Source organism: Lonchura striata, chromosome 20 (genome assembly GCF_050655825.1).
Source record: "Lonchura striata isolate lonStrDom1 chromosome 20, ASM5065582v1, whole genome shotgun sequence".
NCBI lineage: Eukaryota > Metazoa > Chordata > Aves > Passeriformes > Estrildidae > Lonchura > Lonchura striata.
Genome location: NC_140722.1, coordinates 7,607,982 through 7,710,501, shown reverse-complemented (window position 1 = coordinate 7,710,501; position 102,520 = coordinate 7,607,982). Strand labels below are relative to the sequence as shown.

General features: G+C 53.4%; 1 protein-coding gene across 1 annotated transcript; it reads right to left on the bottom strand.

Moving 5' to 3' along the window:
- Positions 1-23,320: 23,320 nt before the first annotated feature.
- CDH22 (cadherin 22) lies at positions 23,321-99,889 on the bottom strand. Its single transcript, XM_021540884.3, has 12 exons — positions 99,394-99,889; positions 74,550-75,483; positions 70,356-70,650; positions 60,745-60,864; positions 51,571-51,738; positions 50,435-50,622; positions 49,373-49,626; positions 42,320-42,456; positions 35,237-35,358; positions 34,844-34,961; positions 27,681-27,932; positions 23,321-26,262 (listed from the first exon to the last, which is right to left on the bottom strand). Exons 2-12 carry the CDS (start codon positions 74,772-74,774, stop codon positions 25,724-25,726), a joined length of 2,418 nt encoding a protein of 805 aa, XP_021396559.1. The 5' UTR covers positions 74,775-75,483; positions 99,394-99,889; the 3' UTR covers positions 23,321-25,723.
- Positions 99,890-102,520: the final 2,631 nt, after the last annotated feature.

The window sequence follows — 102,520 nt, the reverse complement described above, 5'->3', positions numbered from 1 at the left end:
ACACCCCATCCCGGAGCCGGGCCGAGGGGACACGGCTGGGGTGCTTTGCAGGGAGAGCTGGGGGGTGTCCCTGTCCTGGCGCTCCGGGGGCAGTGCCATGGTGCTCCCGCTGCCCTGCGGCCGCAGCGGCTGGCAGCGGAGCTCGGTGTCTGGGTGACAGGTTTACAAATCACCACTGCTGCGTGCACGGGGAGCTTGGTTGCCTCGGCATTCATCCCCGCGCTAATTGCTGCCTCCCCGAGGAACTCGATCCATCTCGCTGTAATTGACAAAAGGCAATTAAAAAGCAGTTGTGAATAAAGGGGGACATCTCCGGAGGGCCTGGCAGGAAAGATTTAGGTGCTTTGCTCCTTGGTGCTTTGGAGATGTTCCAGTGGCGTGGCCGGGCAGCGATGCTGGGGTGGCTGTACCCCCTCCTGCCCCGTGCCCAGCCCTGAGGCACGGGCACTCTGCCCGGCTCCCAGACCAGCCCTTTGCTCACCTGCATCTCTCCCTGCCCTGCCCTGGCAGGACCATCCGCCTGCCCCATGGCTGATCACCAGACCGACCTGCAGACCCAGCTGGCTGCAGGCCTGCTGGACACCTCCTGAGGGCAGGAGCATCAGGGTCCTGCATCCATGTGGGGCCAGAGCCACCATCCTGCAGAGAGCCCATCCCTGGGGCTCCCCTCAAACCCCTGGAGCTGGCAGAGCCCCAGCACCTTCCTCTGCTGGGAACTGTGGGTTCATGGGGAGTGGAGGGCAAAACCACAGCACGGGAGTGCCATGGGAGCGCCCTGGCCCTGCTGCCTGCGCCGGCACCGCGCGCGGCCTTGCAGGAGACAAAGGGCAATCAGCAGCGAGTGGCACAGAGAGTGGCACAGCGAGTGGCACGGAGCTGGGCCTGAAGAGCGGCTGATTGAGGAAGAGATGCGTCAGCTGCCTCTTGTGCGCAGCAATCTCCTGATTGTGGAGAGCTGCAGGTGCGAGCGCTGCCAGCTCACCTGCAGAGAGGAGCCCTTCCTGCCGAGGTGGAAGGGAGGACAGCGGGGAGGGCAGGGTGGGTGTGAGAGGGAGTGTGTCCTGTGTCCCTGCACAGCATGTGCCCTGTGTCCCTGCAGGTATTTTTCTGCCAAGGGCTTGGCAGGTCTGCCCCACCCTGGCAGGGACAGTCCACCTGGGGACCAGGGACCAGGGGCCAGGCAGCCCCATGGGCAGCAGCAGGCATGGGCACTGTGCTGTGGTCTCCAGCTTTGGGGCAAAGCCTGTCAACAGGGCAATCTGTGCCCACCTTGAACAGTGCCAGCTGCTGATGCTACCAGGAGCCAGCCTGTGGTATGGCAGAGCTACCTTTCTGCCAGCTGCTTGCTTGGGTCAGGGCTCAAAAGTGCCCAGGGAGAGGAAAAAAGAGGCAAAATACCTGGGGCAGAGTTGCAGACCCAGAGGCTCACGGTGTGTGCTTTAGGCAGTTCCAGCCCCCTCCCTTGCCCCCGAATGTGCACCAGCACGAGCTGTGCATGACTCTAGTGCAGACAATCCCACCTACATGTGGTCCATGGGGGACAAAGTGTCAGGGCTGCTCTGTCTCAGGTGTGGTTGCCATGGGGCATGAGGCTTAGGTGGGGCTGCCATTTCCAGAGGTGGCAGATGGTGGGATGTGCTGATGCTGGGATGTTCTCCACCATCTGTTGGGTCTAATTGACTTCCCGCAGAAGTTCTTAAAAAAAAATTAAACCAGTTGCAAGAAGAAAATTGTTAATTAAAAGGCCTTTTGATTAGACAAATATTTACCAATTATGACTGACCCTGGCCACTCTATTTTTTGTTTGCAAACTCCACAATCAGCAGTTATCTCAGCAATTACGCCTGTGCCAGCAATTCCCTCATGTAATGCCTCCCCTGGGGGGGGGAGTCCCTGCAGTGGGGGGAGGCCAATGGGAGGAGGGGGGCACAGTACCCCTGAGTAAGGGGTGAGATGCCTGCTGTGCCCTGGGCATGGCCACACAGCACCCCACCCACACCCTGCTGGTGTTGCAGGTGCCCCGTTGTGGACATGGTGGTTTTTGGTGGCAGCATCCTCTCCTGGGTCCGGTGCCTGTCCCAGGCAGGCAATTTAGGCTCGTGTCACACTGTAAGCTGAGGGGACACAACTCCCAGCAGAAAAGTTGTTTGTGCTTTTGGGGGAGACTGAGCACACAGCAGGGCTTCTGGCTGACCCCAGTGCCTTGGGACAGGGATACCCTGTGCCCAGAGGCTGCAGGACAGGGAACCTGTGTCTGTCCTTGTGTTTGCCCATGGGATGCCAATGACTCCTGGGCAAATCCCATTGCTCAGGAAGTGGCCAGGCCAGTGTGACCACAGTCTGGGGCACACCAGTGCCTCTCTCTGCAGAGGGCAGCAGTGTGGTCACACTGCACCGAGAGATGTGCTGGGAGGGAGTCTCGCGGTGTAGCACCAGCCACGCACTCCCAGGGCAGGACGTGGGTTTTAATGTGGTACAAAATTGATGCATGATTCTGAGCAAGCGAATGTTCAGTGTAAATTACCCATGTTAGGCTCCAATCCGTGTCTAATTCATTAGACACACATTTCTACACAAAAATAAAAAGCCTTCTGCGTGCATTGTTCACCAAATGCTCTGAAGAAAAGATGTGGGGAGGCGAGGTAGTCTCTTGACCCACTCTTGAGGTTAAATCCTAATTCCCAGCCTCTCTGGTCCTGCTGCCAGGAGCGGGAACAGCTCCAGCTCAGCCTTCCAGGGAAGTGCTGCCAGCGCCTCCTGCCCCAGTGCTCGGCCATGGGGCTCAGCCCCCCTGGAAGCACGGAGGCGATGGAGATGAGTGTACAGCAGGGCACTGAGAGCACTGGCTGCCAGTGCTGCAGGGAGAGCAAACCCTGGGCATCAGACTCGGCAGCGTGCCAGGATGGCTGTGAAGGCACATTCCCATGATGTAGCACTATTGAGAGTCTTATTAATGGAGTGGGAAAGCTAATTGTGATTAAAGTAACAACAGTGCTAAACAGATAATTCTGCCCTGAACGGCAAGATAGATTTTTAAAAAAATGAATGAAAAAGGAAAAGATAGAGTAACCAATCTTTAAAAATACAGAGATCAGTAAGTGAGGATTAATTTTTTTTATTAGCACAGGGCTCTCAGGGGAGCATCCCCAGTGCCCGAGACTGCTCAGCTCATAACAAACGGCACACTGGTGATGCTGGGCCTGCCCGCTGCATTGCCATGGCTACTGCACTCTGCCTCTGCAGAAACTAAATATTGAACACAGAGCAGGTGTGCCAAGGCTCCCAGCTCTCCCACACCACCAGCACCATCCCTCTGGGCAGCTGGTCCCCCAGCAGGGACAGGTTGGCTGGGGCCACAGGTCAGTCCAGGTGGTGACCATCCCTGTCCCAGCCCCCTGGCTGCAGGAGCCTTGACACCTGAGCCAGGGGCAGGGACAGGCCCAGCCCTGGGCAATGGAATCAGCAGGGAGCCTTCTCCAGGGAGCTTAAAATTACTGCCTGAATGGAGCACCACTCCTTTCCCTGCCAGCTGCTGCAGGGAGAGCCCAGACAGGGCCAACACTGTGCAGGTTGCTGGAGCAGGACCCTTCCAAAACCAGGGATCCCCATCCTTACACTGGCCACAGAGAATATATGACAAGGACATCCCATGTGCAGCCTCCCTTGAGGGCTTGGCTCCTGGTTTCAGCAGACCCCAGGAACTCAGCAGACATCCCATGTGCAGCCTCCCTTGAGGGCTTGGCTCCTGGTTTCAGCAGACCCCAGGAACTCAGCAGACACCCCACGGCTCCTGCTGCCCGCAGTGACTGCGCAAGAGGCAGCGGGAAGGAGCGTGCGTATCAGGATGCTGGAGGTTATTGCTTTCATTAATAGCTGCATGAGAGTGCTCGAGGTGAGCCAGGCAGGAGCTGAGCCCCCCTCTCAGCACAGCTCCTGCCTGCAAGCAGCTTTCTCCTCCCTTTTGCTTTCCAAGGGCTCCCCAGGGCCGGTCTCTGCCCATCGGATACGGGACTCCTGCTCCTGGGTGCCCCTGGGTGTTTTGCACCCCACTGCTCTCCCACCCCCACTGTGCATTTCTGCTCACCCCTCTAAATGTTCTAATACTGTAAAAGATCCATCAGAAACCTTCCACTCCAGAGGGATATATATTATCTAAATTTGATAAGACAACTTAATTTCTCTCCGTGTCTGTTACTGGTGATAAAACTGGGAGACTTTTATGACCCGGAGTCCTCTGTAAGATTGTCAGGAACTTATTATACAAGGTATAACTGGATTTCTCTCCACAGATGGCTCGCAGCCATGAGCTGTAACGCAATTCTGCAGCACATTTGGTAGAATAAATGCAAAGAGCTTGTTACAGTGAGTTAGATAAGAGAGACGGGAACACGGCTCTCGCAGGCTAATTCGGCATCTGATCTGCCTTTTTCTCACTATGAAGGACGACTTGGAAAAGTGCATTTCACACTGAGGAAGGAGCCAAGCCCTTCCCAGAGCCACCTGGGATTGGTGTGGCAGCCAGCATGGTGCGCTCGGAGGGACAGAGCCCGGTGTGTCATGGCAGAGCTGCTGCCCTGGCCCTTTGTGCGTGCCACTGCCGTGTCCCCAGCCCAGCAGGTGCCATCCCATGTGGCACGAGGGCCAGCAGGTCCCTTTCAGAGGCACTCATGGCAGGCTCATCCGTTATAGTTATCACACAGCCCATTCAGGCTCTGACCAGATAAAGACTGGTGATTTTTTATTTACTGATTTTTTATTTCAGCATCCTGCAGGCAGGATGCCATGCAGCACACTCATTTATCTCAATTTGCTCCCTCCCACCTCCCATCCCTAATTTTTCAGCAGAGCCTTGGAGGTGAAAGCCTTATCTCTGTAGCTCTTCTGCACATGGAAAGCAATCATGGCCTCTCCTTGTAGGGGACCTGGTGGGGCTATTTGTTGTCAGGGCAGTAGCTTTGTGGACTGGAAATGAGACAAATCTCTCTGCAGCTGCTCATGGTCCTGGGCTGTGGCAGACCCTGCACTATTTTGTGGGGTTGCAGTGGGGCTCAGGTGTGGGGCTGCAAGAGCTCCCAGTCACACGTCACTTCTCCAGCGACCATCCCCAAACCAGAAATGCTTGCCCAAGCTCAGACCGTGTTAGAGCAAACGGGAATTGCTGAAAACCATCAGGTGGTGACAGCATGCTCCTCTTGTAGCACCCATTCCTCTGCAGTCCCACTGGCTGCAATCCCTGGCGTGGCAGATCCAGCCCCACAGACCTGTGCACCTTCCTGCAGGCAGCACCCTGGTGTCACACTGTCCCCAGAGCAGAGACTTGCCTGGGCCCTGCCTGCCCCTGCACCACTGCCAGAGCCTCTACAGTCATTTGGAAAAACAGCTGCTCCCTGCTCCTGGGTCCCAGGGAATGGCAGGGCCAGGAGCCCAGCTCAGGGCAGGGCTGCAGCACAGCATGGCCACATGAATTCTGGATGAAACGTGTTGTTATGTGCATCAGGTTTTGTAATGGAACATGTTTAAAATTCAATAGAAAGAAAGATTAAAAAATAAGTTTCTTATCTAGAGGAGCCATAGAGCCAGTGAGGAAATTATGAATGTCTCGTTGTCCAAGGTTAAAGAGTGAGAGCTGAGGCATGAAAAGGCAGGAGATAAGATGAAATGTTTTCTGTTCAAATGAATGGGCTCCACTCTGCTCCCTAATAAACGATCAGTGTCAATATGACAAATTAATTCTGCATTGAGCTCCACTCAGGGCTCAGTGTGTGCAGGGTGGGGAGGGTCCTGGCCAAGCCTGCACTGCCAGACCTGTGCCAGGGGCCAAGGCAGCCCTGCACAATCCACTGCTCTGGAGGGAGGTGCAGGAGAGGCCCCATGTGCTGGCTCTGCTGTCCCTCTCCATGAGGGGATGCCCTGAGCCTCAGCCATGTGCTGCAGTCACCCGCGGGCTGGGCTCTGACTGGGGAACTTCACCCGTGGGCACAGAGGGGACCACTCAGGACCCCAAGGACAAGGGGACAGGGATGACAAGGGGACAGGGATGATGCATCCTGGACTGGCAGCTGCGGCGGCTGCGGCAGAGCTGTGCCAGCACGAGGAGCTGCTGCCAGAGCAGCCAGGTGACCCCACGGAAGAGATTGGACCTTTTAAAAGAGACAGTGACAAATGAAGCTCTGTTCCACTCGAGGCACAGAGGAAGGGGACAGGGAGGTGCTTCCAGGAGCTGCAAGCTGAAGGTCACCCAGGAGCCAGATGAAGGCAAGGGGGGTCCAGGAGGGGACAGTGCAGGACAGGAAGGTGCCAGGAGGGTGGGACGGTGGATGTGGCACCTGACAGACAGGGCCAGAGGTGCAGGCAGTGCTGGGAGGAGAGGGCAAGGAGGAGCTGACCCCACCTCGAGAGCAGGGGCTCTGTGGATGATGCTCCTCAGCACCGTGGTACATGCCTGGCCATGCCAGCCCTGGCCAGGGTGGCCCAGCCAGACCCACTGTGGTCCTGGCAAAGCCCCCACACCAGTAAGTGATGCTGCTGATGGGGACTTATTTCCACTGATGAGCAGGAGCCCGGGGAGAGGAACACTGTTCCTTGGGGTGGGGAGCAGGCTGTGTGGCCAGGCAAAGCCCAATGAACCAGCCACTAGCCCTGAGACTTTCAAGGCACCATTCCTGCTGGAGCTGCAGCAGCCAGGGCAGGGAGAGGCCAGCCATGCCAGGCTGGCAGGTGCCAGTGGAGGCAGGGCTGTGAGAGCAGCTTTATTACTCACAGGGGATCCTTAGTGCAAGACATGCTCCTGCAGAAGACAAATCACAGCCGACACACAACACTGTTACTCCGTGTTTATCTCCAGCTGCCTGAGGGCAAAAGCAGGTAAAGTTACAGAAAATGTGGGGTATCTGGAGCTTAGCATTGCTGCAGCCCCGGGCAGATCCACAGCCCTGTCTGCACCGGAATCACTCACAGCCAGCCTCTGTCCCACCAGCCTGGCACAGGCAGGGACACAGCAGAACCCTGGAATTGGGGAGGCATCTCCATCACTCCTGTAGGGCTGGACTTCCTTCTTTTGGTTCTGCAGCAGCAGCTTGGAACCCAGCTGACCAAGGAGGGCTCCCATGCCATCGTGCTGCCCTCGCCCCAGCACCGTGGCTGGCATGGGAATGGGGCACTGCAGCAGCTGGGCTGTGGGACCTGCTCTGGGAAGGGTTAACAGCCTTCCACAATGACACTGGAGTGAAATGGAAAGAGTATCTCAACAGCTGAGATTAAAACAAGAAAATTAGTACAGAAATTATGTTTGTTAAAGCGAAATAGCTAATATAATCCTCAAAGGATTTTTCCTTTTGACTTAAAAAAAAATCTAATATCTTCATTTCCATACCTTTTTTAAGCTAATTTGTGGAAAATTAAAATGGTGAACCCACAAAGGCTGCAGTTTAATTGAATCTTGCATCAGCCCTTGGTGAGCAGTCTCTCATGGATTCCTTGATTAGTTCCCTCCATTAAATCATTTTTGCATCGTTTAGCTGAGATACTGTCTTCTGGCGGGTCTGGGACTCAGGGACCTGGATAACTCAGTCTCCATCTGAGCAGATGTAAAACGACACGCCATGCTCTGGAGAACTCTCTTATTTGGCCTCCTGTGTCCGTGGGGCTGGCTGCTGTGGCTCGCTGCCTGGGCAGACAGCAGCACCGGGCCTGCCTGGGGCTCAGCACATCCCCAGGCTCAGGCTGGACGGAGCCCGGCGGTGGCAGGATGGCAGCGCAGGGAGCACGGGGAGCACGGGGAGCACGGGGAGCACGGGGAGCACGGGGAGCACGGGGAGCACGGGGAGCACAGGGAGCACAGGGAGCACGGGGAGCACAGGGAGCACGGGGAGCACAGGGAGCACGGGGAGCACAGGGAGCACAGGGAGCACAGGGAGCACGGGGAGCACAGGGAGCAATGCTTGGCACTAGGCAGCTTGGAGTGGGTGAACTCACCCAGCTCTGGGAGATGTAGGGTGAGGTAGGGACACAGCGTGACATCGTGGCAGGGGCAGTCCTTCCTCTCTGCCTGCCTGGAATATTCTGTGCACGTGCTGCAAGCACCAGCCCTGGTAGAGCCACCAGTCCCCAGCATGGGCAAGCACACAGGATGGGGCCTCAGTGCTGGTAGCCACTGAAGTTCACCTTCTGTGTCTCCCTGCTGAATCCCCTCTTTTTAAGAGTGGATCAATTACACCTAACAGGGATGGCTCTTAATTTAGAGCACTTACAGCCTCCCCTGTCCCATGGCACAACATTCCTACGGGGACAGGGCCACTCAATGTCTCTGGAGGCGCCAGCAGCAGCTGCACACCAGGACAGCTGGCCTGGCTCTGGGCCCAGTGAGCCCCATGCCAGCTCTGCCAGTCTCCTGACCCCGTTGCACTCGGACTGGTGGGTGCTGGATGAGCCGGCTCTCCCTCTTGCATCCCCTGTGCAACTCTGGCACCTCTCACTGCCCCAGCAGTGGTTGCAGGAGTGTTCTGATGGCCTTGTCAGGCTATCATGTCCCGTAGATTAAAACAGATTTATACAAAGTCCTTTTCACCCCATTAGATTACTCTGGATTAACCTTGATCTCAGTAATAGATGCTATAAATGTAAGTCCCGCTCAGGGGGATTTTATCCATATGTTCTTGGAAGGCAGAAAGTAGATAAATTCTTAGAGAAGGTCTTACTGAGCGATTAGAAAGATTTAACCTCTTCAGAGTCAGCTGGAGCTGCCTGCACCTCTGCAGGGTGAATGCTCAGCCCCATCTCCTCAGACAGTGCCCCCCCCAGACCCAGCACCCCCAGACCTGAGCTGGGACACATCCCGTGCTGTCTCCCCGGGGTGGGGGACACAGTGTGTTGTGCTATGTGACCTGACACCCTGCTGCCATGTGGGGCTGCCCTGTAAAGCCTGGACTCTGCACCCACCCGAGAGTCCCACTGCAGTCATCTGGGGGGGGCTGGTGGCCACCAGCACCTGAGCTGTGCTCATGAGCCCTGCACAGCCCCTTCAGAGCCAAGGGCTGCCTGATGCTGCTGCTGCCCCTGATTTATGGACTGTGCTTCCCTTGAGAGCTTTGTGCTTTTCCATCAGCAGAAGGGAAAAGCCTGTTGGGCAGAGCCAGCTGCAGCCCTTCGGTGTTTTGTGGCTGAGAAACAGTTAATGCAAGGAAGGATGAAGGCAGGACAAGGAAATTCAAGCAGCTGTTCCAGCAGATGGGGGGAGCCAGCACATTGCACTACCCAACACACGTAGGTGTGGCCCGAAGGGGTGGCAGCAACCAAAATTAATTCCCCATCCCCTCCTGCTGCTGATATTAAATTGCTCTAAGCGCAGGCTGGAGCCAGAGCCAAGCTCAGCTCCTCCAGGAGAGTCTGACCAGCAAGTTGCCTTCTGCTTGCTGATCAGAGAAGCACCTAATGGGGGAAGAAGAATTTGGCAGCGGGCTGGGCTGCAGAGAACTGGCCCTGCTGGAAGCCTCTGTGATCACGCAGCCCAGGCAGGGGAGAGGAACAGGCTGTTGACAGCAGGCACAGTAATGAAGAGGAGTCAGCTCTGTGGGGCAGGGCAGTGCTGCAGAGCCACAACATTCAGGGTGGTCTGTGAGCTCTCCTGGGGTTCCCTGGTGGGGGCTGCAGCACTGCTGCACAGCTCTCTAAGGCTGGAGCTGGTGGAAGGCTTTAACTTCAGCATTAATCACTGGCTGCCTATCAGGCTCCTGGCAGGGCTGGACCGTGGTAGGAAGGGGCTGCAGTTTCACCTGTTCAGTGCCAAGCCAAGGTGCTTTGCCTTGCAGGGGCATGGGGAGACAGCCCTGATAGACAGCGCTCTCTCAGTGCTGCCCACCCTGTGGGTTGTATGGGCAGCCTGGACTGCAAATCTGTACTGCAAGGGCATCACTCCCTAGGCTGGGGGGAGGCAGGGGGGTTGCCCAGACCTGCCTGTGGATCAGGAGGACCAGGGGGACCGTGCCATCCCTCTGCTTATGTCCCCCAGCCAGGCACTTCTGCACACATGGTGTATGTGCAGGAGGACCTGCACTGTTAGTGAAGTTTGATGCAAATGTGCGTGGTTGGAAGTGCCCTGCAGCCAGGGCTGCACCTGGTGAGCTGTGGCACAGGGACGGACCAGCCAATCCAGCTGGCGTGAGCAGAGCTCTCTTCGAGGCAGCAGGCACAGGGGATGCAGAGTCAATAGTGCATGCCCTGCCCTCAAGGGCGGGTGTGGTCATTACTGCAATGACCTTGCTGCCTTCCTCCCTCCAGTGGCCATAGCCACACATTCCCCCAGGGAGGGGAAGCTCCAAGTCCCTTGGATCAGCCAGGACCCATACTCCACCCTGTCTCTCTTGCAACAGGAGACAGTTCCTGTGCTGGCTCTGCAGGGCCATGTCCATCCCACATACCACAGGGCCCTGAGAAGGTACAAGGCAATTTTGAACAACTTGTGCTGCAGGAAGAAGCACCAGCAAGGAGAGATGGCTGCTCCTCATAACCATCACAGGGACCCGGGCTGATGGCAGCACTTGTGGAAGCGTCACTCTCAACAGTCTGCCCCGACCTGCTGCACAGCACTGCAGCCCTGCCCCTGCCCCAGTGCAGCTGCCACTGGGAATCTGCAGAGCACCTGTGTGCAGCCCAGCAGGCACCCTGCTCCCTGTCCAGGCACGACTCTGGAGGGTGGCTCTGTGGCTGTGCTGAGCTCCATCTCTCTTCCCTGCTCACCCAGCTGCCCTGCATGCTCAGCCGAGCCTGCCATGGCTCTGCCCACACCCCTTGCACCTCCGGCCTTGCCCAGACCCCTGTTCTTCCTGGCTCAGGAGCCTCCTTCCCACTGCCACTTGCTGGGCCTCTCCTCAGGATGTGGCCATCACTAGAAGGCTGAGGAGTGCCACCTCTGGTGTGGAGCTGGTGGGAGCCCCCAATTCTCCTGAGACACCCCAAAGCACTGGTGCTGACAAAGCGGGGTGGCTACAGGCAGCACAGGCACTACCTGCATGCTCCAGCTCGCAGGGAGCAGCTGGAGAAGGACAAGCTCAGCAGCAGCCTCCTTCCTGCACCTCCACTGGGTCACCAGCCACGGGGGCACGGGGAGCCCTGGCCGTGTCACCATGGTCCCAGCCTGGCTGTCCCCAGCCACTGCCGCGAGGTGCTGGGGTTTGTCCTGCTGTGCCCCCCCTCCCAGGGGGCCAGGAGGTCTTATCGAGACGTAGAGAAATTCTGCCTGCTGCCATGAGCTGTCACCTCCGATTCTGCTGAATATTTAAAAACCGCCTGAATCTGAAGTGACAAATCCATCATTGACCATCTGCCACTCTGCACGGTCACCCTGCAGCAGTCCCTGACATTTCCAGCTCTGCCCTGACACGAGCCAGTAACTCAGAGATGGAAGGCATCAGCCTCAGCGGGCTGACAGGAGCTGTCCCCCACCTGCCCCAGGCCCCTCGCAGCCCACGCACGGGGACAGGGCCCCTCCTGCCCCTCCCTGGCACAGACTCCGTGTCCGTCTGCTGCCTCCACCGAGCACACAGCTCCACGGGCACCGACCCCACTGCCAGCACAATGCAGGGGACAGAGCCAAGGGGATGCCCTGCTGAGGGCACGGCCATCCCCAAAGCTGGCCGTGAGCATCCCCTGCCATCCCTCAGAGGGGTGTTGTCCCAGGGGACAGGGATTGCTGCAAGCCCCATGGGCAGCACTGAATCCTCCTGCACCTGTACCAGAGGCTCCTGTCACTGGCTCGGGGACTATGTACAAATCAGGAACGGGATGGGGCTGCTGAGGAACGCGTCTCGAGCTGTTTATTTTCCAGCATCAGTCTCATCACATGGTTATGACAATGGGAAGATGCCAGCTCACATCCCAAGCAGCAGACTAAGAACTTAATGTTACAACTTACTTTAAAAACTTTTTTATTAATTACACAAAGCAAAAGCATATTGACAGTAGTTCTATCCAACACTATAAGCACACGTACCTTTGGTTAAAACAATGCTTGCTTATTTTGAATACAATACCTGCTTGTAAGCCTTAAGATATGATGCACAGAGCTCCATGATTAAGCTTAGAACTTCCTAATATCTCACCAAATATACTTTTCTGTAGCTTAGAGAATTATTCTAACTAAGCATTAATACACTAACCATTGCTCTATTTGTATTTACTTTCTACTTCCTATATAATTTTTCTACTGACAAATCTTATAGCTACTACTTAACTCTAATCACAGTTCTACTGTCTCTAAAGCCTACCTTTTACAACTTACCCCAAACCCTCTACTTTTAAAGATTCCCACAGTTCCCTCAGCACAGCTGAGTGAGTGGGGCTCCACTGTGGGCCCCCAGAAGCCTGTCCTTCCCTAGGGCTGCACAGGAGTCCTGCCACATCTCCATGGCCGGCCAGAGCAGCCAGGCTGCACAAGGGTTAGGGGGGATGACTGCTTGGACATGAGTGACAGCCCATTCCAAGGCCCCTCCTAGTCCTTGACAGTGCCTGTCATGTGTACACCAGGCTGGACAGCATGGCAGGATGAGATGGTGCAGGGAACAGGCTGCTTTGAGGCAGTCATGCCCAAGAGAAGTGCACATGTTCACTGCCTCACATCCCCTTGGCAGCACAACAACCACACTCACTGCTTGGCTGGAGCCAGTCATCCTGCAAGGTGAGCCCATGCTCAGCCATGCCTCCCTGCCCCACAGGGATATGCCTGGGGGTCCCCCTCTGAGAAGTGGTCTCCCCAAGGCTGCTCCCCACACAGGATGCAGGAGGTGTGTTACAGCTACCCACTTTCCAGCAAGGCTGCTGCACCCTGACACCTGTTTAGGGGACCCGTGGGTGGCACTGCTCATTTGGGCTCTGAACCAGTGGCAGTCCAGGCTCCAGCATGGAGCAGGGGAGGCTCAGGAGCTTTCCTGGAGCAAGGGATGCTCTGGGAAGTCAGCATGGCTCTTACACCCTGTGGCACCGAGAAGGCAGCATGGCTCTTATACCCTGTGGTCCTCTCTGCAGAGCTGCTCCTGGCAGTTCTCCACAGAGGAACTGTACTAGCAAGGCCACAGGGCTTCTCACCAGCTCTCCTGTGTGTGCAGCAGCTCGAGGGGGAGGCTGTGGGGCCAAGTGCCAGGAGAGCCCACAGGGGATGCTGTGGGCCATGGCCTTACACGTCCTGCTTGGCTCAGACCTGAGCAGAGCCAGCCGGGCTGCAGGAGAGCTCCCGCCAGCCATTCGCTCCGTCCTTGTAGCTGGCACAGAGCTGCAATTTACAATCAACCTGCTGTTTGAGCTAATTGTGCTGTAATTGCTGAGCTGTGCTCCCTCCTGTTCCACCAGCGAGAGGCAGTTCTCACACTTCTCTTGGCAAGCTGGCACAGCCGCGGTCAGCCCCGGCGCTCAGCTCCTGTGCTTCCACCCCAGCCGTGCCCCGGGCAGAGGCAGTTTTGCTCTCACTCCTCTGCCAGCAAACACCACCGTGTGCTTGGCAGCTGCTGGTTTCTCTACAAGCCCTCATTGGAAGCAGCTGCTGGAGGCCACAGGATGCCCAGGACCACGGAGCCTCCTACACATGGATGGGCAGGCACTGGGCACTTCAGAGAGATGCCTCTGCCTCCTGGGAAGGCATCTTGCCAAAGTTTCCTTTATTCTTTATAATATGTGGGCAATTGGAGGAGCAGAGCAGGCTGTGCTGGGTTCAGGGAGCCGCTGGGTAGGGCCTGGGGTCCCATTGTCCCGCTGCGAGGCAATGAGCTGATGAGCACTGGGGAAGGGGGATGCCAGGTCATCAATTGTAATTAAAGGACACTGTCACTGCCGGGCTTGGGCTGGCTCCCAGCAGCTCCTGTCACTCCCCCGTGCTGACACCGCAAAACTTGTACATCTTCTGTGCTATTTAAAAATCCCATCTTTAATAGCTCGGAGACATCAGGAACCTGCATGACAGGCGCAGGGGGGATGTCAGACACCAAGGGGACAAGCACAAGGGGAAGCCACTCCCTGGGGAGCAGGGGGTGCCGCAGGTGGTCCCAGCCCCTTGTGAACAGGCAGGCGACCCCCGGGCTCAGTGTCCCCTGCGGGCTCAGTGTCCCCTGCGGGCTCAGAGCCCCCGGGCTTGGTGCCCTTCGCTGTGCCCTGGGGTGGGACTGGTGCGGGGTGGCGGTGGGGCAGAGCTGGCAGCACCGCAGGCAGCACCGCAAGCTCTCACCGCTGCAGGCGGCGTGTGCGCAATCAGCGCTAATCAGGTCGCTCACTAATTGCGGGGTCTCCCGCAGGGTGGTGAGGGCTGGGGGGCACGGAGGAGGGTGGCACTGCCCTCCCCATCCCCTCTCCTGTCCCGGGCAGGTGTCACATCTCTTGTCAAAGGCATCTGGAGAGTGGGCGTTAAACACTCACAAGGCGCTGGGATTCTTTCAAGTGAGAAGGGTTTGAAAAGTCAATTTTCCTGAGAAATTTCATCCCTCTTGACATGCCAACAGTTTTTCTCCAAGGACACTGTACCACTGTGTTTTTCCCACAGAGTCACTTGTGGTCCCAGCACAGCAGTGGGCAGCCTCAGCCTGGCTGCCTGGTGTCCATCCTCACTGCCTGGTGTCCATCCTGGCTGCCTGGTGTCCCCATGGGATTCCCAGCTGGGAGGCAGAGGACATTAGCTGGGCACTGACCCTCCTGGCAGGGAGTCCTGTCCAGCACACCTGGCTTGGCAGGAGGTCTGCAGCTTGGGTTTGTGCCTTCAAACCCAGCCCCACCTGACAGGCTGGGGCCTATGTAAATTCCCACCATAGTCACACTGAGAGCTATGAAACTATCTAATTTAATTTCTTTGTGAAAATAAATAGCTAAAGTGGCCCTAGGTACATGCATAAATACTTCAGCTTTATGTTGGGCCTGTTATTACTTCTCCCAGCTCGTGCAGTTGTAATGCACACTTAATAAGTACATATTTATTGCATATCAAATCCTGGTGGAAGAGTAGGGAATTTTTGCTGAATAAGCAGGAAAACAGCTTAGTCTGTAATAAAAAAGGGAGGGAGTTAAACAAAAATATGCTGGGTAATTAATGATTGAGCTTTGAATGGACATAATTTTTTATTAAGCAAGTATGCAAATATGGCGTAAGTGGCTGTGTTAGTATTCAATGGCTTTTATCAAATATTGATGTCTGATCTCTGGTAGGACTGTCTCTCTTTTCTTCATGCCTGTCTGCACGATGATGAGCACTCCTGTGTGTCCATGTGGGAAGCTGGGAGCAGGTACCCAGGGAGGTGTGCTGCTCCTGTGCAGCCCTGGCCAGCTTCATAGACCCACACACCCCTCATCTCCCTCCTCCCTGCTGCCAGCTGCTGGCTCTGTCTCTGCTGCTTTCTGTGCCTCCTGATCCGTTTGTTGCACGCTTCATTAATCCTGATAAATGTGTGGGTTAGTGCTGGGAGAAGCAGCTCCAGGGATGTGCCACCATGGAGCTCCCTGTGCTCCGCTCTCGCTCCGGAGGGTCAGTGCTGGCACCCAGCAGCCCTGGGACAGTGTCCTGCTGTGCAGCTGGCACCTGTGGCTGTGGAGCAGGGAGAGCAGGGAACAGGCACAGGGAGAGGGGTAATGGGGCCCAGGCCTGTGGAGCAGAGGTGTCCCATGCAGAGCTGCTCTGTCCCCAAGCGCCAGCACCACTGCCATGAGATGGGCACGCAGGTGACAAAAAGTTACTGAGCTGTGGCCAAAGCATCACCCCTCTAGGTACCAGTCAGTGACTGCTGTACCCCGTGCACAGCAGGGCAGCACGAGGGGTGACACAGACTCCATGAGTAGCTGGCTGCCCCTTCTGTAAGAGGAGGGTCCCAAGGGCGTGAGTGGCTGTCCTGGGGCTGCAGAGACACGAGGGGATGTGGCAGCACTGTGGGTGTCCCAGCCACAGGGGCCAATTGAGCTCTTGGGACTGCGGATGCTGTGGCACATGGGAGCCCTGGAGATCCTGGGGGCTGCCCATGGACAGCGCCAGGAGGCTCTGCTCCCCAGATGAGTCCTGTTGCTCTGTGGTCAGAGAAGTTGGCTTGGTGGAGCGGTTTTTGACATGTCACATGAACCCCAGGGGGAGCAGACCCCGAGTCCCTCTGCCCATCAGAGCAGCAAGGCAGGGAAAGACACCAGCCAGTGAGGACAGCCAGGCTGCAGGAGTGACAGGGCCATAGCAATGCACACAGCAACGCTGGCAAACAGCAAGCTGATCTTCCCATTAGCCCTCATTAGTACGTGGCTGGAAGACAACACGAGTTTAAATTAAGAAGACATCACAATGGTCCCAACTGTGTTACCGCTGTGCTCAGGACGAGCCCGACAGCTGCTGTTTAATACACCTTCACGATCTGTCAGGGCACACACAGGCTGCACTGCACAGCTCTGCCTCCTCACACTCGTGCTTCTGCATGGCTGCACACCTCCACACGCAGACAGCACCTGCCTCTGCACGTGCCCAGCGCCCTACACATGTGTGTGCAGAGGCAGCTCAGCCCTGCTGCCCAGGATGTGTCCCTGGGGCTGGAGGTGCTTCCTCCATCACCAGAACACCTTGCTGGGGCTCCATGGGTGTCTGTGCTGGGCGGAGGATGAGCCCCTGTATGCCTTCGTGTGTGGCCACATCTCTTGCACTGTGCCCTCCTGAGCCCAGGGAGCCAGAAGGAGCCCGTGGATCTAAAGAACAGCCAGGGTCAGACTGATGGGTGGGAGCTGCCAGGGGAACAGTGTCAGTCTGGGGTTGCTGCTCCCAGCACAGCAAAGTGGGATATCAGCACTCCATATTTACACTGCACATCCCCAGCGTGATGCCTGCTAATGACTCCCACTGGTACGGGGGAGCTGGTGGCTGTCATGAGAAGGAAGGAAAGAAAAAAATGTGTTAGTGGGCATGAAGGGAGCCAGAACCATGTGATGGGAGGTGTAGGGGGATGATGCTGGAGGTGTGAGCTTGGCCCTCTCCACAGGGACAGAGCAACCTGCTGATGTCCCCCATAGATGTCCCACATGGGTGTCCCACATGAGTATCCCACATAGGTAAGCCTTCCCTGCAAGCTCCTCTGCCAGCCCACAGCTCATGCCTGATGGCCTGCAGGAGCCCCAGGCAAGGATCACACTCACCCTCTGTGCCAGACTTGCAGAAGGGCTGGAGTTGGTCTGACTGGTGAACAGAATGGGTGGCAGGTACTAAACCGTGGTGGGACTCTCAGGGGACAGGATGCCCCCACTAGTCATGGCCAGGGGAGTGAGGAAAGCTGTATTCAGGGATAGATTGTGCTTCCAAGGCCACAGCAGCAACGAGCACTCTCAGCCATGGATTGTGAATTTCCCACACATTTATGAGAGTATTGGAAATGCATCTGAATACATTAAACTATTTGAGATAGCATTAGGTGTGGTGGCCATGTGCTGGCACAGGGAGATCTGCAGGTGCTGCCCTGGGAAGCTCTGGAAACTTCAACAGATTGGGAAGTGGTGGGCACTGACAGCTCCTGAGTCACTGGGATCACTGGGCTCCCCTACCCACGTGCCAGGTTCTCCTCACACATCCACACGTGGCAGTGCCCCGGGCAGGAGGCAGGAAAAGACAAGGTCTGGAGCCCAATGTTCTGCACTCACCCCCCTGCAGGAGCAGCCCAGACCCCCAGCCCTGGGAGCACGTCCTGCCAACTCAGCAGAGAAATCAGTGTGGGGACAAGTGTCAGGTGCCCCTCCATGTCTGAGATGGTGAGTGGGAGAAGGAGAGGTCATCTCCCCAGGCTGCCTCGCTGGAGGAGCAGAAAGCTGCAGCACAGAGCTCAGTGCAGACCTGCTGCCTCAATTATTTATAGGTACCATGGGTAGAACATGTTTTAATGACATTTGTGCTGGAGCTCAGCAGTGCGGACCCGCAGCGAGCCAAAAGGAATATGTCAGAGGCTTTATGGCCGGTAAAAGCAGTGTGTCAATCACAGTGGCATGCTCACCTCAGCCTGGATCTGCTCCCCCTGCCCTGCGGAGAGCCTGCCATGATGGATTGATGGGCAAACCCACAAATACACCAGCATAAGTCACCGGGCCTTTTTTATGGGTAAATCACAAGTAATAAGCTTTCTCAGTAGAATTAGAATGACATCCTGGAAAATTATGCTCTGGTTTTACAGCGTATGATGGAAAGGCAACGGACTCTTTTGGAAGGGGATGCCTGTCCTACCATCAGGCAGCACTAGCTCGAGGCTGGTGTGGATGAAGCAAGCCTGGCTGGTGCAAACTTGAGCAGGAGATGAAAGAGACAGGACAGACCTGGGGATGTGATCTGCACTGCACTGCACCAGCTCTGCACACAGGACTCATCCCAGGCCCCAGAGGTCCTGGGGGATGGCTGGGTGCTGCTGTGCATGGGCAGTGCTCTGTGCAGTCCTGGCTGGATGGGACAGCCTCGTAGGGAGCGTGGCTGCCTCTGGATCCCAGTGATGTCTGCAGTGACAGGAAAGGCATGTGTCTCTGCCTAACCTTGTAATCTTGCAGCCAACTTTTCAGTGCAGCTGGTGGGCTAGGGGTCCACAGGCCAGGGCCCTGGCAGCCAGACCTGAAACAGATGAGATTCCAAATCAAGCCATCTGGACACAACAACACGCTCCAGCACCTCCAGCAGCTTCCCAGAGAAGAACCTAGGACACAGAGCTGTGATGCTGAAGCACCTCCAGCTCACCAGTATGTCTGACAGCATGCCTTGTGCTGGGATTTAAAGACAATTGGCCCTTGTGTCTTTTTGCTTTTCTGCTTGCAGAGTGTAATTTTCTTCAGAAAATGCTCTTTTGCAATTACTGTGAATTACACATGAAAAGCAAGCGACCACATATTGATTGGAGCCCAAGAAAAACACTAAAGCCATTTAGAGTAGATTAACTTTTTCTGGAAAATGGCTTCACAATTATTTAAAGAGATTAATCAGTTCATTTTAGGTCACTTATCATTGTTTCCACGGCCTAGCCTGGAATATTTTGTGGACAGAGCTGAGACCTTCTCAGGAGGAGGAGTGCCAGGAGGAGGAAGGAGGGGTGCAAGCAGATGGTGCTGCTCTCTGGGCCCTCGTGGAGATTGAACCACAGCTGCCTCAGGGGAGGACATAGGGAAACCCTCCTCAGCCAACCCAAATATCTGCCTGCTCCATGCCAGGTGCAGCCAAAGAGCAGGAGAGCAAGATTCCTGGGATGCATCCTGGGTCATCGCGTGTGCACCCTCACTCTGCTCCCACTCCCCATGCCAGCATGCTGCAGGCAGAGCAGGCTCCTGCCCTCGAGTATTTCAAAGCATTTTTTAATTCAGGAAGAAAGAATTGAAGTCAAATAGCTCCTGTGGTGGAATACTTCCCAAATGTCAACACAATCTGTGCTACATTACGGGTAAATGTGATAATCTTAACGCCTGGCTTCTTAATGTCAGTGGCACTGAAGTCTGATGGATTGACAGACTGCCAGAATGACACGCAGTCATAGCTGATAAGGGCTCTCTCCAGGGAAATCACAGCTTTTTAAAGATGTTGGCAGCTACTAGCAAGTACCTTTTTATTTAAAAGGATTACAAGCATTGATTGCACTTCCTGTTTTCTTTTTATCACATTCCTGCACCAAGTGAAGCTTGTGCTGGGAGCTGAGCTTTTCAGACAATTATTCTGGAATAATGAAGGCGTGTCATGTTGCCTGTAATGAGTGTTTTCAATGCCTAATTTGCGTGCAGTGTGAAGGGATTTCAACAGCTGCCTGGCTCCTGGCTAAAGGTGAGTGGCTCCTGACCGCGGCGAGGCTGCCGTGGGCCGGCTCTGCCGGGGTGGATGGCAACGCGTGCTTCCCCCAGCAGAAAAGGGATTAAAACTCCACCAATTACCACGGTTAAAACACAAGCTAAGGGGATACGTTGTGCTTAGAAATGGCTGGTGGCTGTTCCCCCAGTGAACAGCTGGACCAATTCATGCTCACCTGAGCAGCTCCTCCGCAGCAGCGAAGGAGGGAGATGAAAAATGGATGTCTATAAACCTGCAGTGTAGCTGGACAGGGCAGTTAACAACCCTGAGCTACAAACACTTGCTGTCACTGACTACAGATGAGGGATGTCTGAGAATCACCACTCGTCCTCCCAGCCACGGCTGATGGGCACACACAGCAGCAGCAGCACAGGTGGGTGGATGGTGAGACTCCCTGCACAGCCTAGGGGAGGCAAACCCCAATGCTCCTGCTTTCACCCTTTCTTGCTGCCCAATGTCATGCTGTTAAATGCCAGTTTTGAGCCCTCACAACTGGGTTCCAGTGTTGGTGAGATGGGAAGGGCCATGGGAAAGCCAGGGCTCTGTGATTGTTGCGTGGGGAGCCCTGGTTGTGCTTTGCTGTGTATCCCACTGCTTCAGACTCTGCCCACCCATGCTGGATTCAGCTTTGCAAAGCCAAAAGAACTTCTCTAAAAATCTGAAGAACAGTCATACAATCCATACTCATCTGGAAAGGAATTGTGAGGCTGGAAAAAGCCCAGGCTGGGATGTGTGTGCGACAGATGATGGCCAGCCTGGCTGCTCAGCATGGCACCGGCATCCCGAGAGGGCACAGTCCCGCTGGCAGCAGGAACACCAGCTCTCCACCACACCACCCTGCCTGCTCCAGACACTGAGGGGTGGTTTCAGCCCCACTGACTGCCCAGAAGCACAATTCCAGGGCCAAGTGAAATTCAATGATTTTGTTTCTCTCCAACTTCTCTGGCTGTGGTGACAGAGCTGTGACAGCTGCCTGGAAACACAGCTCTGTTCGCACCAGTGAGAGGGGAGTGAGAACTGCTGCTTCCAAGCACAAAGCCAGGTCATCTCCAGATACTGGGAACACTCCTGGGATGGGCTGGGAGGCAGCAGAGCCACAGCAAGTCAAGAGCACAAACCAGAGCTCTGTGACAGCAGAGAGCCCTGACAAGACAGAGCTGCTGCCTGCACCAAGCACAGGGCAGAGATGTAAAACACAGATTTTGCTGAGCAGGGAGAGTCTGATACCAACCCTGAAAGCTGCTCAAGGGCTGGGTAAATGAAAGGATGTAGAGGGCTGGGATATTAGCCGTGGTGGAGGTAGTTAAAGGAGTCACCTTTCTGGTGATAAAGCAGCTTCCTCAGAGGGAAGAGAAGGGATCACCTTCCAGAGCAAGATACTGCCAGTGGGAACGGGAGGTAGAGGTTGACACAGCCTTGCTACATTCAGTTACCAGAGATGGATTTTCCTCCTGGGGGTGAAGGTATCACTGCCCTTTTTTCACTTCCTTTTAATGATCCCAGCAGATCACATCCATCTTTTGCAAATACCTCTCTAGAGGAGACATGGACACCTTGCCTTCTGGAGCTTGCCATGGCTCAGTGCAGGCATTGGAGGTGGCTGATGCAGCCTCCCTGTGCTGGGGAAGGAAAAGGGGCTGCAGCAGCCCGTGGTTGATGGGACACAGCAGCACTAGCCCTGCAGGACCCGTTCAGAATGTGACAGTGGCAAGTGCCACTGTCCTTGGCCAACACTGCCAGCAGACAGCCACAGGTCACGTCCCATCATCTGCAGAGCAGGACTGGCTTCCCCTCCTGCAGAAAGAGGAGAGAGACCTGCTCTTACCCTGCATCGGGGCTGTTGTGCAACTGCTGGAGAGAGAGAAGCTGCTATAGAAAAACTTCCTCAGAAGGGGCTGTGTTGAGGAGGCATGGAGCTATTCAAGCATCTTCACAGATGCTTCTGCAATCAAAGCTCTCAATAATCCTCCTCTTTTGTAGTGAAGGGTCTGGTTCTGACTGGCAATTTGTTGCTTTGAGCTCTCTCCATTTCCCCACAGTATACAAGAAGCAAATCCTCCTGCACAGCGCAGGCTCACAGTCAATGCCAGGCACTTGTCACCTCCACTGCAATGAGCACAGTGACTGCAGACACCTCCTCCTCCTCCTCCTCCTCAATGTGGAGTTCCCAGAACACTCCAGACCCCAGCCTGTAGAATCTCAAAGTGTTTGGGTGCCTGAAGTGGGACAGCAGGACTTGGAGAGCTGCAGCTGGATGAGAGTTCTTACCAATGAGCTGGGCTGGAAACTCGGGTACAAACACTCAGCTCCTTGCAAACAGCAACGGGCCAAGTGTCCAGACCTGCCAGAGCAGGTGGCTGTGACCACAGCACTGACTTATTTGCTGTGAGGGTGCAATTAACAGTGCAATTAATGGTGATGCCAGCAGAAAGGTTTCCTCAAGGCTGGCAGCTGTAGAGGCACTCACTGTGAGAAGGAAAACTGCATGGTCACTGAGATCTGACAGCACACCTTGTGCCTCTGGAAAACCCTCCAGCCTCAAGACTTCCCCCTTCTGTCACAGCCTCCCAGTAACTGCTGTCATCAAAGGTCACCAGATGCTTCTTCCATAACATTTAGTGAATAATCAAGGGAGCAGGATGGAGTGGAGGCAGGGGGATGGTGAAGGATAAGGAAACACTCAAAGACCTGGGGGAACAATAATCCTGTTTTGGATCTGGGACTGCAAGATGCTGTTTAAATGACTGTTCCTTTATGGAGCAGTTCAAAGTCTGCCTGTTCTCTCTGCTGACCTAGACTGAGGCCACCACTCTCTCTGTCCCCTCTCTCTGTGCCTGCTCCATCCCTCCATGGTGTGCCACTGTCACACTGATGGGTGCTGGAGCATCTGCAGCCACCTCAGTGAGGCTTCCCAGGCCCAGGGAGGGTCAAGCTTCTTTGCCGTGAGCCCCTAGATCTTTCCCCAGCCCCTGGCCACCAAGGAAACCACCAGCAATTGATTTAGCTGGGGTCAGGCCAGAATGTAATTTATTTGCATCATTTCAATATTAAAACTGAGTTTGAAGGAGGGTTTTTTAGCTGCTGCCAGTAACTGAACACTGCTGTAACACACAGCATGACCAAATGAGAACGGGTCAGGTACCAAAGCTGTTGACAATGCTCAGCTGTACTGAATCCATCAAGAATTACAGAATCATACAATGGTTTGGGCTGCTCAAAGCACAGCCCAACTTTCTCCTGAAAGGATGGAGAAAACCAAGGGCATTTTTTTGCATTGTTCATTTTAATTTTTTTTCAAGTTCAGAGAGAAAAAATGGCCCTTCTCTTAAAGAAGCTTTTTCTGATGAGCGTTTCAACGAAAAATGGGAAGAAGCCAGAGATGCAGCATCCTACCAATGGGAACATGCTGCAGGGGTTGGCTGTGCCATGGCCCATCAGCCACCCAGCCCCTTGTGGAAGGCACCAAAGGGACCACAATAACAGGGCAACATGAGGAAAAGAAAAAAGCCAAAAGGAAGCACGTAAGACTCAGGCTAGACGACAAGGAAATAATTTATTTCCAGATCCCAGAAAGACCTTGAAAAAAAAAATACCAAGGGTGAGGAAATCAACCTTCTAAATTCATCTGGGTAGAGAAACAAAACGGAAGGGACTCCATCAGACACGGTGGCAGCTGCCAGCTCCTCCTGCGGGGCGGGCAGGGGGTGCGGGCACCGCGTGTTTGCAGGGGGACAGAAACTAAAACGCAAGCGTGAGTGCATGCGCGCCGCGGAGCACGGGCTGCTCAGGGATGGGAGAACCCACACGAAGGTTGCTGAACACGGACCCTGTCAGAGCCCATCTCCTAGGACAGAGCCCTGCTATTGCACAACACTTGGCTAGAGGAAGGGCCAGTGCAGGGGCACAGCTCTGCAGCCCAGAGGGAAAACATGAACACATTCCTGAGGAAAGAGAGGGATTTCTCCGTTCTCCTGCTTGGAGGCGCGGGGTGTCGCGTGCTTGAGACGGCGTGGCCAGAGCTGGCACTCCAGGACCCTGCTGCCTCCCCAGCATCATCACAGTGAACCAGCAGCACGCTGGGCACAGGTGCCAGCCACAGCACCAACGCCTCCTCGGAGGGACCAGAGAGGCCCTGAGGGGCTCCTGGTCCCAGTGTGAGCCACGCTGGGGCTCTGCACAGGGGCCGTGGTGGCAGTGGCAGGAGCAGCTGAGGGCAGGCACTGTGGCAAAGCCAGGTCCTGTCCCTCTCCGCTGCCAGGTCTCGTGCTGCAGCCAAAGGAACAACGCCAGCAGCTGGGAAGCAACACACAGAAAAAAAATGGACACGCGTGTACATTTACAGTTAAACCTTCTCCAAAGGGAGAAAACAGTGTCTGTACTTCAACTAAAAGGACAAACCCAATGACAAGCCCAGGATGTGTCAGGCCTTGGGAGACCGTATCAGTTACCTATCAATGATAGAATTGATTTTTTCCCAACATGAACAGATAAGGAGCTGCACCAGCCAGGATGGCCTGAGGTGCTGTGCAAGGACATCACTCTACAGGCTCTTCAGTTTTCCCTGTGGTAGCTGGCAGGCTGGGAAGGCAGTGGGCACCCGGTGTTTTTCTCCAGCATCACCTGCAGCCTAAGGAGCACTGGCACATCCCACTGGCATCTTCCTCACCTGCCTCCCAAACCCAGGAATTACATGCAAAAGCAGTCCTGCTGGGAGCTCATGCTGGTTTGCTGCAGGATACTGTGCTGGGGTGGGGACACCCTGGGTATCCTGAGGTGTCACAGATGTGCTGCCCAACCTGCATCCAGCTCAGCCCCAGAGCTGTGCCAGCATGTTCTGGCCTCACACACATCTCCTTGGGATGGCTGTTCTGTTGCTAATGGTGATGCTCTGCTGTCAGCTGGGTGCAAGCAGGAATTATTCTTCCCAGCCACGGGCTGGGGTTCTCCTGCAGCCTGCAGCAAGGTCCTGCATGGAATGCAGCTCTTCCCCTGCCACTGTGGGCCAGGGAGCACTGACGTCCTGCCTGCTGCCCTGTGCAGCTCGCACCATTTGGTGACAACCAGTGCCTGGCTGGGAGCCCTGCAAACGCCAAGTCCTGTGTGAGGGGCTGGCAGAGCCCAGCTGGGGGTGCTGCTCTGTGCCCCTCCGATGGCCCTCCCCAGCACTGCAGCTGCTCTGGCCCAGGCCACAGCATCTGCCTCGGTGACAGGTGGGACATCCCCGTCTGCCACTGGGGCTGTGGGGCACACCAGGACTTCACAGACAATGTCTGCCGTGCAGGGAGGGTTTGGGATCCCCTTCACATCACCAGCACCTCTGTGATCACAAGACAGGGGCAAAGTGATTGCAGCACGGAAAGGAAACCTGGTTTGAGGTGAGCAGCCACTCTGCAGGATGTGATCCCAGCGTGGCACCGTGCCTGCAGCCGGGGGCTACTGAGAGCCCCACAGGGAGCAGAAGGAAGACTTCAAAAAGCAAGTAAACTTAGGAGGGGGAAATCTGAACAGAAGTTAAAAGCTTGTTTCCCTCAGCAAGGAAAGCTCTTAAAGAAATCAAAGCTCTTCAAATGCTCTGACTCAAGTGACAAAAACAATTTAGACAACAAAAGGCTCCCGGTTTGCTCTTCCTCTCCTGGATGGGGATCACCGAACAGATCTATTTAAATGATAATTTGTGGGGGAGAAACCCTCTCCAAACCCTCTTGAATTAGATTTTCTCCTTCTTAAGTCAATGCTAGTGCTTTAATGGAGACTGGCTTTGAGGAGATGAGGACGCCCCGGTGGTGGCTCCTCCGGGCTCCCCGGGCGGGTTGGAGCCCAGCCGGGCCGAAGGCAGCTGCAGAGGAGCGGTGGCGGTGCAGCCCCTCGCCGGCAGCCCACGATCCCCGTGTGCCCCTCACGCCTGAGCCCCGGTCCCGGAGGTGGCCAGAGGGGCAGCTAGGACTCCTCGCTGTCCTCGTCGCCCCTGCGCCCCGCGTACAGCGCTGCCAGCTGCCGGAATCGCGGCCCCCAGCCCCCCAGGTAGGAGAAGTCCTGCTCCGAGCCGCTGGACCAGGTGTTGATGGAGCTCAGGGAGGGCACTGGGGAGTCCGAGCCCTCGAAGGCATAGGTCTGGAAAGAGTCATAGGGCGGCACAGAGAGGTCCTCATCCGCCTGCTCCACCTTCCTGCAGATGTAGTCTCTGAACACAGAGAAGTCCAGGTCTGGGCTCTGCACCCACTGTGGGAGGGCGTGGAGCTCGGAGGCTGGGTTTCTGCCTGGGCCCCCCTCTCCTGGCCCCCCACCTCCATCACCGCCCTTGATCTCACTGAAGTCGTAGAGGCTGCGCAGGGCTGACATGTCATAGGCCTCTGTGTCCTGCTCACCGCCTCCTTCGTCGTTGTACTTGATGACATTGTCCCTCATGTCCTCGTCATCCTCAGAGGTCAGGTGGCTTTTGTGGTGCCGCTTCAGCGTGAGGATCAGAAGGACCAGCACTGGGAAAGGAAGAGACAGTCAGATAAACACAGAGTTTCAGGATGCTGTGCTCCCATGGGGCGAGGATGACCCCTGCTCGGTGGCAGGGGGAGGCACAGCACCCCTGGCACAGGGAGCCCTGCCGGGAGGCCAGACGGTTCCCATCAGCCAGGCTCATCAAGCAGCAACCTTGCTCTGTACTGGCTTGAAGACAGGTTTGCCCGGGCTCCAGGGCAGCCCAGGAGCTTCCTTTGCCATGCAGCACGACCACCGAGACAGGAGGGAGCGATGGATAAACACACAGCTGGATAGACAAACGGATGGGTTGTGCAGATGATGAGCAGGAAAAGGGGGTGTGTGATTCACAGTAGCAGCCAAATATTGTGTGGGTGAATGTGGAGCAGATGGCACAGAGCCTGAGCAGCGAGCCACAGCTGTGTCCTGGATCATAATCCATTCAGCCCATCACCTTTAAAGCACTGATGTGCACTTTATTTGTCTGGGCAATTAGGCAGAAATTTGTTTGCACTGCGTTGGATAATGAAACCAGTGTAAAGTGCACCCTGTGGGAAAGGGTCTTCTGCACGGAGATGCAGCAGGAGACAGGGAGTGGAGCCATGCCAAGGAGACCTCACCAAATGATGTGCTGCCTCCCACAGCTGTCTGGACAGCCCTTGGAGCCAGCCAGGAGCCAGCTCTGGGGCCAGAGAGAGCTCTCAGCAGCTGCATCCATCAACTGTCCTGTGCTAAACCTGAGGGCACTGCAACATCCCCCGTTCAGAGCCCCTTCCCACATGCACACAAGCACCCACTCCCCATGCCCAGCAAAGCTTGTGCCAGTGTGCCAGTGGCAGGCAGCAGCATTCCCAGGATACAGGTGCTGACCTAGACAGCGCTCTGGTTTGACCACAGCCCAGCTCTGCATCCCGCCCACACACACACGCTCTAACACTGACCTTTTGAGGGAAGAGCACACCTGTGTGCCCCACACCCAGCAGCCCTGCCCACACGCTGGGAACACACAGCCCCATCTGCTGTGAGGCGCCTGCTGTGGGCACAGCATGGCAGCTGGCAGGCAGCTCGTGGCTCCTGCCTGTCCAGGCAGGGAGCGAGCCAGCAGCTCTCCAGGCTCTGCTGGGCAGCACCACGCCTGCCTGGCACAGGGAACTCTGCTCTGGCTGCCTTGTGGAGCCCAGCACACATGAGCTGTGGCAAACATGGTCCCCCCAAGCAGGGGCTGAGGTTCGTGCCCCCCATGCTGCAGCTCCCAGGGAGGAGACAGATGCAGAGAAGGCTGCTCTGTGCCCACAGCTCTGTGCCCACAGCTCTGTGCCCACAGCTCTGTGCCCACAGCACCTGCCTGCACACATTCACGTGATGCTGATGGAGAGAAGCTGGCACAGGACAGGGAGGACTCGGGGGACAGGGAGGCACTCACCGACCAGAATGAGGACACAGACCAGCAGCGCGATGAGGGCGCCGGGGCTCAGCGTGGCTGACACGACGTAGGCTGTGCTGTTGCAGGACTGGATGGCCCCGCTGCTGTCACAGCCACACACACGGATGGTCAGAGTCCCTGTGCTGCTCAGGGCTGGGGGCCCACTGTCCACCACCAGGATGGGGAGCAGGTACACATCCTGCTCCTGGCGGTTGAAGCCCACTCTCTGTGTGTGCACCGCTGCCGTGTTGTCTGCAGGGAACAAGCAAAACCACAGCAAAGTCACCCCCACATCACAGCCTGCAGCACCTGCCAGAGCTCCTCCATGCTCTGGGTGAACAGCAGCTACTCCTGCACCACCTCCAGCAGCTATCCTGAAAGAGCCTCGGGTCTTCCTCTCCTCCATCACAAGGACCCAGCTCACTGCAGAAGCCCTGCAGCCTGTGCCTGAACATGGGCAGCTCCACTCCTGCACTTTCCCCTTTGCCAGCAGCACCTCAGAGCCAGCCTGGCACCTCCTTTGTCACTACACCTGGGAGTGAGCCTGGCACAGGAGCAGCAGCACGAGTGCCTGAACCATGCTGACAAACAACGCAGGCGGCACAGAGAGAGGGGGAAAGCTTCCAAAAGACCCTCTGAGAGTGGCACAGAGTCAGGATAAAAATCAATTGCTGACATGTACACAAGAGCAGACAGGGTCTGCAGGTGGCACTGAGACTGCAAGAGCAGACACTGCTTCTTCCAAAGCCAAAAGCCATGAGTGAATGGTCCTGCCTCAGTCGGAGGGCCAGATAACCCTGTAATCCTCTGTAACTCCTGAAGGAGTAGGCAGTTGCTTCCAAGCTTCCCAGCCAAGTCAGGCAACCTCCTCCCCATCTGCTTACACCCTGCTGCTTCAGGGGCTCAGCTGGCACAGCACAACTCGTTAAGATCCCATTAACACAGACACTCATGGGACCCTCCAGGGACCTGGTGCCAGCAATGAACCCAAGGAACAGCTGCTGCCAGCCAGGAGCAGGGAGGGAGGGCAGGGACAGGGACTGACACTGCGACTGACTCCCTGCTCAGGGGTGCTGCAGGCTGCCAGGCAGCAGCAGCGTGGGCAGGGTGAGGCTGAGCAGCAGGTGACAATTGGAGGCAGGTGTCACAAGCCACTGCTGACTGTCTGCAGCCTTTATCTAATAAACCATGGATTGGCCCACTCACAGCAAGGTGCTGGTGTCTGCAGACTCTGCTCATCAGACCTGATTTATGCCAGACCATCCCCTTTCTCTATGAATTAACTCTTCCACTGGAAAAGACATGTACTGTAACATGGCTCTTGGGCTGCTGCCATCACGGAAATTGCTGTATGGATTGGGTGCTGCATGAGAGCACACAGGGCATGGTGGGGACAGGAGGTGAGCCAGGATGGAAAATCTGCTGGTCAGCCAGGAAGCAGATCCCAGAGATTCTGTGTGGCAGCCAGGGCACAGCAGAACACAGATTCCTGTCCTGTGGGACACTGCCACTGTGGCTGAGAATCCTGGAGCAGCATGTGGCAGCAGCACCATGGCAACGGGGCACAGGTGTCAGGGGAAACAGGGGAGCACTGGCCCCTGGGTGAAGGAGGCTGAACTAAGCGTGGTGGCAGCAACATCTCAGAGCTGCTGGTGGCCTACCAAGGATGAGCTATGGAAAAAAAAAAAATTGTTATGCAAATAGTTTGCACAAAGGTAATGAGATCTCATTTGGTGCTGGTCCCCCCTCCTTGCTGCAGTGTAGCAGAGGGATATAAATAACATTAATGGCATTATCTCAGCAAGAGACCAGGACTAACTCCTAGCCAGCCCAGGTAAAAGTAAGCCTCAGACACCTGGATCAAGTGGAGATAAAACCACAGGACAGAAAGGACAGATGAAAGTGCTGGAAGAGAGCAAGGCTCCAGGCACAGTCCAGGAAGGTCACCTTTGCTGTCATTGTCACACCAGCCTGGGGTTGGGGTCAGATCCTGGCTCAGAGGATCCCTGAGCACACAGCCCTGCAGCTCAGCCCACCCATCACACAGGGCTGAGGGAACACAGTGCTTGGGAACTCCCCCAGCTGCTCTTCGGCACTGTGTAAACACAGGGGCAGCACCAAAGCTCTCTGGAAATGCAGCAGGAGGCTGGCAACTCCCTTCTGTTTACAGCCAGCTCCAGCTCCTGCTAGGGACCTGCGACAAGGCATGCTGTATTTTTAGAAGCAGTCTCTAGAAACCAAGGGGAACTACAAATGCAAGTGGCAGAGGGGCAGACACCAACCTCAGCTCAGCCCAGACAGTTTAGGCAGCCTGGCACCACTGAAAAAGAAATATTGCCACCCACCAAGTCAAAATAAAGAATGTGGTACTTAAATTTAACAGCAGCATGACAGGCAGGTCTGCTCAGAGAAACCTCGCCTCAGGAAGGGGCTGTGACCCAAAACTTGATGCAAGGGAGCAACAAAAATCACAACTACAAACACTGCTTTAAACATCATGAAACTATATTTTATCTCCTGAAAAGGGTGGCAGGAGATAAAATCCCAGGAGGGAGATGCACAGAAATGTCTCATGCACACTGATGAAACTGCTCACCAAGGCTCGACAGCCAGAGCCCAGCCTGGCAGGGACCTCTGGTGCTGAAATGGCTCCACCACCTGCCCCCCACCACCATGAACTCTTCTCTGCTGGGTGTTTGCACCCCTTACTCACAAACCTCTGTGCTCCCCTCTGAGATACTCCAAAAAAAGTGTTCTGCCATACGATTGTAATCCTTTTGATCACAGATCTGGGAAAATTTTGCCTAGATCTTGGAATGTACATCCTATAAAATGCAACCTCCTACAAAACAATTGCCATTTCTCTTGGTGCAGTTGTTTCTTTACATGTAGCTGACCCACAGCAGCTGCTTTGGGATGTGTCTTGGTGCAGATTTGTTTGCCTTGGCACAGCTCAGGCAGCCCTGGCCCTGCAGCCCTGGTGTCTCTTCCTCTGCAGCAGCTTCCTGCCAAATCCATTTCTGGGGTGATGAGCTGAGGAGCAGTGCTGCTGAGGAGCAGCACTGGAATGTGAGCAGACGTTAATCCACAGCTTTCCTGCACAGACGAAGCTGGGTCTTCACCCTTGGTTTCCTGCCCAGTCCCCACAAAGCTGCACCTTCTGCTGCAGCCATGCTGAGTGTCCTCTGATGCCCCAACCTTTTACTATCACTGCTTTCTTGCTGCACAAATTGACATTTTCTTCATAGGTTTCCACTGCCACCGTCACTCTGAGCACGCAGTGACATTATCCTGTGTTACATCACATCACCTTGCGTGACAGGGCAGGAGATGGCCCCTCTGTCCACCTGAGGAGCAGGACTTTGGACAGGGCAGGAACTGACATGAGCTGAACACACAGGGACTCATCAATACTGCCCTAAGAGGAAAGTTTGGGAAGTCAATATACTCTGGTGGTAGCCTAATGTCACTAGGAATAATAAAATAATTAAGTCCCCAGATTCCCTCTCCAAAGAGGCTCTTGGAAGCCTTGAAGATAGAACTAATAAATCCTTCTCATAACTCAATCTCAAACAGTGCTAGCAGAGCAGGAGGGATTTTGATGTCCCTTCCCTCTCCCACACTCACAGGGCCCTGTGAGCATCCACCTTCCCCTTCTCCAGCAGCTGCTCTGCTGCACCAGAGCCTGGGAACACCGGGAGGAGCAGCAGCACCCGGCTGGGCCTGCAGGCACACTGCTGCCAGAGCTGCCCAAGGGAGCAGACCTCCTCCAGCATTAGGTGGTGCAGCTGGTAGAAGAAACATCCTGTTTTTCCTTTCTGCCTCTTCCTTTTTTTCAGTTCTCTGGGTACCAGGCCACAGCACCACTGCTGCTCCTTCGCTGTTTGCTCAGCCCCGAGGAGGTTTGATGCTCTTTTACACACACACCCCAACCCTGCCCCAGTCAGACGAGCATCTGAGCTGCTTGTGCTGAGAGGGGCATCCCTGCAGGGCTCCAGGAGGCTTCCTTTATCCTCAGGCAATCCTCAAATCCTAACATTTTGCTTTTGATTGTTAGGATTTTCAGATCTTCTATCACCCATTACACACTCTTAATGAGACCTGCAGAGAGTTTAGACATCTGCTTGCAGAGCCCTTGAGCCCTGGAGTCAGAAGCTCCATGTGTCCCTCCATACTACCTAGCACTCCTTCCAGGTTGCTGGGCAGGGATGCTTTCTACCATCCCTTCCAACACAATTAGCACTTCTTGGAGAACATGATTTCAGGCTTTAATTGCCTTTGATCCTGCTGTAATCAATTTTATTAGGCCAGAAAGATCCAGCAAAAGGTGAGTTAGGAAACAAGAGGATGGTGAATGCCTTTGGAATGGCACCAGCTGGATTTTAACATGATCAGCTTCTCTAATTCCATCTCTTCCTTTAGTCACTCCCTATGATGGGCATCTTCCTCCTGGATGCTTGCTGTTGTTACCACAGGTGACATTTATTCCTTGTCTGATGAATCAGGAAGTGTGTGAGCACTCCCTCAGACAGAGCAAAACGATGGAAAGAGAGACACCAACATGCAATGGGGCTGTTTCCAAAAGCCCAGCTCTTGCCAACCACCTGTAACTCAGCTATGTGGTCACCTGCAGGGACACCCTTGGCTTTTGCATCTCCAACCCAGAGCCAGCACAGCTCCGTGTGCTACACCCAGGACTCCTGGAGGACCCCAACTGTGCTGGCAGGTCACAGCCCCCCAGGCTGCCCCCAAGCAGCCCCACCATGCCAGATGCTTCTGCCCTGCCCCACTGCTCCAGGAGCACTCCCAAGTGGGTGCTGGTCCCCACCCTGCTGAGAACAGTCACTCCCTGAGGTGGCTTTCTGGTGCCACAGAGGAGCCAAGTGAAGTAGGTGCAAAGCAAAAGAGAGGATTTAAGCAAAGGCTTAGAGAATCCATCTGTGCTGACATCCATCAGTGTCACTCCTTGGCTGCAAAAGCAATATTTATAAATCACGTTTCAAAACTGGCTACAAATTTGTACAAAGAAACAGATGGGCCGGTGGTAGCAGTTTGTCACCACTGATATTTGCACGGGGGAGTAGAGACAAGTGCAAGAGGGGTGAATGCAGGAGAGGGAAGCAATGGGGATGCAAGGGAGCATGTAGCAAGGACACCTACGAGAGCAGGGGCAAAGGTGAGTGTATCCAGGATAGTTGATGGACTGGAGAAGGGGGCAGAAATCAAAGGGAGGGAGATGGCACCAAGGCACCCCATTAGAAATGAGGGGTGCCTCCATCTGCCACCGACAGCCACCTCCGCTTGCTGTGGAAGACAGCACTGCTCAGCAATTGGGAGGGTCTCCAAACACTCTGGGAATAACCCTGCAGCAACAACACTTGTTTTCCCAAGAGCAGGAGGCGGGAGGTGATGCCAGCTTTTACTCATTTTATGCAGTGTTACACCACACAAAAAGCTCCAGGGATCGTTTAGCACAAAGAGCTACCCCGTGCCACAAGAGCCTCATCCCACTCAAGAGAGCAGCAGCTCTGGAGGAGATGGTGGCACACGTGTCCTGCATCTACTGCAAAGCCAGCTCTTGGGCCACTGCTGGCAGACCCCCACACAGAGCCAGGGAGCCAAGCAGCCCCTGCTAAGCCCCAGACAGCCCCAGCCTCATGCCCTGCCAGACGAGCAAAACAGCGGTGGTGGCTCTGGGATGGCAACTGGCCGTGGCAGACACCGTGGCCCAGACCTCGGAGCCTCATGAGAGTCTGGGCAGGGATGGACACCTGGCTGTAGCTCAGCGTGTTCAAGCACATTTTCATAAGGCTTTTCAAGGAAAGTGTGGGAAGTTAATCGCTGGGTGTGGGGCAAAATCTTGCTGAGGATTAAAGCCTGTTTACATGATAAGAAGCAAAGGTCTTCTGAACAGCTGCCCTTAAGCAGAGAGGGAGAGACTCAGGTCAGGGACAGCTGTGCTACTCAGGACACAAAGCAATATCCAGCTGTGCTACCATCACATCTGAAGCTTTTCCATTTTGACTATCCCTAATAATGCTGAACCAAACTGAGCAAGCAGGATCTTACGTCAGCAGAAGGCTCCTGTGATAAGCTCAGAACAAACTAAACCAGGCTTTTGACAGATAAAGCTGCAAAAGCAGAGAAAGGGAATGGTTTTAAAAGAAAACCCAACCAAAACCAAAGAAGAATTTCAATGTGGTCTGCTGGGCCCTGTGACAAGCATGTACACATGTGGCTGAAGAAGGTCCCAGTATCTACAGGAGACCCTGCTGTACCTATTGCTACAATCAGGACCTAAATTCACCCTAAACACCAACCAAAAATAGGAAGCATCCTGATAACTATTTCTCTGGATTGCTATTGTCTACACAAATGCAGCCTGACCTGACAGCTTGCAAAATCCAACAGCTGCCAGGCTCAGCCAGCAGAACCTGCATGGCACCCCATCACTCACAGCAGCATCGAGTCACTCAGGATGAGCTGCTGAGCTCAGGGATGCAGAGAATCCCAGAGCTGCTCAGAGGAACAGACAGGCTCTGCCTAGCTGCCTGTCCTAAAGGAGAGGACGAGCCCCAGGAAACAGAGAAACTGCATCCCAGAGCCACCACCTCACAGGGAATCAGGCTGTGCAGGCTGTGTCCCAGAGAACCCACCATGGCTGTGGGCTGGCTACAGCATGGCCCCACTGCCTCCCAGGGCTCTGGAGCTGTTCCCATTTGTCAGGGGCACAGGGCTGGCCAACACATAGCAGCCCCAAGATGACCCATGCTCCAGGATTTACCTTGGAGAGGATAAATCATAACGCTCAAAATGGGAGCGTGTTCATCTATAAATCCACATCATCTCCCTGCCTAGAGGCAGGTTGGAGATTTCCCATCAAGAAAAGGACTGAGAGCCCTGAAAATACCAAAGGCTTAACCAGACAGCACGAGAAGAGCTTTGTAGCTGCTTGCAGCAAGGAATAAAGCTGGCAGAGCCTCCTTGAGGAAATCCAAGCTGTTAGCTTGATCAGTGCCACCATTTCAGGTTGACAAGAAGCTCTGCACCATGCCTGAAGCACCCAGAGCTGGCACAGAGAGACCATAACCCACCTCCCTGTCCATGGCCAGAGGTGCTGCTCAGCCTGAAGGATGCTGGGCCAAGGGTACAGCAGGACTTACCCTGGATATCCAGCAAAGAGAAATGGTGGTTGTTGGTGGCTTCAGGTGCCAACGTGAAGTAGAAACGGTGGCCGCTCTGAGGCTCATCCCGGTCCACAACGCTGATTGTCTGGATCAGCTGTGGGGAGAAGGCAGAGGTGAGCACCAGAGCTGCTCCCACAGCCTCTCCCAGGGTCCCATGTGCAGGGTCCAGCCAGCAGCATCACCGGCTGCAGCCAGAGTGGGATGAGCCTTCAGCCCTGCACCAGGGCTCAGTGGCACCAGCAGAGCAACTCTCACTGTCACAGGGGCTGCACAGGAAGACTCTCAGGCAGAAGGGGACAGATGGGCAAGCTGGCACTAGTCCAGAGTGCTGCCTGCAGCCCAGGACCAGGGCTGGGGGTCTCTCACTACCTGGCCTGGCTTGGCATCCTCACACACAGCAGCTTCATAGGGCGTGGCAAGCTCAGGTGGATTGTCATTGACGTCCAGGATTCGGATACGGAGAGAGGCCCTCGACACCTGGGAGTGGTTATCTGAAACAGAAAGAGAAACAGAGCTTCAAGACAAAGGTCCAGCTGCTGCTATCAGGGAACAAACCTCTCATCCCCATCTGCCCAGAGGCCATCGTGGCTGCTGCCAGCACTGCACCTCTGCCTGCCTGTGGCACAGACTGTCTACAGGACAGCAGCACCTGTAGAGCATGCTTCAGCCTCACTGCACCCTGCAAAAGAAGCCCAGCCGCTGGGCTGTGTGCCAAGGACTCCGGAAACACCACCTGATCTACCCCTGGAAAACTAGAGCAGCCCAAAGCTAGTCCCAGCCATAAGGCTCAGGATCTGTGCTGCAGCAAAACGGCACCAAAATGGGACAGAAAACTTGGATGTGAGATCCCCCTCTGACCTGGATCCTGATCCATAGGTGCTTGGGACTGGCAGCAACATCTGAGAGCCATCAGATGGAGCTGGGATGTGAAACAGCTGCATCAGCTAAGGGCACAGCTTGGTGGTGAGATCTGTCTGTCCACCTCTGCTGTGCACAGGTGTCCCAGGGTCAAATGTGCCCCACTGAGGCACGAGGCTCCTGCCCAGGGACTCAGGCCTCTTATGCTGACCCTGGGTTTTTGTTGCCATTGCAGCCTAAAGTTAAACACAGTCCCATCCATCAGCTGGCACGAGGGGGTCACGCAGTAAGACTGAGGGCAGCCCCCTCTCCCTGGCACTCACCAGCCCAGCCTCACACAGGCAGTGGTCCTGGGGACCCCCCTCCCCTGGGGCTCACTCTGCACGTGGGATGGGGCAGCATTTACACCTCCACTCACTGCAGCGTCACTGAGCTGCAAACACTGCCAAGGGACACTGAGCCTGTGCCATAGGATTATAAATCACTCTGGAGGGCCTGATGTTTGCTGAAGCACCTCATATATCTCCAGAAATGAGAACTCCCTCTTACTCCATCTCCTTTGTTTTACCCAGAGGCTGCACCTGTGACAGAACTAATGCTTCTCTCCACGCTCAGACAGGAGTTCTGCCTGTTTGTCTATAACATTAATACTGGCCCCAACAGATCAGGTGGGGGAGGACCCAGGGGAGAGGAGATTTAGCGCTGCTCCATAATTAGCCAGGAATCTAAGCCCCCTCCCCAGAGCTGCCTTCACCCGGTTCTCACACTATCACTCCCTCTCACCCAGACCAGCTGCTCTGGTGATTAGATAGTTGTTTTTGGGGGAGGGAGGCTGAAGTCGTGACTAAAAGCCTAGAACTATGTGTTATTTTAAAAGGCATATTGGTGCAGTGAAATTGCTTGCAGGAAGAGAGAAAGGGGGAGGCAGCAGGGTGAGAAGGGAGCCCAGGGAGGCGGTGGGGTGTGTGCTTGATGCCCACAAATGAGCAGGAAGAGAAAGGGTTCAGTTCCTGCAAGAAGGAGGATGACAGCGTTTCATCACCCCCTCTTCAACCCACAAGGAAGACAGATAACCATCCCTGCTGCTCAGCTCTGGAGCAGGCTGAGATTGCTGAGAGAAGGACAAGGAAAGGCAGAAAGAGAGGAGAGGAAGTAGAGCCTGAAAGGAGGAAGAATCCAGGAACCCAGCTCTTTCTCTTCCTAACTAACCAGAGGAAGAGCTCGTCCCTTAGTGCCCCACAGTGTGGGAGCCAGCTGCAAGCAGGAACCCATCCCAGCACTGCCAAACCCTCCCCAGGAGCTGCTGGGATGGTGCGTGCCAGCTCTGGACATCCAGGTGATCCTGAGCAAAGCAGCTTCTCTTCGAGACCACCTCCCCCAGCCCCTGAGGAGGGATGGGATCAGTGTGTTGAGAGCCAGGCAGAAGCACAGGGCTGTGCTTGTCCCCAGCTCCAGCCGTGGCTGCCAGGAGCGGGGTCACATCCCTGCCTCAGCACAGAGCTGGGACCTGCACCGACCCCTCCCGAGCCAGGGCTCACGTCCTGCTTCCCTGGGCACAGCTCTGAGACAGTGACCTTTCTAAATGCACCCTGTCATAAAAAAACTCCCCTTCTGCCCTTCCAAAACTGCTGAAGCCTGAGGCTCATGCTCACTCCTGGCTCAGTGACAGGGTCAAAATTTGACGTGTCCAGGAACATCAAGGTTAGAAAGGCAACTGCTGCACTCTTGTCTACCTTTCCAGTGAGGCACACATCAGCTTCTTTTTTATTTTGGCTGTACAATGTATATTTGAAAGTTTCTCAATGCTTTATCAACTTCCCTCATCCTTTGAGCCAGTACCTGGATTTACAGGTGGAAAAAAATGGAAAATGGTTGGATGTATTCGAAAGAAGTTATCTTCAAAACATCTGAAATATGTTTTTTGTAACAGTGGCATAAACTGATATTATGATGGTCAGAAGGGTGATTGAGAATGCTGGAGCATATCTGTGATGAAAGGCACAAAGCACTCAACCAACACAGGATTCACATCTGTGAGGTGAGAAACTCTGGCCTGTGCTTTTTCTACCTGTGTGCATGCACCCAAAATGCGCCAGCACAGGAGCAAAGGCTCAGCAGGCAGGTCCCAGTGCCAGAAAGAGAAGCAGAAAGGATGGGTGAGGCTGTGGTGTGGGTACCTGCCCTGGCAGGGCTCTGTGAGGGGCACCTGGCCCGTGACTGAGGCGAGGGCAGCACGTGCTGGCTGAGGGCACCCGGAAGGGAAAATAACCATCTTCCATCGCAGCGTCTCTCCTCGGTATTCCAGCTCAGCTGACTGACATGCAAATTAGTTTAATTATTTCTTCTTCTAAAATAAATTATATTTTGCAGTGGCTGCAATATGTTGTGTCAGGCAAAATTACATTCAATATTTTTAAACTAATTGATGTCAGCCTTGAGAAAACCTGATTGACAGCAGTGAGAAAACTAGGCTGCTACCTAAACGCTTTCCTAAATTAAAATTAAACATGCCGTTTTTCTGCATTTCCTTCAGGAGCTGGAATGCTATTAATCTGAAAAGACTGAGGAAAGAGACATGGAAAACACACAGAAGAAGAGGGAGATGCTGGAAGCACAGCCATGCAGTATGGGAGCTCCAGGCTGGTGACTGGCAGCTGCCTTTGCCAACATGGGGGGAATTATTTCAGAGCCACTGGAGCTGCTCTGTGTGGGGGACAGAGCTCTGCCCAGAGCTTCCACGCTGCTGCATCTGTGCCTGCCTCGACACAGCCACCAGCGTGGCTCAGGACATGCCAGCCAGACCCCTGCCCAGGTGCCATGTAGCAGAACAGGCAGCACTGGGACAGGACTGGCAGGGATGGGACAGGCAGTGCCAGGGTTCTGGAGCATAAGATGGTCACAGTCCTGCTGCATGGCAACCCTCAGGCCAAGAGTCAAATGCTTCAGGGGAATCTTCATCCACATCCCAGAATATTTCCTTATTTAATTAATCATCTAAGTACATAATCTCAACAGGACAATATGCTCCTCTTAAATATTCCGATGCAAAACACCAACTTGGTCTCTCCCTGAGCTGCAGACAGCTGAGTGCTCACAGGACTGACACCGAGCAGCTCTGGGCAACTGCTCAGCAATGCTGTAGCTCTGCAGCTCCCAGGGATGGGAAGGGATTGACTGGGCTTGGTCACCCCTGCTGTGGCAGGAAAGAAGGGGTCTTGTGGTTTCTGCTGTGCCAGGATACAGCCCTTACTCCTCCAGACCCTCACACAATCTCACAATAAACACTTTGCATTTTTACACCCAAACATCTCCTGTGGAGCTCCAAATCCAGCAAATGCCATTTGTCTTCCTCCCCACACACATCCAAAAGTGCTTAGCAGCTTCTCTGGGTCTGAGGAGAGCCCAGGGGACTGTGGGCAGCCACATGCAGCTGCAGTACCTGGAGCAGACCAGCTCAGGGACACTGCTGGGCACAGCATCCAATCTACTTTTCTGTGTTGACACCAAATCGGTACAACACTGAATTCAAAATTTTTACATTAGTAAGGAAGTCAGAAGAGGAAGGAGTTGAATTTATTCCTCACTATCTCAGCAAATTGGGGGAAGAAAATGCAGAACAGAAGACTGGGATGTGCCACTCCGCTCTCCTGCCCTGACACCATGGCTCTGGGGCACAGGGTGGGTTTGTAGCTGTTGTGCAGCTCCTGCCTGCAAACCAGAGTGCTGATGCCAAGGACAGAGCAGGGGCATGCCAGGGGTATGACTTGTCTGACAGGTGGCTATATGAGAGGCTGGAGCTGAAAACGCAGCCCCCAGCTGGGGAGAAGCAAAGTGGAAGCAGCAGTTAAGCCAAGTAACATAAACGGCTCTCACCTCTCCTGAGTCCTACCCAAACTCAGCAGCATGAGAGTCATTAAATTGCATCCAAACACAATGCTCTGATTAAAGCCAGTCTCCAGCAGGAAGATTTATCATCTCAATTACCAGCAGTGGACACAGCAGTCAAGGCCTCATCATTTTACATGAGCAAAGAGGAAAACAGGAAGAGAATCACTAATATTAGCCCAAGGAAGGTAAACAGCTTGCGAGGGAGATGAAGATTTATCTGTGGAAACGCTTGGCCTGGTCCCAGGCCAGATTAGCTGAACAGCCCCCATGGTTCCTGCTGGCTGCCACACTGCCAGGCCAAACACTCTGCAGGTCCCTGGCCACTCCTGCTGGGGGGGCAGAGCTGCCCTTGCTCCTCACGGCAGCAGTGAGAGCCGAGACAGCTCATGGGCACAGCTGGGCACCTTCTGCAGCTTTTCTTACTGCTTTCAGGGGCAAACACACTGTGATACCCGCAGGTGGGAAATAACCTGGACACGGTCTCTGCTGCAGCAGTGGGCACCAGACAGGGCTCGCCAGGGTGGGGGCACCTCCTGTATGGAGCTGCTCGAGCCCCACGGGCTGCCTGTGGGAACAAGTGCTGCCAGTGGGGCTGGCCAGTGGCACAGCCAGTGGGGCTGGCTGTCCTTCAGCCTGCAGTGGCCAAACCCTGCCCAGGACAGCCCCGAGAGCAGACCAGCAGGGCAGCTCAAGGAGGCCACAGGGATGCAATATCTTGTTGCAATGCACTCCAGGCCATGTAACTGGTGCCATGGGAATCAAGTAGGTCCTGGCACCATGGGAATATAGTGGGTACTGCTTCCCACCAGCCCCAACGAGCGGGGGCACCAGGCACAACCCTGGGCAGCAGGACTCCCACTGGGTATGTTCCATTCCTCCTGCCAAGTTTACATCTCACTGAGGAGAGAGAATATATGACCACTTGCCTCTGATGGAGTTGGTGATGTCCAGCCCTGTGGCATCCAGCTGCACCCCACATGCCCATGGTGAGCACCACAGAGCCCTGCCAGCAGCCCTGGCCCCAGATCCCTGTGTGCCTGCACTGCTGGACGTGCAGCTGCAAGTGTGGAGGCTCCCAGCTGCTGCATTCCCCACTGCTGATCCCACTGCGCCAGGCACAGCTGCTGCATGGCCCCGCTCCCAGAGCCCTCCATCACTCAGAAGGCTGTACCTTTACAACTGCCCTTTCCACCACAGGATTCAGACATAAATTGTACTTTAAATTCAATATCAGTCATTAATATTTCATGATTACAAAACGTTAAGGATAATGTCAGTGGGAAGAATGTCTGGGCAGCTAAAACGGATGAGTCAGAGCTCACCATGGGAGAAGTCAGAGCACTGAAGAGTCTCCCTGGCTTTTGAAGCGATCCACCCTGACAGGCTTCCCTGCCAGAGGGGAGCTGCAGCATTTACTGACTTGTTCTGAAATCCTAGCCACAGTGTGTAAATATTGTCCTTCTGATTCTTGTCACCTCACGTTTCCTCTGGATGCTGAGTTGTGCTGCAATGCTGCCATCCCCTCCTCCCGGCAGAACCTCCCCATGGAGCCCCCAGTACAGGTCACAGCTGGGCAATGGACTGCCCTCCCTGGGACGTGACCAGGCAGGGCTCACTACAGAGAGTGCAGGGGTCACTCCCGTCATCCAGCACAGAGCACTGGCACAGAGAGGGACTGGGATGCACCACAGAGCCACAGATATCCCTTCTGGGCAGTGGGGGTCTGGCCACTGACCCTTCCTCTCCCAGGGCTACAAGGCCTGTACCCTTGTCTGGCCAGAGTGGGTGGCAGGATCTGACCTCTGGGATCCAAGTCAGGCCTTGACTTGGCTCCTTGAACATGAACAGCAGCTTCAACATTCAAGAAGGAGCAAATAAACACTCAGAGCAAAGCCTGGAGAAGGTTTCTGCCCCTAGACAGGCAGGCCTTGGCACAAGTCAGCAGGGATAAGGAGGTGGTCTGCAGCCATAGCAGCTCCCTGGTACCCACTGCAGGGCAGAGGCAGAGCACAGCAGGGCCCAGGCTACCCTGGTGACTTGCACATCCAAAATACGTAAATCTTCAAAGAATATGGCAATGCCTTTCTGTTTCCCAGCATGGTGCCTGGGACATTCTGCTCCCCCAGCCTCTTCCCACTGCTGCAGCCCCAGGACTTCCCTTCCACCCCTTCTGTGCCAAGCCTGCACCACCCCAAGCACACAGGAAGCATCCAGAGCTACACACCCAGGTGCAGGTACAGTGTGTGAACCCCAAACACTGAGAGCTCTGGCAGAAGCAATGCTGACAGTCCTGCAGTGCCACAGGGCTCTGGCTGAGGGGACATCCACCATGTCACAGGACTGATCTGAGGGGAGGCAGGTGATGTGAGCACAGCCCCCAGGGAGCCCCCGGTGCTGCTCAGCAGGTGTGAGTGCAGGCAGCAAGCTGTGCAGGGATGACTGGCAGAGATGGCGCAGAGATAACACAAATTTGATTAGTGTTCATCAAATATACTATTCGACCATGCTCCCTTATTAATGCTCGACTCAGGAAGAGTATTTTTAGGTTGTCTAGGGAGATGTCAGACTCAGTGCTGCTGCATTTATTTTTCCTTTTGACTTCAGTGTTGATTAACACTTGTGTCTTGGCCACCCCTGCAATGACAGCACCCATATTCCTCCTCCAGCCCCACAGACCCTGCCCCACACAGCATTCCTCCATCTCACCTGCTTCCATGGCCAGGACAGTGATGTTGTGCCACCCTGCTGTCTCCCGGTCCAGGACCTTTCCTGTCACAATAGCGCCTGTTTTGGCATCGATGTCGAAGATCCTCTCGGCGTCCGTGCTGCGGTCGATGGCGTACCTGGGAGTGGGCAAAGGGGAATCCCTGAGCAGCTGGAGGTGCCAAGCCCACCCTCACCAGCTGCCCCAGCAGTACTGGAGTCTAACACCACAGGCCCTGTGTCACTGCTCTCCTTGTCCTGTGCTGCAGCATGGTAGAGAAAGGCCATGTTTCTACTGGGCTGCAAGCCCAGAGCCTTCAACTAAAATTAAAGTGCGACTTTTGGTGCATAAAGTAGAAGTGTGCACAGACTTTAGACAAGGGGAAAAACCTACTCTGATGGGAAACTTATGCTTTGGATAGACAGAGCAATACAAAAGCTGTGGGCTGTAACCTCACCTGTGACTCTGGGAAGCTTCAGTGCTGTAGGTTCAGAAAAAGCATGAACCAAACTGAAGGTGGGCACCCCTGCTCGAGGAGCCCATCTCACTTGCCACCCCCTCTGCTGCTCCAGCCACTGCATCCTCCCAGGTGAGACATCCAGAGCGCAGGACACAGTAGGCTGTAAGCCACATCTGCAGACACCTCAACTGCAGCTACAGTGGCACAAAGCACAGGGTCTGAACTGACCATGTGCAACTGGTGCAGCAATCCTGGCAACAGAGCAGTGGGCAGCATCCCTCCATCAGCACATCATGCCAGTAGCCCCAAGATTTGCCCTATTTTGATCTTCTTGTCCCACAAGGAACAGGCTGATGAGCTCCTCCAGCTCTGGCTGTGTCCAGCTGCTCAGCAAAAACCTACCACAGGTAGCTCTCACTCTGCTCATTCTGCTGCTTCAGTGCTGCCCCAAAGAGCCCCTCCTGAGGGTGGAACCCATGTACTCCCTGGGCCACCTCCAGACAGCATGATTCCCACTTCTCCCCAGGGGCAACCCCACAGCTCACGAGGAGTCAGACACCAGGTTTGCCCCTGAGCCTTCACCAGGACACCACAAATCCATGCAAGTCCCAGTGGTATGTCCTGCATTTCCAACCATTACACATGGAATGGAGCAAGCCAGCAGTAAATCAGGGCACAATGAGATGTGAGCTCCTGAAGGAAAGGGCTGGAAGGGAAGTCTGATCCAGCTGAGGCCGTTGAGCACAGCCATAGCACAAATAACACAAACCACCACTGCAATCAGAATTAGAAATCCAGAAGGCCTGCAAATCACAAACAATACAGCATAATGTTATTGTGTACAGCATCTTTCACACACACTGAATCCCAGAGTGCTTCACAGAATTAAATAATACAAGACAGCAAAGAGTACAAAGGATAAATTACCAAAAGCAGGGCTGTGAATAAATTCAAGCCTTCAGTCACATGTCCAACCATAGAAGGAAGATAAATGTAGAGACAAAGCAAACTGGAAAGCTGGCAAATAGGACTGAGAGGCCACACTGGACAGGAGCAGAGCAGGACAGGCACCAGGCTAGAAGCAGGTTCAGGACAGAGGAAGTGCTCCATGTGCTGCAGAGCAGTTTTCCAGCTGTGGGTCCATCACTCACATGGCTCACAGCCAAGGAACATCAGCTCACCTTCTTCATGACCAGAGATGGCCCTGTGCTGTTCTGCCCCGTGCCCTGAGATGGGGCCAGCTGCAGATGGGAGTGCCTCTGGAGAGCCCCTGTACATCCACACAGCTCCAGCTCTGATGGAGGCACAGAAAAAGGCATTCCTACAGTTTAACATATTATACAATACCAGATTATATTTCCTAGCTCTCTCCCTTTCAGACAGATGGGGAGATGAGAGAGTAAATACAACAGAACTTGCTTGTAGCCAAATAAAAACATTCAACATTCACTATCTAAATTCATTTGCATCCAGCCAACATCTAGTAGTTATGTAGCTGAATTCCTCTTAGCCCCTTGCATCTAGAGGTGATCATGTATCTCAAAACCAGCTCCTAGGGACTGCCTTCATTTTCTGCCCCAACTCCCAGCTGGCAGCAGAGCTTTTACAGGTGCACAGCCAACTCCAAAAGGGACAGTGACAATGTCTTGGCATGTACTGCAGCCTCTCATCCACTCTGTTCACTGTTACTGCAAAGGAAAAGGAGAGGTATGGCCACTCTGAATTGTACAAATCAGTCCTATGTTCTGCTGGAAAGAGGAACAGAAACTGGGATGACAACACCTAATACCTTTCCAATAGCATAACTAATTCTACATAACTGCTTCCATTTTTCTCCCACATCCCTGACCTCGAACATGTCCTGCCTTCCACTCTACTTTTTCATGCTTTTAAGTTCAAGATGGTACTTCACCCTCCCCATGGCTTCCCTGCCTCTCAGATAAGCACATGCCTGTTTTGATCACACTTCTCTCATTGCTGCATAAACAGAGACATCTGCAAAAAAAAACTACACAGAAAAACCCAGTTAGTGGTGGGAGACATCCCCAAGCCTGGACACACCTGACAGGGCTGCGTGCCTGGCCAGAGGGCAGGAGGATGGCAGGGAATGTTCAGGGTAATGCACTGGGAACCTGCTCTTATGCTTCTCATAGCTTTGCTGCTGAGGCTGCCTTCTGTCCCTTCTGAATGGTCTGTTAAGGACATGCTGCCTGTACCCCATGGCCAGGCACAAACCAAACCACAACTCTGATCCCTTTGCACCACTGCCAGTTTCTCAGTACTGCCCCAGGGAAGGAGACAGAGCTCAGCAAACTGCCATGGCAGGCCTGACTCTGCTGCCACTCACTGTGACTGGAGGTGGCCAGTCCAGGTGAGTCTGCAGCTCTCTGCAGGTGCCAAAGGCCAAGGATGCTCTGGAATGCTCGGCTGCTGTGGGAGCTGGGGACTGGGACGATGGCACAGGGATGTCCATCCACCCCTGAAAGCCACAGCCATAACCTGCTCAGAGCTGTAGATCCCACAACAGACCTCACCTTCCAACAGCTTCCATCTCATCCCACGCTGGAGTGAGCAGTGCTTTGCTGTGCTCACTCACATCATTTTGTGCAATACAACCTTCACCACCAGCCTCTCCACCTCTACTCCAGCTTCATATTCACCCATCCCACTGAAGTCAAACAGTGTTTCTCACCTGGGAGAGGCAGCATTTAATCCTTCCTCCTCCAGGTACTCAGAGACAGGACCTATGCTCACCTCTCCTGCAGCTGGCTGCTGCATGGTATCTGGAGCTGCAGTGCCCAGCTCTGATTGGGATGCAGACCTTGTACTCCATTTCCCTCTCCTCCTGCTGGCACTGCCTGTTGGTTTGGATGTAACAAGTGACTGCTTAATTTCAACAGCTTTCTCAGTGCTCATCTTTCCCATGAATGCGTTTCTCAAGCAGTTTGTTTCACTTCTCCCCTGAACACAACAAGAAGCACATTTTATGCCATGTGTTTTGTTAATAGGGAGCTTTTCAAACATTGTATGAAAAGCTTTTTGTTGTGTTTGTTTTTTCCTCCTCTCCCTTTTGTATTGAAGCAGGTTGTAGCTCTTGCTGTGCTGTTGGAGTCTATAAAATGCCCATGTCCAACACGTGTCTCCAGATTTTGTGAATGCCAAACAAGAATATCTCTGAGAACCTTAAATCCCAAGCAACATCTTCCCAGTGCTGATAAAGCCTGGAATGCACACAATCAGAGCAGAGGCTCCCACTGCAGAGAGAGAAACAAAAGGCTCCCATACAAACAGCCTCACACACACACAGACAGTCTATCACTGTATTACTTCATACAATGGCTCAGCTGAGAAAAACTGCACTACGCCCAGAAAACACACAGCCAAAGCCAAAAAAGCCAACTGGAAACTAATTTTTTTTTCTGAAAAGAAACAGTTCCAACCTTTGACAAGCAAAAAACCAAGGATGGAATAAAATAAAAAGAGCCAGACATTTAGGAGGGCAATTCCCCCAGTGGTACCACAGAAGGTTTTGTGCCCCATAGAGGGTTCACACAGCTGCTTGGCCGTGCTGAGCTCGGCGGGCTCCCTGCTCATGCACTGGTGTCACTGGGAGGGTGCCCTGCTCTCAGAGATGGGGTGATCTCCAGGTGCCTCCTCACACCCAAGGCAAGCAGCTGCCAGGGGCTCTGCAGGCAGTGTGCAGCTGGAGTGAGGCAGGGAGGAGGTGCCTCAGGGACACCCCTTCAATCCTCACATCTTTCTAACAGGTCACTGCAACCCAGTCCAGCTTGAGGGAAGGGATTTGTAATCAAACAAAGTCGCTGCATCCTGTGGGACACGTGGATCACCAGGAGGGCAGGGGAACATCAGGCTGGAATACGCCTCTAGCAGTTGCTTTGGGCAGTGCAGCAGGAGTTGCACAGCCTTGTTCGTGCTGGCCTGGGGCTGAAAACAAAAAGCCAAGGGCACCTCCCTTCCCATTTGGCTAAAAATACCTCCTAAACCTCGTTACTGGCAGCCTGGTGTCAGCAGGACCTGGAAATCCTGACAGAGCTGATTTCTGCTCTGCTGTCTCTGGCAATCCTTGTTCTTTCCTGCCTCAAGGGGAAAGTGCATCTCGACATGACAGAAGTGGTGGCTGTCCCCTATTCACAGGCAGAGCCAACACACAGACCCGAGTCCGGGAGAGCAGCCCCTGCAGAAGCACAGCCGTGCCTCTGCTCCCACCGCTGGCAGATGGGGAGCAGAAGTTAAAGGGATCCACTGAACTGCAGCAACTTCAAAGGGTTCACAGCAACTTCAAGGCGATGAGGATCAAACGCTGGTCGTGCAGTCAGGACCAGGTGCTCTTTAATGTATCAGAGGTGAAGTACAAGTGCTGGCTTCTTGTGACTGTACTTCCGAGCAGCACACTTGAAACGAGAGGTGACTTACTGCCTCTACTGCTGACAGGTTAGTGTCACATCCTGGTGCTGCAGGGTGCTGGCATTAATGTCTGTGTGCTGCTTTGAAGCTGTTAACAGCTGCCTACGCAGCAAAGTATTTTATTAAATTACCTGGCTAGCCAGAGGACAGGGAAGCAGGAGAAATCCAACTCTACCTTCCTCTTGCACTGGTGCTGCATCAGCATGACCAATATCCACCTGCAGCTCCACTTGGTACAAGATAAATGCCTGTGAAGGCTCATCCTGCTGCACTGCCACTGCTCATGACAGCAGGGACTGCCAGCACCAGGGAGAGAAGGGATGGACCAATCCCACAGGGCAGCATGGGGGACACAGGATGAGCGACCTGCGTGGGGATAGCTGCAGGCAGGACACGTACTTGAATGCATCAGCCCTGACAAGGGAAAACACATGGCAATTCCCAAGCTGCAGCAGATGCCTGGAAGCCCTCTTGGCTGGGTCCTTGTGTCTGAGCATGAGGCTTTGCCTTGCCAGCACTGAGCTTACTGTAGGAGAGACTCCCAAAGTGAGGTTTGGGGTCTCACCATCTCATTCCTGCCCAGTACTTGAATCTGCTTCTCTCTGTCCAAATCTCTTCTGTACAGCATTAAGAGCCTGCCTCCACTGCTTTCTTTTGGTCTGTCTGCAAACAATGCAGCAAGCTCCACAGGGAAGCAAGAAAAAACAAGAATAAGAATAGTTCTGTCCCCAAGGTCCTTTTTCTACAATTACAGATCAGAAAATAAAATCTATGTTCTGCAGCACTGCTAGAAACAGTCAAGTGAAAAAGCACACACACATGTGCACACACACAGGTATGTGGATACACCACTCTGCTGAAGGGTGTGTGCTGACAGACACGTGCTCAGGGGCAACAAAGGAAGAAATCAGACACATAGCCTGACTGGAGAGGGGCTGGAGAGTCACAGGATGAGGTGAGCAAAGGTATGTTGAGAACACATTCAGCATTCAGCACCCACTAGTGCAAGCGACGCAGCACTCACATACACAGTTCCTGGCACACCAAGGCTGATTTCATTCACATTCCCCCCAAAGTCAACTTTGAGCATCCAGCTTTGTGACACAGTAGTCTCTGCTAGCTGCCGGGCATCTGTAGATGGCAGCTCTCCATGTGTAAATGCATTTCTGAACTTTCTAATCATCACAGTCTTTGTTTGCATGAGGATCAGGAGATCCTCCTCACCGGACCATGAAGCAGAAACTAATGGTTGCACAGCACTGAGCTCAGTGCCCCAAACAGGCACTGGGGACATCACTGAATGCAACCAAGTGCTTTACCTGAGCCCTCTCTGGCCCCATCCCCATCCCTGTCCTTGCCAGTCTGCTGCTGCGGGCTGACTCCCTGCAGAGCTCTCAGTCACAGCCAGTGCTGCTCCCTGGAAGCGAGCGGCTCCACGGGCGCCTGCGGCCCCGCCGGCACCTGGCACCAGAACACACATTTCAAGGAAATTTTCTCCACGTTGAGGATGTTTTCTGAACACCAGATTTCCAGCCCAACTGCTTGTGACTCAGGCCAGTTGGCAGGGCCAGAAGGCTGCTTTGTGCCTTAGGTAATAACAATTTAACAAGGTAACAATCTCTTTAGCCACAAATTAAATGGAAATGGGAAATGTCCTGTGCAGATAAGCTGCTGCCTGGATTATGTCCCCTGCCCAAATATAAACTCCTCTGATCTTTGATCCTATGCACACATGCACGCACACACAGCCGGGCTGTGGCTCTGCACCTCCCAAGCCTCACCTCATTTATCACCCTTCACCACTGTCCTCCTGCCACTCCTGGTGTCAGGTACCACTGCAGATACCTCGCTGTCAGCAGCAAGGACACACAAGTATCACCCAGCCACCTTCCCTGACACTCCCTTGAACTCACAAAGCCGTCACCTGTCAGTGACATATCTGCTGCCTGAGAGACCGCTGTGCCTGCTTGTGCACAGGCTGCCACTCACCTGCCAGCTGCCTGTCCCACGAGACACGCACACACTGGGCCACACATGCAGCACTTGCCACTTTTACCTGCAGTCTCCCACCTCCTCTGCCCCAGCCACGGCCACAAACCCTCCCAGGCCACGTGTCCTTGCAGGTGACCCCGTGCCCACTGCTGGATGTGGGGTTTGGACGGCGCTTTACCGGACAGGGTGGTTCGCTGTGTCCGGGTCCAGGGCAGTGACCACCCCCACGACAGACCCAACATGGGCATCCTCCTGGACCTCCATCAGGTTGGAGGGGGGCCGGAACTCGGGGGGCTCATCGACGTCCAGCACTGAGACCCGCACGATGGTCTGGTCCCGAAAGGTGCCCAGGTCCACGAACCGCGGGTCCACGAACTTGTTGAGGGCCTCCACCACGACAGTGTGCACTTTTTTTGACTCGTAGTCAAGAGGCTGGGACAAGGGAAGAGGGTAAGCCACAGCCAGCCCAAGGAGTCCCTTTGCTGCCCCTTCCTTCACCAGAGGAAGCCACCTGCTCCCAGGCAGTACCTTTGTAGCAGCCTGGGGGCTTCTGCTTTGCCCTTTTGCCAGCAGCACCCACACCAAGGGGGCAGGAGGAAGCAGAAGCCTCCAGCCCACTCCACTCAGGGCCCCCAACAGGGTGCCCAGACTGTGAGCAGCCAGGATTCACTGGGAAGACAGCACAGTGTGTGCTGCACATGAGCGAGTTTTCATCATTAATCACCCTGCTCTTATTTCTACAGGCGAGGCAAGCTGCATACAGTGGCCTTGAAAAACAATCATTCTTCCCTGCCTGCACCAAGTATTTGCTTGATTGTTTTTGCCACCACAAGCAGATACAGTTAAAGTGCTGCTGGTCAGGTACACGAATTAGGTGGGCATTTTTCTCCTCTAACAGGTGCTATCAATAACAGCTGTAAGCATTTCTCTCTGTAGTCCTGTGCATGGTGTCTCCTCTGCACAGCTCACTGCTTCACTGCCACCCTCAAGCCACCCTGGGGGCCAGCCAGCACTTTCTGCTGCTCCTTTTCACCCTTTCCTCCCAGACACAGCCCTGTGTTTTGCCATGCAGGCAGAGCAGAAACAGGTTTCTCCCTGCATCAGCAGGCACAAAAATGCAACTGCTACTGCAAGAGCAGCACTCAGGATTTTCTTGAACTCAGATTCAACAGCAGCAGTCCCCAAAGGAAAGGGTCCTCCCAGGGACCTGTGCCCTCCCTACTCAATCAACACTTCTCACCTTCTGTACCGTGATGACAGCCTCTTGGGTATTGCTGTCCGTGGTGACTTTGAACATCTCCACCCCTTCCTCATCCTTCACTTGGTAGGTCATGTCCGTGTTCTCCCCGACGTCAGAGTCCTCTGCCTTCACCCTCCCGATGGCAGTGCCCACGGGGGCCGTTTCAACAATGCTGAACTGATACATCTCTGGAGGAGAAATGGGCACCAAGGTCACTGCTTCTGCCTTTGAACTGCCCCCACCCTTCACACACTTCCCTGGGGCACCTTTGGGCTGTGAGGGTTGCTCAAACCCCATCGTGTCTACAGTCCAGAATGTCCCAACGGGAGAAGCAAATACACCAGCCAAAAACAAGGGCTGTGCTAAGATAGTTGGGAAGCACTGACATTCCAGGTGCTGTGTGAAGTAAGGGCTGATTTCTCTGTATAGACACTGCCCTGCAATCAGTGCTCTCTGATTCCTTGCAAAGATTCCTTTGCAATTTCTGATTTCTAGAAGATGCAGCCCAAGAGCTGAGCCTTCTCCAGCTGCAGCCCCTTCCCTGGCTTGCTAGCCTTGAGCTGCTGGACCACAGTTGAAGCACGCTGCAGAGCCCTCACAGCCCACTCCTCACAGCAGGATCACCCTGCACCTTGTCTGGGGAGGGTCCCAGACCAGACACCAGCATCAGCCACAGGCCATTAGCAGCAGGTTGGAAAATAGCTGTGCTGTGACAAGGCTGCTGCTCCTGAGCAGTGTCACTGTCCTTGCTCTGGGGCAAGGGTGTGACAAGCAAGGAGGGGCCAGGCCAGCAGCCAAGTTCTGGTCCCAGCTCCCAGGGGACAGCACATGGTGGACCTTGCTGGCTTCCAGCTGCTTGGAAAGGCTCAGGAAAGGGCTGGCCTGCTCTCCCCTACCACACAAGCCATGCTTGCTTCCAGGACTTGCACTGGAGCAGGGATCTGGCACCCACTGTGCTGCCAGGCAAGGACACATTCAGACCCAGGCCAGGAGCTGTGTATTGTCGTGGATCTTTGGTGTTGTCACCCTGCCAGCAGTTGGAATGGCCAGGCTGGCTCAGCCTGCAGGTTCCATCCCACCACCCACAGGAACCAGGACATGCTCCAGTGCCCACCCCCATGGCCAGCAGGACTTACTCTGAGGGAAGCGTGGTGGGTTGTCATTGACATCAGTGACCACGATGGTGACTGTGGTGGACCCAGACAGGCCACCCAGCTGTCCTGCCATGTCTGTTGCACGGATCACCACCTCATAGCGGTCCTGAGTCTCCCGGTCCAGGTCTGCCACGGCGGTCCGGATCACACCTGGAAACCAGCAGGACAGCTGAGCACAGAGCAGGTCACAGAGCCACAGACAGGCTGAGGCTGGAAGGGGTCCCTGGAGATTACTTTGGACAAGATCCAGACCTAAACAGGATCTGCTGGATCTCCCTCTTCACACAGGGCAGATGCTCCAGTATTTCACCAACCTTCACAGCCTGGACTCACTCTGGTATGCCCACAGAAGCATATCTGGTGTCAGGTACAGCACTTGCATCTCACCAATGTACAGAAGAAGGGACTGTCACCTCCCTTGACTGCTGGGGACACTCTCCCAGCCACAGCCCTGGTGCTGCCAGCCACCTCTGCCTCAGGAACACACTGCTGGCCACAAACAGTGTCTGCTGAACCCCTTTGCAAGAGAGCATGTGAGCAAAAGCCAGCTAAGGGGAGAGAAGGGCACTGGGGAGAAGAACAAGCCCAGGAGGTTGTCAGCCAGCCAGAAATATCCCAAAAATCCTCCTAAAGCCCAGGAATAGCCACAGGCCCAACTGGTTCCCAGCAAGTTTCCTCATGAAGCGTGAAAGAGTCCCAATTGCTGCTTTTCCTGGGCTCCTTGCAGCTCCCACTGGGTTAAACCCTGGCACAGAGGAGGTTTGTGCTTTTCTCCAGGGTGACCGGGAGGTGGGTGAAAGATCTGTGGAGGCCAGAGGGCTGGTGAGAGCAAGAGTTACAGAAGAGAGGACTCATCCTCACCCCCATCCAAATGCGGGGGCTGTGCTGGGGCCAGCCTCAAGGTCTGCTCTGGAAAAACCCAGGCTGAGTCACAAAACCCCTCTGGCACAGATCTACAGCAGCCCACTTATCCTGATCTGCTGAGCAGGAGCCAGGCTTGCTGCAGCTCCCCTTACAGAACAGGGGTGCCCCAGCCCAGGCTCCATCTACCAGGTTCTGTGGCACCTCTCAGGGGGACCTGTGTGATTTGGAGAATGGGGGGGGGGGGGTGGGCAGCACATTTCTCAAAGTCTGTCTGCACAAAACCCCTTGTTTTCAAGTGTCCTTCTAAGTTAAGGAGACCAGAGATGACAAAACACATGCTCTGTGCCAGAGAATTCACTGGAGCTTAACAAAATGAATGGTATGGTAGTACTTACAAAAGTAACTCTTTTAAAAACCGTGTTTATAGGTCTCCAGTATTCATCTGGGATTGGGGAAATGACCAGGACTAAAATATAAAGGAGTGTAAAACAAGAAACAAAGAGCAGTAAAAGCCTGAAAACTCCGTGCATGGCAGAAATTGCCAATCACCCATGACTGTTTCATTTAAATGGAAAAAAAATTGAGGATGAAAAAAAGAAAGAGAGGACTCTGGCCTGACCTGGCAGCAGGGTCAGGTAGGAAGGAATGCCTAGATGGATACAAGGTCATTAACACCACATTCCAGTCCCACTGTACCAGCAGCAGCCCATAACAGACAGGAATCAGCTTAAAACCCCCTCCAGCTCAGTTTTTTAACATTCCCACAGATTTAGACACTGGTTTATGTTTTTGTAAATCCTCTCCCTTCCAGGGTTTTCTGTTTAACTATCAGCTTTACCTCCTCCTACTGTGAGCTGCAAATTCATCTCTGCTTTGTTTCACCAGTAATCCTGCCCAGTGCCAGGGCCAAACTGGAGGAGGCTGCTGGAATGGGTCCCCAGTGAGGGCTCTGACCCAGAGGGAACAGGGAGCTCCTCTCTTGCTGAGCAATAGAGAGCAATAGAGAACCATCCAGTGGTCTGAGCACCTTGCAATCCATTTGCTGATGTGCAGCACATTGAGCAGTGCTAGAGCATTAAAGGTCCAAGTCACCAAGAGCACAACAGAGGGGGAGCTGAGTTCCAGCAGGCTGCAAAGAGCCAAGATATGGCTACAGGGACAGACCCCAAGGCTACCAGGTATCTTTACACCGCAGCCAGCAGCTTTCCAGGTTCCCCATTCAAGTGTCTGGTGTGGCACCTCCAGACAAGGGCTCACCCCATGGAGTCACTGGTGCTGTGGTCCAGAGGCAGCCAGAAATGCCACTGAGCTGGGAGGATGAAATTCCTCCCCCTGGCCCTTTGCATGACATTAAAAGTGTAGCAGGAGCTGGCAAAACTGTTCAGGAGACATTTATCACTCCTTCCTTTCTGAAACTAGCAATTATTCCCATGATTAGCATTGTTAGGATTTATTATAAAGACAATACCACCATTTCAGATCATTGCCATTCTCCAGCTCTCATGGATAGGCACAATTGTCACCCAGCTTCCCTTGTCCCTCTGTCACTTCAGGTTCTGTAACTGCCTGGACTCTCCTGCCTTCAGGCCCACGGATAAGGGAGCAGGTGATGATCCTGTGATGGGGCCCAGGGCCTGCTCTGACCCCCTCATTCATCCTGCCTCTGCTCAGAGGAAGCCACTGAGCAAGGAGCCCCACTCCAGCTCGCACAGAGAGGCAGAGCAGCCAAGGAAGGGGAGGCAAGAACGTGCCTTGGGCAGCCATGCCAGCAAGGATGGCACCCTGCACCTGGGCAGCAGTGCCAGCCCTGCACAAACACCCAGAGCTCAGGGGCCAGCCCAGCTGCTCGTGCTGACAGGCCTCTCTGCCACTCCACTGTGAATACAAACCCGTTATTTCTGGGCAAGCGCTATCTCATTGAAATTTAAGCAATTCTGTTAATTAACGGGGTCTGAAGCATTTTATAATGAAAATGATTCATGTCAGCACAATAGTGATGAATTGGGATGAGAGGGAAAAAGCTCATGCATTCACTGAGGCTGTAATGACTTAACTGAGCTGCTTGTAATGATATAGCTCATAATATGCCATGCAAGATGGGAGGAAAGTGCTCAGGCACTTCCCGGAACACCTCCAAGGTCACTCGTCCCAAAGGGGAGCAAGTCCAGGCTGTTTGGCACATGCAGAGTAGGGTGAATGTCCCCAACCAGCTCCTGTTCTTCCAGCAGCACAGGGCAGACAAAATCTCTGCCTGTGGCAGGGTGGAGACTGATCAGAAACTCCCTCTCATGGTGTTGTGTGCTCAGTCCATCCTGGAAAGGTGGGGATCTGCTGCAGACAAACTGCCAGACCTCCAGGAACCCATCAGGATTTCACTGGGATGCTATTCCCAAATTGCACGGGCCACACCAGGCCACCAGCCCAAGAGTCAGGCTGGCTTTGACTTCTAGGCCGAGGTACCATCACCATTTGCTAATGGCCGTGGCAAATCAGGGTCTCATGTGGCACTAAGGGCACTGCCTCAAACACCCACCAGCAGCAAACCCACATGGTCCCATCCTCCAGAGCCAAGGAGTCTCTGCTCCCAAAACCTGACTCCCAGGGACTCTGCAAAGAAGCTGCAAGGGATGGAGACCGACCTCCCTCAAGGCTGTACAGGGAGCACAGAAAAGTCATTGCTATCATCTCCCAAGATTCACCTTCTTTCCAGCTGGAAAAACTGACAAACTTTGTCTTTCCCAGACACTACTAACAAAGCAAGAACAACCTCGAGCTCAGACTTGTCTCCCCCATTCTTGTCAGTATCTGTTATAGCTGAATAATGTGGACACATGGTGGCATACCCTCTGGTACAAGGCACATGTGGCTTTCCAGCATGATCCGGATTAATCAGTATAATTACCAGGCAAGGGGACACTTAGAGCATCACATAAATACCACTGAATCTGCTCCAACAGCAGAGTCTCTTTGGGTGATAAAAACAAAGCAGGACAAAGCACTCAGCAGGTAACTGCCTTCCAGGAATCCCATCATTATGGGCCTTGCTCTGCTCTCAGGTACTTCTAGGTCATGTCCACATCCTCAGAGACTGCCTGGACAAGGCACCTTCCAGCTGAGGGCAGGAGGAGCAATAAGCCAGAAAGTCATGGGGTAACAAACAGGGACCAATCCTAAGGAGGTTCCTGATCCATCTACAGCTCAAAGCAGGCAGTCTTCAAAGGCAGATGAAATTATCCTGGGCCATAAAGAGTCAAATTTTTAGTATCTCCAGGGATGGAAGTGCCATCATGGTGACAAGCCTTGTCTTCCTGCCATTTGGGTCTTTTTACTGCGCATGCCTGAGAAGAATCTGGGTCTGTCTCCTCCATCCCTCTCCTATTTAGGATAAACCAGATTAATTTCTGTCAGCAGCCTGGTCAGTTAGATCAAACCCATCTCTGCTTCAGGCCAGGAATGGCAAAGCACCTGCCAAACTGCCTGCAGATTCCTCACCCGTGCCCTCACCTGCCTGCAGGGACACAGAAATACCAATATATCTGCCAAGACATGAGTCCTGCTGAAAGCACACATCCTGGAGGAGGTCAGCCCTTGCAGAAGAGGTCTTGGCTCCAAGAACCAGCACTTCAGTCATCCTCCAGCCCCTCATCCTGTCCTTCAGCTCAGCACATTTTGAAAGGCAGAAGCTAAAAGTGCTCTGAGTGAAGTATGAGGCACAAAGGGTCAGGAGGCTCATGGAGCACCTAACAAGGGCTTGTTCCAGGCTGCAATCAGCCTTGCCCATGCCAATGCAGAGCCAGCACACTCACCCTTCCTTTGTCTCTTCTTTTAGCAGCTAAGTCCCTCATCACTTAACATTAATTCCCTCGGCACATTAGTAGATACACTTGAATTTCCTCAAGATGACCAAACGTATAATTTGGTCCCAAATCAGCTGAAGTTCCTGCACCAGTCTCAGAAAAGGGCTGTTAATGTTCAATCTTGCTGACAAGAGGAATCCCCTTAAACAGATGTGGCTTCTCTCCAGACTCTTGTGCCTTAGACTCCCTTGTGCCTGTGCACAGCTCTGGTGGATAAGGGACAGGGATGGAGCACAGACCTGCACAACCTCTGGGCACACAGGAACACACATGTACTGATACATCTGTGTTTCCAGGCACCAAGGAGCATTTTTAATAAACTGGCAAGAGCAGCAGAGAAACGTGTTCTGCCTCCACCACCACATCACACAGATCAACAGCTCATCAGCCCAGCTCAGTGTGCAGCAGGCTCCCAGACACAGCTCCTCTCCCAGTCCAGCCTTACTGCCCCAGGACTAGGGCAGGTCTGTCTCCAAACACAGCAAGGCTGGCAGGTAGGGATGAAGCAACAAAGGACTGCACACAAATAACCATCAGCTCCATCCCAGCAGGCCAGTATCTCCATTTTCCCTGGCATAAAAAGCTTCTAGCCCTTATGGCTCAGTCTAAATCAGGACACAGACTCTAGAACTCAGGAGCTGGTTTAAGTCATCATGAATGCCAGACTGCATTTCAAATACCTTCTGAGATCTGCCTTTTCTCTGCATTCAGCAGAGTGACAGATTTGAAGAACAACCTCTTCCTTATGGTAAAAAGCCAGGCTCCCATGCACAGCCCCAAACTGACAATCTGGCTTTTGAGGAAGTAAACATAATGAAACCTATGGTGTTACATAGTGTGGTTGCTCTATAGCACTCAATATCCCTACAAAGGGATGAACAGGACTGCTGGAAACAGAGGCATCAGGTTATGGAGTGTTGAGCAGTTTCAGGTTCCCTCCCAAGGAAGGCTGTGTGCACGGGATCACAGGCAGCAGTGAGTCTCCAGCCACACTGCCCAGGGTAAGAAAAGGCACTGCAAAGGACATGGGAACAGACAGGAGCAGGCAGGCACAGCTGCCTGCCAAAAGAGAGATTTGCCCCTATAAAGGTGAATAATCTGCAGTGGTACAGAGAATGTAGGGTGATATAAAGCTGCATGAAAACACAGCCCATGGATTTAAATGCACAGATTTCCCCTCTCACATAAATGTGCCCACACTCAGGTGCACGCCTCTGTATTCGAAATGCATAAGCTTGAAAGACCTTGGTGAGGATGAGATTCCTGGAGCTGGAACAGGAGCTGCCACTCAACCTCCCATCTTTTGTAACTTTGGGAGAGCTGGGCTCGTGGCCCAGCAGCAGTGAGGGGGATTCTGCTGTCAGATTAGTGCTCTCACCCAGAGCCAACACCCAGCACAGCAGCAGCAGAAGCTGTTTTCAACTGGAAGCAGCAGGGCAGAGCTGTGTGCTGGTTGCTGTGAGAGCACAGCCTCCTGAGCAGATCAGGGCAGCCACAGCACGGGCACTGCTGCTCACCTGCTGCAAGGAGCAAAGATTGGCTGCACCCTGTCTGAGTGAGGAAGGCAGCACAAAGCTCACAAAGCTTTATGCCTGCAGGCTCTTGCAACAAGCCACGGGGATATTCTTACAGTTGGCAAGAAAACCTTGCCTCAAAAGCTTATGCATATAAAGATCCCCACTCACATAAAAAAAAAAGCCAGCCTTGACCTTCAGCACACACAGGTGAAATTCTTGTACCTGGTTTGGTGTACACAACACAAGTTTCCGGTCTGTGAAACTAATCTCAAAGCATGAGAGTGGCTGCTTGCTGTATATGAAAGAAAGAAAAGCTCATATGCATCAGCTGTGCTTTCTCTTGGCCATCATTCAATTCTGGAATCTTCCTGCAGCATAAATGCCATCCTGCTGCTCCCACTATTCCAGGGGAGCCATTTAGATGCTTGTCTCCCTCCAAAAAGACCTGAGATGCTACAGGCATTCAGGGCTTACTGAGTGGCAGGTCTTGGCACAGCACAGCAGCCAGACAGTTTGGGTTTGCCTGTGAAAGGTCCATTGAATACAAAATCCCAGCTGAACACTACAGCTGGAAACATCCAAGAAGAGGAGACAAAGTCAGCTGCACATGGTCCATGTTCTGTACTCAAGCATGGAAAACACTTTTGTACATGCCACACCTGTGCTATGAAGGAGGGTGTGAAAAGAGCACAGGAGAAGGGAGGAACAAAGAACCTGTGCTGGAAGGAGTCAGGGGCTGAGGTGGTGTGCAAGGCAGCACATGCACGCATGGACCTGCAAGAAACGGCAGAGAAGGAGGTCAAAACCAAAAATGGAAATCAAATTGTTCTTCATTATCATATATTATAAGAAATGTAACATGCCAAGTTTTTATGGTTCTTTTTATGGCCATTAATAACAATGGTGGCTCTGAGAGCTACGCTGCTGCTATGGATAATTAAATCTTGTGCTCAGGGCAGAAGCTGGGCCACCTCGGGCAATCAGACTTGGATTCTCCTGTGCAGCATAAAGTCTTATTCTAGCAGAATAAGAGTGAGAGCAGGTTGGGGTGTGCTTGGGTGGATATGATGACACCTTGTGCCCCTGCAGCACTGCTGCACCCACATGGGCCAGTGCTGACAGAGGGGCACAGGACAGGCTGCAGCCACAACTTGAGTAGCTAATGGGAAGAGCTGCAGCCCTGCAGTTCCTGCAGCGCTGGTGAGGCAGCTGCCACAGGCCATTTGCAGCTCAGAGACCCCCCAGAGTCAGCCCCAACACCTGTGTTAGCAGCCAGATATCCTGCAAACAGATTTGATCAAGAAGGGCTGGAGTCTTCTGCAGACTGTCAGCAATTTTGCCTTTGTGAAACAAAGGCAAGTAAAAGAATAAATCAACCCCCCAGTGTATGAAACAGCCAGCTTGAGAATTAAGACACAAAAAGCCAAGGAATCAAGAAGCTTGGATTCCCAGAGTGGCATTAATTCTCACCACAGTCCCACAGGGCACATTTTAGTTTATGCCTTAATACAGAGCATTAATGTGGCAGGAAGCTGAGCCTCTGCACGTCCTGGCTTGTGCAGTTTGCTCCCAGTGGTCCCTCTCCATTCCAGCAGCCAGACTTCCACTCAAACAAAGCTGTCTCAGATTAACAGGATCTCACGTGCACCTGAATTTTCAGTGTTTAGCCTATTGTTCTTACACACACAATATAAAACAGAGCAAATTTGGGAGAGAAGAGAGCCCAGGTGCAACAGCTCCTGAGCTGTGGGTGGGTACAGCCCCAACCTGCTGCTTGTGCCCTCTCCCCACTCCACCAGCCCCAGCCCAGACAGAGACATTTTCCAGCACATTCCACAGTGCTGCTGTCAGGTGTGTGTAGGAGCTCCCAAACTCCCAAACCTGAGCATTCCTTCAGCAGCATCCAGGCTGGTGGCAGAACCAGGGCTGGCCCCAGCTTCCCCATGTGCACCAGAGCACTGTCAGGAGGTTTCTTGCAGGTACAGAGGCTCAGGCACACAGACCTTCTTTACACTCTCCTTACACTGGCATCTCCAAACAAACTCCAGCCTTAGAAAATGTCTATCAGCACAGACACAGATCAGCCTGACAGAGACCTGCTATTTCAGGCCAGGGGGTGATCTCAGCTCATGCCACTGTGGTTCAGCAATAGGCTGGGAGGGCTTTGCTGTCCAGTTTTCAGCACAAGCTGCAGCTCCTTGGCCTGCTCATCCTTTGACAAATTTTCATTAAACTATGGGCACTTTACTGCATGCTTTGTGCCTTAAATATCCCTTATTAGCATTTGAGTGTCTTCCCTTCTTAGCAAGCTTGTGAGGCTCTCATTAAGGGTAATGAGAGTCAAACTCCTGGGAGGCAAGGAGAATATATGCCCCAACATCTCCTGGTTATGGTCTACTCTAACCAGTATGTCAGAGCATCATCTGCCAGGGATTTATTACAGAGGCATTTACAACAGGCTCTATTATAAGTTATTAAGGAATGGAGCAGCTTCTACTGTTCTTTCATTAAATATTAATAGAACATTTATAAACCTATCCTTAATTTAAAGTGTTACCTTTAATCAAAGCCCTGGTGATAATGGTGCAGCCTTTGGTAAGGCCCCGTTGGTAGTATTTAAACCTTCTACACTGAAGTTTTATGTGCCTGTGGGGGCATTCGTGCTCCAGGCAGAGAGGAGCTCTGGCCAGTGCAGGTGCAGACCAGGCACTCTGGGCAGGCAGCTGCAGATCCTGCCTGCTGCATGGAGCTGTGCAGCAGCCTGAGCAGGGCTGCTGAGCTTCCTCTCCAACACCCCTGCCAGGAGTATCCAGCACCAGTGGCCAGCAGAGAGGCACAGATCTGCTGGCTCACAGTCATGCCCAGGACCCAAAGCCACTGTGGGATCTCCTGGGCCAGCCCAGCTGGGTGCTGCTCACCTGTTTTGCTGTCCACAGTGAAGTGCTGCTCCCCCTCCAGCACACTGTAGACTACCCGGGCACTGCTCCCATAGGTGGGGTCGTCAGCATCAGAGGCCATCACCTGCATCACAGAGGTGCCTGCAGCAGGACAAGAAAGAAAACAAAATCAGGCAGGAGTTTAGAAGAGCAGCACAGACTTCAGAGCAGGGCCCAACACTGAGGAAAAGAGAACAGCTGGGTGCAAATGCAGCATCACCTCCCTGCCAAATGCCTGAAAGCCAGGACTCCAGACACTGCTGCAAATGCCTCTGGTGTGCTGCAGAGTGGCATCAGGGACAGGATCCTGGGCCTGCAGGACCTGCTCTCCAGGAGATCACTGGTCTGAACAGCTGGGAGCTTTTCTCCCAGTAGCCTTCTACTGGATGACCTGGGAAGAAGCTGAGCATGTCATACTCACACCTGCCCTTCCTGTCAGCACAGAGTGATGTGGTCACCTCCAGACCACAGAGGGACCAGCCAGCTGATCCACACTGCAGCACTACTGCAGCAGGCAGACCTGCACAGGGACAGCAGCCCGAGGAGAGGAAAGGATTTCACTTGCCCAGAGCCAGACAAAACCAGGTCCTCATGCTCTACACGTAGCAGGGCAGGAGGACTATAAATTGGATAAAAGTCCATCAAATGTCTGCAATTAAGTTATTGATTTTCAAGGCTGCCTCATTAAACTGGGTACTTCACTCCAACTGTCCCTGTGATGGCTTTAATTCGACATCATGTTCAATTTAACAAAAGCAGGACCCAGGACATGAAGGTGGGGGCAGGAGCAAAGGGGCTGAGATCTACAGAGATAACAGAAGGGAGAAAGGAAGGGAAGCCTACCCCTACCTAGAGACACCTTGAGAAAGGAGGTGGTGTGACCAAAGCACTGTGAGGACAGGCTACCCTGTTTCATCTCTAGCACCAGACTCAGCGCATCCCTGCCCAGGGGTCAAGCACTGGCACCAGTCAGTCAGAAGCAGCCTCTGTTCCTATGTCACAGGAGGCAGATATGGAGCTGAAACCATCCAGAGGAGGATAAGGGACTTCAGTCCCTGGTGCCTTCCTCCTCCTTTGTCAGGAGACAACAAGCCCAGAGCCTGCAGGCAAGCCAGGGATTTCCTGCACCAGCCCTGCCTGGACTCAGGCATCATCAGGAGATGAGGCAGATGTGAGCAGCTGGGATGCATACACTCCCCCCAGTCCAGTTCACTCTGAACTCCTGGAAAGGGTGTTCACTGAGGGAAACAGTGAGCAGTTACCATGGTTGCTTTTCATTCTCCCTGGCAGCCTTCTCAGAGCTGCAGCTCTGCTGATAACAGGAGAATCCCCCTCATCGGTCTTCAGCAACAAGCTAGTTTGAGTCAACTTATTTATGCTTTGCTGTCTCCAGTGAAGTTATGGTGCATCCCTGCCAGGCACGTCCAGATTTTACACCACGGCAACACTGGCTCTCTGCCTTGCAAACAACTGTTTAAGAAATACTATTGCTGCATTTCCTCCTCCTCTGCCTGCCATAACACAACTCTTTCAAGCAGGTATGAGCCAAGGCAGATCACTCCCACACCAGCACTGCACATTCCCTCGGGCAGCCTGGCATGTTCCCTTGGGAATTTTCTGATCAGAAAGCAAAAAAAGGGACCAGAGAAGGGAAATGACACCAGGGTCTCCAAGCATCCTTCTCCCAGCTGCAGTAGAGAAGCCTGTGAGGGATGCTGGAGGTGCCAAAGTGTGAGAATCATAGAAGGCAGTGCCTGCCCCTGGGAACAAGAGAGGGCTCTCTGCAGAGCCTGGCAGCAATCAGCTGAGAGCCCAGCCCACAGCAGCACCCACTCCTGCACCTGCAGCACAGGCAGAGCTGCTGACTTTGCACAAATGTCCCACGCTCCAAGAACCACTTGTTCCTGCTGAGGGTTAGGAGATTCAAAACTCACCTACAGGAACCCACCAGTTATTCCCCTGCCCACCAGTTTATTCCCCTGCCCTTGTCCTGTACACCTTGTGTCAGAGCTGCACACTTGCAGACAGAGCAGGTGTCCCAAGGACCCCACCACAACCTCCTGTTCCAGCCCTGTTTGTGCAGTCATCCCAAACCAGGGATCATGACAGGCAGGTGGCCACTAAACATTTGCACCAGGCTCTGCAATTCATGCTGCTTCCCCCAAGATGCATTCATTCAATTGCACAACTCACCTCCTAATCCACCCCTATCAGACACAGCTGTACTCCCTGTGTACCTAGATGCTGCCAAACTGCAGAGTCTGAAGAGGAGGCAGGATCTGTGCCCACCCAGAGCACAGCTTGTGTCACCATTCCAAGCCATGCCTTGGACAGGTGAGGTAGGCTGCTGCTCTCAGGCTTCCTGTGCCAGCACTGAAAGCTCCTGGCCCACAGCTGTTGGGCACTCCCAAGAACTGGAGCAACAGGGCAGGAGATCCACCTCCAGGTCCCAGGGGGGAGCCCCATGTTTGGGACCAGAGTTTTCTGCTCTAGGGCAAGGGAAACCAAGCAGCACCAGAAGCATTGCAGCAAGATAGCTTCACTCAGAGGCAGAGATGGGCCACAGCCAGCAATGCCAGAGGTGATGAAGGCTCTGCCCTTCCACACCTGCCCTCACAGCATCTCATTAACAAAAGAGCAACATCAGCCAAGTAGGGAACACTGACCCACTTTGTGCCTTGACTTCTTGTCTGCAAACGTGCCTGCTCAAGGTCACCTAAAGGGTATCAGGAATTTACTAGTTTAACTTTCCAGCATCCTCCCCTAACCTCCACTTACCCCATTCCCACTCTTCTCTCCTATTCTCTTTCCATGTGAAGAGCAATGATACTCAATTTCAGCTTAACCTGGTCCCCTCCTTCCTCCTTTCAGCTTTCCCTGGCCTCCCACCCTGCTTCAATATTAGTCCCTGCTCTCCAAGCACAGCACTGCCCACAGCAAGTACAGAATGTACAGCTTTTATTTAGTTTTCTGGCACATGCCTTAGCCATAAAAGATACACCAAATAAAATCTAAACATCCATCATGTACTGTATCACCCGCCTCCCATAACCAAGAAGCCTGAGCCCATATCCGGAGAGATAATTAGACATGTAAAATGAGATAAGATCTTGGTTCCTCCCCCAACAAGCTCACTCCACAGATCAGAGGAAACCAATAATTTTACATAAAAATTAACAGGTCATAATTGGTCTCTTATTCTCCTCTGCAAAGGCGAGCTCTGTCACAGAAGATCAAACAAATCCTGATTTCCTCCAGAAGGAAGGAGAAGACCCTCACTTCCAGAGCAATACTTCCCTCAGCCTAGCTGACTGGGGCTGCCAGCCATCCTCTGTCCCCATGGGCCCTGCTTGGGCTGTCCCCATTCCACACCCTGAGCCATCCTGGAGACCTGCCAGGGCCAGCAGCCAGCCCTGAGCCCTGCCAGCAGCATCCCTCCTCTGCTGTGAGCAGGGGCAGCAGGGCAGGGAGGGGCTGCCCACACCGAGAGGTGCCCCCCACGCCCCAGGAGCTGCGGGATGCAGGATCTGCATCTCTGCAGGGTCCCTTCCCCTGAGGGCAGAGCTCAGCCCCCACAGCCACCCTGCCACGCTGAGTGTCCCCAGGGCTGGCAGGGCACAGCAGCTCAGCCCAGTGCCCTGGATGGGATGGCTGGGGCTCTGCAGGGCATTGGAATAGCAATGCAGGCCTGTCCTGGCATCTGTGACTGCCTTCCCACAGGACCCAGAGCTCTGGGGCCAGTCCCAGCGACCCTGCATGAAGAAGGCTGAGAGCTCCAGACCACTTGCTATGCCACTCACTCCAAACACGTTCAGCTAAAAGAAATGTTGACAGGCAAACTCCAAACACACCCACGAGCAGAGAGGCCCTGCACTGAATCCACAAGCAAGTGGCTGGGACCTGTCACTTCCCCAGGGACATGTACAGCCAGGCTCTGGGCAGGCAAAGAGGCAGATGAGCAGCAGGAAAAAGCAGCACTTGCTAAACTTGACTGTCCCTCCTCATGGCAGCAGTAGCCTTCTGCAGGAAACCAGGAGCCTCCATTTGCTCTCCAGACCAGCTCTGGGGCTCAGATCCACCCTCATCTCAGGCAGAGACCAGGGACACTTTCTGGCCATGCTGAGAGCCCTTTCTGTGTGGATCTGGCCAGCTCCAGGACAGCACTCGGGCACTTCAGCCCTGCAGAACATCAGGGACCCTGCCAGGAGTGCTGTGTCACACAAAGCCACATTCCCTGGCCTGATGCCAGCGTGCAGCACTCTCATGCCAGGTGCCTGGGTGCCATGGGGCAGGAGGCAGGTGGGATTTTATAAACAATGCAATTTACAGCTTTTGTCTGGCCCCAAACACCTGCAGTGGCTGATGCACCCCAGACACATTCAGGCAGGACATCAGGGAAAAAATGAACCAGAGTAGCTTTAAAATTACTGGAGCAGAAATGAGTTTCTTGCAATCTTGTGAACATCCTGACTTGGTAGAAAGCCAGGCTCAGAGAAGATTCACTGCACAACCCCACAGGACAAGCCCGAGGCAGTAACCTGATGGGGTGCAATTGCTCCAATGTGCTACTGGGAAACTCCTTTTGGGGTGCCTGGCCAGAGAAAGGCACTGCACAAAGCACCCCATCCCCTGGCATGCAGCAGGTAAAGGTGGTGCCATGGGGAGCAAACCAAAGCATCCCATGGAGAAGTTCAGGTTTCCTGAGGGGCTGCCTGGATGAGGTCCTCACTTGGGCAGGGCAGTGTTTGGAGCCTGTCCTGTGACCTAGAGCACAGTGCAGAAGGGGGGAACTCACCTCACCAAAGAAAGACAGGGCAAGCCCCAGCTCCCAGCCAGATACACTGGGAGATTGCTTCCAGATAGACACAAATGACTTCAGCACTTTCTAGCAAGTGGGGGGAAATCCGATTGCCTGCAAGTGTTCTGGCTGCATGGTAAACAAAGTGTTTTTCTCTGCTTCCAGCACAGAGATTAAACAATTTCTCTTCACAATAATCACTTCTTCATTCAGCCAGCTTTGTGCTGGAGTCAGGGCTTGACCCCAGGTTTCTGTCTGTAGAGCCAAATCGCCTCTAATCTGGACGTGGTGGTACACAGAGAAATGAGAGTGAAATGCACCAAGGGAGGAGTGATGTTCTGGTGGAAGCATATGCCTTTCCTGGCATGCTCCTCACTCCAGGCCCTGCCTGCTCCCCAAGGACCCCACAAGTGAGCTCTGGGCTGCAACACCTAACCTGTGCAAGCAACAGAGTTGTCTAACAGGAGGCAGTGTGTGCTGGATTTGGGCTCACACCTCAGTGCAGCAGACAGCTGTTAAGCAGACCTCAGGGAGATCAGGAAAGGAGCCCAAAATACAGCTAATTTTAGCACCTCCTGTAACAAGGTGAAGCTCCTGCCATTCCAAGGCAGTTGGCTGGATCCCATCCTACATTCTTCTGCAGCTGCAGGTCTCTCCCTTTGGTGCTGGATTCTGCTCAACTCTGATATTTTAGAGAGATCCACCCAGGGGTATCCATAGAGGCTGAGCCTGGGGTGCCAGCACAGAGCAGCCTGTGAGCTCTTGACCAGCAGCCTCTCCAGGACAGCAGTGAAGCTGTAAACAGGATTTGCAGCTCAGGCCCCATCCTGCACACTCACTGCTCCTTGGTATGCATGCTGTGGGCACAGGGGAGTCAGTGCAAATACTCCACAGGAGCCACTGCCTTCCTCAGCCTGGGTGACTCCAGGGCAGTGCCTCCAGCCCAGCTCCCTCTGGGGCTGAGCAGGAACCTCTCCATCCCTCTGCAGACCCATCTGCCCTCCCTGCCAGGCTGCAAACCTCCCACAGCAGTTGCAGTACTGCTCCTGATGCCCCAGGCTAGATCAGGTTTCTCCAGAAAAGCCAACTTCTGGTTTTGCAGCTGGTTCTGCTGTGCCAAAGGAGGCCAGATAAAGCTATTGGGTCAGCTTCCACTTTGGATGTGCTTCTTCCAAGTGCAGGATATCCCTGTGCAGAAAACAATGACTTCTCCAGCCTGGCTCATAGGCTGGGGCTAGCTCCAGGTACCACCTCTGCCCTTTACAAATCCCTTATCCTCCTGACCATCCTGCATCTGCCACTTTTGATTCATCAGATAACAACAGCAATCCCTTTCCTTTTCCCTTTGCAGAGGTTTACAGTGAGTCTGGATGAGTTCATGGAAGACAGATATTAAAGCTGACTAAACCCCCAGAAACCACCCACAGACAAAGAAATTTCCAAGCTGAAAACAGATGCTGGCTGGGAGAATATTAAGAGGAGCATCACATGTCCTGTGTGTGCTGTTCCTCCTTCCTAAGAATGCACTTTGGCCACTGCCAAGGCAAGATGCTGGAACAAAGAGGCCTTTAGTCCACCCTCAGTGCCACAGTCTCAGGCAGAACATACAAACACACTGCCCTGGCCCCAGCGCAGAGCAAGGGGCAGCTGTGCTGCAAAGCACTCCCAGTTACTCTGAGAGTTTGTGCACTTCTCTCATTTTTTATTCCCTCTTAGACACTAGGAAATCAAATGACTTTCCCTCCCAATTAGTACTCCTTCATTATGCAAATAATGTCCTTTGATCTGCTCCTGCTGTCACAGAGCGGATCTGACTGTATTTGGTTTATTCCTCTTCATGCCCCAGGAAGGCACCCACCTCTGGGAGCTGGGACTCTGCTTTTGGCAGCTGAGAGCTGCCTTGAGTGAGAACAAAAACCACCCAAGCACAAACCCCAGTGAGGTCTGGGAAGGCAAGACCTTGAGAGGAGAAAGAAGGGGCCACCCTTAACTTTTCAGGCTAGGATACAGAGCAAAGGCTTCAGAGCAGCAGAGACAGGGAAGGAGCAGCTCCCTACAGCTCCATGCTGGAGAGCAGCCCTGTCCTTAGAGTGGCCCCGTCCCAGCCCCTTCCCCAGCAGAGCACAGCTGAATCCAAGTGGTGCTGAGAGCAGGCATGGCCACCAGCAGGTCCCCAGGCTTTGATCTTGATACACTAATAGCCAACCTAAGTTCTCCAGATTTCGTTCTCCTGCTTGGCCAACACCAAGCTGGGATCACCTCCATCCACTCAGGAAGGCAGCACGGCACACTCCCCATTCAGTCAGACAATACCCCACAGCTCTAGGGGAGGTGCTCTGTCCAGCTCAGAGACAGCAAATGTCACTATCAACACCAACCACAACAAAGCCATGAGCACAGCGGCACCCAGCCTTGATGCCACAAAAGGAGCACTCCCACACAAAAAGGGCATGGCAGGTCTGTTCCCACAAGAATATCCTGAACTTGACCTCTCTGGCCCAGCAGCTTCCCATATCCTGCACCCTCAGCCCTTCCTACAGCATCTGGAGCTGAACTTCTCTCACCAGGTCCACAACCAGCCCTATCTACCTCTAGCTGCTGAACCTCAGAGGGTTGAACAGAAAGTTCCTTGCCAGTCTTGCCAGTTTATGCTTTCACAGGATGTGTCCACCTTGTCCTTTGTGCTGCCTGTTCCTGGGGCAAGCACTGGTAAGCTGAGGGAGAAGTGGGAGGGAGCTGGGGACTGGCAGCAGCAGCAGCATGTGGGTCCCTCCAGCTCTTGCACTCACTGATGATGTGTGAAGGGAAGATGATGTGTGAGGCCCTTCCTGGGCTGTCTCCAAGGCAGGGCTGCCCTGGAGGAGCCCGTACACTCCCCAGGATGGCCAGACTGCAGAAGGCTCCGAGGCTGTGGCAGGCAGGTAGCCTGGAAAGCAGAACAGGCTCTTGGCTCCAGCTCCCCTCTCTAAGCACACAGCTGGCAAATGCAGCCCACGCCGTTCACAGCACTTCACTTTTAACTTCCGAGTATTTTAATTTGCAGGAATCGCCTTCTTTCATGTTGTGAAACCGTGTTTCTTTCTCCCTCTGATCTCCAATTTCGCATAGAAACTGTCTCCTTTGATATGTCTTGTTCACATCAGTCTGATCAGGCAGCTCCATAATTGTTAGTGATTTTCAAAGAACTGGGATCCTTGTCTAATACCCAGAGTTGAGAATTCCTTGCGTTTTAAAATGTTGTCCAAGCAAATCAGATTAATTTAATTTCTTTCTTCCCTTTGGGAGCAGGATGCCTCTTGCTTTGGTGCCCACATGCTGTCTTTCATTTCTCCAGGAGCACCCAGCAATAGTTCAAGGGGTCACTCTCTGACTGAGGGAAGGATTTGCAGAGGTAACTAGAAGCAGGAGAGCTTGGGATGCCTCAGAAGAGCTTGTTCTCCATACATGAAGAGAATCCAGGCAGCAGCAGCTCCTCTGGTGCAGGCAATTCCTGTACATCTGTACCTGCTGGAGGCCACGCACCAGCCTTACAATATGCTGCACACAAACCACGGAGAGCTGGAGCTCTGTCCTGAGGCAGTACAGACCTGAGCACCATTCCCTGCACTCTGCTGCCAAGATGCCTCTGCAGCCAGAGCTTCCTGCAGCAGCACAGCAGGACCTGGTGGCTGCCCTGAGCTGGCCTCTCACGCCCCTGGTGCAGCTCAGCTGCTGCCCCTGCCCTGGGGCTCTGCAGTGCTGGCACTGGTACTGCCCCTGTGCTCACTCATCCCTTGCTGACACTGCTGCGGTCCTGCCTGATCGTCGATGTCAGCCTTTCACAAGCTTCTGCTACCCGGACACAGCCTTTGGGAGCAGTGATTTACAGTTCCTGCTTGCAGCACATGCCGGCACACACAGCCTGCTGTGGGGGTAGCAGAGAGCCCAGCGTGCACAGGGAACGGTGCGGCTTCAGGCAGCCCAGCACCAGCCATTCTCCTGGACTCCAGCTGTGCTCACGGCATGGGAACCCAGCAGAAGCGAGGGCAGCAGTGCTGCAGCTCACACATCACCTCCCTGCATCCCTCCCGAGGCTTGGGTGAGCACAAAGCCAACTGTCCTGCTCTGCCATCCCAGTGGGATAGACTCGTGCAGCCCCACCACCCCAGCCCGACCCTCAGAGCTTCAGTGAGGCTGATCACCAACACACTAAAGAGGGGCCTGGTGCCAAGGGGACGGCAGCTAAGGCTAGCACAGGGAAGCCACACTTCTGTCACAGGGACATGAATTCCCCAATCTCAGCCAAAAAGACCTGGCCCCTCAGAGAAGAGCAGATCCAGCTGAGAAGGGCCTGGCAGTTCTGCATGGGGGGATGATGTCTGGGCTCGGAAGAGTAGCAAGGCAGCACACAGAGGATGGCCTGAGCTGGGGGAGAAGCACCACCCAGACCAATCTGAACCACAGGCAGACTGGAGCCCCTTGATTTGTGAGGGTTTAGTCCAACCACCCAGCATTTAGGAGGGAGGGGGCTGCGCAAAGCCACAGTCAATGCACAGCAGGCAGCTGCCACCACCACCACCCATCCCCAGAGCACGGCTTAGGGCTGAGACTGAGCGCTCAGCCAAAGGCTGGCAATCAGCTCAGAGGATTTATCCACTTGTTTTCCTTAAGCCACCTTATTTCTTTCTCCCTTTTGGCTCCCTAGCTCTGGAATCCCTGAGATTTGCAAGTGGTTTTTGTGAGGTACAGCAGGCTCAAGGCTTGACAGGAGCGAGGTGCAGCTTTCCCAGCCCGCGCTGCCCCGCAGCCGACCTACCGACGGGGGACAGCTCCGCCACGCTGCCGATGTAGGGCCCCTCCAGGAAGCGCGGCTCGCTGTCGTTGATGTCCTGCACCTTGATGATGAACTCCGACTCGGGCTCCAGCAGCTGGTCCGTCTGCCGGTCCCGGGCCTGTGCCCGCAGCGTGTAGAAGGTTTTCTGCTCCCGGTCCAGGCGCTCGGTGGCGTGGATGTCACCTGTGATCTCGTCGATGAGGAAGATGGTCCCTGCGCCCTCCCCGGAGATGGTGTACTTGATGGAGCCGTCTCCCTCATCCGAGTCCGAGTGGATCTGCCAGGGAAAGAGGGAGAGGGTGGGAGCAGGCTGGGGCTGTGCTTGTACCCAACCCTAGCCACCTGCACAAGATGCCCATGGTCCCTGTGTGATGCCCCTCTGCTCCCTCTGCTCTTGTTGGACTGGACAGTGACAGAGAGCATCACCAGACAACTCCTGTGCATAAAGGAAGGCCCAATAAACTGGAATTTCAGGCCTCCTGTTACAGCTCAGCAGATTACAGATTCTGCCAGTGCCCACCCCCACTACAAACCAAGGGAAAAATCCCTTTAATAAGGGGTTACGAGATGATGGAGAAGCAAAGGATAACTCAACTGCACTCCAAAGAAAGAGGCTTCCCTATGGGCAAGGACCCAGGACTCTGGCAGCATGGGATCACCTCTCCCAAGCTGCACAGGTACCTCACCATCTGCATCCCTCCCCTTCTATGCAATCAATTGCCCAAAGTCCATCCTCATCCACCTGCTTTGCCTCAGCCACAGCTACCTTCCATGATTTGGGCAGCTGATGCTGACAAGTCTCCCTGCTGAAGAGCTCACACACTTGCTGCATCCCTGTACTGGGTTTATGCTGCAGGGTAACAAGGGTCACAACATCCTATCATCGTGCCCAGAGCCCCACTTGGACAAAAGCTATGAAGATTTTGACAAAATCTTGATTGTGACAAATCAGTTCATGTTCAGGACTAAAAACAGACCCTGAGGAAGATGCCTTTGCAGGCAATCTCTGCTGCTTCATTTCTTAATTAAGACAATGTTTGGAATTAGGAAAAGAAAGGGTAAACAGCAGTTCCCCACGGACCAAGAGCTGACTGGAATCCAGGCCAGACGTCCAGAGATAATTTTATTGGTGGCATTAAACTGAGTTATGAGGTTTTTACAATCCAGCCACTTATGAGAAATCTATTAACAGTAACTGGACAGGCAGAATGCATCTTGACAGAGAGCAGCATGGGCATTAATTGGGACAATCCATAATGGGACAGGCCCCCGGAAAGGTTTCATCAGCTGCTTTCATTTGTTTCCTACAATTTTTGCTTAGAATCAGCAAATTCATGTCCCCCCGCCACAAAAAGGAAAAAGCCGTCCATTAATCGGCTAATGAAATATGAAAATGTTTATGGGCCATTCAATCTTCCAAACTGCAGTTCTATAATCCACCTTTCAGACATACAGCTCTACCAGCAAGAATTTATACCAGAGCTGCCTCTTTTTTTACGATGCCTTCATTATATTTGTCTTGTTAGATACAGTTTATGTATTTATTTCACAAGTGAGGGACCTGCACGTTAGGCAATTCAGTGCATTTTGCACAACATTCACAGATTACTGCCCACGGTGACACATCTCTCAAGGCTTGCCTGGAAGGAGACCTTCACTCAGCTCACAAATGGGGCTGTGAGCCCAGCAGAGTTTGGGACCACCCTGATGGCTTTGGCTGCAAACGTGCCTATGGGGTGGTCACCCCACCCTGGCTGCCTGGAGCATCCTGCCCTGGTCTGTGGGGATGGTCATCCCATCCTGGCCATCCAGTCTCAACCCTCCCTGCTGCCTGCTGGAGAGCTTGCTGCCCTCTTCATCATCCTCCCCCAGTTCTCACTGCTACTCCGTTAGCTTTTCAGAACAAAGAAGGAGCAGCAGGTCTGTACAGCGCAGGCAGCAGAAACCTGAATTTTCTGCTGAACACCGGGCTCATGATTAATAATTAGGCTAGAGATAAAGCAGCCACCATCACATTGAGCTCTCAGCACATCCTCTTCACATATTTGCTCATCACTGACTGCTTGGAGCAGACACCAGCGTCCCTGCAAACCGGAATGCTAGGAAGAAAAATGGAGCCTGGGCTCAAGGGGCTGCAGAGATTGATTTACAGGGGAAGATTAAAAGAGCTAAATCTGTGCTGCTTGGCTAAACAGCAACTAATGGGGGAGGGCTGGATGGCAGACTACAGAAACACGAGAGGAGATGCCAGAGACCCGACCACATCCCAGGGATGTTCCTCCTCTCTGTTACAGCAGGCTTGGGGAGCACCACTCTCTCACTCAGCCTCAGGGCTCCCTCCACCCCTGGGCATGGCAGGAGACTGAAGTCATGCAGCTCTGGCACACGCTGTGCCCCACGGGCAGAGGGACCACCCAGCCCTGCCTCCAGCTCAGCCCCAAGCAAGGACAGCAGTGTCTGCAGAACTGGGACATCCAGAGGGCAGACAATGGGCTGATCTGTCCCATTCGTTAAACAGAAAAATTGTTTTCTTGTCCTAGAAGACTACAACCGGAATTCTTACGAAGCCATTAATTACACACTAATAATTAAATCAAAATTAAATATGAACAGAGGTGCACATTCCTTATTAAAAGCAATTAAACAGAAAGCACAGACACACAAATAAAAAATGACTCTGGGGCTAGAAAAGAAAGAAAATCAAATAAAAACTAGCCCATAATAAAGGCGCACTCTGTTTGCTCCAACTCATAAAGCCCGAGTTCATCAATTTTCTTTAAATATTAGCAACTTAATTAAATCTGCTTTTTTCCCTTTAATCCTCTCCTCTATCTAAAATAGATCTGTCCACATGCAGAAGTTTGTAACTAGTGCTGACCCCATAATTCTATTTAAAAAACCCAAAGAAATCCACATCAAACTGACAGCAGCCTCAGGGGAAATTACAGTTCAGAAGAAGGATTAGCTAGAGAGCCCAGATTTTATGGAAATGGTATTGGCCCAGCAGAAAGCACATGTAGGTGTGTGAGAGGCATCCACCGAGGGCAAGCCCCAGCTACTCCGCAGGGCTCCCCAGTGCAGGAAGGCTCTGGACCCACAGACTGTGCTAAGAGGGCTGGCACACTGCTGGGGACAAAGAGTGTCCCAGGCGAGCACTCCATCCTCTCCAGAAGCAGGAAAAGGCTGGCCCTGCTGGCTTTCAGCCCTGGGGATCACAGGCAGTGATGCCAGTGCTGCTGCTGGGAGCCGGGCGGGTGATGTGGTGGCTGATGTGGAAAGGGGCTGTAAAACGGGTGAGTTGTAGGTTTCGGTTCACTTGGAGCTGAGGCGTTGCCAGGCCTGGGACAGGGCCCGGTGCCTCCTCTGCTCGCAGGGGAGCCATGAATTAGCTGTGCCTGCTCCGAGGGCGGCGGAGGAGCGCGGCTTGGAGCGTCTGCTGGAACGGACACAAATCACCGCTGAAATCCCTGCTGGCCCCCAGCCAAGAAACCCATTTTCAGCCTCCTCCAGACTCATGCCCAGACGGCTGAGGCCATCAGACAGCCCTGCTGCACAAGCTCTTGGGCACTTTCCTTTGGGCTGAGCCCATGCCTCCAGCTCTAGCTGGATTGTAGTGTGCTCCTCTGACTGGTCCCAGCTAGCACTGCCTTCATCCAAATACAAACACCCTGTCTGCCTGACACCTGGGGCAGCTGCTTCTCCAAAGCTCCTAGAAAAGGATAAAGCCCAGGAACCCCAAGGTGAAATGCTCCTTCAACCACAGGACTGGAGGGAGCAGAGGTCCATGTCCAGCCTTCTCAGGAGGTCACACACCAGGGAAGTGTGGCGAGCTCCCACCTGCAGACCCAGTCCTGCCCAGCAAGGCACTGTCACCTGCCAGCAGCTCCCACAGAGACAGGGCTGCTTGCATCCACCCCCAGACATCACAAGAAGCCAGTATACAATTGTAAGAACACAGATGTAAATCTTGGTCTGTTCTATTATCTTCTCTGGGAGCACATTGACCTCACCACCCCCAGCAGGGACCAGGCTCCTGCCATTGCAGTCCAAAGAGTATTTCTCTAGCCAGGCTGCCATGAACAACGTTCGCATGAGCCCTCTCTCTGCTCAGCACTGCCAGCATGTCCACCCTGCCCCTAGCTCTGTCAGCCCCATGGAGATATCAGGTCAGCTTACCTTCCCCACATACAGCGGCTCCGTGCCCGTGTACTCCTCCACCACAAAGAACTGATTCCAAACCCAGCCACGCTTCACTCGCCCGCTGGCCAGCAGTGCAGGATCCCCGGGCTCCCCGAGGCCAGGGCCCTCCACCGCCGTGTGCATGGCCCAGGAGCCCAGCTCCTGGATGGCGCAGAACAGCAGCAGCATGGTCCACGAGAAGCCCTGCAGACCCTTCGCCATGGCACTCTAGGAGGCTGCATGAGCAGGAACTTCTGGATGTGCAGCCAGCATCCTTTAGGGAAAAGCAGGAGGAAAGTCCGCACTAGCAGCGTGAGGCTGCCCGGTCAGCACAGAGCATCCCCGTCCCTGCTGCATGCCGTGCCCTGCAGCCGGAGCGCTCCCGTCCTGAGTGAGTCACATCTGTGACAAGAGGTGTCCCGGACTGCCCGCTGCTGCCGTGGGAGCAGTCAGTGCTGGTGCCTCGCAGGCTGCTCCTGGGTCTCCAGAGAAGAGTCTGGCAGCTGGCATCTGTCCCCCGGGACAGAGCTGCAGGGCTCCCTGCTCGGCTGCCGCCGGTCTCGCTGGGGAAGGGGGCGATGCACAGCCTGCTGCCCACCCCGCCGGCGGGCACACGGGGCACGGACACCCACTGCTGGCATTCACAGGAGGAGAAGGAAAGCTCTTCCACAAAGGCTTTCGCAGAGGAGTTAACAGGATGAGCTGCTGTGGCCAACGTCTGCCTGCCCTGTGGCAGCCTGGGACCGCTGTGCCAGGCGTGTGGCAGTGCAGGTGTCTGTGCAGTTCACAAGGCCATTTGTAACTCCCATCTCCAGGGGGACACCATCCCAGTGCCTGGTGAAGGGTCCTTTGCCCAGATGACTCCGGTCACTTCCATTCTCTGCTGGCTCACGCAGGGAGGTGCAGCGCAGTCAGCAGCATCTCCAGGAGCCTGGAAAAAGCCAAAGTGTCAGAGCTGGTATGAAAACACAGCCCAATGTCCCCCTGTGCTGCTCCTGCAGCCTTGCTCAGTATCTCTTGCCCTGCCCCAGGTGCTCCACAGCAGAGCCAAAACCCACAGGTCCTGCCAGAGCAGGAGCACAAGAGGGAAGGCTGCAGAGCTCTCAGCACTGCAGACATCTGCTCCAGCAGGGACTCAGAGACCAAGGACCCTGCTGACAAGGGCACCCCCTCACCACATGGTCCTGGCTGTTGAGAGGAGTGAGGTCTGCGCCTGGAGGGAGTCACTGGTGCCCACCTACACTGTTAGGGGATGTGTAGCATCACTCCTGGCACAGCACAGCTGCCGGTGCCTGCGCAGGACCAGACCACAGCAGTCCTGCACATGCAGACAAGGCTCACACTGGGGGATACCAGCACCTGAGCATGGGAGGTACAGCCTGTGCAGACACTTCTGCAAGCCTTCCCTGCAGAACCTTTCTGTCATCTCACCTCTGCAGCCACGGGCAAGAGGAAAGCATCTGCTCAAGAATTTGCCACCTGGCTGACTCTAAAGGTAACAGTTTGAAAAAGGGCTCTGGTGTAAGCTTCAAGCCATCCTCAAGGCACTAAGGGCTGAAACATGAGACCTTTAACCAAGGGTACACTGCACCCAGTGAGCACATGGAGAGAAGAAATCTCATCAGGAGATGGGGCTGCAGCATCTATCTCTCCCTGCACCAATGCCCTGAGGTCCACCAGAACTCTGCAATACCAGCCACAGCCTGGTGCATGAAACATGCACCAGTCTGCAGAATTAATCTCCTGTTCAGCTGTTACTCTTAGTAGGAAGCAGAAAAAGGGTGAATGGAAATGCAAATGTTACTGGACTAGATGTTCATCTGCTCCCCATAGAAAGGAAACTGGACTGTGCTTTGCACTGACCCCTGCATGAATGTGAACAGTTCAGAGGAGGGACAGCTCCCACATATTTCTCCAGCCCTTTCCCTCACCTGCCATTCCCCAGTGTGACTCCACCAATGGGACTGCTTCCCAAACAGGGAATGTCTGCTGCACTCTTTGCTGTCTGCATTCACTTGTCTGGACAAACGCTTCCCTGAGAACCACGACGCCTCATTCTGCACTGCCTGTTCATGGCTCACAAGTTGTGTGTCACACAACGTGCACAAATCCATTCACCAAAAGGTCTCACACACATCCCACCCCATGCACAGCCATGATCACTCATACACACTGGCTTCTTCTGTCTATTTGTGCCTCACTAGTGTGCACACCCATTTCCTCTCCATGTACACACACTGCCTGTCACACATGCACATCTGCTGTCACATGGGCCAGCCCTGTGCACTTCATGCTCCAAGGAAAACAGAGTCTCCAATGTATTTTTATGTTAGCAATCATGGTACAGAAGCAGTAACATTGCTCCCCACTCCTCCTCCTTGCCAGCCCATTTATTATAAAGGTGTTTCTACACCAGCCAGTTGAGGTTGTTGGCAATGCCATGACTGTGTCTTGCAGGCAGGCCTCCCCATGCAGAAGTACTTCCTGCTCCCAAAGGGCAGCTGCTGAGGATCCCTATCAAACACCAGAGTATTTAACACTGCACACTGAGGAGCGATGACCTGTTAGGTGGGAGACAGACTGAGCCATCTCTTCCCTTGCAGAGGGTAAAGAAACTTCACAGATCAAATGCAGAGTTTGGGGTCCCTGCTCTGGAGCAACGGAGCCTGCCCAACCCACAGCAGGCTTCAGAGCAAGGCACTCACAAAAACAGCACAAGTGCAAGTGTGCTTTATCACATTTACCTGGGTATACAGAAGATAAATACAGCAAGACATAGTTCATCACTGTCACAAACAGCACCTCTCCAAATTCTCACACCTAGGAGATCTCTGGTTATTTTGCAGTAGGTTAGCCAGATAGTGAGACATGTCAATAAACTGAGCAGCATAAGCTGTTCCAGAGCAAGAGTTTGAGGTCAGCAAGAGTAAACAGTAAGTGTGGGAAGAACTCCCTACCCAGCATCTCTGCCTGTCACTCTGCAGCACTTTTGCAGGCAACACCTCCAGTTGCATCCAAAATCTGAGTACAAATGAGTTGTAGCTGGTAAGCTCAACTGCCAGAAAGAGAATTCAAAAAATAATCCATCTGCATGTGGTCTCAGGACAACTGTGTCAGCCAGAGCCTTGGGGAGAAGCAGCCACCACCTGCTGAAGTCTCCCATTCTGCCCACCCAGCATCCTGTCCTTGCCATCCTCAAGCAGATCCATCCACACTGATTTATAAAGCCCTGCCAGAAGCCTGACAAGGCAGCAATGCCATTGCCAGGGTGCAGTTCTGCAACACTGAAGGCCTTCTGAGCACATGGGGAGGCTGCAAGGAAGCCAGTCCAATGGAGCAAATCCTGGCACCACAACTAACATCAGCATCCAGGGTCTCCAACCGAGCTGGCACATGAAGGCAGCACATTGCCACTGCCTCCAGAGCCCAGCACTGCGGGCACACAGCTGGCAGAGAGCACCAGCACTGGCTCTGTGACAGCAGGAGCAGCCACCCTCACTCCCCTCATCACGGTGCCCAATTTCCTGCACGACACAGCTGCCCCAAGCACACACTGCAGACAGCCCTGTGCACACACAAATGGAACTGCTCCTTGCTCAGAAATGGACACTGGGCCACTCTGTCAGCCTGATCAGAGCTACAGCACACCTATGGAAGCAGCACAGTCCCAAACAGTATCAATAAACCAGTAACAACAACAACTTAAATGCAGACACTGAGGCAAGGCAGGAAAGAGAAGTGAGGGCAGAAGATGCTGCAGTGGGGAGCTCCACTTGAGCAGAGCTGCTCCCTGGCTGGCAGACAAGCTGGCCCACAGTTCCCAAGGCAACTTGTTCAGCCCTGTTGCATCTGAGCACTCCACAGAGCAGATTCTGCCATGGAGAGTCCTGCTGAGCACCCATGGGGCTGGGCTGTGTTGCTGTGGGAAACACAACCTTATGTGTAGTCTCAGCTATGGTGCTATTTTTTATAGGTAACATATTTCTCATCTGAGCTGATGTGGTTTGCTGGCGATAGTGTCACATGTCCAAAGTTCAGCTACTCTCAGCTGAGCTGTCTGCATGCTCTTCCTCTGGGCAGCAATGCTGGATTGAGCTGCCTCATCCAGGTCCCAGACATCAAAGCCCAACTACAGAACCTGTGGCGACCTCCAGTCCCCTGCAGCACAAAATGTGGGCCCACAGATATATCTGTAGTGAGGCTCATTGCTGCAAACTAGATCCTTCTTCTCCAGTGACAAATCTGCAGCCTGTGTCTCTTCTGTGGCAGCTTCAGGGTCATGTCTCTCCTCAGTGTGCAAAACCTTCTTTCCAGCTGTCACATCACAGACCTCTTCCAGAGGCTGCAAAGCCACGAGCCCCCAGTCCTACTCATGCCCTTGCAGCAGCAGGAGTCAAGACACCCCAGAAGGTCCCATCCACAGGAACCAGGACTAGCACAATATTTATTTCCCTGTGTTATAGAAAGCCTTTCACCAACAGCTGGAAGTGCCCACACGAGAGCAGTGGGGCTGTAAATAACCAGTGGGAGCTGCTGCTGCAGCCAGCCCAGCCCACTGCAGCACACGTGCTCCCACCTGGCAGCACTACCACACCAAGCAGGTTTCCATGCCAAGTGTGAAGCACCAGACCCTCACACTTGCCCCAGGCCCAGGGTGATGTCCCCTCTCCTGCTGCTCTGCCATCCTGCTTCCAATTATCAGCACAAGCCCCCCCTCCCCTCCCCACAGGAGCCCGTGCAGTTTGTTGGTGTGCATTTGGCACAGCTATACTGTACATCATGTTGACAGTAGAAATTACATCCTGAGCTTATGTTTTACACTGTGCTCTGTCAGAACTCACCGCAGCCCAGTGATCAGGACAAATTGAATAGCATCCTGTCCATGTCAATATTTATTTCATTTTACAAATGCAGGCTGATGCAGGAGAAAGTAGGCAGGGGGAGGGGGAAGACATGGGCAGGCAATAGCACACCAGGATAGCAGCGCCCAGTACACCACAGTCCTGCATGACAGCCCAGGGAAGATTACCCCACCCAGAGGCCAGGGAGCATCCCCAGGACCTCATGCAGTGCTCCCATGCATGTAGCTTTACTGGAAGGGTTGACACACCAGTAATGCTCCTCTGACAAGCCCTAATAATTGGTAAAAAATGCAGAATTGCCCACCAGGTACCAGAAAATGCCAAGGCAGGGAAAGAGAGCCCTCTCTCCTCAACCCCAGTTTGCAGCCTCAACAAACATGAGCTTGGATGTCCTGCTTTGGCTCCCCACTCCTCCCAGCAGAGTGGCACCAACCACCAGCACAAGCATCAGGACTGCTCCAGCTGTTCAGAACAGCCACGAGGGTGCTACAAAGGCTGCTGAGGAGGAAGGCAGGAGCAAGGCACTGCTTGTGCCATCCTCTAGAATGCAGAGCCACAGCATGAACACCAAGCACAGGAGAGGAGCTCCTTAAAGCTTGGGCTTTCTTCTGCTTTACCACAGCCCTTCCACACCTCGGAGAACACAAGGAAATGAAGGCTGCAGTAGGATGGTTGCTGGACAGAGGCAATACCTCAGTCCTGACATCCCCAGTCCTTTTGCTGCTGGATTAGCTGCCTGCAGAAGGAGTTTATGGGAGCACTCCTTACACAGCTCCAGCCCCACTACCCACTTCCAAGGACGGAGCAGACAGCAGCACAACAGGGACAGTCCTCGTGGTGGGGACAGCAGTGGCTGCCAGCACTTGCATGCAGAATCCCAGCCCCATGGCTGAAAACTGGGAGCTTGTGACTCCCATGCTGCCAGAGAGCTGCTCCTTACAATGTGCCCTCCCAAGGGCAGGTCATGCAGGGACAAAGGGGCATGAGAAGAGCTGTGGTGTGCCTTCATCCCCAAGCTCTGCAGCAGGTATCTCTCACCAGTCATGAGGAAGCAACACAGGTCCAGCACTGTTCTGCCAGCTTGGGCACTGACCACAGCTACCTCACAGGGAGGCTGCAGAGAAGAGCATGGGGAGATGCAAGAGGCAGGTTGGAGATGCAGACAGAGCACAGTCACAGCTTTGTCAATGGTTTGCAGCTCTGCTTCCAACAGGAAGGACTACAGCACTTTTGGAGATAACCCAGGATAGAAAGATGGACAAAAGCTCCTACTTGACTCCCAGCAAGCAGTCATAAGTGCCTTACTGTTATAGCAGCAAGAAGAGCACAAGTTTCACACCAGCTTGCTCCCAGAACATGCAAACCTATCTGGAGACCCTTTCTAAAGAGTGGGGCCAACCTCCAACACCAACCAGTCCCCTCCATTCTCTGCCCAGCTCCTTCTGACCCCACTGTGGCTTTACCTGACAGCTCAGAGGCTGTGCACTGGCTCCAGCACCATCCACACGGGTCAGCTGTGTCACCTCGAGGGAGCAGCTGAAGCCACAGAGCAGCTCTGGGAGTCAAATTAGTACCAGCTCAGTCTGCACCCCACAAGGGGCCCACCTGCCTCACATCTGAGAGCGTGGGCAGCACAACAGCCCAGCCTCAGACAGCCCTTGCTGGGAGATGGGGCAGGACAAAGCAGCAATTACTCCAACAGAAATTCTTTTCCAGCACTGCCTACAGTGCAGCACGGGCTGTGACCACATCTCCTTCTGTTACACAGGATTCAAATCCTCTTAAAGCTCTCCTTCCTGGGAAAAGGAACAGGCTGGCTAGAGCACACTCCCCAGATCTGTTGTATGGAGGTAATACAAGCATGGCAAGGCTGCTGCAAAGCTCTAAGATGGTTCATAATCTCCAAGCCTAGGGCTAAGACATGAACTCAGGCTCTCTGGAGCTCACTTTCTCTACTGGATATTGTAAGACAAGATGAGGCAAAGATGAGACTTTTTTCCCTTTTATAAACTTCTCCTTGAAATATAAAGACGAGAGATGAGGCAATCTTGCCAGACATAAAATACTCTCAGCTCCAGGCCAGGCAGGTGTATCACAATCAAGCTTCCAGCATCCCACACACTGTCTCTTGGCAAGAAATGTCAGTACCACACCAAGCACCTTGGCCAAGCACCCACCCATACCCCCACTGCCTCCCACAGCTCCTCTCCAGAATTCAAGAGGCTTCGGGCTGGACAATGGAATGCTCAGGGCACCAGTGTCCTTGACTGGAAAACATGAACATACATCTCTAATTCTGTAAGGGGTGGCAGCACTGCTGAGAGAAAAGGAGTGGGATGCCCACTCCCATCAAGACAGATGATGGTCACAGCCACTGCACTGCAAGCTCTCATTCCACAGCAGATCCCATCAGTGCCATTTTAGTCTCAATGTTCAGATAAAGCTGGACAAAGTACCAGAATACTGGTGCCACGGAGAGCATCTGGAAGCTAGACAGGTTTTTGCCACTGCAAGTTCTGGAACTCCCATTGCACCCTCTGCTCAAATGGATCCTGCAGAAGGCAGACTCTAACCCAGTGTCCTTTCCAGAATATCACCAAAATTTGCCAATCAAGCAGGAGATGGCAAGAGATATTAACCTGGATAGCACATAGCATCACACTGTGTACAAATGCTGGAGATCAGTGGCAAAAGGATCCAAAACTGCAGAGCCTTTTGAATTAAGATATTTAAATTACTTTTGTCTTTACTTACACAGTGAAAGGGTCATGTAACCATTTACTGGATAAGTATATCCCAAATGCAGGTCCAGACTGAGCAAGGCAACATTTGGTATCAATCTGCCTTTCAGCAAGTCTTCAGCCTTGATAGAGAGCACAGAAGACAGACAGACAATGATAAAATCAAGTTCTCTGTCTGATGTCACCATAGCTTCAGCTTTAACAACAGGGCAGAAAATCCATTATCCGTAGTAAAAGTTTAGTCATGCTTATTTTTGAAGTAACTCTCTGGATTTTCTCTTTCTGCTTCGTTGGAACTATTCTCTCAGCAAGGAACTCCTTCATCTGCCTTTCTTCTCAGATCAACTTGCACACAGTTGAGAAAAGTTGTTTTGGCAGAGGAATGTGTACCTACACAATGCTCAGGTCTGTATGACTAAACATGCCTCTTTCTCCCTTCTTTTTAAGTTGCTTTAAGTTTAATTATTGTCCCCTTTGATGCTGCCTTAAGAAATTATAATAGAAAAATGAGGCAACTGCCAGAGCAGGCGCTATTCACAACCTTTTGACTTCTCATGTTCAGTCACTTTCTGCTATCAGACACACTGTGAGGAACAGTATTTTTTAAAGCTCTCACACAAGCATTGTTTGGAAAAAAAAATTTTCAAAGTTTAGAAGAGTTTTTTTTTTCCTCCAAATCTTCTCTAGTCCAAGTTTCAAAGAAATTTTAATTGCAAAGAAAATCTCAACATTTGCCCTAGGGAAGAGGTTTTTACAGCCATAACGGTTTCGCTCTGCAGCAATTCTTTTCCAAATATGGAATTTTCATGCCTTGTCTACATGAATACAATACTTTTAATTTGTCTTTAAAAACAGTCTCTGAGAGGAGGTGGAAGCAGCCATCACAGCACCTCTGTCACAACTTCTGAGACAGACAGAGCTCCTCCTGCTGTGGTGAGAGAGCTCCAGAGCTCAGACCAAGCCTTTCATGTTAGGATCTGGACAGAGAGCTGTATCTGAAAGTCGTTCCCTTATACCCTGTATAAAGTCAGAAGTTGCATTCCTAAAAGAGCTGCATCTTTTATGCCCCAGCACCACCTGAGGAGCCTGAAGTGCTCTTGTGCAGTGGGGCAGAGAACCCCCACCAGCCTCCCCTGCCAGAGCTGAGCTGTGGCACAGCCCCAGGACACACAGGGACCACCATCACCCCCCTCCTTGCCTCCTGCTGCCACTGCTTTGGGCCCTGGACACCAGCCAAAGTGACAAGAAAGGAAAGGCATGAACCCCAAACAGGACAGGTGGAATCAAAGCTGATGGCCCAGACAACGGGCCATTCGGATAGGAATTAAAGGACAAAGTAAAATAAAAAAAGCACAAAATGGAATTCTTCAGCTTTGACAAATGTGGAGGGAATTGGGCTCTTTTAAGCCAATGTTTGGCAGATGCATGAATTATTTATCATTCAATATTGTGTGATTAAATGGAAAATTGAAGATGTTCATAGCTTTGTCTGCAACTTTCTACCTCTTGTGAAAGACTCCTCAAATTCCTACACAGAATAACAAGTGGGTATTATACTGAGTCAAAAAGGTTTAAAGAAACCTCCTTCAATTTGCTTCTCAAGGTTCAAGGTCACGTTCAGACTCAGTCCTCTGCTGAAATAAATACTATGGCAGGCACACATCACTTTCAGGAAGGTGTCTTGCTGCTGCTCACTCTTCTTCCCTATACATCTTAATCCTCTTAGCAATTTTGTCCTTGGAAATCCCTCAATCTTCATGACAGGAGATCTGCAACCTCTCTTCACAGAAGGCGTGAGCCCGAGGAAGTCCCTTCCCTGACAGCACACTGTCATTTTGAGACTAAGACCAGGCCCCCACAGGATCCTCCTCCACAATGAAGCTGAAGGTTGTGAGGGAGGACAGGAGAGCAGCAAAAAACCAGAAAAGACCTGGGGGGCTGCATCTGCAGTTTTCACAGTCCTTGTCTGCAGTGTAACAAGATCATCTGGTTGAGCACAGCCCAGATTAGAAGCCTGGACCAACTTTCTACTGCAGATACCTCTTTGGGTGCCTTTGGGCTAAGCTAAGTGACTTCCTCAGCACCTCAGGACAAGCCTGCAGCAATAAACAGCTGTTAGCAAGGTGGAAGAATGAGTGTAATTAGTCTTCTTAATGCCAATTTCAACCTGATCTCTCACACTTAAGAAAACTGTTACAACGATTTTCCTTTTTTGAGAGGAGCTCATTAAATAAAAATTAGAAACAAGATAGTATAATGGGTAAGAAAATTGTTTCTGCAACATCCTGCTAAAATCCAACACTGCCCTGCATACAGACAGGCTTTTCTGGTTTGGCAGAAGATGCTCCAAACCTTCCTGCTCCCCAGGAATTCCTAAGCACCAGGAAGAGAAGAAGGAATCCAGGTGCCACAGGAATTTAGGAATCTGAAGCAGAATGGTGCACAGCCTCATCCCCCCAAAGAGGAGGCAAACATGCCTTGCTAAGACGCAGCACTGTGCAGAACACCACAGCTGCAAAAATTCCTGGCAGCTGAGTCTCCAACACTGGTAGTGCATTTTGGCCAAGTGTTTTTGAAAGCCAACGTCTCCAAGAGGAGCAGAGCAAGGAGAGGGGCTGCCCAGATGATCAGAGCTTTCCTAGTCCCTTCCTGGGTCCCTGAGGCTGCACATTGAGCACAAACAGGTCAGCAGTGAGCAGAGCTCTCGACAAGAAGCCCCGGAGCTTCACAGCCCCACAGGAGCCTCTGGATGGTCACCCCGGTAAACACTCACTGGAAACAAAGCCCAACTCTCCCCTCACAAAGAACAAACAGGAGAGACCAGAGCATCTTGCTGGGCCAGGGACCTACACACTGGGGCAGCTGTGCCAGGAATACTCAGAGCACAGCGTCTGGCCACGAGCTGCAGATAACAGCCTCCTGCAAAATAAAGGACTGACCTCCTTGTAAGCAACTTGCAGACAACAGCAACAGGCTAAATTTTCCATTCAACCATTAATGATTGATTCATTATTTATCTGGAATAATTTGCTTCATTCTACTAATCACATCACCACTACCAGCTCCTGACAATGAGCAGTGCTTACAGTCATGTCCCAGGAGTCACTCCCTGCCCAGAGCGACTCAGCCCAAAGCTCAGTGACCTCAGAGCTATTTCACCTCCCCAGGAAAACACCCAGCCTTTGCCAAAAGCTGCTCACTGCCCTGCAGACACCACATACGCACTGCCCCGTGTCCAGAGGGAGCTGCTGAAACCAACTCCTGTCCACCAAGGGCTCATTGCAGCCAGAAGAAACCAGCACCACACTCACTCTTCTCCTGCCCAGAGTCCCTCTTGCACTTTGAGGCCAGCCTACTGCCATGGTTTAACAGCAGAACAAGGTAGCTACTCTGAGTTCCTGCAAAATTCACATGTCAATGGCCCAACTTGGGCCCCACCAAGAAGCCCTTCCTGCAAGGGCAAACAGCCCCATAAAGAGAACCCACATGGAAACCAGACACCCCCAGAGCAGAGCAGACCTTCGTCCCCTCAGTGCCACAGCTCAGAACATCCCAACTGCATCCCCCCAGGCAGTGCTGTGCAACCACTTTGCAGACAAAACCCACACAGCAAAGGGCACAGACACCTTTCCCCAGAGGAACCAGTCCTTTGGAATGGACCGAGTCTGGATGGGGGCTCTGGAGACAGGGGCAGAGACACCACATGTCCCAGGTCACTTGCATGCAAATGAAGAAGCATTTTAGCATCCAGTCTTGTAGAAATCAAATTTTGATATCCTTCCATGGCCACTAAATTCTGTTCACAAAGACCAAGGAAAAAAAAAAAAAGTAAAAGCCTTAATAAATACTGGAAGACCAGGGAGCTCACACCAGCTCCCAGCCCAGCATAGCTCAGGGATTATCTAGGCAATAGTTTATTTTTCTCTCCAGTATCATTTTCCCAGCTTGATCTCTACTGTCGCAGTATGATGGTTTCACCCCATTAGCCTTGCTTAAAAAAGTGATCCCAGGACTGTAAGTGTTATTGCCCACATAAATCAGGAGGCTTTGAATATGGAGCACCTTTAAATAAACAGCTGATGGAAGTGAAGTTCCGGGATCATTATTAATAGCTTTTCATTTCTGTGTCCGCTGTGCTGTGACATTCTTTCCCAGCAGAAAGCCTCCGCTTCCTATCCCCAGTACATCTGATCCCATGAGTCCTCCAGCCAGAATGAATGACTGTACCTTTGTGTTAATTGCATCGCCCGTTCCACAGACGGAATACTAATATTAACTAGCAAGAGGAGGAGAGTTTGCAGACCAGGAATGATGGGACACTTTAGAAAGATGCACACCAGTCCCACTGTCTTTTCCAGGGCTGGTCCTTCCTCCTCGCCTCGAGGAAGGGCAAATCTTCCAACACACACCAGTAAATGTTACAACAGTTGACGAGGTCCTATTCAATTTCTGTCCTGTCTGAAGTGCCTTGTACTGGACAGGCACCAATTTTCTCTGCTCTGCCAGCAATATTACACCTCTCACAAACCCCTTGTAAGCAGGATGATGCCATTCTCCACATTCCAAACAGCTTCAGGATGAGTTCAAAGCAATATACACCCTTGGAGAAGCAGCCACCACAGAGTAGCCCCAACAGAATTTACAGGTACTGTTCAAAAATCTCACCTGGCCAGATCCAGTTCATTTTTCTCCAACATGACTTCCCCAGGGAGAAATCACTCTCCTCCTCCACCTTCACCTATCAGGGACTCTCCTGAGCGCTGCAGGAAGGTGCAGAGCAACAATGGGCAGACCTAAGGGCAGCAACATCACCCACTTCCCTTTCCCAGGGTGGTGAGCCTGGGACAGGACTGGACATCTCATCAAGAAGGACCTTGGCCACCTGCTCAGGGAGTCCCTGGCCTTGCTCTCTGCTGCCAGCACTGACACATAGGTGCTCCCAGGTGGAATTCCCAAAATCTTCATTTGCAGGACCCAGAGCTGCCAACCCTGCTGCATGCACAAATGACATCTTCCCCCAGGTCTGTGGAGAGACCAACTTTCTCCTCGGAAAGTGTGCTCAGGCTCTCTGAGGCACTTTGCCCAAAGAAAGAAGGAAATGATCCTGCTGACAGCCAGTCCCAATGAAGTGACTGGCAAAAAGGCTCCACAGTGGTGCAAGGTGCCCAGGAAAAGGCTGGCACAGGTGTTACAGCCCCTTTACTGCAGAGACAAAAACAGAGGGTCCTGCTGCTACAGCCCACCCCTATCTCCTTCTACTGTTCTTGAGTCATGCTGCTCAAAGAGAAATCACAGGAGAAGCAAATATCCCAAAACAGCCTGTTGCTGTTTGCAGGGACAGACTTTCCAACAGACAATTTGTTGTACATAAACTCAAAGGGCAGCAAAGAGCAGCAAACCACAGGAACAGGTGATGGCTTTTGATTTTACTGCTTGCTCTTTTCCCAAATCCAGCTCTCAGCAAGGAGATTTGGGACACAGGCATAAATAACAGAAGGTTCACCTATGAGAGAGCTGAAGTGGAAATATCAGAAAACTGGAGTGTGGCTGAACAAGGCTGAAAGAGACCACTACACGTAGGAAGTACATTCTTTGGAGGACTTTAAGAGGAATAAAAGGTGTTAAATGTGTCTCCTGATTTCAGAGCCCTTTGCTAGCTATGGTCTGAATTGTGATGGACTAGCACAGCAAAGATACATCCTTATGACAAGCCTGTGGGTCTCTGGATATGATTCTGCAAGCCAGATGCAGCACCAGCCTTCCTTTTGCAAGAAATTCTGACCACTATGTCGAGTGAGGAAAAAGATTTGATTCCTCCTCCACAAAGTCGGATTTGATTCCTCCTCCAACTTGCAGACAACAGCAACAAGCTAAATTTTGCTGTATTTTCAGACTGTGAGCCAGCATCTAGCAGCCACACAGGGCCCTCAAGCACAGGAAATACAGTGGGTATCACATATGCAAAGCTCAGTGCATCACCAGAAACACTGCTTTCCAACCACCAGACTTCAGCATCCCATTGAAGCGTCACCTCTCAGTAGAGGCCAAATGTGCAAATTGCAGTTGAAAGGGAGAACATTTCTGAAAGCTTGAAGCACATGAACACAGCAGACTGGAACAGAATCTGCAAGTAGCTTCACTTTAATGTCACTACCAGACCAACAGCACAAAGAGGAAGGGACAGACTGGGAGCCCTGGGAACAACCACTCTGCTCAGCACAACTGATAAAGGGGGATTATCATTCAGTTCCTCCATCAGGCACAGGGGGTTCAGGGCTTTGGTGTAAAACTCCATCAAACAAGACTGGCATCCTCACTTCTGACATTCCTGGATGGACAGAGGACGCAGCGTGAGGTTTTGCACAGTCAAAATTCACATTTCACAATCCAGCCCTTTGCCTCTGACACTCCGGGAAATAGTGAGACTGTGAGAATCTTCTCAACCCAGCACAGAGGCTTTGAAGGGTCTTTCCTCATGTATCTGCACAAAGCTGGGACCTTGGGGCCTTGTATGTATGTTCTAATGTTATTATTATCAAAAGGAATAAAGAGGGACATGGTAAAGTAAGAGGCAGCAAAGCAGCCCAGGCAACAAAGGGAGAAAGAAAGAGAGAGATTACAGCAGCAATAGGGAGGACAGAAAGGCGAATGGACAAAGTGCATGGGAAAGAATAGAATGAAGTAGATACACATACACGTGAGCAAGCAGGATTGTGCTGGAACATGTGGGAGTGTGGGCGTGCAGGAGAGGGCACAGACACTCACACAGGCAGGTGCAGCCATTTGCAGCTCCCACTCCTCCTGCCCCACCCCAGGCTGGCAGCCTGGCACGGCTTCAGCATGGGATCTCCCTGAGAACACCCAGGGCACACGCAGGACTCCCCTGACCCACCCTCCCCACTCAGTACAGCAGCCACTCTGACAGAGAAAGATCCTCACAACCAAAGACACGGACAGACCCTAGCTCTGAGCACCCCTGCTCTCCCCTAAGCAGTGCTTGCAAGAGGGAGAAGTGGCAGGACACATGTACAGACACAGCCGCTTCCCTGTATGGTTTTCTCCAGCTTTGTCACCCTCACACACATTGACCCTTTGCATCCTGCTCTGTCACTGCACTGCAGACCCTTGCTTGCACTGCCTTTGTCCTCTGGGCTGCTTCACCTCTCCCTTCAACTCCTTTCTAGCTCCCTTGATGGCAGTCACATCAGAGCCCATTCACACAGCCCCAAGTCCCCAGCCCAGAGCCCACCACACCCAACCTATGTGGTCACTTGCACAAGGGCTGAAATCCAAACTGCGCATCACCCCCTGAGTGCTGCCACAACCATCTCCAGGCCCCACTGCTCCAGCTGGATACTGGAATGTGTCAACCTGGACTTCACGTCCTCCTCTCCCACCCACCACCTAACTCAGGCTGCTGGGCTGGCAGCAACCTCGGGCAGAATTTGGGCATCCAAATCCAAGCAGTGTCCAGCCAAGAAGCCATTCCAGCCCCCCTGGACCTCTGAGTTGTACATGTCTTGCCCCTCACACCTCACAGTGGTGTGACACCGAAACTCACACCTTGAACACACAGTCATTGTGATTCCAAAACAGAAAAACAAGACACAGCTGCCCTGAGCAAGGCTGATTACAAATCTCTGAGAGCTTCAGGACCAAGCCAGACACAAGCATTGCATCTGGGCACTCCTTGGGCCCCCAGGGTGGAGGACACCAAGAGCATTCACTCAGGAAACAGCTTTCTACATCTTGGTACACAGAGGCACAGTCAGACCTCACACACAAAAACATACAAAACATAAGAAGTTTTCAAAGACTCCAGGCATTGTCTAGAAGAGGACAAAGAAAAAAAAAGCTATTTCTATATATACTTGGGAAGCACCAGATAGCATAGTGATGGACTAGATATAAAAAAGATACAGATGAGTCTCAGTCCCAGCCTTTGATCACTCACAAGGGAAATGCATGTGCTGCCTTCTGGAAACCAGGACCAGACATTGTGTCCTACCTCTGCCTAAGCCCAGCTCAGCTGCAGTTTAAAGAAAAGGCCTTCCAGCCTGGTGCTTCACAGTCCCTCCCTCTCGATTCTATTTCACAGCAGCTTTTCACAACCCTGACAGCGCTTACTATAAGCAATACAAGCTCAGCTGCAGGATTTTCTCCTTCTGGGACAGCCTAAGGTTTGGAAAATGCCTCCCTAGAAGCACCAAACTTGACTGGAGCCTGTGGCCAGGACGTGAAGGGAGATGCTGAGCAGCCGCCCTGAGCAGTCCCAGGTCAGAGCCTGTCCTGCCAGCTCCAGCACTCTGAAGGACTGAGAATAATTTACACCAGCTGAGTGAGCAGCTCACCACTGTCACACAGCCCTGCTTACCAAGGCTTGCTTTCCAGCACTCCATTGCTTCTCCAGCTTCTCCCATGCCTGGCAGCACCCAGGCAGTGCCATGCCTCTGTCCTGGTCAGCCTGAGTGAGCCTTGGCCAGCAGATCCACAGGACAGAGGCCCCATCTCCTACTGCCCAAGGACTCTTTTCCAAGGCATCTCCCTCAGTGTGAGCACTAAGAGATGTTTAAATGTCCTCTACTGGGTATGGTTTGGAGGGAGTTAATTAGCTTTGCTTGGTGCTGAGTTTTAGGTTTGTGACCAAAACAAAACTGGTAACACACTGATATTTTAGCTACTGCCAAATGGTGTTTGCAGTGTTAAAGCCTTCTCTGCTTCTCACCACATCCCCCAGTAAGCAGACTGGGGGTGCACAAGAGTTTGGGAGTGGATTACCCAGATCAACCACAAAGCTACCCTGTCCCATCTAACATCATGCTCAGCAACAAAAAGGGAGAGGAGAGATCCTGGGGTGGGGTTGCCACCCTTAGCTCAGGAACTCCTGGACATCAGTTCACACACAGAAGGTAGTGAGTGTTCGCCTTCACATCCCTTGTTTTCTTTCTCTCTTCTTTCACTTTCACTTTTTAAACCATTTTTATCTCAACCCACACATTTTCTTGCTTTTACTCTTCCTTTCCTCTTCCCATGACCCACTTGGGAATGAGAGAGTGAGTAATTGGCTGTGTGGGGCTTAGCTGCTTACCATGGCTATCCCATAACAGGCCCAAAACACTCGGCTGCACCAGTGCAGGCCACATTCACAGCCAGAGCAGAGGAAATCAGACTGAACCCTTCCAAATGCATTAACCAGAAAGCAGCAGCCGTGGCAGAGTGAGAAGCTGCCATTCTCCTTGCACAATGCTTTGAGCCTCTCAGTCCTGTGATGAGAGCTCACATCTCCAGTTCTGGAGCAGCCAAGCACCACCCCACTCCCCATCTAATCCACTGAAATATATTAGCACTCTAGGTGCAAAACCAATTAGAGCCTCAACTGATGGTTCCAGCATCCTTCCTAGCCAGACGTGAGTCTCCCATTACACAAAAATGTAAACCGCTTTTTCAGAGAAAAATCCACAAATGCCCACCTGTGGTGGCTACTCGAGCTGGGGAGAGTTCAGTGCCTACACTCACTCCTTGCAGCCATTGCTTTGTGGTGCCAAGGACAGGAGCAGCATCATCTGTCAGCACAACAGTCAGTCCTCTTAGCAGGACTTAAAGCTCTCCAAAGCCCTTGTCTGCCTTCACTAATCCACTGCCAACTCCTGGGCAAGGCCATGTCTTCATCTGCAGGGTCAGCCACAGCCCCTGGCCGCTCATGCCAGGGGACTCAGAGTGGCAGCCCCAGTCCTTGGCACACCTGGGGCTTGTCCCCCGCTCACACACCCAGCTGGCACCAGCCTCTGCCATAGCTGCCACGGGGCTGCTCCGCTCCTGCATCACGCTGGGCCGGATCAAACCCACCCAAGGGCTCATCGGAGACATGAATCTGGGCAACAAGGCAGGAAAGAGGGATTTGGGAAAGACACGGTCACTCCTCAGCGAGACGAGCAGAGCCGCTGCCCGATGGAGGAGCCTAGCTCTCAGCTCACCTCGGGCAGCACCTTTCAGATTAATTGGTTAATTGGCACGGCGGCTGTGCAGGGAAAGGAGGAAGGATGGCTCCCTCTGCCGGCCCCGGTACCGGGAGCAGCCCCCGCCCGTGCCCCGGCACCGGGAGCAGCCGCAGCCCGGCTGACCCCGCGCCGCATCCCGCAGCTCTCATCCCTGCGGCACGGCGGAGGATGCCCAGGGAAGGGGTGCCCTGCCTCGGGACAGCATTGCTGCAGCAGGAATTATTTTGGAAAAAAAAAATACCGTGCCGCTAGGAAACAGCCCGGGAGGGCTGTAGCAAATGGGTGTTCAGCTGACTTTTTAAAGTTTAAGCAGGGATGTAATTTCTTAAGGACTCTGCTGATGCTCAGCTATTCCTACCTGCCATCAAAAGGTTTAGCTGTATTTCATAAGTGGGAAGGCAGCCAAGCTCAGAAAGCTGGTGAAGTCCAGCTCTCCATGCAAACCCCTCCCTCACCTGTCTATCCTTGACCTTCCAGACTCCACTGGCAGGGGAAACAATTCCCTCTCCCACACAGGCACAACACTGTCAGCAACAGCCACATGCCTAGTTGGGGCCATAACAATAGCAAAGAAAGCACATTTTCACACAGCTAAAAACACTGAATAGTGAAAATACAGAAAGATCTAAGGGTAACTCTGCAGTCTGGTAGTGGGGGTGGGGAGGCGGGGGGAACAAAACTGTCCTGTCTCAGGTTAACAAGATGATTTGCTCACTGTTAGTATATGCACAACTCAAACTGATTCTCTCTAGAGAGGATGATGAGGACAGGAGGAGGTGCCTGGAGCTTAGGAGCCACTTTTAATGACAAGGATTATTGGAAAAACAGCATTTTGGGGATTTGGGATTCCGGGAAGAAGCTGCAGTAGGAACGGAGGGAGATAATCCCAGTGTGACAGACAGAGATGCAAGGAAGCAGGACTGGAGAAGGAATTGCAGCATCCCCAGGCACACACAGAAGTTACTCTCTGGCACAAAGGAACATCCATTCCAGAGCAGAGGCTGCCAGAACAAGGCCCTGTCCCACAGCTTCCAGCTCTCTTCCCTCCTGGGATGGCCAGACCAGTATGGTTTCTCTGTGCCAGCCAAAACTTTATCTGTATTTGCTGACTCTGGCCAACAGTGGGGCCTCAGAGCCAGAGGTTCCATCTGTCCCACAAGCTCCCATCAAGATGATCAGGCTCCCTGGGCAGCCTGTGACCTCTGAGCAAGCAGCCAGCCAGGGGCACCCAGGCTCTGCCCCAAAGGCAGCAGAGGGGCACCAAGGAGACACAGCCCAGGGCACCCAGCTCCAACACCTCTCAGGTGGGCATGGGGCCCTTCCTTGGCTGGTGTCTATCTGCACACAGCTCACCAGAGCATGGGGAAGGGCAGCAGTGCTCGAGAAGGAGTCCAGAGACAGAGAGGTGTCACCTGCAGAGGCTGTGCTGAGTCCCCAAGTGCTGCTGGGCACAGCACTGGGGATGAAGCTGCCCCAGGCCTGTGGCTGCAGCACCCAGGAGGAGCTGCTTGCTGCACAGAACTGGACAGCTCATCTGTGGGAATGAACTCCCTCCTGCCAGGCCAGTATTGTGACCACATCACACCCTCCTGCTCTGACTCTGTTTTGCCATCAAAACCTCAGGGAAGTGCCAGCTTACCAAAGCACTACTCAGATCCTGTGCTTGCTTCCACAGCTGCAGTTTCCAAATGTCTCACTCACAGCCTTGGTGTGCAGGGTGAACATCACTACCTGTACCCACATTCACACGTGGGCTCCTGCCAAAAGGCATTCAGAGCTTTCAAGGCTCCACTTATTGTCCAAGATGTTTCTATGGCGACTACCTTCACATCCCATCACTGGCTGTGGAAAGCTTCTGGCCATCAGCAGCTTCAGGTGAGTTGAGGACCTCAGGCTTCAAGTCACCTGCAGTTGTTGATGCCACTGGCTACATCCAATTGGGAAGGGCTTAACAAAACCCTCAATGAATGGTGAGCACAGCAGTGTTGGAGAGGCGTGAGCCCACGTCTCCTTCCCTTTGGTGTTCCCTCGAGTACTGTAGCAGGGAGGAGCAACAGGGAGGGGCAGGGGGTGTCTGCAAAAGGGTACTGGACAAACAATTCTGCTTTCATGATTCCCTGAAGGATTTCTCAATGAGCAAAGCTCACAGAACTGCCATAACCAAAGCTCAGGACCATCTGAGTCCATGCAGTGACCGGCCCTGACACACCAGTGCCCTGGCAGAGCTCCCAGCTCTGCTCCTACAGGGCACCTCACTAAATGCTCCTACAGGGCAGACACAAATCTGTAGATGCTTCTGAGAAGCACCAGGCCCAGCATCACCTCCATCACAGCCACAGCTTTCATCATGAGCCAGGCAGGGCCAAATTCAGCACAATGACAGCACTGACAGCGTGAGACAAGCAAGGTGGCTTTGTCTGGGGAGCACCCCCTGCCCACAACAGTGTGACAGCACTGCTAACAGGCACTTAGCCCACAGCTTCAGCCCCGAGGAGTGTGAGCTAAAGCATGGCTCTCTCACAAGAGATCTGAAATTAGGAAGTGCAGCACTGAGTAGAGTCAAAACTGGATGAGTTCTGTTGGGTTTGTTTTCTCCAGGCTCGTGGATGGCACTGCCAGAGCAAGGCAGTGAGTAAAAGCAGGACAGCAGAACTGGGCACAGCAGGCAGAGAGGAGGCAACTGCAGATTTCCCAGACAAGAGCAGGAGGGCCGGACTGGGAACACAGAAGTGCTGCCCTTCCTGCAATGAGTATTGCAACTTTGCCTTGTGTTTAGTGAGCTATCCTGAGATGGGGCACCCAGCAGAAAGGAGACACGTTCTGAAAAGCACCTTGATTTTCAGCTTGTAGGTGTGGCAGCAATGAATGATCCAGATGAACCTGGCCCTTGGGCTGGAGCACAGATGGACCAGCTTTGAGCTGGCTGCCTCTCCTATGCCCAAGGGCATAACTACACCTGCTTTCAAGAACAAAAGTGCTGGGGCCTCAGCTTAGCAGGGTCTGTCCCCCAACTTTTAGGCAAAGATGTCTTCTAGGAAGTCTGGGGAGAGCTACCCCCAGGTGACACTGGTATGTGCCCTCACCAGCACCGAGGCTGGGTCAGCAGTGCAGAAGCAGCTGAGACAGCACTTGGAAACCCATTTGAAGACAAAATGCCCAGCCACTGAGGCACAGGCACCCCCAGACAACCCGTGTGCTGTGAACAGTCCCTCCTTGTGCTCCCACCTCCCAGCAGAGTCCTCTACCCCCATTTGTTGTACACACACCAGGAAACATCAATAGCTAAGGGAACTCTGGGGCTGCCCTGGGCCCCACACCCAGCTGCCAGCTACCACTTGCTCAGGCCCACAGAGTCCCACGGGCCCTCAGAAGAAGGTGCTGTAATGCTGTCAAAGAGCTGAGACATCCATTTGCAAGAAGAAATCCACACTGCAAGAGGATCTGAGGAGCAGCACCACCAAGAAGACCCAGAGCTAGACCTAGACCCTCTGCAGGCATCCCAGCCAGCCCTGTGGGGTAATGAAAGGCAGACACTGCTGCAGAAAGATCCACTTTTGCTACCCAGACATTGTCCTGCAGAACCAGTACAAAAATGCCATCCGACAACCATTCCCTGGCAGGATGAACCAGAACTCCCTTCTTCCTGCCACAGCACAAAGGACTGTAAAAAGAAAGAAAAATGCAAGAGATACAGAGCCAGGCTAAAGTAAAGCCTGGACTAGTCTCTGAAAGCAGAGTTGTTGCAAAGGATAAAATTGAAAATTACTGTAATGTGCTGTATTCCTTTTATGGACTTCGCAAATAATAGAAAGTGATGACTAAATGAAAAAGAAACTGTGAAGTAACTGGAAGGATGGGTCTCTGCAGTGGCTGCCAGCAGGAGCAGAGAGCCCCATGCCTGAGCCCTCCACAGCTCTCCAGAGCAGAAACTAACCCTAAAAATGGACCCAACTGCAGAGACAGATGTCCCACAGAGCTGAGCAGGCAGTGGACACTCAGCTCATGTTGGGTGAAAGCTGAGTCCAAGTCCAACTCTATGCTCCAAGTCTACAGCAATTGCTGCTGAAATCCAGCCACAAAGGCTTGGCTTTTCTGCTGGGGTAGAGCTGGGACTTCACAAGTACCACAGCTCACAGGGACAGGCAGGCACGAGCCCTGTGAATGCTGCAGTGGCCGAGCCAAAGCACAGAGCCCTGTGCCCCCACCTGCAGCCCAGGGCACACCAAGGTGACACAGGGGACCCTGCTGCCCGCAGAGCAAGGAGCACACGGGTGCTGGGGGCATGGCCAGGACATTCCCAGAGCAACAAACAGGCTGAGGCTGAGCTGGTGACATCCCTCCCCATTGGGCACCTCTTCCACCGAGAAACACCATGGGGTAAGCTGGTGCTAGAGACAAAAGAGATCCCAGCAACAGCAAGGAGCTGTACACCGTGTCCACCTACAGCCTCGGGCAAGCAATCTGGATGGGATTCACACCCACCTCATCTTTACATGTAATTTTTCAAGAAAGCAGATCACTCAAAATGGCCTGTGCCTCAGGATATGCATGGACTTATCTGCAGAGAAGTGTCACTGCTTGTAAACCCAAACACAGTTGCATAACCACATGGTTAAAAGATAACAAAAATTCATACATGGCTGTATCCTTATGCATGAATACTCTTTAGCGACATGATGTCAGAAGAACCCAAGTGTCACCACACTGTTTCTTTTTCAAACTCTGTTCCTTTACTTTTAAAATGTGGGTTTTTAAAATATAAAAACTAATTATTTGAAAAAATAAGTAATTGTACTTCAAAGGAATAACAGCAGGTTAAATCCCACCTGAAGTCCAGTTTTGTTTCAAAGCTTTCATAAACAATCTAATCCTTCTAATGAAATAAAGTCTGTGGGTTGAAAAAGGGGCTTCAAATAAACAAACATTCTTGCTGCAACATTTCCAGCCAAATTTTACTGCTATGGGATAGTGACTATGAGCACAAAAGTAAAATTTGCTGCAAAAAAAAGCCTTGCTAGCTCAATATTATTTTTAATGCAAAAAAACACCAAAAGCTGACCAGAGAATATAAACAACAGTAAATTGTGACCCTTTTCTCATAATCCTTACACACAAGAAAGAACTATGAATTTTTCAAACATGACATTGCATTTAAATCATGAAAATATAATATTTTTGTGATGGAGCTAGGAAGAATAGGGTTTTAACTGCTATTTTTAACCCAAAGACAACTTTTTTTCGTTCAATTTTTTTTTCTGGAGTCCTGCTAGCTTCTTTTGAAAAAGACTTTTAAAACTGACCTTGTTCCAGTAGCCACTTGTCTGTCATAGGTATGAAATCACTATATCATATTATAAAGTGTCAATGCACCAAAAAGCAAAGGGCATTTTTTTTTCAGAAGGAACAAAACTGGCTTTTTTAACTATGAAACAGCACATACTTTTTCTTTCATAAGCCCACCAATTTCAGCACTGTATTATTCAGCAATCGGCTTTTCATACAGAGACCAAACCTCACTTGATCTGACCCTCACCTCACTGGAGCAGAGGCGTACATGAGACAAAAGTCAGCACAGAATCTGGGCCACCTTATTTAGATTTCAGTGGGCTCTACCCTGTGCTACTCTCAGGGTACTGTCAACATTTCAGGAATTCATCAATGAGCAGCAGAACCACCTTTTGGCCTTGAACACAAACAAACACAGAACCAGAACAGAGAAACCGTTTCAGACTTAGAGCCAGAGAAACAATTTATTTTCAGCATTTAAAAACTCATGTACCAGGACAATGATCTCCAACCCTGATAATTGTTTTCTGCAAATACTCATTACCCAGTGTTCTTGAAAGAAGTGGAGAGCATCCATCAGCCTCATAGGGAAAATCTGGCAAAGCCCAGGTTCTGAGCTGGGCATGCAGTCTATGAGTACAGAGACTGCAGCCATGCTCTGTGCATTGGGTACTCTGAAGAGACAGAAACAGGTCCCAAAGAAACAAGTCTTGGGCTGAGATTTCCTCAGTGGTATGCACGACTGTGTTGCAACACAAGCATTTTAACAGCACAAGTACCAACCCAGGAGCAGGGACAGAGAGGCACATTCCCCCATTTATTTCCTCAGGCCATGAAAACAAGCTCAGGAGAATCAGAGCTCTGGCAGAGCCACCCATCCTTCCTTCGCAGCCCTCTCAGGTCCAAAGGCTTCCCTGAGGTGCACTGCACTGTCTTATGAAGTTATGTCTGAACTCCTGAGCCTGCCCCTCCTCACTGCTGCCTACACCATCACCCCTGTAACTGGTCTTGTTCATGCATAAAACCAGGCTAGATGAGAAGACAGAGCAGATGTCCCCAGATTGTGCAGGATGTTAAAACGGTCAGAAAGCAAATAAAAATGAAGAGGCATCGACTGCATCCCTCCACTCCCAGACCCACGGCCAAGTGCCCGCAGGAGCCCAGATGGCACAGGGTGGGCTGCCCGGTGAGAGGCACCTGGCGTGGCAGCACTGGGCCGGGGCACGCCAGGGAGCAGATGCGGCTGCACATCTCGCTCCCAGAAGGCCTGTGCTCAGCCAGTTGGGAACCACATTTTAAATGAGGAAAGTGCTAGTTTTAGAACAGTTATTTTTAGTTTGTTGTTAGAAAAAAATGTGGCTCTGTGAAGAGAGATGTTACCCGGACGGCTCTAAAGGGCCCCCGCTGGGCTCCTCGGGCACAGCAGCCACACATCCACACGCGCCCAAGGCAAATTCCGTGCGGAATGGGCACGGAATGGGTGCAAAGGCTCTGGTCTCAGCCAGAGAAATGGGGAGATGGATCTTGGGCAGGACGAGCCCGAAGAGGATGTTTTAAGCTACCACCGGTTAGAAAAGGAGCCGCAGCTCTTCAAGCACCGGACTGTTTCAACTGGAGGGTGTGCTCGGACCCGCCGCTGGCGCGGCCGCGCCGGAGGCATCAAACCTCTGCCTTCGCCCGCCGACACCGAGGAGACCGGGGCCCCCGGGCACCCCGGGGCACCGCGGGACTGCCCGGCCCGAGGCGGCGGCGACCCCGGGGCCGGGCCGAGCCCGCCTCACCCGCGGGGAGCGCCCGCCGCAGCCCCGCCGAGCGGCGGCAAAGTTTGCGGCGCGGCGAGGGACGGAGAAGTTGGGCTCCCCCGAACCCCGGCCCCGAACCCCCGCCCCGAACCCCCGTCCCGAACCCCGGCCCCGAACCCCGCCCCGAACCCCCGCCCCAAGCCCGCTCTTACCTGGGGCGGCGGCCGCGGCGGCTCCCCCGCGCCGGGCGCTCGGCCTCCCACGGCATCCTGCGCGGCCCCGCCGGTGCGGAGCGGAGCGGAGCGGAGCCCCCGCAGCCGGGCACGGAGCGGAGCGGAGCCCGGGCAACACCGTGGAGCGGAGTGGAGCCCGGGCAGCCGGGCACGGAGCGGAGCGGAGCCCCCACAGCTGGGCACGGAGCGGATCGCAGCCCGGCAGCAGCGCGGAGCGGAGCGCAGCCCGGGCAGCCGGGCACAGAGCGATCGCAGCCCGGGCAGCCGGACACGGAGCGATCGCAGCCCGGGCAGCCGGGCACAGAGCGATCGCAGCCCGGCAGCGGCGCGGAGCCCCGAGCGGCGGCGGCGAGCGGAGCCGGCTGCCGGCACCGGGCGGGCGGGGCGCGGGCGGCGGGTGCGCGGCGGGGGCTGCATGTGCGGCGAGAGCCGCCTTCCTCCCCCTCGCTCCCTGCCTGCCTCCCCTCCTTCTCCGCCAGCCCAGCCCAGCCCAGCCCTGCCCAGCCCGGCCCGGCCCAGCCTCTGCTGGAGACTCTGAGAATGCAGCGCCGGGTCCGCGCCCCGGGCTGGCCCCGGGGCCTCCCCCAGGGACCCGCCCCAGGGATCGTCCCCGGCCCCGGGGCAGCGGCCCCGCAACCCCACGGGCTGGCGCGGGCCCCGGCGGGCCGGGGAGGCTCTGCCCGCAGCTCGGGTCCTCTCCCCGCCCCGCGGTGCCCCCGCTCCGGGCGCCCGCATCGTCTCCGCCGCTCCGGTGCCTTTGCCGGCCGCGCCGGGGGCGGGAGCAGGGCGCGGACAGGGGCAGGGGCAGACTTGGCCACCCCCAGGTCAGGGCCAGCCCTCCTGAGCCCGGTGCTGAGATCTAACTCAGTGCGGGGAGCAGAGGACTGAGCCGGGCTGCCACGGCATCGGACAGGTCAGGGACAGAGACCCCAGGCTACGCTTCCGCTGCCTGTGAGTGGTGCCAGGCATTGATGGCCCAGTGGCATCGTGGCAGGAGCTCTGTCCGGGGCTCCGGGCATCTCTGGGCTGAGGCTGAGGCTGTCAGACCCCCTCCCACTGTGCACCAGGTGGCCATGGCTACTGGTATCCTCAGCACCCACCTCAGCTCTTTGGTGCCTTCTCCAGAGTCTCGCTCGATGCACGGTGGGCACTGTCCTGGCCCAGCAGCATTTTGAGGGTGCAGGGACAGAAGTGGAGGCTTGTTGCCTGCAGTAGAGTCACCCACCAGCAGTGGGATGCTGGGTGTACAGACTGCTCTGGGCCAGTGGAAGATGGAAGCAGGGAAGAAGCTCAAGGCTGGTGAGGCTGCAGTACTGTATTTGGGGACGGATAAATCTGCTCTTGCAAGTAACGTTTTAGTCACAGCTCAGGCAAACAGACTCCAGTGGGACATTTCCCAGTCTCCACTGCCCAGAGACACATCTTACCTGGACAAAATACTCTCCTGTGTCCATGGCACTCTCTGTTATTTGAACTTGGAGTCTGGCCCTGAAAAGAACATAAGAGAACACCAGAGGAGGGAATGTGGTGTTGCTCCATCTGTACAACACCTTGTGTACAACAGAAACAAATCCTCTGCATGGCCAATTTGGTCAAGAAACAGTAGTAACCCAGGAGCAGGTTATCCACAGACTCCGTGGATCTGGTGCTTCCTGTTTAGGCAGGTGCCCTGAAGGTGAGGGAGGGCTGGGTGGAAAGCAAAAGAGAGGCTTATAAGCACAGCATGGATCCAGGAGGAGTGGCTCTTCCTTTCCAGGACCAAAAGATGAGCAGGACGCAGATCCAGCAGCAGGCTCTGGCATCTTTATTTCCTACCTTTGCACAGGCTGGCACAAGGCTTCCCCCCATCCTACTGCTGCATGACCCCCACCCTCAAAAGCCAAGGGAGCCCTGAAGACATCCTAAAAATGCTCCACATCAGCCCCTTCAGACACAGAAGCATCTAGAAATGTCCTCAATCCCAGTGTGAGACTGAGAGACCTGCCAGCTGCAAGCACTGCTGCCAAAGTAGATCCCACTTGAGCCTGATGCTCTTGTAGGGAAAGGAGCAAAGCCTGGAGCACAGCTGCTGCACTGCTAACACAGGCTGCAAACAGAGACTGTGTGCTCAGTGCCAATCTAGCCCTGGGACAGCTGCAAGGCTCTTGTGCCAGCTATGACACTGGCACTGGGAACACCCAGATCCTTTCCCTGGGACAGCCAAGAGGTCACCTCGCACAGTGCAGGTGGAATTGAGACTACCTGACTGAAAGCATCCAGTAAGCTGGTGTGATACTGGAAGATGGTCCCAGCACTTGTCTGTAGTCATGGTGCTCTTTCCAGCCTGTTTTTGCTAAGACACCCTTGTTCTGAAGACACAGATTTGTCTCTCCTCCCCTGTGGCACAGCAGCTCCATGCCTGATCTAGCTGAAGAAGTCCCTGCTTATCACACGTGGCTTGGACTAGATGACCTTTAAAGGTCCCTTCCAAACCATCCTATGACTCCATGATTCCATGCCCTCTTGCTGCTGCCATGCAGGTGCTGGTAAGGCTGGGCAGCCTGTCCCACCCAGCTGCCACACGAGCCCTGGAGAGCACCACAAGGCACTTTATGACAGTCCTTCCATGACACCCAAAATCAGTGGTGCTTCAGAGTATGCTCAGGTCACATGGCCAGCAGCCACCACGGGGAAGGAGAGATGGAGGATGCAAAGCAGGAGAACTAAGGACCACCTGTGATGTGATTTCTCCTGTGGCTCCCCATGAACACTGGGTGCAGCCTTCACAGCTGTGTCTCAGCCCCTCTGAGAAGCTGACATGTCACTGTCATGTCATGCCTTGTATGTGCAGTGACAGAAGGATGGACAGGTTATCCTTTGACTTTGTTGCCATCCCCTTTTTCTCCATGAGAATTTAGTCCTCATCTGGCTTCTCTTTTCCTCTTATTCTCAGCAATGCTTTACCCCAGCATTTAAATAGCTCTTTTGTATTTTTTAGCTTTCCTCTACCTGCAGCACTGTTCCCTTACTCTGTTATACTCTCCCCATCTCATTGAGCTCCAGGCCCTTTGCTTTGTTCTCTCCCTATCTCTCCCTTTCTTTCTGCTGATGCCTTGTTCCTTTTCTT

Excerpts from the sequence above, each read along its gene's own strand:
- CDH22 (XM_021540884.3), bottom strand. The coding sequence starts at position 74,774 with ATGGCGAAGGGTCTGCAGGGCTTCTCGTGGACCATGCTGCTGCTGTTC. Across the intron at positions 60,865-70,355 it reads GGCGGAGCTGTCCCCCGTCG|GCACCTCTGTGATGCAGGTG; the intron begins GTAGGTCGGCTG and ends GTCCTGCTGCAG. Across the intron at positions 35,359-42,319 it reads TGTCCTGGCCATGGAAGCAG|ATAACCACTCCCAGGTGTCG; the intron begins GTGAGATGGAGG and ends TTTCTGTTTCAG.